Raw genomic sequence first — 137795 nt, 5'->3', positions numbered from 1 at the left:
CTTCAAACCAGAACACCTTAAACAATCATTTGTTTTCATATTTATCACTTCTCAAATCATTCTGAAGAAGAAATTTGTTTGAAAACATAAAATGTAGAATCGTGCAGCGTTAATGATTTCGATACGCTTCAAATGCTGTTCCTGAGCTGAAATGCACAGTTTCGTCAAATATGCTGTCCATGCAATCCCTTCACACCAGAACACCTTTAACATCATTTGTTGTCATATTTATCACTTTTCAAATTATTCTGAAGAAGAAATTTGTTTGAAAACATAAAATGTAAAATCGTGCAGCCTTAATGATTTCTATACGCTTAAAATGCTGTTCCTGAGTTGAAATGCACAGTTTCGTCATATATGCTGTCCATGCAATCCCTTCACACCAGAACACCTTTAACATTATTGGCCTTCATATTCATCACATTTCAAGTCATTTCTGAAGAAGAAAATTGTGTGTTAACATGAACTTCACGCTCATGCAGCCTTCATGATTTTTCTGCTCTTAAAATGCTGGTCCGGAGCTGAAATGCACAGTTTGGTCAAATATGCTGTCAAAGTAATTCCTTCAAACCAGAACACCTTAAACATCATTTTTTTGTCATATTTATCACTTTTCAAATCATTCTGAAGAAGAAATTAGTTTGAAAGCATAAAGTGTAGAATCGTGCAGCCATAATGATTTCTATACACTTCAAATGCTGTTCCTGAGCTGAAATGCACAGTTTGGTCAAATATGCTGTCCATGCAAGTCTTTCAAGCCGTAGCACGTTAAACATCATTGGCCTTCATATTTATGACTTCTCAAATCATTGTGGAGAAGAAATTTGTGTGTCCACCTTATCTTCACGTTACTACAGCCGTCAAGATTTTTCTGCTCTTAAAATGCTGTTCCTGAGCTGAAATGCACAATTTGGTCAAACATGCTGTCCATGCAATTCCTTCAAACCAGAACACCTTAAACAATCATTTGTTTTCATATTTATCACTTCTCAAATCATTCTGAAGAAGAAAATTGTGTGTGAACATGAACTTGACGCAAATGCAGCCTTCATGATTTTTCTGCTCTTAAAATGCTGGTACGGAGCTGAAATGCACAGTTTGGTCAAATATGCTGTCAATGTAATTCCTTCAAACCAGAACACCTTAAACATCATTTGTTGTCATATTTATCACTTCTCACATCATTCTGAAGAAGAAATTTGTTTGAAAACATAACGTGTAGAATCGTGCAGCGTTAATGATTTCTATACGCTTCAAATGCTGTTCCTGAGCTGAAATGCACAGTTTGGTCAAATATGCTGTCCATGCAATTCCTTCAAGCCGTTCCACGTTAAACATCATTGGCCTTCATATTTATGACTTCTCAATCATTGTGGAGAAGAAATTTGTGTGTCAACCTTATGTTCACGTAAATACAGCCGTCAAAATTTTTCTGCTCTTAAAATGCTGTTCCTGAACTGAAATGCACAATTTGGTGCATTTCAGCTGTTCCTGACCTGAAATGCACAATTTGGTCAAATATGCTGTCCATGCAATTCCTTCAAACCAGAACACCTTAAACAATCATTTGTTTTCATATTTATCACTTCTCAAATCATTCTGAAGAAGAAATTTGTTTGAAAACATAAAATGTAGAATCGTGCAGCGTTAATGATTTCGATACGCTTCAAATGCTGTTCCTGAGCTGAAATGCACAGTTTCGTCAAATATGCTATCCATGCAATCCCTTCACACCAGAACACCTTTAACATCATTTGTTGTCATATTTATCACTTCTCAAATCATTCTGAAGAAGAAATTTGTTTGAAAACATAAAGTGTAGAATCGTGCAGCCATAATGATTTCTATACACTTCAAATGCTGTTCCTGAGCTGAAATTCACAATATGGTCAAATATTTTTTCCATGCAATTCCTTCAAACCAGAAAACCTTCATATTTGTCACATTTCAAGTCATTCTGAAGAAGAAAATTGTGTGTGAACATGAACTTCACGCCAAAGCAGCCTTCAAGATATTTCTGCTCTTAAAATGCTGGTCATCATCTGAAATGCACAGTTTGGTCAAATATGCTGTCCATGTAATTCCTTCAAACCAGAACACCTTTAACATCATTGGCCTTCATATTTATGACTTTTCAAATCATTTTGAAGAAGAAATTAGTTTGAAAACATAAAGTGTAGAATCGTGCAGCCATAATGATTTCTGTACGCAACAAATGCTGGTCCTGAGCTGAAATGCACAGTTTGGTCGAATATGCTGTCCATGCAATTCGTTCAAGCCGTTGCACGTTAAACATCACTGGCCTTCATATTTGTCACATTTCAAGTATTTCTGAAGAAGAAATTTGTGTGTGAACATGAACTTCACGCTAATGCAGCCGTCATGATTTTTCTGGTCTTAAAGAGCTGGTCCTGAGCTGAAATGCAGGGTTTGGTCAAATATGCTGTCCATGCAATTCCTTCAAACCAGAACACCTTAAACAATGATTTGTTTTCATATTTATCACTTTTCAAATTATTTTGAAGAAGAAATTTGTTTGAAAACATAAAATGTAGAATCGTGCAGCGTTAATGATTTCTATACGCTTCAAATGCTGTTCCTGAGCTGAAATGCACAGTTTCGTCAAATATGCTGTCCATGCAATCCCTTCACACCAGAACACCTTTAACATCATTTGTTGTCATATTTATCACTTTTCAAATTATTCTGAAGAAGAAATTTGTTTGAAAACATAAAATGTAAAATCGTGCAGCCTTAATGATTTCTATACGCTTCAAATGCTGTTCCTGAGTTGAAATGCACAGTTTCGTCATATATGCTGTCCATGCAATCCCTTCACACCAGAACACCTTTAACATTATTGGCCTTCATATTCATCACATTTCAAGTCATTCTGAAGAAGAAAATTGTGTGTTAACATGAACTTCACGCTCATGCAGCCTTCATGATTTTTCTGCTCTTAAAATGCTGGTCCGGAGCTGAAATGCACAGTTTGGTCAAATATGCTGTCAAAGTAATTCCTTCAAACCAGAACACCTTAAACATCATTTTTTTGTCATATTTATCACTTTTCAAATCATTCTGAAGAAGAAATTAGTTTGAAAGCATAAAGTGTAGAATCGTGCAGCCATAATGATTTCTATACACTTCAAATGCTGTTCCTGAGCTGAAATGCACAGTTTGGTCAAATATGCTGTCCATGCAAGTCTTTCAAGCCGTAGCACGTTAAACATCATTGGCCTTCATATTTATGACTTCTCAAATCATTGTGGAGAAGAAATTTGTGTGTCCACCTTATCTTCACGTTACTACAGCCGTCAAGATTTTTCTGCTCTTAAAATGCTGTTCCTGAGCTGAAATGCACAATTTGGTCAAACATGCTGTCCATGCAATTCCTTCAAACCAGAACACCTTAAACAATCATTTGTTTTCATATTTATCACTTCTCAAATCATTCTGAAGAAGAAAATTGTGTGTGAACATGAACTTGACGCAAATGCAGCCTTCATGATTTTTCTGCTCTTAAAATGCTGGTACGGAGCTGAAATGCACAGTTTGGTCAAATATGCTGTCAATGTAATTCCTTCAAACCAGAACACCTTAAACATCATTTGTTGTCATATTTATCACTTCTCACATCATTCTGAAGAAGAAATTTGTTTGAAAACATAACGTGTAGAATCGTGCAGCGTTAATGATTTCTATACGCTTCAAATGCTGTTCCTGAGCTGAAATGCACAGTTTGGTCAAATATGCTGTCCATGCAATTCCTTCAAGCCGTTCCACGTTAAACATCATTGGCCTTCATATTTATGACTTCTCAAATCATTGTGGAGAAGAAATTTGTGTGTCAACCTTATGTTCACGTAAATACAGCCGTCAAGATTTTTCTGCTCTTAAAATGCTGTTCCTGAACTGAAATGCACAATTTGGTGCATTTCAGCTGTTCCTGACCTGAAATGCACAATTTGGTCAAATATGCTGTCCATGCAATTCCTTCAAACCAGAACACCTTAAACAATCATTTGTTTTCATATTTATCACTTCTCAAATCATTCTGAAGAAGAAATTTGTTTGAAAACATAAAATGTAGAATCGTGCAGCGTTAATGATTTCGATACGCTTCAAATGCTGTTCCTGAGCTGAAATGCACAGTTTCGTCAAATATGCTGTCCATGCAATCCCTTCACACCAGAACACCTTTAACATCATTTGTTGTCATATTTATCACTTCTCAAATCATTCTGAAGAAGAAATTTGTTTGAAAACATAAAGTGTAGAATCGTGCAGCCATAATGATTTCTATACACTTCAAATGCTGTTCCTGAGCTGAAATGCACAATTTGGTCAAATATGCTGTCCATGCAATCCCTTCAAACCAGAACACCTTAAACAATCATTTGTTTTCATATTTATCACTTCTCAAATCATTCTGAAGAAGAAAATTGTGTGTGAACATGAACTTCACGCAAATGCAGCCTTCATGATTTTTCTGCTCTTAAAATGCTGGTACGGAGCTGAAATGCACAGTTTGGTCAAATATGCTGTCAATGTAATTCCTTCAAACCAGAACACCTTAAACATCATTTGTTGTCATATTTATCACTTCTCACATCATTCTGAAGAAGAAATTTGTTTGAAAACATAACGTGTAGAATCGTGCAGCGTTAATGATTTCTATACGCTTCAAATGCTGTTCCTGAGCTGAAATGCACAGTTTGGTCAAATATGCTGTCCATGCAATTCCTTCAAGCCGTTCCACGTTAAACATCATTGGCCTTCATATTTATGACTTCTCAAATCATTGTGGAGAAGAAATTTGTGTCAACCTTATGTTCACGTAAATACAGCCGTCAAGATTTTTCTGCTCTTAAAATGCTGTTCCTGAACTGAAATGCACAATTTGGTGCATTTCAGCTGTTCCTGACCTGAAATGCACAATTTGGTCAAATATGCTGTCCATGCAATTCCTTCAAACCAGAACACCTTAAACAATCATTTGTTTTCATATTTATCACTTCTCAAATCATTCTGAAGAAGAAATTTGTTTGAAAACATAAAATGTAGAATCGTGCAGCGTTAATGATTTCGATACGCTTCAAATGCTGTTCCTGAGCTGAAATGCACAGTTTCGTCAAATATGCTGTCCATGCAATCCCTTCACACCAGAACACCTTTAACATCATTTGTTGTCATATTTATCACTTCTCAAATCATTCTGAAGAAGAAATTTGTTTGAAAACATAAAGTGTAGAATCGTGCAGCCATAATGATTTCTATACACTTCAAATGCTGTTCCTGAGCTGAAATGCACAATTTGGTCAAATATGCTTTCCATGCAATTCCTTCAAACCAGAAAACCTTCATATTTGTCACATTTCAAGTCATTCTGAAGAAGAAAATTGTGTGTGAACATGAACTTCACGCCAAAGCAGCCTTCAAGATATTTCTGCTCTTAAAATGCTGGTCATCATCTGAAATGCACAGTTTGGTCAAATATGCTGTCCATGTAATTCCTTCAAACCAGAACACCTTGTTGTCATATTTATCACTTCTCAAATCATTCTGGAGAAGAAATTTGTGTGAAAACATAAAGTGTAGAATCGTGCAGCGTTAATGATTTCGATACGCTTCAAATGGTGTTCCTGGGCTGAAATGCACAATTTGGTCAAATATGCTGTCCATGCAATTCCTTCAAGCCGCAGCACGTTAAACATCATTTGTTGTCATATTTATCACTTCCCAAACATTTTGAAGAAGAAATTAGTTTGAAAACAAAGTGTAGAATCGTGCCGAATTAATGATTTCTATACTCTTCAAATGCTGTTCCTGATATGAAATGCACAATTTGGTCAAATATGCTGTACATGCAATCCCTTCACATCAGAACACCTTTATCATCATTGGCCTTCATATTCATCACATTTCAAGTCATTCTGAAGAAGAAAATTGTGTGTGACCATGAACTTCACGCTAATGTAGCCTTCATGATTTTTCTGCTCTTACAATGCTGGTCCGGAGCTGAAATGCACAGTTTGGTCGAATATGCTGTCCATGCAATTAATTCAAGCCAGAACACCTTAAACATCATTTGTTGTCATATTTATCACTTCTCAAATCATTCTGAAGAAGAAATTAGTTTGAAAACATAAAGTGTAGAATCGTGCAGCCATCGTGATTTCTATACACTTCAAATGCTGTTCCTGAGCTGAAATGCACGATTTGGTCAAATATGCTGTCCATGCAAATCCTTCAAACCAGAACACCTTAAACATCATTGGCTTTCATATTTATGACTTCTCAAATCATTTTGAAGAAGAAATTAGTTTGAAAACAAAGTGTAGAATCGTGCCTAATTAATGATTTCTGTGCGCTTCAAATGCTCTTCCTGAGCAGAAATGCACAATTTGGTCAAATATGCTGTCCATGCAATTCCTTTCAAGCCGCAGCACGTTAAACATCATCTGTTGTCATATTTATCACTTCTCAAATCATTTTGAAGAAGAAATTTGTTTGAAAACATAAAGTTTTCAAACAAACTTTATGTTTGTTTGAAAACATAAAGTTTTCAAACAAACATCGTGCAGCCATAATGAGATCTATACGCAACAAATGCTGGTCCTGAGCTGAAATGCACAGTTTGGTCGAATATGCTGTCCATGCAATTCGTTCAAGCCGTTGCACGTTAAACATCATTGGCCTTCATATTTGTCACATTTCAAGTCATTCCTCAGAAGAAAATTGTATGTGAACATGTACTTCACGCCAAAGCAGCCTTCAAGATATTTCTGCTCTTAAAATGCTGGTCATCAGCTGAAATGCACAGTTTGGTCAAATATGCTGTCCATGTAATTCCTTCAAACCAGAATACCTTTAACATCATTGGCCTTCATATTTATCACTTCTCAAATCATTCTGAAGAAGAAATTAGTTTGAAAACATAAAGTGTAGAATCGTGCAGCCATAATGATTTCTATACACTTCAAATGCTGTTCCTGAGCTGAAATGCACAATTTGGTCAAATATGCTGTCCATGCAATTCCTTCAAACCAGAAAACCTTCATATTTGTCACATTTCAAGTCATTCTGCAGAAGAAAATTGTGTGTGAACATGAACTTCACGCTAAAGCAGCCTTCAAGATATTTCTGCTCTTAAAATGCTGGTACGGAGCTGAAATGCACAGTTTGGTCAAATATGCTGTCCATGTAATTCCCTCAAACCAGAACACCTTTAACATCATTGGCCTTCATATTTATCACTTTTCAAATTATTCTGAAGAAGAAATTTGTTTGAAAACATAAAATGTAGAATCGTGCAGCCTTAATGATTTCTATACGCTTCAAATGCTGTTCCTGAGCTGAAATGCAGAGTTTGGTCAAATATGCTGTCCATGCAATTCCTTCAAACCAGAAAACCTTAAAGATCATTGGCCTTCATATTTGTCACATTTCAAGTCATTCTGAAGAAGAAAATTGTGTGTGAACATGTACTTCACGCCAAAGCAGCCTTCAAGATATTTCTGCTCTTAAAATGCTGGTCATGAGCTGAAATGCACAGTTTGGTCAAATATGCTGTCCATGTCATTCCTTCAAACCAGAACACCTTTAACATCATTGGCCTTCATATTTATCACTTTTCAAATCATTTTGAAGAAGAAATTAGTTTGAAAACAAAGTGCAGAATCGTGCAGAATTAATGATTTCTATACGCAACAAATGCTGTTCCTGAGCTGAAATGCACAGTTTCGTCATATATGCTGTCCATGCAATCCCTTCACACCAGAACACCTTTAACATCATTGGCCTTCATATTCATCACATTTCAAGTCATTCTGAAGAAGAAAATTGTGTGTGAACATGAACTTCACGCTCATGCAGCCTTCATGATTTTTCTGCTCTTAAAATGCTGGTCCGGAGCTGAAATGCACAGTTTGGTCAAATATGCTGTCAATGTAATTCCTTCAAACCAGAACACCTTAAACATCATTTGTTGTCATATTTATCACTTCTCACATCATTCTGAAGAAGAAATTTGTTTGAAAACATAACGTGTAGAATCGTGCAGCGTTAATGATTTCTATACGCTTCAAATGCTGTTCCTGAGCTGAAATGCACAGTTTGGTCAAATATGCTGTCCATGCAATTCCTTCAAGCCGTTCCACGTTAAACATCATTGGCCTTCATATTTATGACTTCTCAAATCATTGTGGAGAAGAAATTTGTGTGTCAACCTTATGTTCACGTAAATACAGCCGTCAAGATTTTTCTGCTCTTAAAATGCTGTTCCTGAACTGAAATGCACAATTTGGTGCATTTCAGCTGTTCCTGACCTGAAATGCACAATTTGGTCAAATATGCTGTCCATGCAATTCCTTCAAACCAGAACACCTTAAACAATCATTTGTTTTCATATTTATCACTTCTCAAATCATTCTGAAGAAGAAATTTGTTTGAAAACATAAAGTGTAGAATCGTGCAGCCATAATGATTTCTATACACTTCAAATGCTGTTCCTGAGCTGAAATGCACAATTTGGTCAAATATGCTTTCCATGCAATTCCTTCAAACCAGAAAACCTTCATATTTGTCACATTTCAAGTCATTCTGAAGAAAAAAATTGTGTGTGAACATGAACTTCACGCCACAGCAGCCTTCAAGATATTTCTGCTCTTAAAATGCTAGTCATCATCTGAAATGCTCAGTTTGGTCAAATATGCTGTCCATGTAATTCCTTCAAACCAGAACACCTTTAACATCATTGGCCTTCATATTTATGACTTTTCAAATCATTTTGAAGAAGAAATTAGTTTGAAAACATAAAGTGTAGAATCGTGCAGCCATAATGATTTCTGTACGCAACAAATGCTGGTCCTGAGCTGAAATGCACAGTTTGGTCGAATATGCTGTCCATGCAATTCGTTCAAGCCGTTGCACGTTAAACATCACTTACCTTCATATTTGTCACATTTCAAGTATTTCTGAAGAAGAAATTTGTGTGTGAACATGAACTTCACGCTAATGCAGCCGTCATGAATTTTCTGGTCTTAAAGAGCTGGTCCTGAGCTGAAATGCAGGGTTTGGTCAAATATGCTGTCCATGCAATTCCTTCAAACCAGAACACCTTAAACAATGATTTGTTTTCATATTTATCACTTTTCAAATTATTCTGAAGAAGAAATTTGTTTGAAAACATAAAATGTAGAATCGTGCAGCCTTAATGATTTCTATACGCTTCAAATGCTGTTCCTGAGCTGAAATGCAGGGTTTGGTCAAATATGCTGTCCATGCAATTCCTTCAAACCAGAACACCTTAAACAATCATTTGTTTTCATATTTATCACTTCTCAAATCATTCTGAAGAAGAAATTTGTTTGAAAACATAAAGTGCAGCGTTAATGATTTCTATACGCTTCAAATGGTGTTCCTGGGCTGAAATGCACAGTCTGGTCAATATGCTGTTCATGCAATCCCTTCACACCAGAACACCTTAAACATCATTGGCTTTCATATTTATCACTTCACAAATCATTTTGAAGAAGAAATTAGTTTGAAAACAAAGTGTAGAATCGTGCCGAATTAATGATTTCTGTGCGCTTCAAATGCTCTTCCTGAGCTGAAATCCACAATTTGGTCAAAAATGCTGTCCATGCAATTCCTTCAAGCCGCAGCACGTTAAACATCATTTGTTTTAATATTTATCACTTCTCAAATCATTTTGAAGAAGAAATTTGTGTGTGAACATGAACTTCACGCTAATGCAGCCTTCATGATTTTTCTGCTCTTAAAATTGTGGTCCTGAGCTGAAATGCACAGTTTGGTCAAATATGCTGTCAATGTAATTCTTTCAAACCAGAACACCTTAAACATCATTTGTTTTCATATTTTATCACTTCTCTAATCATTTTGAAGAAGAAATTTGTTTGAAAACATAAAGTGTAGAATCGTGCAGCGTTAATGATTTCTATACGCGTCAAATGGTGTTCCTGAGCTGAAATGCACAGTTTGGTCAAATATGCTGTCCATGCAATTCCTTCAAACCAGAACACCTTAAACATCATTGGCCGTCATATTTATCACCTTTCAAATCATTCTGAAGAAGAAATTAGTTTGAAAACATAAAGTGTAGAATCGTGCAGCGTTAATGATTTCTATACCCTTCAAATGGTGTTCCTGAGCTGAAATGCACAGTTTGGTCAAATATGCTGTCCATGCAATTCCTTCAAACCAGAAAACCTTAAAGATCATTGGCCTTCATATTTGTCACATTTCAAGTCATTCTGAAGAAGAAAATTGTGTGTGAACATGTACTTCACGCCAAAGCAGCCTTCAAGATATTTCTGCTCTTAAAATGCTGGTCATGAGCTGAAATGCACAGTTTGGTCAAATATGCTGTCCATGTCATTCCTTCAAACCAGAACACCTTTAACATCATTGGCCTTCATATTTATCACTTTTCAAATCATTTTGAAGAAGAAATTAGTTTGAAAACAAAGTGCAGAATCGTGCCGAATTAATGATTTCTATACGCAACAAATGCTGTTCCTGAGCTGAAATGCACAGTTTCGTCATATATGCTGTCCATGCAATCCCTTCACACCAGAACACCTTTAACATCATTGGCCTTCATATTCATCACATTTCAAGTCATTCTGAAGAAGAAAATTGTGTGTGAACATGAACTTCACGCTCATGCAGCCTTCATGATTTTTCTGCTCTTAAAATGCTGGTCCGGAGCTGAAATGCACAGTTTGGTCAAATATGCTGTCAAAGTAATTCCTTCAAACCAGAACACCTTAAACATCATTTTTTGTCATATTTATCACTTTTCAAATCATTCTGAAGAAGAAATTAGTTTGAAAGCATAAAGTGTAGAATCGTGCAGCCATAATGATTTCTATACACTTCAAATGCTGTTCCTGAGCTGAAATGCACAGTTTGGTCAAATATGCTGTCCATGCAAGTCTTTCAAGCCGTAGCACGTTAAACATCATTGGCCTTCATATTTATGACTTCTCAAATCATTGTGGAGAAGAAATTTGTGTGTCCACCTTATCTTCACGTTACTACAGCAGACAAGATTTTTCTGCTCTGAAAATGCTGTTCCTGAGCTGAAATGCACAATTTGGTCAAACATGCTGTCCATGCAATTCCTTCAAACCAGAACACCTTAAACAATCATTTGTTTTCATATTTATCACTTCTCAAATCATTCTGAAGAAGAAAATTGTGTGTGAACATGAACTTCACGCAAATGCAGCCTTCATGATTTTTCTGCTCTTAAAATGCTGGTACGGAGCTGAAATGAACAGTTTGGTCAAATATGCTGTCAATGTAATTCCTTCAAACCAGAACACCTTAAACATCATTTGTTGTCATATTTATCACTTCTCACATCATTCTGAAGAAGAAATTTGTTTGAAAACATAACGTGTAGAATCGTGCAGCGTTAATGATTTCTATACGCTTCAAATGCTGTTCCTGAGCTGAAATGCACAGTTTGGTCAAATATGCTGTCCATGCAATTCCTTCAAGCCGTTCCACGTTAAACATCATTGGCCTTCATATTTATGACTTCTCAAATCATTGTGGAGAAGAAATTTGTGTGTCAACCTTATGTTCACGTAAATACAGCCGTCAAGATTTTTCTGCTCTTAAAATGCTGTTCCTGAACTGAAATGCACAATTTGGTGCATTTCAGCTGTTCCTGACCTGAAATGCACAATTTGGTCAAATATGCTGTCCATGCAATTCCTTCAAACCAGAACACCTTAAACAATCATTTGTTTTCATATTTATCACTTCTCAAATCATTCTGAAGAAGAAATTTGTTTGAAGACATAAACTGCAGCGTTAATGATTTCTATACGCTTCAAATGGTGTTCCTGGGCTGAAATGCACAGTCTGATCAATATGCTGTTCATGCAATCCCTTCACACCAGAACACCTTAAACATCATTGGCTTTCATATTTATCACTTCACAAATCATTTTGAAGAAGAAATTAGTTTGAAAACAAAGTGTAGAATCGTGCCGAATTAATGATTTCTGTGCGCTTCAAATGCTCTTCCTGAGCTGAAATCCACAATTTGGTCAAAAATGCTGTCCATGCAATTCCTTCAAGCCGCAGCACGTTAAACATCATTTGTTTTAATATTCATCACTTCTCAAATCATTTTGAAGAAGAAATTTGTTTGAAAACATAAAGTGTAGAATCGTGCAGAATTAATGATTTCTATACGCGTCAAATGCTGTTCCTGAGCTGAAATGCACAATTTGGTCAAAGATGCTGTCCATGCAATCCCTTCACACCAGAACACCTTGAACATCATTTGTTGTCATATTTATCACTTCTCAAATCATTCTGAAGAAGAAAATTGTGTGTGAACATGAACTTCACGCTAATGCAGCCTTCATGATTTTTCTGCTCTTAAAATTCTGGTCCTGAGCTGAAATGCACAGTTTGGTCAAATATGCTGTCCATGCAATTCCTTCAAACCAGAAAACCTTAAAGATCATTGGCCTTCATATTTGTCACATTTCAAGTCATTCTGAAGAAGAAAATTGTGTGTGAACATGTACTTCACGCCAAAGCAGCCTTCAAGATATTTCTGCTCTTAAAATGCTGGTCATGAGCTGAAATGCACAGTTTGGTCAAATATGCTGTCCATGTCATTCCTTCAAACCAGAACACCTTTAACATCATTGGCCTTCATATTTATCACTTTTCAAATCATTTTGAAGAAGAAATTAGTTTGAAAACAAAGTGCATAATCGTGCCGAATTAATGATTTCTATACGCAACAAATGCTGTTCCTGAGCTGAAATGCACAGTTTCGTCATATATGCTGTCCATGCAATCCCTTCACACCAGAACACCTTGAACATCATTGGCCTTCATATTCATCACATTTCAAGTCATTCTGAAGAAGAAAATTGTGTGTGAACATGAACTTCACGCTCATGCAGCCTTCATGATTTTTCTGCTCTTAAAATGCTGGTCCGGAGCTGAAATGCACAGTTTGGTCAAATATGCTGTCAAAGTAATTCCTTCAAACCAGAACACCTTAAACATCATTTTTTGTCATATTTATCACTTTTCAAATCATTCTGAAGAAGAAATTAGTTTGAAAGCATAAAGTGTAGAATCGTGCAGCCATAATGATTTCTATACACTTCAAATGCTGTTCCTGAGCTGAAATGCACAGTTTGGTCAAATATGCTGTCCATGCAAGTCTTTCAAGCCGTAGCACGTTAAACATCATTGGCCTTCATATTTATGACTTCTCAAATCATTGTGGAGAAGAAATTTGTGTGTCCACCTTATCTTCACGTTACTACAGCCGACAAGATTTTTCTGCTCTGAAAATGCTGTTCCTGAGCTGAAATGCACAATTTGGTCAAACATGCTGTCCATGCAATTCCTTCAAACCAGAACACCTTAAACAATCATTTGTTTTCATATTTATCACTTCTCAAATCATTCTGAAGAAGAAAATTGTGTGTGAACATGAACTTCACGCAAATGCAGCCTTCATGATTTTTCTGCTCTGAAAATGCTGGTACGGAGCTGAAATGAACAGTTTGGTCAAATATGCTGTCAATGTAATTCCTTCAAACCAGAACACCTTAAACATCATTTGTTGTCATATTTATCACTTCTCACATCATTCTGAAGAAGAAATTTGTTTGAAAACATAACGTGTAGAATCGTGCAGCGTTAATGATTTCTATACGCTTCAAATGCTGTTCCTGAGCTGAAATGCACAGTTTGGTCAAATATGCTGTCCATGCAATTCCTTCAAGCCGTTCCACGTTAAACATCATTGGCCTTCATATTTATGACTTCTCAAATCATTGTGGAGAAGAAATTTGTGTGTCAACCTTATGTTCACGTAAATACAGCCGTCAAGATTTTTCTGCTCTTAAAATGCTGTTCCTGAACTGAAATGCACAATTTGGTGCATTTCAGCTGTTCCTGACCTGAAATGCACAATTTGGTCAAATATGCTGTCCATGCAATTCCTTCAAACCAGAACACCTTAAACAATCATTTGTTTTCATATTTATCACTTCTCAAATCATTCTGAAGAAGAAATTTGTTTGAAGACATAAACTGCAGCGTTAATGATTTCTATACGCTTCAAATGGTGTTCCTGGGCTGAAATGCACAGTCTGATCAATATGCTGTTCATGCAATCCCTTCACACCAGAACACCTTAAACATCATTGGCTTTCATATTTATCACTTCACAAATCATTTTGAAGAAGAAATTAGTTTGAAAACAAAGTGTAGAATCGTGCCGAATTAATGATTTCTGTGCGCTTCAAATGCTCTTCCTGAGCTGAAATCCACAATTTGGTCAAAAATGCTGTCCATGCAATTCCTTCAAGCCGCAGCACGTTAAACATCATTTGTTTTAATATTCATCACTTCTCAAATCATTTTGAAGAAGAAATTTGTTTGAAAACATAAAGTGTAGAATCGTGCAGAATTAATGATTTCTATACGCGTCAAATGCTGTTCCTGAGCTGAAATGCACAATTTGGTCAAAGATGCTGTCCATGCAATCCCTTCACACCAGAACACCTTGAACATCATTTGTTGTCATATTTATCACTTCTCAAATCATTCTGAAGAAGAAAATTGTGTGTGAACATGAACTTCACGCTAATGCAGCCTTCATGATTTTTCTGCTCTTAAAATTCTGGTCCTGAGCTGAAATGCACAGTTTGGTCAAATATGCTGTCCATGCAATTCCTTCAAACCAGAAAACCTTAAAGATCATTGGCCTTCATATTTGTCACATTTCAAGTCATTCTGAAGAAGAAAATTGTGTGTGAACATGTACTTCACGCCAAAGCAGCCTTCAAGATATTTCTGCTCTTAAAATGCTGGTCATGAGCTGAAATGCACAGTTTGGTCAAATATGCTGTCCATGTCATTCCTTCAAACCAGAACACCTTTAACATCATTGGCCTTCATATTTATCACTTTTCAAATCATTTTGAAGAAGAAATTAGTTTGAAAACAAAGTGCATAATCGTGCCGAATTAATGATTTCTATACGCTTCAAATGCTGTTCCTGAGCTGAAATGCACAATTTGGTCAAATCTGCTGTCCATGCATTTCCTTCAAGCCGTTCCACGGTAAACATCATTGGCCTTCATATTTATGACTTTTCAAATCATTTTGAAGAAGAAATTAGTTTGAAAACAAAGTGTAGAATCGTGCAGAATTAATGATTTCTATACGCAACAAATGCTGGTCCTGAGCTGAAATGCACAGTTTCGTCATATATGCTGTCCATGCAATCCCTTCACACCAGAACACCTTAAACATCATTTGTTGTCATATTTATCACTTCTCAAATCATTCTGAAGAAGAAAATTGTGTGTGAACATGAACTTCACGCTAATGCAGCCTTCATGATTTTTCTGCTCTTAAAATTCTGGTCCTGAGCTGAAATGCACAGTTTGGTCAAATATGCTGTCCATGCAATTCCTTCAAACCAGAAAACCTTAAAGATCATTGGCCTTCATATTTGTCACATTTCAAGTCATTCTGAAGAAGAAAATTGTGTGTGAACATGTACTTCACGCCAAAGCAGCCTTCAAGATATTTCTGCTCTTAAAATGCTGGTCATGAGCTGAAATGCACAGTTTGGTCAAATATGCTGTCCATGTCATTCCTTCAAACCAGAACACCTTTAACATCATTGGCCTTCATATTTATCACTTTTCAAATCATTTTGAAGAAGAAATTAGTTTGAAAACAAAGTGCATAATCGTGCCGAATTAATGATTTCTATACGCTTCAAATGCTGTTCCTGAGCTGAAATGCACAATTTGGTCAAATATGCTGTCCATGCATTTCCTTCAAGCCGTTCCACGGTAAACATCATTGGCCTTCATATTTATGACTTTTCAAATCATTTTGAAGAAGAAATTAGTTTGAAAACAAAGTGTAGAATAGTGCAGAATTAATGATTTCTATACGCAACAAATGCTGGTCCTGAGCTGAAATGCACAGTTTCGTCATATATGCTGTCCATGCAATCCCTTCACACCAGAACACCTTTAACATCCTTGGCCTTCATATTCATCACATTTCAAGTCATTCTGAAGAAGAAAATTGTGTGTGAACATGAACTTCACGCTCATGCAGCCTTCATGATTTTTCTGCTCTTAAAATGCTGGTCCGGAGCTGAAATGCACAGTTTGGTCAAATATGCTGTTCATGCAATTCCTTCAAACCAGAACACCTTAAACAATCACTTGTTTTCATATTTATCACTTCTCAAACCATTCTGAAGAAGACATTTGTTTGAAAACATAAAATGTAGAATCGTGCAGCCTTAATGATTTCTATACGCTTAAAATGCTGTTCCTGAGCTGAAATGCACAGTGTCGTCAAATTTGCTGTCCATGCAATCCCTTCACACCAGAACACCTTTAAAATCATTGGCCTTCATATTCATCACATTTCAAGTCATTCTGAAGAAGAAAATTGTGTGTGAACATGAACTTCACGCTAATGCAGCCTTCATGATTTTTCTGCTCTTAAAATGCTGGTCCGGAGCTGAAATGCACAGTTTGGTCAAATATGCTGTCAATGTAATTCCTTCAAACCAGAACACCTTGTTGTCATATTTATCACTTCTCAAATCATTCTGGAGAAGAAATTTGTTTGAAAACATAAAGTGTAGAACCGTGCAGCGTTAATGATTTCGATACGCTTCAAATGGTGTTCCTGGGCTGAAATGCACAATTTGGTCCAATATGCTGTCCATGCAATTCCTTCAAGCCGCAGCACGTTAAACATCATTTGTTGTCATATTTATCACTTCCCAAACATTTTGAAGAAGAAATTAGTTTGAAAACAAAGTGTAGAATCGTGCCGAATTAATGATTTCTATACTCTTCAAATGCTGTTCCTGAGCTGAAATGCACAATTTGGTCAAATATGCTGTCCATGCAATTCCTTCAAGCCGTAGCACGTTAAACATCATTGGCCTTCATATTTATGACTTCTCAAATCATTGTGGAGAAGAAATTTGTGTGTCAACCTTATCTTCACGATAATACAGCCGTCAAGATTTTTCTGCTCTTAAAATGCTGTTCCTGAGCTGAAATGCACAGTTTCGTCAAATATGCTGTCCATGCAATCCCTTCACATCAGAACACCTTTATCATCATTGGCCTTCATATTTATCACATTTCAAGTCATTCTGAAGAAGAAAATTGTGTGTGACCATGAACTTCACGCTAATGTAGCCTTCATGATTTTTCTGCTCTTAAAATGCTGGTCCTGAGCTGAAATGCACAGTTTGGTCGAATATGCTGTCCATGCAATTAATTCAAGCCAGAACACCTTAAACATCATTTGTTGTCATATTTATCACTTCTCAAATCATTCTGGAGAAGAAATTTGTTTGAAAACATAAAGTGTAGAATCGTGCAGCCATCGTGATTTCTATACACTTCAAATGCTGTTCCTGTGCTGAAATGCACGATTTGGTCAAATATGCTGTCCATGCAAATCCTTCAAACCAGAACACCTTAAACATCATTGGCTTTTATATTTATCACTTCACAAATCATTTTGAAGAAGAAATTAGTTTGAAAACAAAGTGTAGAATCGTGCCTAATTAATGATTTCTGTGCGCTTCAAATGCTCTTCCTGAGCTGAAATGCACAATTTGGTCAAAGATGCTGTCCATGCAATTCCTTCAAGCCGCAGCACGTTAAACATCATTTGTTTTCATATTTATCACTTCTCAAATCATTTTGAAGAAGAAATTTGTTTGAAAACATAAAGTGTAGAATCGTGCAGCCATAATGAGTTCTATACGCAACAAATGCTGGTCCTGAGCTGAAATGCACAGTTTGGTCAAATATGCTGTCCATGCAATTCCTTCAAACCAGAAAACCTTAAAGATCATTGGCCTTCATATTTGTCACATTTCAAGTCATTCTGAAGAAGAAAATTGTGTGTGAACATGTACTTCACGCCAAAGCAGCCTTCAAGATATTTCTGCTCTTAAAATGCTGGTCATGAGCTGAAATGCACAGTTTGGTCAAATATGCTGTCCATGTCATTCCTTCAAACCAGAACACCTTTAACATCATTGGCCTTCATATTTATCACTTTTCAAATCATTTTGAAGAAGAAATTAGTTTGAAAACAAAGTGCATAATCGTGCCGAATTAATGATTTCTATACGCTTCAAATGCTGTTCCTGAGCTGAAATGCACAATTTGGTCAAATATGCTGTCCATGCATTTCCTTCAAGCCGTTCCACGGTAAACATCATTGGCCTTCATATTTATGACTTTTCAAATCATTTTGAAGAAGAAATTAGTTTGAAAACAAAGTGTAGAATCGTGCAGAATTAATGATTTCTATACGCAACAAATGCTGGTCCTGAGCTGAAATGCACAGTTTCGTCATATATGCTGTCCATGCAATCCCTTCACACCAGAACACCTTTAACATCCTTGGCCTTCATATTCATCACATTTCAAGTCATTCTGAAGAAGAAAATTGTGTGTGAACATGAACTTCACGCTCATGCAGCCTTCATGATTTTTCTGCTCTTAAAATGCTGGTCCGGAGCTGAAATGCACAGTTTGGTCAAATATGCTGTTCATGCAATTCCTTCAAACCAGAACACCTTAAACAATCACTTGTTTTCATATTTATCACTTCTCAAACCATTCTGAAGAAGACATTTGTTTGAAAACATAAAATGTAGAATCGTGCAGCCTTAATGATTTCTATACGCTTAAAATGCTGTTCCTGAGCTGAAATGCACAGTGTCGTCAAATTTGCTGTCCATGCAATCCCTTCACACCAGAACACCTTTAAAATCATTGGCCTTCATATTCATCACATTTCAAGTCATTCTGCAGAAGAAAATTGTGTGTGAACATGAACTTCACGCTAATGCAGCCTTCATGATTTTTCTGCTCTTAAAATGCTGGTCCGGAGCTGAAATGCACAGTTTGGTCAAATATGCTGTCAATGTAATTCCTTCAAACCAGAACACCTTGTTGTCATATTTATCACTTCTCAAATCATTCTGGAGAAGAAATTTGTTTGAAAACATAAAGTGTAGAACCGTGCAGCGTTAATGATTTCGATACGCTTCAAATGGTGTTCCTGGGCTGAAATGCACAATTTGGTCAAATATGCTGTCCATGCAATTCCTTCAAGCCGCAGCACGTTAAACATCATTTGTTGTCATATTTATCACTTCCCAAACATTTTGAAGAAGAAATTAGTTTGAAAACAAAGTGTAGAATCGTGCCGAATTAATGATTTCTATACTCTTCAAATGCTGTTCCTGAGCTGAAATGCACAATTTGGTCAAATATGCTGTCCATGCAATTCCTTCAAGCCGTAGCACGTTAAACATCATTGGCCTTCATATTCATGACTTCTCAAATCATTGTGGAGAAGAAATTTGTGTGTCAACCTTATCTTCACGATAATACAGCCGTCAAGATTTTTCTGCTCTTAAAATGCTGTTCCTGAGCTGAAATGCACAGTTTCGTCAAATATGCTGTCCATGCAATCCCTTCACATCAGAACACCTTTATCATCATTGGCCTTCATATTTATCACATTTCAAGTCATTCTGAAGAAGAAAATTGTGTGTGACCATGAACTTCACGCTAATGTAGCCTTCATGATTTTTCTGCTCTTAAAATGCTGGTCCTGAGCTGAAATGCACAGTTTGGTCGAATATGCTGTCCATGCAATTAATTCAAGCCAGAACACCTTAAACATCATTTGTTGTCATATTTATCACTTCTCAAATCATTCTGGAGAAGAAATTTGTTTGAAAACATAAAGTGTAGAATCGTGCAGCCATCGTGATTTCTATACACTTCAAATGCTGTTCCTGTGCTGAAATGCACGATTTGGTCAAATATGCTGTCCATGCAAATCCTTCAAACCAGAACACCTTAAACATCATTGGCTTTTATATTTATCACTTCACAAATCATTTTGAAGAAGAAATTAGTTTGAAAACAAAGTGTAGAATCGTGCCTAATTAATGCTTTCTGTGCGCTTCAAATGCTCTTCCTGAGCTGAAATGCACAATTTGGTCAAATATGCTGTCCATGCAATTCCTTCAAGCCGCAGCACGTTAAACATCATTTGTTTTCATATTTATCACTTCTCAAATCATTTTGAAGAAGAAATTTGTTTGAAAACATAAAGTGTAGAATCGTGCAGCCATAATGAGTTCTATACGCAACAAATGCTGGTCCTGAGCTGAAATGCACAGTTTGGTCGAATATGCTGTCCATGCAATTCGTTCAAGCCGTTGCACGTTAAACATCATTGGCCTTCATATTTGTCACATTTCAAGTCATTCCTAAGAAGAAAATTGTATGTGAACATGTACTTCACGCCAAAGCAGCCTTCAAGATATTTCTGCTCTTAAAATGCTGGTCATCAGCTGAAATGCACAGTTTGGTCAAATATGCTGTCCATGTAATTCCTTCAAACCAGCACACCTTTAACATCATTGGCCTTCATATTTATCACTTTTCAAATCATTTTGAAGAAGAAATTTGTTTGAAAACATAAAGTGTAGAATCGTGCAGCCATAATGATTTCTATACGCAACAAATGCTGGTCCTGAGCTGAAATGCACAGTTTGGTCGATAATGCTGTCCATGCAATTCGTTCAAGCCGTTGCACGTTAAACATCATTGGCCTTCATATTTGTCACATTTCAAGTCATTCTGAAGAAGAAATTTGTTTGAAAACATAAAATGTAGAATCGTGCAGCCTTAATGATTTCAATACGCTTAAAATGCTGTTCCTGAGCTGAAATGCACAGTGTCGTCAAATATGCTGTCCATGCAATCCCTTCACACCAAAACACCTTTAACATCATTGGCCTTCATATTTATGACTTCTCAAATCATTGTGGAGAAGAAATTTGTGTGTCAACCTTATGTTCACGTAAATACAGCCGTCAAGATTTTTCTGCTCTTAAAATGCTGTTCCTGACCTGAAATGCACAATTTGGTCAAATATGCTGTCCATGCAATTCCTTCAAACCAGAACACCTTAAACATCATTGGCCTTCATATTTATCACTTTTCAAATCATTCTGAAGAAGAAATTAGTTTGAAAACATAAAGTGTAGAATCGTGCAGCCATAATGATTTCAATACACTTCAAATGCTGTTCCTGAGCTGAAATGCACAGTTTGGTCAAATATGCTGTCCATGGAATTCCTTCAAGCCGCAGCACGTTAAGCATCATTTGTTGTCATATTTATCACTTCTCAAATCATTCTGAAGAAGAAATTTGTTTGAAAACATAAAGTGTAGAATCGTGCAGCGTTAATGATTTCTATACGCAACAAATGCTGGTCCTGAGATGAAATGCACAGTTTGGTCAAATATGCTGTTCATGCAATTCCTTCAAGCCGTTAGCACGTTAAACATCATTGGCCTTCATATTCATCACATTTCAAGTCATTCTGAAGAAGAAAATTGTGTATGACCATGAACTTCACGCTAATGTAGCCTTCATGATTTTTCTGCTCTTAAAATGCTGGTCCTGAGCTGAAATGCACAGTTTGGTCGAATATGCTGTCCATGCAATTCATTCAAGCCAGAACACCTTAAACATCATTTGTTGTCATATTTATCACTTCTCAAATCATTCTGAAGAAGAAATTAGTTTGAAAACATAAAGTGTAGAATCGTGCAGCCATAGTGATTTCTATACACTTCAAATGCTGTTCCTGAGCTGAAATGCACAGTTTGGTCAAATATGCTGTCCATGCAATTCCTTCAAGCCGCAGCACGTTAAACATCATTTGTTGTCATATTTATCACTTCTCAAATCATTCTGAAGAAGAAATCAGTTTGAAAAAAAAGCGTAGAATCATGCCGAATTAATTAATAATTTCTATACACTTCAAATGCTGTTCCTGAGCTGAAATGCACAATTTGGTCAAATACGCTGTCCATGCAATTCCTTCAAACCAGAACACCTTTAACATCATTGGCCTTCATATTTATGACTTTTCAAATCATTTTGAAGAAGAAATTAGTTTGAAAACATAAAGTGTAGAATCGTGCAGCCATAATGAGTTCTATACGCAACAAATGCTGGTCCTGAGCTGAAATGCACAGTTTGGTCGAATATGCTGTCCATGCAATTCGTTCAAGCCGTTGCACGTTAAACATCATTGGCCTTCATATTTGTCACATTTCAAGTCATTCTGAAGAAGAAATTTGTTTGAAAACATAAAATGTAGAATCGTGCAGCCTTAATGATTTCAATACGCTTAAAATGCTGTTCCTGAGCTGAAATGCACAGTGTCGTCAAATATGCTGTCCATGCAATCCCTTCACACCAAAACACCTTTAACATCATTGGCCTTCATAGTTATGACTTCTCAAATCATTGTGGAGAAGAAATTTGTGTGTCAACCTTATCTTCACGATAATACAGCCGTCAAGATTTTTCTGCTCTTAAAATGCTGTTCCTGAGCTGAAATGCACAGTTTCGTCAAATATGCTGTCCATGCAATCCCTTCACATCAGAACACCTTTATCATCATTGGCCTTCATATTCATCACATTTCAAGTCATTCTGAAGAAGAAAATTGTGTGTGACCATGAACTTCACGCTAATGTAGCCTTCATGATTTTTCTGCTCTTAAAATGCTGGTCCTGAGCTGAAATGCACATTTTGGTCGAATATGCTGTCCATGCAATTAATTCAAGCCAGAACACCTTTAACATCATTTGTTGTCATATTTATCACTTCTCAAATCATTCTGGAGAAGAAATTTGTTTGAAAACATAAAGTGTAGAATCGTGCAGCCATCGTGATTTCTATACACTTCAAATGCTGTTCCTGTGCTGAAATGCACGATTTGGTCAAATATGCTGTCCATGCAAATCCTTCAAACCAGAACACCTTAAACATCATTGGCTTTTATATTTATCACTTCACAAATCATTTTGAAGAAGAAATTAGTTTGAAAACAAAGTGTAGAATCGTGCCTAATTAATGATTTCTGTGCGCTTCAAATGCTCTTCCTGAGCTGAAATGCACAATTTGGTCAAATATGCTGTCCATGCAATTCCTTCAAGCCGCAGCACGTTAAACATCATTTGTTTTCATATTTATCACTTCTCAAATCATTTTGAAGAAGAAATTTGTTTGAAAACATAAAGTGTAGAATCGTGCAGCCATAATGAGTTCTATACGCAACAAATGCTGGTCCTGAGCTGAAATGCACAGTTTGGTCAAATATGCTGTCCATGCAATTCCTTCAAACCAGAAAACCTTAAAGATCATTGGCCTTCATATTTGTCACATTTCAAGTCATTCTGAAGAAGAAAATTGTGTGTGAACATGTACTTCACGCCAAAGCAGCCTTCAAGATATTTCTGCTCTTAAAATGCTGGTCATGAGCTGAAATGCACAGTTTGGTCAAATATGCTGTCCATGTCATTCCTTCAAACCAGAACACCTTTAACATCATTGGCCTTCATATTTATCACTTTTCAAATCATTTTGAAGAAGAAATTAGTTTGAAAACAAAGTGCATAATCGTGCCGAATTAATGATTTCTATACGCTTCAAATGCTGTTCCTGAGCTGAAATGCACAATTTGGTCAAATATGCTGTCCATGCATTTCCTTCAAGCCGTTCCACGGTAAACATCATTGGCCTTCATATTTATGACTTTTCAAATCATTTTGAAGAAGAAATTAGTTTGAAAACAAAGTGTAGAATCGTGCAGAATTAATGATTTCTATACGCAACAAATGCTGGTCCTGAGCTGAAATGCACAGTTTCGTCATATATGCTGTCCATGCAATCCCTTCACACCAGAACACCTTTAACATCCTTGGCCTTCATATTCATCACATTTCAAGTCATTCTGAAGAAGAAAATTGTGTGTGAACATGAACTTCACGCTCATGCAGCCTTCATGATTTTTCTGCTCTTAAAATGCTGGTCCGGAGCTGAAATGCACAGTTTGGTCAAATATGCTGTTCATGCAATTCCTTCAAACCAGAACACCTTAAACAATCACTTGTTTTCATATTTATCACTTCTCAAACCATTCTGAAGAAGACATTTGTTTGAAAACATAAAATGTAGAATCGTGCAGCCTTAATGATTTCTATACGCTTAAAATGCTGTTCCTGAGCTGAAATGCACAGTGTCGTCAAATTTGCTGTCCATGCAATCCCTTCACACCAGAACACCTTTAAAATCATTGGCCTTCATATTCATCACATTTCAAGTCATTCTGAAGAAGAAAATTGTGTGTGAACATGAACTTCACGCTAATGCAGCCTTCATGATTTTTCTGCTCTTAAAATGCTGGTCCGGAGCTGAAATGCACAGTTTGGTCAAATATGCTGTCAATGTAATTCCTTCAAACCAGAACACCTTGTTGTCATATTTATCACTTCTCAAATCATTCTGGAGAAGAAATTTGTTTGAAAACATAAAGTGTAGAACCGTGCAGCGTTAATGATTTCGATACGCTTCAAATGGTGTTCCTGGGCTGAAATGCACAATTTGGTCAAATATGCTGTCCATGCAATTCCTTCAAGCCGCAGCACGTTAAACATCATTTGTTGTCATATTTATCACTTCCCAAACATTTTGAAGAAGAAATTAGTTTGAAAACAAAGTGTAGAATCGTGCCGAATTAATGATTTCTATACTCTTCAAATGCTGTTCCTGAGCTGAAATGCACAATTTGGTCAAATATGCTGTCCATGCAATTCCTTCAAGCCGTAGCACGTTAAACATCATTGGCCTTCATATTTATGACTTCTCAAATCATTGTGGAGAAGAAATTTGTGTGTCAACCTTATCTTCACGATAATACAGCCGTCAAGATTTTTCTGCTCTTAAAATGCTGTTCCTGAGCTGAAATGCACAGTTTCGTCAAATATGCTGTCCATGCAATCCCTTCACATCAGAACACCTTTATCATCATTGGCCTTCATATTTATCACATTTCAAGTCATTCTGAAGAAGAAAATTGTGTGTGACCATGAACTTCACGCTAATGTAGCCTTCATGATTTTTCTGCTCTTAAAATGCTGGTCCTGAGCTGAAATGCACAGTTTGGTCGAATATGCTGTCCATGCAATTAATTCAAGCCAGAACACCTTAAACATCATTTGTTGTCATATTTATCACTTCTCAAATCATTCTGGAGAAGAAATTTGTTTGAAAACATAAAGTGTAGAATCGTGCAGCCATCGTGATTTCTATACACTTCAAATGCTGTTCCTGTGCTGAAATGCACGATTTGGTCAAATATGCTGTCCATGCAAATCCTTCAAACCAGAACACCTTAAACATCATTGGCTTTTATATTTATCACTTCACAAATCATTTTGAAGAAGAAATTAGTTTGAAAACAAAGTGTAGAATCGTGCCTAATTAATGATTTCTGTGCGCTTCAAATGCTCTTCCTGAGCTGAAATGCACAATTTGGTCAAATATGCTGTCCATGCAATTCCTTCAAGCCGCAGCACGTTAAACATCATTTGTTTTCATATTTATCACTTCTCAAATCATTTTGAAGAAGAAATTTGTTTGAAAACATAAAGTGTAGAATCGTGCAGCCATAATGAGTTCTATACGCAACAAATGCTGGTCCTGAGCTGAAATGCACAGTTTGGTCGAATATGCTGTCCATGCAATTCGTTCAAGCCGTTGCACGTTAAACATCATTGGCCTTCATATTTGTCACATTTCAAGTCATTCCTAAGAAGAAAATTGTATGTGAACATGTACTTCACGCCAAAGCAGCCTTCAAGATATTTCTGCTCTTAAAATGCTGGTCATCAGCTGAAATGCACAGTTTGGTCAAATATGCTGTCCATGTAATTCCTTCAAACCAGCACACCTTTAACATCATTGGCCTTCATATTTATCACTTTTCAAATCATTTTGAAGAAGAAATTTGTTTGAAAACATAAAGTGTAGAATCGTGCAGCCATAATGATTTCTATACGCAACAAATGCTGGTCCTGAGCTGAAATGCACAGTTTGGTCAAATATGCTGTTCATGCAATTCCTTCAAGCCGCAGCACGTTAAACATCATTTGTTGTCATATTTATCACTTCTCAAATCATTCTGAAGAAGAAATTTGTTTGAAAACATAAAGTGTAGAATCGTGCAGCGTTAATGATTTCTATACGCAACAAATGCTGGTCCTGAGATGAAATGCACAGTTTGGTCAAATATGCTGTTCATGCAATTCCTTCAAGCCGTAGCACGTTAAACATCATTGGCCTTCATATTCATCACATTTCAAGTCATTCTGAAGAAGAAAATTGTGTATGACCATGAACTTCACGCTAATGTAGCCTTCATGATTTTTCTGCTCTTAAAATGCTGGTCCTGAGCTGAAATGCACAGTTTGGTCGAATATGCTGTCCATGCAATTCATTCAAGCCAGAACACCTTAAACATCATTTGTTGTCATATTTATCACTTCTCAAATCATTCTGAAGAAGAAATTAGTTTGAAAACATAAAGTGTAGAATCGTGCAGCCATAGTGATTTCTATACACTTCAAATGCTGTTCCTGAGCTGAAATGCACAGTTTGGTCAAATATGCTGTCCATGCAATTCCTTCAAGCCGCAGCACGTTAAACATCATTTGTTGTCATATTTATCACTTCTCAAATCATTCTGAAGAAGAAATCAGTTTGAAAAAAAGCGTAGAATCATGCCGAATTAATTAATAATTTCTATACCCTTCAAATGCTGTTCCTGAGCTGAAATGCACAATTTGGTCAAATATGCTGTCCATGTAATTCCTTTCAAACCAGAACACCTTAAAGATCATTGGCCTTCATATTTGTCACATTTCAAGTCATTCTGAAGAAGAAATTGTGTGTGAACATGAACTTCATGCTAATGCAGCCTTCAAGATATTTCTGCTCTTAAAATTCTGGTCCGGAGCTGAAATGTAGAGTTTGGTCAAATATGCTGTCCAAGTAATTCCTTCAAATCAGAACACCTTAAACATCAATTGGCCTTCATATTTGTCACATTTCAAGTCATTCTGAAGAAGAAATTTGTGTGTCAACCTCATTTTCACGTTAATACAGCCTTCAAGATATTTCTGCTCTTAAAATGCTGGTCCGGAGCAAAAATGTACAGTTTTGTCAAATATGCTGTCCATGCAATTCCTTCAAACCAAACCAACTCAGACATCATTTGTTTTCATATTTATCACATCTCAAATCATTCTGAAGAAGAAATTTGTTTGAAAACATAAAGTGTAGAATCTTGCAGCCTTAATTATTTATATACGCTTCAAATGCCGTTCCGAGCTGAAATGCACAGTTTGGTCACATATGCTGTCCGTGCAATTCCTTCAAACCAGAAAACCTTAAAGATCAATGGCCTTCATATTCATCACATGTCAGTTATTCTGAAGAAGAAAATTGTGTGTGAACTTGAACTTCACGCTAAAACAGCCGTCATCATTTTTCTGCTCTTAAAATGCTGGTCCTGAGCTGAAATGCACAATTTGGTCAAATATGCTGTCCATGCAATTCCTTCAAATCAGAAAACCTTAAACATCATTGGCCTTCATATTTATCACTTTTCAAATCATTTTGAAGAAGAAATTAGTTTGAAAACATAAAGTGTAGAATTGTGCAGCCATAATGATTTCTATACACTTCAAATGCTGTTCCTGAGCTGAAATGCATAGTTTGGTCGAATATGCTGTCCATGCAATTCCTTCAAGCCGCAGCACGTTAAACATCATTTGTTGTCATATTTATCACTTCTCAAATAATTCTGAAGAAGAAATTTGTCTGAAAACATAAAGTGTAGAATCGTACAGCGTTAATGATTTCTATACGCTTCAAATGGTGTTCCTGGGCTGAAATGCACAGTTTGGTCAATATGCTGGTCATGCAATCCCTTCAAACCAGAACACCTTAAACATCATTGGCTTTCATATTTATCACTTCACAAATATTTTTGAAGAAGAAATTAGTTTGAAAACAAAGTGTAGAATCGTGCCGAATTAATGATTTCTATACGCTTCAAATGCTGTTCCTGAGCTGAAATGCACAATTTGGTCAAATATGCTGTCCATGCAATTCCTTCAAGCTGCAGCACGTTAAACATCATTTGTTGTCATATTTATCACTTCTCAAATCATTCTGAAGAAGAAATTTGTTTTAAAACATAAAGTGTAGAATTGTGCAGCGTTAATGATTTCTATACGCTTCAAATGCTGTTCCTGAGCTGAAATGCACAGTTTCGTCAAATATGCTGTCCATGCATTCCTTCAAATCAGAAAACCTTAAAGATCATTGGCCTTCATATTTGTCACATTTCAAGTCATTCTGAAGAAGAAATTTGAGTGTGAACATGAACTTCACGCTAATGCAGCCTTCAAGATATTTCTGCTCTTAAACTTCTTGTAGGGAGCTGAAATGCAGAGTTTGGTCAAATATGCTGTCCAAGTAATTCCATCAATTCAGAAAACCTTAAAGATCATTGGGCTTCATATTTATCACTTTTCAAATGATTTTGAAGAAGAAATTTGTTTGAAAACAAAGTGTAGAATCGTGCAGAATTAATGATTTCTATACACTTCAAATGCTGTTCCTGAGCTGAAATGCACAATTTGGTCAAATATGCTGTCCATGCAATCCCTTCACACCAGAACACCTTTAACATCATTGGCCTTCATATTCATCACATTTCAAGTCATTCTGAAGAAGAAAATTGTGTGTGAAGATGAACTTCATGCTAATGCAGCCTTCATGATTTTTCTGCTCTGAAAATGCTGGTCATGAGCTGAAATGCACAGTTTGGTCAAATATGCTGTCAGTGTAATTCTTTCAAAGCAGAACACCTTAAACATCATTTGTTTTCATATTTTATCACTTCTCAAATCATTCTGAAGAAGAAATTTGTTTGAAAACATAAAGTGTAGAATCGTGCAGCGTTCATGATTTCTATACGCTTCAAATGCTGTTCCTGAGCTGAAATGCACAGTTTCGTCAAATATGCTGTCCATGCAATTCCTTCAAGCCAGAACACCTTAAAGATTATTGGGCTTCATATTTATCACTTTTCAAATCATTTTGAAGAACAAATTTGTTTGAAAACGTAAAGTGTAGAATCGTGCAGCCTTAATTATTTCTATACGCTTCAAATGCCGTTCCCGAGCTGAAATGCACAGTTTGGTCAAATATGCTGTCCATGTAATTCCTTTCAAACCAGAACACCTTAAACATCATTGGCCTTCATATTTGTCACATTTCAAGTCATTCTGAAGAAGCAATTTGTGTGTGAACATGAAATTCACGCCAAGGCAGCCTTCAAGGTATTTCTGCTCTTAAAATTCTGGTCCTGAGCTGAAATGCAGAGATTGGTCAAATATGCTGTCCAAGTAATTCCTTCAAATCAGAACACCTTAAACATCAATTGGCCTTCATATTTGTCACATTTCAAGTCATTCTGAAGAAGAAATTTGTGTGTCAACCTCATTTTCACATTAATACAGCCTTCAAGATATTTCTGCTCTTAAAATGCTGGTCCGGAGCAAAAATGTACAGTTTTGTCAAATATGCTGTCCATGCAATTCCTTCAAACCAAACCAACTCAGACATTTGTTTTCATATTTATCACATCTCAAATCATTCTGAAGAAGAAATTTGTTTGAAAACATAAAGTGTAGAATCTTGCAGCCTTAATTATTTCTATACGCTTCAAATGCCGTTCCCGAGCTGAAATGCACAGTTTGGTCACATATGCTGTCCATGCAATTCCTTCAAACCAGAAAACCTTAAAGATCAATGGCCTTCATATTCATCACATGTCAAGTTATTCTGAAGAAGAAAATTGTGTGTGAACTTGAACTTCACGCTAAAACAGCCGTCATCATTTTTCTGCTCTTAAAATGCTGGTCCTGAGCTGAAATGCACAATTTGGTCACATTTGCTGTCCATGCAATTCCTTCAAATCAGAAAACCTTAAACATCATTGGCCTTCATATTTATCACTTGTCAAATCATTTTGAAGAAGAAATTACTTTGAAAACATAAAGTGTAGAATCGTGCAGCCATAATGATTTCTATACACTTCAAATGCTGTTCCTGAGCTGAAATGCACAGTTTGGTCGAATATGCTGTCCATGCAATTCCTTCAAGCCGCAGCATGTTAAACATCATTTGTTGTCATATTTATCACTTCTCAAATAATTCTGAAGAAGAAATTTGTTTGAAAACATAAAGTGTAGAATCGTGCAGCGTTAATGATTTCAATATGCTTCAAATGGTGTTCCTGGGCTGAAATGCACAATTTGGTCAAATATGGTGTCCTTGTAATTCCTTTCAAACCAGAACACCTTAAACATCATTGGCCTTCATATTTGTCACATTTCAAGTCATTCTGAAGAAGAAATTTGTGTGTGAACATGAACTTCACGCTAATGCAGCCTTCAAGATATTTCTGCTCTTAAAATTCTGGTCCGGAGCTGAAATGCAGAGTTTGGTCAAATATGCTGTCCAAGTAATTCCTTCAAATCAGGACACCTTAAAAATCAATTGGCCTTCATATTTGTCACATTTCAAGTCATTCTGAAGAAGAAATTTGTGTGTCAACCTCATTTTCACGTTAATACAGCGTTCAAGATATTTCTGCTCTTAAAATGCTGGTCCGGAGCAAAAATGCACAGTTTTGTCAAATATGCTGTCCATGCAATTCCTTCAAACCAAACCAACTCAGACATCATTTGTTGTCATATTTATCACATCTCAAATCATTCTGAAGAAGAAATTTGTTTGAAAACATAAAGTGTAGAATCGTGCAGCGTTAATGATTTCTATACGCTTCAAATGGTGTTCCCGGGCTGATATGCACAGTTTGGTCAAATATGCTGTTCATGCAATCCTTCAAACCAGGACATCTTACACATAATTGGCTTTCATATTTATCACTTCACAAATCATTTTGAAGAAGAAATTAGTTTGAAAAAAAGTGTAGAATCGTGCCGAATTAATGATTTCTATACGCTTCAAATGCTGTTCGAAATGCACAATTTGGTCAAATATGCTGTCCATGCAATTCCTTCAAACCAGAACACCTTAAACATCATGGGCCTTCATATTTGTCACATTTCAAGTCATTCTGAAGAAGAAATTTGTGTGTGAACATGAACTTCACGCTAATGCAGCCGTCATGATTTTTCTGGTCTTAAAGAGCTGGTCCTGAGCTGAAATGCAGGGTTTGGTCAAATATGCTGTCCATGCAATTCCTTGAAGCCGTCGCACGTTAAACATCATTAGCCTTAATATTTATCACTACTCAAGTCATTCTGAAGAAGAACTTTGTGTGTCAACCTTATGTTCACGTTAATACAGCCGTCAAGATTTTTCTGCTCTTAAAATGCTGATCCTCAGCTGAAATGCACAATTTGGTCAAATATGCTGTCCATGCAATTCCTTCAAACCAGAACACCTTAAACATCATTTCTTTTCATATTTATCACTTCTCAAATCATTCTGAAGAAGAAATTTGTTTGAAACATAAAGTGTAGAATCGTGCAGCGTTAATGATTTCTATACGCTTCAAATGGTGTTCCTGGGCTGAAATGCAGAGTTTTGTCAAATATGCTGTTCATGCAATCCCTTCAAACCAGAACACCTTAAACATCATTGGCTTTCATATTTATCACTTCACAAATCATTTTGAAGAAGAAATTAGTTTGAAAACAAAGTGTAGAATCGTGCAGCCATAATGATTTCTATACGCTTCAAATGCTGTTCCTGAGCCGAAATGCACAGTTTGGTAAAACATGCTGTCCATGCAATTCCTTCAAGCCGTAGCACGTTAAACATCATTGGCCTTCATATTTATGACTTCTCAAATCATTGTGTAGAAAAATTTGTGTGTCAACCTTACCTTCACATTAATACAGCCGTCAAGATTTTTCTGCTCTTAAAATGCTGTTCCTGAGCTGAAATGCACAATTTGGTCAAATATGCTGTCCATGTAATTCCTTTCAAAACAGAACACCTTAAACATCATTGGCGTACATATTTGTCACATTTCAAGTCATTCTCAAGAAGAAATTTGTGTGTGAACATGAACTTCACGCCAATGCAGCCTTCATGATTTTTCTGCTCTTAAAATTCTGGTCCGTAGCTGAAATGCACAGTTTGGTCAAATATGCTGTCCATGCAATTCCTTGAAATGAGAAAACCTTAAAGATCATTGGCCTTAATATTTGTCACATTTCAAGTCATTTTGAAGACGGAAATTGTGTGTGAACATGAACTTCACGCTAATGCAGCCTTCATGATTTTTCTGCTCTTAAAATGCTTCCCCGGAGCTTAAATGCAGAGTTTGGTCAAAAATGCTGTCCAGGTAATTCCTTCAAATCAGAACACCTTAAACATCAATTGGCCTTCATATTTGTCACATTTCAAGTCATTCTGAAGAAGAAATTTGTTTGAAAACATAAAGTGTAGAATCTTGCAGCCTTAATTATTTCTATACGTTTCAAATGCCGTTCCCGAGCTGAAATGCACAGTTTGGTCACATATGCTGTCCACGCAATTCCTTCAAACCAGAAAACCTTACAGATCAATGGCCTTCATATTCATCACATGTCAAGTTATTCTGAAGAAGAAAATTGTGTGTGAACTTGAACTTCACGCTAAAACAGCCGTCATCATTTTTCTGCTCTTAAAATGCTGGTCCTGAGCTGAAATGCACAATTTGGTCAAATATGCTGTCCATGCAATTCCTTCAAATCAGAAAACCTTAAACATCATTGGCCTTCATATTTATCACTTGTCAAATCATGTTGAAGAAGAAATTAGTTTGAAAACTTAAAGTGTAGAATCGTGCAGCCATAATGATTTCTATACACTTCAAATGCTGTTCCTGAGCTGAAATGCACAGTTTGGTCAAATATGCTGTCCATGCAATTCCTTCAACCCGCAGGACGTTAAACATCATTTGTTGTCATATTTATCACTTCTCAAATCATTTTGAAGAAGAAATTTGTTTGAAAACATAAAGTGTAGAATCTTGCAGCCTTAAGGATTTCTATACGCGTCAAATGCTGGTCCTGAGCTGAAATGCACAGTTTGGTCGAATATTCTGTTCATGCAATCCCTTCAAACCAGAACACCTTAAACATCATTGGCTTTCATATTTATCACTTCACAAATCATTTTGAAGAAGAAATTAGTTTGAAAACAAAGTGTAGAATCGTGCAGCCATAATGATTTCTATACACTTCAAGTGCTGTTCCTGAGCTGAAATGCACAATTTGGTCAAATATGCTGTCCATGTAATTCCTTTCAAACCAGAACACCTTAAACATCATTGGCCTTCATATTTGTCACATTTCAAGTCATTCTGAAGAAGAAATTTGTGTGTGAACATGAACTTCACGCTAATGCAGCCTTCATGATTTTTCTGCTCTTAAAATTTTGGTCCGGAGCTGAAATGCAGAGTTTGGTGAAATATGCTGTCCATGCAATTCCTTCAAATCAGAAAACCTTAAAGATCATTGGCCTTCATATTTATCACTTTTCAAATCATTTTGAAGAAAAAATTTGTTTGAAAACATAAAGTGTGGAATCGTGCAGAATTAATGATTTCCATACGCTTCAAATGCTGTTCCTGAGCTGAGATGCACAATTTGGTCAAATATGCTGTCCATGCAATCCCTTCACACCAGAACACCTTAAACATCATTGGCCTTCATATTCATCACATTTCAAGTCATTCTGAAGAAGAAAATTGTGTGTGAACATGAACTTCACGCTAATGCAGCCTTCATGATTTTTCTGCTCTTAAAATGCTGGTCCGGAGCTGAAATGCACAGTTTGGTTAAATATGCTGTCCATGTAATTCCTTCAAACCAGAACACCTTCAACATCATTTGTTGTCATATTTATCACTTCTCAAATCATTCTGAAGAAGAAATTTGTTTGAAAACATAAAGTGTAGAATCGTGCAGAATTAATGATTTCTATACGCTTCAAATGCTGTTCCTGGGCTGAAATGCACAGTTTGGTCAAATATGCTGTTCAGGCAATCCCTTCAAACCAGAACACCTTAAACATCATTGGCCTTCATATTTGTCACATTTCAAGTCATTCTGAAGAAGAAATTTGTGTGTGAACATGAACTTCACGCTAATGCAGCCGTCATGATTTTTCTGCTCTTAAAATTCTGGTCCGGAGCTGAAATGCAGAGTTTGGTCAAATATGCTGTCCATGCAATTCCTTCAAATCAGAAAACCTTAAAGATTATTGGGCTTCATATTTATCACTTTTCAAATCATTTTGAAGAAGAAATTTGTTTGAAAACATAAAGTGTAGAATCGTGCAGAATTAATGATTTCTATACGCTTCAAATGCTGTTCCTGAGCTGAAATGCACGATTTGGTCAAATATGCTGTCCATGCAATTCCTTCAAACCAGAACACCTTAAACATCATTTCTTTTCATATTTATCACTTCTCAAATCATGCTGAAGAAGAAATTTGTTTGAAAACATAAAGTGTAGAATCGTGCAGCGTTAATGATTTCTATACGCTTCAAATGGTGTTCCTGGGCTGAAATGCAGAGTTTTGTCAAATATGCTGTTCATGCAATCCCTTCAAACCAGAACACCTTAAACATCATTGGCTTTCATATTTATCACTTCACAAATCATTTTGCAGAAGAAATTAGTTTGAAAACAAAGTGTAGAATCGTGCAGCCATAATGATTTCTATACACTTGAAATGCTGTTCCTGAGCTGAAATGCACAGTTTGGTAAAACATGCTGTCCATGCAATTCCTTCAAGCCGTAGCACGTGAAACATCATTGGCCTTCATATTTATGACTTCTCAAATCATTGTGGAGAAGAAATTTGTGTGTCAACCTTATCTTCACGTTAATACAGCCGTCAAGATTTTTCTGCTCTTAAAATGCTGTTCCTGAGCTGAAATGCACGATTTGGTCAAATATGCTGTCCATGCAATTCCTTCAAACCAGAACACCTTAAACATCATTGGCCTTCATATTTATCACTTTTCAAATCATTTTGAAGAAGAAATTAGTTTGAAAACATAAAGTGTAGAATCGTGCAGCCATAATGATTTCTATACACTTCAAATGCTGTTCCTGAGCTGAAATGCAGAGTTTTGTCAAATATGCTGTCCATGCAATTCCTTCAAGCCGCAGCACGTTAAACATCATTGGCCTTCATATTTATGACTTCTCAAATCATTGTGCAGAAGAAATTTGTGTGTCAACCTTATCTTCACGTTAATACAGCCGTCAAGATTTTTCTGCTCTTAAAATGCTGTTCCTGAGCTGAAATGCACAATTTGGTCAAATATGCTGTACATGTAATTCCTGTCAAACCAGATCACCTTAAACATCATTGGCCTTCATATTTGTCAAATTTCAAGTCATTCTGAAGAAGAAAATTGTGTGTGAACATAAACTTCACGCCAAAGCAGCCTTCAAGATATTTCTGCTCTTAAAATGCTGGTCATGAGCTGAAATGCACAATTTGGTCAAATATGCTGTCCATGTAATTCCTTCAAAGCAGAACACCTTAAACATCATTTGTTTTCATATTTATCACTTCTCAAATCATTTTGAAGAAGAAATTTGTTTGAAAACATAAAGTGTAGAATCGTGCAGAATTAATGATTTCTATACACTTCAAATGCTGTTCCTGAGCTGAAATGCACAGTTTGGTCAAATATGCTGTCCATGCAATTCCTTCAAGCCGCAGCACGTTAAACATCATTTGTTGTCATATTTATCACTTCTCAAATCATTCTGAAGAAGAAATTTGTTTGAAAACATAAAGTGTAGAATCGTGCAGCGTTAATGATTTCTCTACGCTTCAAATGGTGTTCCTGGGCTGAAATGCACGGTTTGGTCAATATGCTGTTCATGCAATCCCTTCAAACCAGAACACCTTAAACATCATTGGCTTTCATATTTATCACTTCACAAATCATTCTGAAGAAGAAATTAGTTTGAAAACAAAGTGTAGAATCGTGCAGAATTAATGATTTCTATACGCTTCAAATGCTGTTCCTGAGCTGAAATGCACAATTTGGTCAAATATGCTGTCCATGCAATTCCTTCAAACCAGAAAACCTTAAAGATCATTGGCCTTCATATTTGTCACATTTCAAGTCTTTCTGAAGAAGAAATTTGTGTGTGAACATGAACGTCACGCCTAATGCAGCCGTCATGATTTTTCTGGTCTTAAAGAGCTGGTCCTGAGCTGAAATGCAGGGTTTGGTCAAATATGCTGTCCATGCAATTCCTTGAAGCCGTAGCACGTTAAACATCATTAGCCTTCATATTTATCACTACTCAAATCATTCTGAAGAAGAAATTTGCGTGTCAAACCTTATTGTTCACGTTAATACAGCCGTCAAGATTTTTCTGCTCTTAAAATGCTGGTCCTCAGGTGAAATGCACAATTTGGTCAAATATGCTGTCCATGCAATTCCTTCAAACCAGAACACCTTAAACATCATTTCTTTTCATATTCATTACTTCTAAAATCATTCTGAAGAAGAAATTTGTTTGAAAACATAAAATGTAGAATCGTGCAGCCTTAATGATTTCTATACGCTTCAAATGCTGTTCCTGAGCTGAAATGCACAGTTTCGTCAAATATGCTGTCCATGCAATTCCTTCAAGCCAGAACACCTTAAACATCATTTGTTGTCATATTTATCAGTTCTCAAATCATTCTGAAGAAGAAATTTGTTTGAAAACATAAAGTGTAGAATCGTGCAGCGTTAATGATTTCTATACGCTTCAAATGGTGTTCCTGGGCTGAAATGCACAGTTTGGTCAAATATGCTGTCCATGCAATCCCTTCAAACCAGAACACCTTAAACATCATTTCTTTTCATATTCATTACTTCTCAAATCATTCTGAAGAAGAAATTTGTTTGAAAACATAAAATGTAGAATCGTGCAGCCTTAATGATTTCTATACGCTTCAAATGCTGTTCCTGAGCTGAAATGCACAGTTTCGTCAAATATGCTGTCCATGCAATTCCTTCAAGCCAGAACACCTTAAACATCATTTGTTGTCATATTTATCAGTTCTCAAATCATTCTGAAGAAGAAATTTGTTTGAAAACATAAAGTGTAGAATCGTGCAGCGTTAATGATTTCTATACGCTTCAAATGGTGTTCCTGGGCTGAAATGCACAGTTTGGTCAAATACGCTGTCCATGCAATCCCTTCAAACCAGAACACCTTAAACATCATTGGCTTTCATATTTATCACTTCACAAATCATTTTGAAGAAGAAATTTGTTTGAAAACATAAAGTGTAGAATCGTGCAGCGTTAATGATTTCTCTACGCTTCAAATGGTGTTCCTGGGCTGAAATGCACAGTTTGGTCAATATGCTGTTCATGCAATCCCTTCAAACCAGAACACCTTAAACATCATTGGCTTTCATATTTATCACTTCACAAATCATTCTGAAGAAGAAATTAGTTTGAAAACAAAGTGTAGAATCGTGCAGAATTAATGATTTCTATACGCTTCAAATCCTGTTCCTGAGCTGAAATGCACAATTTGGTCAAATATGCTGTCCATGCAATTCCTTCAAACCAGAAAACCTTAAAGATCATTGGCCTTCATATTTGTCACATTTCAAGTCTTTCTGAAGAAGAAATTTGTGTGTGAACATGAACGTCACGCCTAATGCAGCCGTCATGATTTTTCTGGTCTTAAACAGCTGGTCCTGAGCTGAAATGCAGGGTTTGGTCAAATATGCTGTCCATGCAATTCCTTGAAGCCGTAGCACGTTAAACATCATTAGCCTTCATATTTATCACTTCACAAATCATTTTGAAGAAGAAATTAGTTTGAAAACAAAGTGTAGAATCGTGCAGCCATAATGATTTCTATACACTTCAAGTGCTGTTCCTGAGCTGAAATGCACAATTTGGTCAAATATGCTGTCCATGTAATTCCTTTCAAACCAGAACACCTTAAAGATCATTGGCCTTCATATTTGTCACATTTCAAGTCATTCTGAAGAAGAAATTTGTGTGTGAACATGAACTTCACGCTAATGCAGCCTTCAAGATATTTCTGCTCTTAAAATTCTGGTCCGGAGCTGAAATGCAGAGTTTGGTCAAATATGCTGTCCAAGTAATTCCTTCAAATCAGAACACCTTAAACATCAATTGGCCTTCATATTTGTCACATTTCAAGTCATTCTGAAGAAGAAATTTGTGTGTCAACCTCATTTTCACGTTAATACAGCCTTCAAGATATTTCTGCTCTTAAAATGCTGGTCCGGAGCAAAAATGTACAGTTTTGTCAAATATGCTGTCCATGCAATTCCTTCAAACCAAACCAACTCAGACATCATTTGTTTTCATATTTATCACATCTCAAATCATTCTGAAGAAGAAATTTGTTTGAAAACATAAAGTGTAGAATCTTGCAGCCTTAATTATTTATATACGCTTCAAATGCCGTTCCCGAGCTGAAATGCACAGTTTGGTCACAAATGCTGTCCATGCAATTCCTTCAAACCAGAAAACCTTAAAGATCAATGGCCTTCATATTCATCACATGTCAAGTTATTCTGAAGAAGAAAATTGTGTGTGAACTTGAACTTCACGCTAAAACAGCCGTCATCATTTTTCTGCTCTTAAAATGCTGGTCCTGAGCTGAAATGCACAATTTGGTCAAATATGCTGTCCATGCAATTCCTTCAAATCAGAAAACCTTAAACATCATTGGCCTTCATATTTATCACTTTTCAAATCATTTTGAAGAAGAAATTAGTTTGAAAACATAAAGTGTAGAATTGTGCAGCCATAATGATTTCTATACACTTCAAATGCTGTTCCTGAGCTGAAATGCATAGTTTGGTCGAATATGCTGTCCATGCAATTCCTTCAAGCCGCAGCACGTTAAACATCATTTGTTGTCATATTTATCACTTCTCAAATAATTCTGAAGAAGAAATTTGTCTGAAAACATAAAGTGTAGAATCGTACAGCGTTAATGATTTCTATACGCTTCAAATGGTGTTCCTGGGCTGAAATGCACAGTTTGGTCAATATGCTGGTCATGCAATCCCTTCAAACCAGAACACCTTAAACATCATTGGCTTTCATATTTATCACTTCACAAATATTTTTGAAGAAGAAATTAGTTTGAAAACAAAGTGTAGAATCGTGCCGAATTAATGATTTCTATACGCTTCAAATGCTGTTCCTGAGCTGAAATGCACAATTTGGTCAAATATGCTGTCCATGCAATTCCTTCAAGCTGCAGCACGTTAAACATCATTTGTTTTCATATTTATCATTTCTCAAATCATTTTGAAGAAGAAATTTGTTTGAAAACATAAAGTGTAGAATCGTGCAGAATTAATGATTTCTATACGCTTCAAATGCTGTTCCTGAGCTGAAAAGCACAATTTGGTCAAATATGCTGTCCATGCAATTCCTTCAAACCAGAAGACCTTAAAGATCAGTGGCCTTCATATTTGTCACATTTCAAGTCATTCTGAAGAAGAAATTTGTGTGTGAACATGAACTTCACGCTAATGCAGCCGTCATGATTTTTCTGGTCTTAAAGAGCTGGTCCTGAGCTGAAATGCAGGGTTTGGTCAAATATGCTGTCCATGCAATTCCTTGAAGCCGTAGCACGTTAAACATCATTAGCCTTCATATTTATCACTACTCAAATCATTCTGAAGAAGAAATTTGTGTGTCAACCTTATGTTCACGTTAATACAGCCGTCAAGATTTTTCTGCTCTTAAAATGCTGGTCCTCAGCTGAAATGCACAATTTGGTCAAATATGCTGTCCATGCAATTCCTTCAAACCAGAACACCTTAAACATCATTTCTTTTCATATTCATCACTTCTCAAATCATTCTGAAGAAGAAATTTGTTTGAAAACATAAAATGTAGAATCGCGCAGCCTTAATGATTTCTATACGCTTCAAATGCTGTTCCTGAGCTGAAATGCACAGTTTGGTCAAATATGCTGTCCATGCAATCCCTTCACACCAGAACACCTTTAACATCATTGGCCTTCATATTCATCACATTTCAAGTCATTCTGAAGAAGAAAATTGTGTGTGAACATGAACTTCACGCTAATGCAGCCTTCATGATTTTTCTGCTCTTAAAATGCTGGTCCGGAGCTGAAATGCACAGTTTGGTCAAATATGCTGTCAATGTAATTCCTTCAAACCAGAACTCTTTAAACATCATTTGTTTTCATATTTTATCACTTCTCAAATCATTCTGAAGAAGAAATTTGTTTGAAAACATAAAGTGTAGAATCTTGCAGCCTTAAGGATTTCTATACGCGTCAAATGCTGGTCCTGAGCTGAAATGCACAGTTTGGTCGAATATTCTGTTCATGCAATCCCTTCAAACCAGAACACCTTAAACATCATTGGCTTTCATATTTATCACTTCACAAATCATTTTGAAGAAGAAATTAGTTTGAAAACAAAGTGTAGAATCGTGCAGCCATAATGATTTCTTTACACTTCAAGTGCTGTTCCTGAGCTGAAATGCACAATTTGGTCAAATATGCTGTCCATGTAATTCCTTTCAAACCAGAACACCTTAAACATCATTGGCCTTCATATTTGTCACATTTCAAGTCATTCTGAAGAAGAAATTTGTGTGTGAACATGAACTTCACGCTAATGCAGCCTTCATGATTTTTCTGCTCTTAAAATTTTGGTCCGGAGCTGAAATGCAGAGTTTGGTCAAATATGCTGTCCATGCAATTCCTTCAAATCAGAAAACCTTAAAGATCATTGGCCTTCATATTTATCACTTTTCAAATCATTTTGAAGAAAAATTTGTTTGAAAACATAAAGTGTGGAATCGTGCAGAATTAATGATTTCCATACGCTTCAAATGCTGTTCCTGAGCTGAAATGCACAATTTGGTCAAATATGCTGTCCATGCAATCCCTTCACACCAGAACACCTTAAACATCATTGGCCTTCATATTCATCACATTTCAAGTCATTCTGAAGAAGAAAATTGTGTGTGAACATGAACTTCACGCCAATGCAGCCTTCATGATTTTTCTGCTCTTAAAATTCTGGTCCGGAGCTGAAATGCAGAGTTTGGTCAAATATGCTGTCCATGCAATTACTTGAAATCAGAAAACCTTAAAGATCATTGGCCTTCATATTTATCACTTTTCAAGTCATTTTGAAGACGGAAATTGTGTGTGAACATGAACTTCACGCTAATGCAGCCTTCATGATTTTTCTGCTCTTAAAATGCTGTTCCTGAGCTGAAATGCACAGTTTGGTCAAATATGCTGTCCAAGTAATTCCTTCAAATCAGAACACCTTAAACATCATTGGCCTTCATATTTGTCACATTTCAAGTCATTCTGAAGAAGAAATTTGTGTGTGAACATGAAATTCACGCTAATGCAGCCTTCATGATTTTTCTGCTCTGAAAATGCTGTTCCTGAGCTGAAATGCACAGTTTGGTCAAATATGCTGTCCAAGTAATTCCTTCAAATCAGAACACCTTAAACATCAATTGGCCTTCATATTTGTCACATTTCAAGTCATTCTGAAGAAGAAATTTGTGTGTCAACCTCATTTTCACGTTAATACAGCCTTCAAGATATTTCTGCTCTTAAAATGCTGGTCCGGAGCAAAAATGCACAGTTTTGTCAAATATGCTGTCCATGCAATTCCTTCAAACCAAACCAACTCAGACATCATTTGTTTTCATATTTATCACATCTCAAATCATTCTGAAGAAGAAATTTGTTTGAAAACATAAAGTGTAGAATCTTGCAGCCTTAATTATTTCTATACGCTTCAAATGCCGTTCCCGAGCTGAAATGCACATTTTGGTCACATATGCTGTCCATGCAATTCCTTCAAACCACAAAACCTTAAAGATCAATGGCCTTCATATTCATCACATGTCAAGTTATTCTGAAGAAGAAAATTGTGTGTGAACTTGAACTTCACGCTAAAACAGCCGTCATCATTTTTCTGCTCTTAAAATGCTGGTCCTGAGCTGAAATGCACAGTTTGGTCAAATATGCTGTTCATGCAATTCCTTCAAACCAGAACACCTTAAACATCATTTGTTTTAATATTTATCACTTGTCAAATCATGTTGAAGAAGACATTTGTTTGAAAACATAAAGTGTAGAATCGTGAAGCCTTAATGATTTCTATACGCTTCAAATATTGTTCCTGAGCTGAAATGCACAGTTTGGTTAAATATGCTGTCCATGCAGTCCCTTCAAAACATAAAACCTGAAACATCAATTGGTATTCATATTTATCACATTTCAAGTCATTCTGAAGAAGAAAATTGTGTGTGAACATGAAATTCACGCTAATGCAGCCTTCAGGATTTTTCTACTCGTAAAATGCTGGTCCGGAGCTGAAATGCAGGGTTTTGTCAAATATGCTGTCCATGCAATTCCTTCAAACCAGAACACCGTAAACATCATTGGCCTTCATATTTATCACTTCACAAATCATTTTGAAGAAGAAATTAGTTTGAAAACATAAAGTGTAGAATCGTGCAGCCATAATGATTTCTATACGCTTCAAATGCTGTTCCTGAGCTGAAATGCACAGTTTGGTCAAATATGCTGTCCATGCAATTCCTTCAAGCCGTAGCACGTTAAACATCATTAGCCTTCATATTCATAACTTCTCAAATCATTCTGAAGAAGAAATTTGTGTGTCAACATTATGTTCACGTTAATACAGCCTTCAAGATTTTTCTGCTCTTAAAATGCTGGTCCTGAGCTGAAATGCACAATTTGGTCAAATATGCTGTCCACGTAATTCCTTCAAACCAGAACACCTTAAACATAATTTGTTTTCATATTTATCACTTCTCAAATCATTCCGAAGAAGACATTAGTTTGAAAACATAAAGTGTAGAATCGTGCAGCCTGAATGATTTCTATACGCTTCAAATATTGTTCCTGAGCTGAAATGCACAGTTTGATCAAATATGCTGTCCATGCAATCCCATCAAAACAGAACACCTGAAACATCAATTGGTAATTCATATTTATCACATTTCAAGTCATTCTGAAGAAGATGTTTGTGTGTCAACATCTAATTCACGTTAATGTAGCCTTCATGTTTTTTCTGCGCTTACAATGCTGGTCCTGAGCATAAATGCACAGTTTGGTTAAATATGCTGTTAATGGAATTCCTTCAAACCAGAAAACCTTAAACATCATTTACCTTCATGAAAATCACATTTCAAGTCATTCTGAAGAAGATGTTTGTGTGTCAAAATCAAATTCACGTTAATGTAGCCTTCATGTATTTTCTGCTCTTGCAATGCTGTTACTGAGCTTAAATGTACAGTTTCGTCAAATATGGACCAAGGTACATTTTATCAGTCTTTTTCCTGGCTATAAAAGACACAAGCAGAAACAAAAAATCAAGCCGTTTTGTCATTTCCTGGCTATAAAAGACACGAGCAGAAACAAAAAATCAAGCCGTTTTTTTTTCTGCTTTGAGCAAAAAACAAAAAAAACAGGAAACAGTTCGTTTTTTCGTTTTCACCCCCAAAATGAAAATACGACTCCGTATTTCGTTTCATTGGTGGGTGGGGCTTCGGAGCCCGCCGGTGCCGTGCCCATCACAATAAAGCTCCCGAAATAATAACTCTATTATTGGTACCCCTTTCCCAATGTAAAAAAGAATGTAAAAGTGTTCAAATGTTTACATTTATGAGATTTAGGTATTGTTAAAGATGTATAGAAGTTGATTCAGGTTGTTCAGTCATGCTTTTTTAAGTTCTGCACTTTATTTTAAGATATACAGTTATATATACACACGTGGACAAAATTGTTGGTACCCCTCAGTTAAAGAAGGAAAAACCCACAATTCTCACTGAAATCACTTGAAACTCACAAAAGTAACAATAAATAAAAATTTATTGAAAATTAAATAATCAAAATCAGCCATCACTTTTGAATTGTTGATTAACATAATTATTTAAAAAAACAAACTAATGAAACAGGCCTGGACAAAAATGATGGTACCTCTATAAAAGATTGAAAACTATTTGACCAGAGTGACATGATTAACTCAGGTGTGTCATTTAATTGACATCACAGGTGTTTCCAAACTCATAATCAGTCAGTCTGCCTATTTAAAGGGAGACAAGTAGTCACCCTGCTGTTTGGTGAAAAGGTGTGTACCACACTGAACATGGACAACAGAAAGCGAAGGAGAGAATTGTCCCAGGACATCCGAAAAAAAATTATAGACAAACATCTTAAAGGTAAAGGCTATAAGACCATCTCTAAACAGCTTGAAGTTCCTGTGACAACAGTGGCTCATATTATTCAGAAGTTCAAGACCCACGGGACAGTAGCCAACCTCCCTGGACGTGGCCGCAAGAGGAAAATTGATGACAAATTGAAGAGACGGATCGTTGGAATTGTATCCAAAGAGCCCAGAGCAACCTCCAAAGAAATTAAAGGTGAACTCCAAGGCCAAGGTACATCAGTGTCAGATCGCACCATTCGTCGTTGTTTGAGCCAAAGTGGACTTCATGGGAGACGACCAAGGAGGACACCACTGCTGAAAAAAACTCATAAAAAAGCGAGACTGGAATTTGCAAAAATGCATGTTGACAAGCCACAAAGCTTCTGGGAGAATGTCCTTTGGACAGATGAGACCAAACTGGAGCTTTTTGGTAAGGCACATCAACTCTATGTTCATAGACTCAAAAAGCAAGCATACGAAGAAAAGAACACTGTCCCTACGGTGAAACATGGAGGAGGCTCAGTAATGTTTTGGGGCTGCTTTGCTGCATCTGGCACAGGGTGTCTTGAAAGTGTGCAAGGTACGATGAAATCTGAAGACTATCAAGGCATTCTGGAGAGAAATGTGCTGCCTAGTGTCAGAAAGCTTGGTCTCAGTCGCAGGTCATGGGTTTTCCAACAGGACAACGATCCAAAACACACAGCCAAAAACACCCAAGAATGGCTGAGAGAAAAGCGTTGGACTATTCTAAAGTGGCCTTCTATGAGCCCAGATCTGAATCCCATTGAACATATGTGGAAGGAGCTGAAACATGCCATTTGGAGAAGACACCCATCAAACCTGAGACAACTGGAGCTGTTTGCTCATGAGGAGTGGGCCAAAATACCTGTTGACAGCTGCAGAACGCTCATTGACAAATACAGAAATCGTTTAATTGCAGTGATTGCCTCAAAAGGTTGTGCAACAAAATATTAAGTTATGGGTACCATCATTTTTGTCCAGCCCTATTTCATTAGTTTGTTTTTTTAAATAATTAGGTTAATCAACAATTCAAAAGTGATGGCTGATTTTGATGATTTAATTTTCAATAAATTTTTATTTATTGTTACTTTTGTGAGTTTCAAGTGATTTCAGTGAGAATTGTGGGTTTTTCCTTCTTTAACTGAGGGGTACCAACAATTTTGTCCACGTGTGTAAGTTATTTATTAATAAATGTCAAAATGTTTTTGAACCATACTGAATTTATTTGACGGTCAGTTTTTGATTACAGGCAGACTCTAATAAAACTACCAGGTTACATCAGCATATATCACAGTAACTCAGTTAGACATTATGATGTTCTGGACCTTTGCTGACTGGACCTCTCTGAATTTTAGCTGAGTACCCCTGGCTTAGAAGAAGAGGGACATGAGTCAACAACTTCTAATGACCCAACATCAGTCAGTGGAGAAAAAATAAGAAAAAGAAAGCAAAGCTAAATGAAACTATTTTTAATAAGCCAGTTGCTTGTCCTGTGAATACTGCCTCTTTAGGGAACACTACAGCTGGAGCTAAGGTTAACGTTCAGGAAAGGGAGCCTGATGGAGAGGAAACATCAGCTCTACCTGATGGAGAGGAAACATCAGGTCTACCTGATGGCAGGAGGAGGAGCTGCTGACGCTGTAATGTCTATAAGTATCTAATTGGTAGTTTGAAATAAAGGAGCTGCTGCTGCTGCGTGTGTGTGTGTGTGTGTGTGTGTGTGTGTGTGTGTGTGTGCGCGCGCGCGCGCGCGCGTGTGTACGCGTGGATGTGTGAGTGCACGCGCACATATATGAGAACCTGACCTGGCTTTGGTTTATGAGGTTGGAGTATACCCACTAGAAAAAACTAGACTACACCACTGGTTATGACTGTCATTACTGTGTACACGACTTGCTTTGATTTAGAGTTAGGGGAAGTGCAGTGGGGGCAGGCAATACAATGAAAGTCAGTCTGTCTATGCCTGCCAGCGCAGGAGCTTTATTGTGCAACAGCGGGCTCCGAAGCCCCGCCCACCAATGAAACGAAATATGGAGATGGTGATGAATTGGGGTCTATGGAGCAAAAGCTTTTTGGAGCCAACCCTAGCGGACAGCGTGATATTGCAAGTTTTTGACACTTCCGGGTGGGCTTCAATTCTGGAGGCAGATGCTACGTCCACTATATATACAGTCTATGGTCTCAAAACGAAAAAACGGAAGCACGTGACCACTGACCATCACGGGTCAAATAGACTCCCTACCAAAATGAAAGCCTTACTAATAAAAGATAAACTACGTTAAATAGCATTTTTATTTTTGCACAGTATTTATTATATACACTACTAGGGTTGTGATAATGTTAGAAAATAATAATAATTATTATTATTTTTGGAAACGTGTCTGACTTAATGCCGAGTATGCGGACGCAGCTCTCACTTTGGTTGTACAGGGACCGAACTGTGTCTCTTTTAAGCATGTAGATCTTCATTCATTCGGTGTTTTTTGTTCATTCCGAATCTTTCACATCATACTGATTTGTAATATTGATTCCATAAGGGATAAGAGAGTCCTCAGCCAATCCTGCCCCTAGTTGCTCTACGGTCCAGTGTGTTTGATGACACTTTTTACGTCACTGGCTCCAAAAAAATCCAAAACGGCGACCAGGAAGTAGCAAAATCAGGGCTTCATTTTCTCGGCGTTGAAACCAACGGGTGACGTCACGGTTAGTTTACGCCTGTTTGAGACCTGAAACGAAAAAACGAAAAATTGAAATCCAAAAAACGAAATTCGGCCGTAATTTGCTTGTGTTGGTTTCGTTTTTGGTTTTGAATTGAGAAAAAAAAAAAACTTTTTTCGTTTTTGGTTGAAAACGAAAAAACGAAAATTGAGCCGTTTTTCCATTTTTCGTTTGTTGGTTTGGTCAGAAAAACAGATTATACTTTTGGCCCCCGGACAAGGTACGTTTTATCCGTTTGTTTCCTGGCTATAAAAGACACAAGCAGAAACAAAAAATCAAGCCGTTTTTTCGTTTTGAGCAATAAACAAAAAAACAGGAAACGGTTCGTTTTTTCGTTTTTTCGTTTTCACCCCCAAAATGAAAATACGACTCAATATTCCGTTTCATTGGTGGGCGGGGCTTCGGAGCCTGCCAGTGCACAGTAAAGCTCCTGCCCATCACAATAAAGCTCTTGCGCTGGCATTCATAGACAGACTGATTTTCATTGTATTGCCTGTCCCCACTGCACTTCCCCTAACTCTAAATCAAAGCAAGTCGTGTACACAGTAATCACAGTCATAACCAGTGGTGTAGTCTAGTTTTTTCTAGTGGGTATATTCCAACCTCATAAACCAAAGCCAGGTCAGGTTCTCATATATGTGCGCGTGCACTCACATGTCCACGCGCGCGCGCGCACACACACACACACACACACAGCAGCAGCAGCTCCTTTGTTTCAAACTACCAATTAGATACTTATAGTGTCAGCAGCTCCTCCTCCTGCCATCAGGTAGACCTGATGTTTCCTCTTCATCAGGTAGAGCTGATGTTTCCTCTTCATCAGGTAGACCTGATGTTTCCTCTTCATCAGGTAGACCTGATGTTTCCTCTTCATCAGGTAGACCTGATGTTTCCTCTTCATCAGGTAGAGCTGATGTTTCCTCTTCATCAGGTAGACCTGATGTTTCCTCTTCATCAGGTAGACCTGATGTTTCCTCTTCATCAGGCTCCCTTTCCTAAATGTTAACCTTAGCTCCAGCTGTAGTGTTCCCTAAAGCGGCAGTATTCACAGGACAAGCAACAGGCTTATTAAAACACTGAAATGGTTTCATTTAGCTTTGCTTTCTTTTTCTTATTTTTTCTCCACTGACTGATGTTGGGTCATGAGAGGTTGTTGACTCATGTCCCTCTTCTTCTAAGCCAGGGGTATTCAGCTAAAATTCAGAGAGGTCCAGTCAGCAAAGGTCCAGAACATCATAATGTCTAACTTGAGTTACTGTGATATATGCTGATGTAACCTGGTCGTTTTATTAGAGTCTGCCTGTAATCAAAAACTGACCGTCAAATAAATTCAGTACGGTTCAAAAACATTTTGACATTTATTAATAAATAACTTATATATAACTGTATATCTTAAAATAAAGTGCAGAACTTAAAAAAGCATGACTGAACAACCTGAATTAACTTCTATACATCTTTAACAATACCTAAATCTCATAAATGTAAACATGTGAACACTTTTACATTTTTGTCTGTCTCATATCACTCCCCTAATATCTCTGCAGCTTAATGGGAGAGCTGAGCTGCTGCTTGTTTGAGCCATTCTCAAAACATATTTTGATTATGTTCATAGTTGAGAAAGCTGCCTTACAGCTGTATGTTGAGCCAAACATGGTCAGCATGTGACCACAGTCTGTCCTCTAGAGATGTATAAGGCACAAAAGATACGGTCCGAATTTCCATATAACCACTTAAAAATGCGCAAACACATGTATTAGTATGTTTTTTTGACATAACGTTCATTTTTTCTCTGTGTCAGGAAGCGGTGAAGCTGTATGGGACAGGGAATGATGTCTGGCTGAGAACAGGGCTCACTAAAGGCCGACCGCGGTCCGGATCCGGACCCAGACGCCGTCTATACGGGTGTAAATTTGACAGGTCGCTTCTATTTTACCGGTGCAGCTTTCCCGTGTTTATCATTGGTCTATCGGCTCAGAAACGCACAGACCAATTATGTCCGAGTTCAGGCATCCCATGTGACGCTACTCAGCCAATGACGTCGCTGAATCGCATCGCAGCTCTGCCTTCAAAAAGCAGCTGAGAGATGAGGGACAGAGAGGACAGTAATGATGGGAGTTCGGCTCTTTTCAGAGAGCTTTTGGCACTGCTTCCAAAGAAAAGCCGGTTCTTTCGGCTCCCAAATGGCTCCGAATTTATTATTCTTTGTAGTCTCATGTTTTTGCCTAACCTGGCAAATATGAATCATTTGTGTTTTGACAAACTCTTTTTCATTCAGTGTTTTTATGAGAAGCCTTATAATTGACTCATTTTGTACATTTGCTCTATTACAAAAACAGGTATTCTTGCTTTCGTTTATTATTTCAACCAAACTTTTTTTCACAAAAAATAAATGAACAAAACTCTGCACATGAACCCACAGAACCAGAACAGAAACAGAACCAGACTCAGTATTCAAACAGTATAAATGTCTTCAGAGCAGGCTGACATTCAGAAAAATCAGATGGCTGAGCTTGGATGGGCTGATACATTTCTTCTTTCAGTGAATATCTGCCGTGTTTTTGAGAAGATTCTCTCAGATGGAAGAAGTTGTCTCTCCTCCATCACCTTCACCAGGTGGGGCAGACTGAGGCCTTGTCCTGCTCCAGCTCAGTGGGTCGTCTGCTGGTTGGATGAGGGGTTCCTCTAGATATGATCCTCCATTACCACATCAGCTGTAGGATTTCTCCTGAATCATCTCCTGTAGCTCTTCCATCAAAGAGGCTCCACACAGCAGAAGTTTGAGGTTCCTCCTCCACTTGGTCCTCTAATGGTGGAGGTGTCAGACTGCTGCTCATATTCTCTGAAGTGTCTCATCAACAGCTCTGTTGTCACTGAAGGCAAGCTTCTTTAATCGAGGATCCAGTAACATGTTTTCTGCTAGGACAGTGTTAAACTCCATACTCCATTAAATACGTTAGGAGTCGGCTCTTCAGATTCACGACAAAGCATCGGCTCTGAGAGTCGTATCTTTTGTGCCTTATACATCTCTAGAGGACAGACTGTGGTCACATGCTGACCATGTTTGGCTCAGCAAACAGCTGTAAGGCAGCTTTCTCAACTATGAACATAATCAAAATATGTTTTGAGAATGGCTCAAACAAGCAGCAGCTCAGCTCTCCCATTAAGCTGCAGAGATATTAGGGGAGTGATATGAGACAGACAAGAATGTAAAAGTGTTCAAATGTTTACATTTATGAGATTTAGGTATTGTTAAAGATGTATAGAAGTTAATTCAGGTTGTTCAGTCATGCTTTTTTAAGTTCTGCACTTTATTCTAAGATATACAGTTACATATAAGTTATTTATTTATTTATTTATTTATTTATTTATTAATAAATGTCAAAATGTTTTTGAACCGTACTGAATTTATTTGACGGTCAGTTTTTGATTACAGGCAGACTCTAATAAAACTACCATGCAGGTTACATCAGCATATATCACAGTAACTCAAGTTAGACATTATGATGTTCTGGACCTTTGCTGACTGGACCTCTCTGAATTTTAGCTGAATACCCCTGGCTTAGAAGTAGAGGGACATGAGTCTAGAACATCTAATGACCCAACATCAGTCAGTGGAGAAAAAATAAGAAAAAGAAAGCAAAGCTAAATTAAACTATTTCAGTGTTTTAATAAGCCTGTTGTTTGTCCTGTGAATACTGCCCCTTTAGGAAACATACAGCTGGAGCTAAGGTTAACATTTAGGAAAGGGAGCCTGATGAAGAGGAAACATCAGCTCTACCTGATGAAGAGGAAACATCAGGTCTACCTGATGAAGAGGAAACATCAGGTCTACCTGATGAAGAGGAAACATCAGCTCTACCTGATGGCAGGAGGAGGAGCTGCTGACGCTATAATGTCTATAAGTATCTAATTGGTAGTTTGAAATAAAGGAGCTGCTGCTGCTGCTTGTGTGTGTGTGTGTGTGTGTGTGTGTGTGTGTGTGTGTGTGTGTGTGTGTGTGTGTGTGTGTGTGTGTGTGTGTGTGCGTGCGTGCGTGCGTGCGTGCGTGAGTGCACGTACACATATATGAGAACCTGACCTGGCTTTGGTTTATGAGGTCGGAGTATACCCACTAGAAAAAACTAGACTACTGTGGGGAATTTTCATTTTACACATATATTAAACTATCATGTTTTTTATTGCTTTTTGCTTATTACTTATAATCATTTTAATTACTCTTTTGCTTATCAATTACAAACATCATTTTATTACTTTTTTACTTATTACTTATAATCGTCATTTTAATTATTTCTTACTTATTGCTTAGATCATCATTTTATCACTTTTACTTACAATCATCATATTAATCACTTTTGCTTATTACTTATGATCATCATGTTATTACTTTTATTCATTACTTACATCATCATTTAATTACTCCTTTACTTATTACTTATATTCATCATTAACCTTCGTTGATCATATTATGTGTGCTTGCAACTTGTATTAACCCTATAATCAAATGTAATAAAGTGCTTATGAATGCATGTTTGAGTTCTAGCTCATAACCTGGAAAAGTGTTGATCTAAGCAGGTTGTGCAGGTTTCAATATCTAACTTAAAGGAAAGTGTGTTTAAGGTAAATGCTTGATGCTCCACTTGACTAAAGGCTTGTGGTTACAACTGACCTTTCAAAGAGCTGAGGGGAAAACTCTCCCCCTCGCTTCAAACTAACAAACTGAAATAAGAATAGCATCTAGGATGGCAGTTTAGTGTGGACAGGTGACAGTTTTAAAATTAAAAATAAAGAACATCCGTTAAAACTATGCAATACCTGGAAGAAAGAGGGGGGTCTGCGGTTACAGAGATGTGCAACTTGTCACGTACTCACAGAGGACAGAGACAGGGTAAAAGGTTCAAACAACAGCTAGATGTTTAAACAAGAATAAAAGTTAAAGTATTAAACCATAAAACAATATTGGGGAATTAAGATTAAAATATAATGTTCATAAGAAAAATACTTAAAAGAAAATGTAATCAACAATGTCTTAAATTAACAGTAAATTGGGGACAGGCATAGAAATCTTATATTAACCTATGAGGATCCTAGATTAAAATAGGGATAAAATCAGATTAATCTGCCTTATACAAATAATTGAATTATTGATATTGTTGTACTATTATTAAATATAAATTTAATAAGCTGAATTAATAAAACTCAAAGCTCAGCATAAATTGAGCAAGAAGCTCAGACCTGTTGTCTGCAGAAAGCTGAGTTGTAGTCTGTGCAAAGCTCACAGGAAGTCACACCTCAGGCAGGCACATACACACACATGCAAAGTACTCTCAATACAGGGTGAAGACGGCTGTGGTTGGACGAAGACTGAAGACATCCGGCAGTGTGAACCAATCAGAAGACAACAGCTTCTTAGTTAAAAACTCATGTAATAGTTTAGAATTCGCTCTTTGTTGTGAACAGCTGCATGCAGAGGAATATTGTCTTAGTTTTAAGTCAGATCTGATGCCAGCTAGATCAACATAGAGTCTGCATGCATGCATTTCTGTACTATCCAATGCGTTTTTACTAAATATTCTTAAATGAATATTTTGACTCTGGGTCATCCTTGTCTCCGAGTGTTTTTTCCCTCATTAACAGTACCAAAGAATCCGCTCTGACACTACACCACTGGTTATGACTGTCATTACTGTGTACACGACTTGCTTTGATTTAGAGTTAGGGGAAGTGCAGTGGGGGCAGGCAATACAATGAAAGTCAGTCTGTCTATGAATGCCAGCGCAAGAGCTTTATTGTGATGGGCAGGAGCTTTATTGTGCACTGGCAGGCTCCGAAGCCCCGCCCACCAATGAAAGGGAATATGGAGTCGTATTTTCATTTTGGGGGTGAAAACGAAAAAACGAAAAAACGAAAAAACGAACCGTTTCCTGTTTTTTTTGTTTTTTTGTTCAAAACGAAAAAACGAAAAAACGAACCGTTTCCTGTTTTTTTGTTTTTTGCTCAAAACGAAAAAAGGAAAAAACGGCTTGATTTTTTGTTTCTGCTTGTGTCTTTTATAGCCAGGAAACAAACGGATAAAACGTACCTTGTCCGCCCCTGACCAGCCTTCATGATTTTTCTTGCGCTTCAAATGCTGGCACTGAGCTTAAATGCACAGTTTGTTCAAATATGCTGTCAAAGAAATTCCTTCAAACCAGAACACCTTACAACATTTGTCTTCATATTTATCACATCTCAAGTCATTCTGAAGAAGAAATTTGTGTGTCAACATTATGTTCACGTTAATGCAGCCTTCATATTTTTTCTGCGCTTAAAATGCTGGTACTGAGCTTAAATGTACAGTTTGGTCAAATATGCATCAATGAAATTCCTTCAAACCAGAACACCTTAAACATCATTTGCCTTCATATTTATGACATTTCAAGTCATTCTGAAGAAGAAATTTGTGTGTCAACATGAACTTCACGTTAATGCAGCCTTTATGATTTTTCTGCGCGTCAATTCTCGCCTGAAATTTCTACTGAAGATGTACAGAAAGTAAATTGAATGCTGTTCTTGAACTGTTTGGAGTACAGGCATGGTTGGGGTCTCATTTGAAAGCTGACAACCTGAATTTTCACCCAGTTCAGTCAGAATTACTCTCGGTGCTACTGGCACAGAGTTATGTATGTTGGAACACTGAATTAGGATGAATTTTATTCTCGCCTAAATTTCTTCATGAATAAAACACCTGAAAATTAGTGTGGCAGCACTGTGACACCTTGAAACACAAAAAGGCAACAGCCTGGGGTCTTACATAGTTCAGGACAAAATTTCAGAGCAATACTACAAGAAATGAGTGTTTCACACATGTTTTTGTACTAATATGGCCCGGCGCTGTCAATTTTGGACACCCTCTGTACATCCTCTGCACACTCTGGGCAAAAATGGTTTATGTTCATTTTTCAGCCCGTTTTCACATTACTTTCACTCCAAAAACTCATAAAGAACTCAAAAACGGCACTTCAGAGTGGCTCCAGTGTGGATCGGAGAGTCTGGGAGGGAGAGAAGAGGCTCCGGCTGCGCTGCGCCGGAGCCTAGGTGTGAAGAGTCATAGAACCCTGCTGGCAGAGGCTCTATTTATATCCTGCTATTCAGCAGGCTCATTGGCTACCAGCCCTGTCAGTCAAACGTTTCCTCTGACGTGATTTGCTCAGAATTTACTGACAAAAAGAGGTAGATCCAGATTGGTCAGTCTCGGCTACGGTTGGCCATTTAGGGCTCGTAGGCAGGCCAGAGTCACTTGATTGGTTGAAACGTGGTGTAAACATAAAGGAAAGACTTCAGTTGCCATGGTGAGTCCAAGAGCACATGGATCTCTGCAGAGCCCGAGGCTGAATCCCAAACCGCCCCCTACACACTATCCCTACACATTACCCCTCCGTTTGCGCGTTCCCGCGGAGGGTCCTCCATATTAAGGGCCGTCCCAAACCGCGTAGTGTGGAGGGAGAGTGGACTGTTCAGCCCTTAAATAGCGAGTCTGCATTGATGCTCACTCTGGACAACTTTTTCAGGAAGTGAAACGTCGAAATGGAGGAGGAAACAAACATATTGATGTGAGTTCCACATGCGTCCATTATTTCTCCCACGCCTTTTTCACACTGACAGAACATCACAAAAAGAGTGGTGTAAAAAGATAAATCAAAAGAAACAAATCTTCTTCTCTGCTGACGTTTGATTTAATTGTGCACCCCCTGACACCTTAAAATTTGAACACAACTGACAGAATTCATTTATTCATTTGTTGGATTTGAAATGCAAGATAATAGGATTGGAAAACATGTGAGTGAAAAAAGTGGGATGCTTTTGTCTTCTGGAAGCAGCAGCGATCCTTGGTAGTTGCAACCTGTTCCACAGCGCTACAGCCAAGACAGTAGGCGTCTTTGTGTTACCATGGCGATGACATCTTCCGTTTTCCGGTGAGGCGACAGGGAGTCCCATTCCTGACGAACCGTCCCCCTTCAATAATAGGTGCTCTCCACAGCTGCGAGTGTGACTTCTTTTGGAGTGACACTCGGTAGTGGAGGGGGAGTGTGTAGGGGGCTGTTTGGGATTCAGCCCGAGAGATAGTAAGAGTTGCGACACTTCCCATAGGGTGCTGTTGTACGCTTTCTTCTGGTCTACTTCCGGGTTGTGGAGGCTTGTTTAGTTCCTAGCACCGCTTCGACAGTGATAGCCACCGTTCATTTGCACTGCAGGTTGTTGAGTATATGTGGAGGTAAGTTGATGAAATGCCTAGCTCTTTTGAATTGTCAACTGCCTATATTTTATCAGAGGCTCTTTATGATGCATATGCTGAGCTTTATTTGTATTTGCGCAGCGTAATTATATATATTTTTTATCTTGGTAGACAACCGAATTTCTGCTACTTTTTTTTAGCTTGACTCTGCTGTTAGCTGTGAAGTTATCTCCAGGGATATATAGACGGATTAATTGTTGATGAGTCACTACCTCTTTTTAATTTTAGCGTCTTTATATTATATCAGAAGCCCTTTGTGGTGCATACATTTATCTGTATTTGTGAATATTGGCAGATGACCGACTTTCAGGCATTGCCATGTGCTTGTTAGCTCTTCTTTGAAAGCTACCTAGCTACATCGCTACCTCTTTTTAATTGTCAAGACTACGTCCTTTATATGAGACCCTTTATAATGCATAAACGTATCTATCCATCTGCCAGTATCCCGAGAGCCCTCACTGAAGACACGAAAACCCTCATCAAAGTGTACTAAGTAAGTGTATGGCAACCTGCATTCTTTACATCAAAATGTTTTGAATTTATTATATACAGATTACAATTTGATGTTTACATCAACTAATTCAACAAATAATCAGACTCAAAATTGATTACTATGTACATTACAGAATTTTGGACAACAAAATGGTACTAAAAGATTGAAAATTGATGTACAACTGATGCACACAAAATAATAATAATAATAATAATCATAATAATACTAGTAATTAATAAAAATAATAAAAAAACAAAATTTCTGTTTTTTCTAGGCCAGAAATGAGAGGCTTACAGATGCACAACACATTTTAAATCATTTTCGTCCCTCATGGTTGCTGGTGCTGGGGACAGGTGCTGGTGCCTGCTGGTGCCTGCTGGTGCCTGCTGGTGGCGACTGCTGGCGGCGACTGCTGGCTGTGGCCACTGAGGGACACTGGATTCTGCGGGCAGTGTGCTTGGATTTGAGAGGCCGAGTATGTCCATGACAACGAGAAAGGTATTTGGCAGTGGCCTTACTGTTGTGACCTTCGGTGAGGAAGTCTGCCCAGTTTTTGTTGCCTTTTTTGTCTGACTCTTGCTGCCAAGGTGTCCCTTGTCACGGATATTTATCTTCCTCTCAGCCCTGATGCACTTCAGTTGAATTCTCAATCTCAGCCTGATGTAAGTTGTCACATTTTTTTTTTCAACTCATGGCATGAGGGAAGGTTGCTGTTCAGACTCATGGCCTCTCTTTCCAGCTCTGCCACGACATTGGTGTGCCAACCTGGTGTGCAAAGTGTTGAATATGTTCTCTCCCTATTTTACTTCATCTACTTTTTAGTGTCCAGGACACACATGAAGAGGATGTCTCCCCACACACAAATCATTTGATTATTTTTTTATTATTTCAAAAATAATTGTAAAAAAATAACATGTTGTTGTTTCTCCCATTGTCAATAAAACATACTATTTCATTCATCAAAGCATAATGAGTTGTTATTCTTGAATATATATTTTGTGTATGTTTTGTGTATGTAAAATGGTTATAGTGAGTCAACTCCTGCCTCATCAGAAGTGGCTGGACACTATCTGCTGAATGGACTGTAGGATTTCTGGATATATGTTTTGATATATGTTTGTAAGGGTTTTCTCCACCAATTATAACCATAAGATTATAATAATGTTTCTGTAACTGGGGTTAAGATTACTTTGTGCAGAATTATTAAGTAGTCTAACTAGTTTTCGGCCAGTGAAATATTTGAGTTAGCCTAAAAATAATAATGCAGCATCTGAAGCATCTCTTGCTGCAGACAAGAAAAACCTCATAAAGTAATCAAGGGAATAATTTTAGCTCAATAAGATTATGAGTAGAATTTCGGTAGCTGAAATCAAATACAAGTTAGGGACCAAGATGTGAACAATAAACCATTGAGTCAACTGGATTTAGTTACTAAACATTTATTTACTAACAACAACAACAAGACAACAACAACTAATTATGATTAAATGATGTCTATCAACTAAAAGCACAGCAAACACGACGAGCACAAAGCACTAACACAAAACAAACAATAAGCAGAATGTTAATGACGGGGAAGGAAAGGAATAGAGTACAATATTACGACGCAATATTGGGAGAATATTGCGTTATAATATGGCGCTCTGGGAGGAAGGAATTAGAAGACCACACCTGAAAGCAGCCGTAACTTTTAGTGAAAATTTGCCAAATGAATGAATTTAGGGAATCTAAGAATTTAGAGGAATGCACCAAGTATTCAGTGATTGAAAGGTACTTGTGTGCCGATGATGATGATCATGAAGGTGACAATGATGCGTGCGGTTCGGTCGGCCTGTGGAAGCGGGTCGGAACAACGGTGGACAGAGTGGAGCCTCAGAGTGATGGATAGCAAGTCGACTTCAAAATTCAGGAGAACTCAGGAGAACTCAAAATGACTCAAAAGAACTCAGAGTGGTGCTATCAAGAGAACTCAAAATGGTGGTTTCAGATGTGGTCTTTTAAAGGGTGCCTTTGCATATCATTAACTCAGCAGGGGTCTGGTACATCCCCTGTCAGGGAAGGCCGAGGTCCTGAGGTCCCACAGAGTTACATTTTCAGGTAATTTCTGTAACTTTCCAAAATATTGAAATTTGGTGAACATGGTTTATCTAGGAGCATTACTGATAGATAGCTGATTAAAATGTTACCAAAAATGCTCATATGTGATCGGCAGACAGGTTAAAATTATGACATTGATACTAATCAGGAAGAATAAAATATTAAAAGTAAGGCAAGAGGTAGATTTATCACACAGTCATTGAAAAGTTCACTTGTTTGGTGAAGTGGATGTACATAAAAGGAGTTTTGTCCAGAATTGGGAGATGATTGTCTTTGTTAGCTTTGAGGTGAGTCCAGAGTTCCTTTGTCTGTGAATGGAATGTCTTTGAAGTGATCCTCCAGGTTTCTGAGCTTCCTCTCCTCTGTGGTTCAGGAATCAGTCAGAATTTTATTGCCCTCAATTTGTTTCCTTTGAGGCTTGATGGTGCTTGGGGTTTTGAGCCAGTCTCTTGCTAAGACAGGTTCAATACACATCCTGGAGGTCTGTATTGGGGGAATCTTTTAAAGTCAGCTCTCGGCATCACCTCCTGCTGACTTAGTTCGTCGCACATCCATGCCAGTCATGTCCCACATCTGGCATGGCATCTTGGTGTCACTCTTGCTTTGCTGATCAAAAGGAGAGCCTGTCTCCATCCTGTGGCTGCAGAGGAGCTAGGACTCCAGAGCTTAGGTGGAGGAATAAACAAAACCCTGTCCTGGTTCTGTTTCATTGTTGATGATGGCTGGTGGATCTTACAGGACTGTTGTTACTCTGCTTTTCAATAACTCCCAGACTACGGGTAAGTGAATCAGAGAAATATAGACATTGTCTGGAAATACAGTAATCCAGCTGGGCAAAAATTAACATCTTCAATCATCTTACATTTCTGTGTAAAAGTCGATTTTCCATGCTAACACGAATGTGAAACATTCCCTCCAAAACCCCAAAAGTGTCTTTAATATGTCACCTTACGGCTCAAAATGTAAAACTGACATTTACATACATACTCCAATGAATTAATAATCAAACAAGTACTTGGAGGTGTGATTTTATTCCTTTTTTACCATGAAATATAATCGCCGCTCTCAGTCCCATAGAAGGAAATGACAGCGCTGCCTCTGTTTGGAACTATTCAGGCTTCCATGAACCACGTGACCGCCCCGCTGCGAGAGCATGAGTGTCGCAACTCTTACTATCTCTAGGGCTCTGGATCTCTGCAAGCTGAACAGTACATTCCTGACGACAGCCTGGTCTTATTCATAGATTTCTATAAAGCATTTGACACGGTTAGTCATCAATTTATATTCAAAACACTTAATATCTTTGACTTTGGAAATCGCTTCCTAAACGTTGTCCAGGCACTTTATAAAGGAGGAAACAGCTCAGTAAAATTGGCTAATGGAACTTCACCCAGATTCTGCATAAATAGAGGGATAAGGCAGGGTTGTCCATTAAGTCCTTTTCTCTTTTTGTTGGTAACACAAATAATGAATGTTCATATTAAGAAATTTAACTTTGAAGGTATTCAAGCATTCGAGAGTTACTTTAAGCTTTCCCAGCTAGCAGATGATACTGCCATTTTTGTTAAGAATCATAGAGAAATAGATAAAATTGTAGAGTGTATTAGAGTTTTTTCAAATGTTTCTGGCTTGAATATGAATGTGGGTAAATCCATGATATTGCCATTGAAGAATTGTGTAGAACAACAGATACATGATATTCCTGTTAAATCTAGAGTGACTTACCTGGGGGTAATTGTTGACAAAAACCAGACTGATCAATGTACACTTCATTTTGAGCCAATTATTAGCCAAATAACAAATAGGTTTAAAATGTGGTTAATGAGAGATCTGTCAATATATGGTAGGACACTTCTTGCTAAAGCAGAAGGAATATCACGGTCTGTTTATCTTTCTTTGGCAATGGATATGCCATCAAAGGTACAAACAAAATTAGATCGTATTCTGTTTGATTTCATTTGGAAGAACAAAGTACATTACCTAAAGAAGGATATTGTGTGTAACAAGAAGGGAATTGGGGGGCTTGAAGCACTCTCTTTCCAATTACTGAATAATACATTTAAAATTAACTACTTATGCCGTTTGTTAAAAGAGAAGGTGAATATTTGGAACGCTATTCCTAATTATGTGTTTGACTAGGTAGGAGGAATTAACTTCTTACTAAAATGTAATTACAAGATTGAGAGAGTCCCTCTTGCTTTGTCAAACTTTCACAAACAGGCATTACTCTCCTGAAGGCTGATTTACAAGCGGGGCTTCTCGCCGACCAGTTGCTTCCTTTGGAATAACGAAAGTATTCAACACAAAAATAAATCATTATTCTTAAAACCATGGTTTGATCAGGGAATCATTTGGACGAATCAACTAATTAATGACCAGGGGCAAATCTTTAACTACAATGACTTTACGACTGAATTTAATTTCCCGGTTTCGCTCAAAGAGTTGTCTCCAATGCTATCCCGGGGGGCCTAATTCACCTCCTAAAAGGTGTTAAATTTAACCCTCAAATTCAAAAAATAGGAAAACAATTATTTATTGAACAAATAGATGTGATAAGGGGAAAATGCTCAAACAAATTTGTTAGAAATCTCATACAATCAAAAACAAGAGCTGCAGCTGTGTCTCACTGGAACTCCTTGTACGGTGAGATTGACTGGGACAGGGTGTGGCTGGTCGACGAGAAGTTCTGTATAAACAATAAAATTAAAGAAGTTACTTATAAAATGCTCCACAATATTTATCCTGCTAAAAAACATTACAAAGGTTTAAATTAGATATCAATTATAATTGTAGTTTTTGTGATAGTGAGATAGAGACTATTCCACATTTGTTTTTTCTGTGTGTGCACAGTAAGATATTCTGGTCTAAAATACAGCAATTTCTATCAGATATATCTGGGTGAACAATCTGCCTCCGGGAGAAGGACATCTTATTTAATGTTAAAAAAGTAGTCAATAAAGATTTGGCAACTTTTATACAATTGATTGTCACTTTAGGGAAATATCATATTCATAAAGTTAAATGGGCTGAAGAGAAACCAAATTGGAATAAATTCTATAATGAAGTAAAACAATATGTGAATGTGATTAGACAGGTTCGCCATAAAAAAGCTGCTAAAACCCATGAGCTCTTTGAAAGATACTGTCCTAATATGACTCTGTGATTTATTGTTTATGTTCTGCACTGTTACAAATGGTATTGAATTGTTATATACTGTCTATAATGATATTGCAACCTAAATATTGTGCGTGGGGGATGGGAGGGGAGGGATGTTGTGAGTGATGTTGCGAATGAAGGGCTTGCATGTGTTTTTGTTTTTCTTTCTTTTCCATTGTATTGTCTATTGTATTGTTTAGTGTATTGTTCTTATTTTCAATAAAGGTATGTGTCCGAAATCGCATACTAACGTACTACATAACTACATTCTCAATGAGTATATACTGTATACTACGTACTATAAGTATGATTAGAATGCCGACCGTTCACACTGTAGTATACTACTCCGTTTCCCATAATGCATTTCAAACCTCCGACGACAAAAACCGGAAGTACGACTATCAAATATCTCGGCTGAATGCCGGCTTCAGGTCGATTTTACGCTAACAAACAGTCGCATAATTAATGTGGCAATTTCAAGCCGGCACTCCTCATGCAGTTATTAGCCAGATTATGCGAATCGTTTCAGTTGTAGCTGCAGGCTACTCGAGGTAGCTGCTACTTGTTCTGTATGCAAAGCGAGCTGCTGCAACTAGCTGCTAGCATTCAGTAGCACGTTGTGAGGCGTCTGACAAATTTAAAACGTTGGTCAGAAAACGCCTATTTCTCAAATCTGTGGGGTGATTAGGATGACTACTTAACCACATAAAATAAAATAAAAATCGCCGCGGTCCGGCCACATATCCCGCGGAGGCTTGCATTTCGGTGGATAGCTCGCAAAGCATTATGGGGCGGTTGAGTATGACTAGTGTGGTCACCGCGCATACTTAAAATTTTTCCGGATATAGTATACATCCGGGTATTTCTCGCGTACTCAATCTATTCATACTATCCAATGTGAACGCACGACATACTTAATTTGACGTCACATTTAGTATGAGTAGTACGTTAGTCTGCGATTTCGGACACAGCACAGGCTTACTAATCTACTGACGATTCAGTCGATCGGAGTGTGACATCCCAACTGGAGTAGATGAAGCTTTTTTTCCACAGTTTATGCGACTAAGAAATAAACAAATTACTAAATATATACATACAAATATACGTTTAATGATAATTATCATATAAATTCACTTCGGGTGCCAAAAAAGCGTCAAAATAAGGTACTTTCTAACTCTGATATCTATTATGTAGGTCTGGACTACTTTGTGTCATTGACGTTGTGTTCAACATGCTAGGGGATCCCTAAACCCCAAACAGAAGAAAAACATGGTAGTAGCCGTTCGTTTCCCGTCCAATTGGCTGTGTAAGTTGGATAAATTAGATTGTTTGCTTCCAAGTCAAAGAGAAATCTCGGCATTTTCAGTTAGCTTCTCATTCGCTTGATAAACTGTTAAATATGTTGTCGTCCGTCGCCTCTTTGTGTGCGCGAAGGGGGAAGAAAATATTGGCTTCCACGTTGTCCATCTTTTTGAAGCCACCACATGCACCAGTTCTGCATATGGTGGCTCGACTACGGCCATCCGGGCTTCTCGCACCGACTCCATGGCAGCTGCCCACAGGACTAACTTCCAGGTGCCTGTCAGCGTCCTGTCCAGAGGACACCGACCCTCTGGACCGCTTCGGCTCGCTGTCCGCCGACATGGCCTCCAGGAAGTTGTTCAGGAAAAGCAGCTCCGGTATCCGTGACCTGCGACACCAAGAAAACGAAGAAGAGGAAACATCTCCTCGTCTGAGGCCCGGGAGGAGAAACACGCCGTACTGGTACTTCTTACAGTGCAAGAGGCTGGTTAAAGAGAATAAGGTTGGTGTGACTGCGCTGGTGTGTTCTGCCAACTTCCTGTGGTGCGTTTTTAAACCTGCTTTGTGCTGTCACAGCTGCAGGAGGCGTTGGAGATGTTCAACAGAGACATGCTGCAGGGAGAGAAGCTGCAGCCGGAGGAGTACAACTACTCAGTCCTGATCGGAGGCTGTAGTCGAGCTGGACAACTGAAAAAGGCCTTCAAACTCTACAATGATGTAGGAAGGTTTTGTTTAGATGCATTCACTCATAGTTCACTAGCCGCACCTTGCTAAAAAAAAAAAAAGTGCATTCTAGTACAATGTTCCTGGAGTAAATCCCTCAAAAAAAATCCCTCCAGAATTTTCAGCTTTCACTATTTTTGAGAGCTGATGGTTCAAGTTTAAGGTAATTTTCGACTTGATGTCAGAAAAACAATATAATGTATGGGCACCACAAACAACAGCAACATCTCTAGCTATTCTTTGTTCATGTTTATGATGCACAGTACACACAGAGACACACACACACACACACACATACACATATATATATATATATGTGTGTGTGTGTGTGTGTGTGTGTGTGTGTGTGTGTGTGTACACACACACACACACACACCTCTAATGCCAGCGAAAAGGTTGGACACACCTTTTCGTTCAGTGTTTTTTATTATTTTTAATTATTTTCTGCATTGTAGAGTAATACTGAAGACACCAGCTTCATCACAGCATGTGATAGCTTTTGCAACTGCATCAACTACATTCAAAGTTCTTAAAATTGTTACCGATCGATTGATCTTCATGTCTTAAAGTAATGATGGACTGTCGTTTCAACTAATTTACGTGGTTCTTGCCACACTTTTGATGACAACAGTAGTCAATTCAGGCTATCCACTGTGTACTAACCCTACCTCTGCACCACACAACTGATGGTCTCAGATACATTAAGAATGCAAGTAATTCCACAAATTGACTCTTGACAATGCACACCTGTTAATTGAAACCTGTTCCAGGAGACAGCCTTATGAAGCTGACTGAAAGACTCCCAAATGTTTGCAAAGCGGTCATCAAAGCAAAAGGAGGCTACTTTAAATAATCTAAAATACAAAACATATTATGATTTGTTTAACACTTTTTTGTTTACTACACAATTCTGTATGTGTTATTACATAATTTTGTAGAAATCAAAAGAAGTAAAAACCATTGAATGAGAAAATGTGTCCAAACTTTTGACTGGTACTGTATATACACATACATGCATACAGTATCTAGTACTTGGGAAAAACCAGATGCTTGCAACCCTGCCAGGCCTCTAATAATTTCTAAAACCACTTACACTTTACAAACTTCACATAACTGACATTCACATATAGTCACAACCTGTGCTTCATTTCAAGGGGTCTCAGATCAGAAATATAAAAAATTGGTTAACTAGTTAAACTTCAGTGTCCCGCCGGCAGTACACTTACTAATTTGCATAGGAATGTCAAGAATGTCCGAAGGCTGCAAACGCGATTATACAAACACTATACGCCGATGGAAAGCTTAGATTCTCACGAATCCGCCGGTATAAACCACTTTCAGGTGTGATTACCACAGCAGGTGAGAAAAACACATTTGTCCAACAAAAAACGAATATCCATCCATCTGTTCTCTATACACGGCTTCAACGCACACAGCGCGACTCACATTTCCGGGTTCATTATTACACACAGATGAAAATATTCCACAAAAAGCGGCCATAATCCAACCTTTTACATCCAGACGACACAAGCCAGTAAACTATTTTGTCCAAAACATGTCCTGAAGTCGGTATAAAATCCACGAATCGGTCGTTTTCAAGGAAATGCACCTCGCGATGCGCGTCCAATATTCCCTGTACTTCTCATCATATTTTTTATTTACAAATAGATTAGGGATTTTTTGTACTGAAAATGGCTGGAATTGACTGCAGCTTAACTGAGTAATACTATAGCATTGGAAGTAGCTGAACCAATATTGTGTGCGTGTCATTTGTTCTAGAATCTACATACATTGATTTTTTTCTAATGCTGACTTTATTCTACAAAAATATGAAATGCTGAACAATTACAACCTGGTCTCATAATTGGTCAAAAATTACACTGTTCTTAGTTTTTATACTTAGCTCACGAGTTGTACCTCTAGCTTGCCAATATATCTTCTTTTAAAGATATACATTTGTGACAAGCATTAACGCATAATCAAAGAGCTTCACAATAAATGTAGTTGTTTACGAAATGCAATTATTTATGTGTCCCTTCCAGATGAAGAAGCGAGGTCTCGAGGCTGGAGATGCGACCTACACCGCACTGTTCAACGCCTGTGCTGAATCGCCTTCGAAACAAGCTGGTCTTCAGCAAGCACTGAAGCTGGAGCAAGAACTTCACCGCAAAAACTATTCCCTGAGCACCATCACATACCACGCTCTTCTCAAGACTCATGCCGTCACCAACCACCTCCAAGCTTGTATTCACACAGTCAGGGTACAACAGATTCCACACATGAATGAGTTTCATTGTAGTTTGGTTCACCGAGCTGTGTTTCCTCTAATCATGGGTTTGTGTGTGTTTGCAGGAGATGCTACAGAATGGACATGCTGTGACTCAGGAGACATTTCACTACCTACTGATGGGCTGCTTGAAGGACAGAGAAATAGGATTCAGACTGGCTCTACAAGTAGGGAGATGATTTGAAGGCACAACTCTATTAGAAAGTAATTTTTTTGACATTAAGGAGAAACCTCTCGATCATTGGGATAGTCAAACTGATGCAAGATTTATGAGACCAGGAACAATGTTTGGGTGTATTCAAAATCTGAATCCCTGTAGTTAAACAACAGTCTTAATATAGATGCAACAACTTCTATGCACTGGTGGCACCCTTGGCAGAAGGCATTATGTTTTAGGGTGGCTTGTCTGTCGTATTTCACATTTAGTGGAATACTGAATTGGTGACAGTAATCTTGGGTGAACCACAGACTAAATTCCATTTCAAAAGACATGAAATTGAGCACAGTACATGGTAAGCTAGCTTTATGCTCCTGCTGCAAACAATCTCCTCTCTAAAGGTTTTCAAAGCATCAGTGGGCCAGCATTAGGGTTATGGCTTCCTCATTGTTTTTCTAAGGAGAGCAGTGCAGCTGAAAGATGCAACCTGATGCACAGTATGGAAAATAAGTATTTGATACACTGCCGATTATGGAGAGGTCTTTTAGTTTTATCATAAATACACTTCAACTGTCAGAAACGGAATCTAAACATAAAATCCAGAAAATCACATTGTATGATTTCTAAATACTTAATTTGCATTTTCTGGCATGAAATAAGTATTTCATCACTTACCAACTTACCAACCATTCTTCTCTCATTTCCTGCATTAATTGCAAGTGTTTGAACTCGTTACCTATACAAAAGACACTTGTTCACACATTCAGTCAATCTGACTCTAACCTCTCTACCATTGGCAAGACCAAAGAGCTGTCTAAGGAAACAGGGGACAAAATTGTAGACCTGCATAAGGCTGGGATGGGGCACAGGACAATAGGCAAGTAGCTTGGTGAGAAGGCAACAACTGTTGGTACAATTATTAGACAATGAAAGAAACTCAAAATGACTGTCAGTCTCCCTCGGTCTGTTGCTCCATGCAAGATCTTGCCTTGTTCAAAGGAAGAAGAAGGATGAGTACAATCCCAAGAACACCATCCCAACTGTGAAGAGCATGCAGGTGGAAGCATCATGCTGTGGGGGTGCTGGTGCTTTTCTGCCAAGGAGACAGGACGACTACACCGTATTGAGGATGAATGGGGGCATGTATCGCAAGATTTTGGGCAACAACTTCCTTCCCTCAGTAAGAGCATTGAGGATGGGTTATAGCTTCCAGCATGACAATGAAAAGACACAGCCAGAACAGGTAAGGACTGGCTCCGTAAGAAGCATTTCAAGGTACTGGGGTCATCTAACTGGTCTCTAGCCCTGAACCCAATAGAAAATCTTTGGAGGGAGCTGAAATTCCATGTTGCCCAGCAGCAGCCCCAAAACCTGAAAGATCTGGAGAAGGTCTGTGTGGAGGAGTGGACCAAAATCCTTGCTGCAGTGTGTGCAAACCTGGTCAAGAACTTCAGGAAATGTCTGACTTCAGTAATTGTAAACAAAGGTTTTGGTACCTCATATTAAGTTCTATTTTTCTATTGTATCAAATACTTATTTCATGCAATAAAATGCAAATTAATTATTTAAAAATCATACAATGTGATTTTTCTGGATTTTTCTTGTTTAGATTTTGTCTCTCTCAGTTAAAGTGTACCTACAAAAAAATTACAGATCTCTCCATTCTTTGCAAGGGGGAACACTTGCAAAATCACCAGTGTATCAAATACTTATTTTCCCCACTGTATCATTTGTGACTAACCAGACAGCCACTGCACTGTCTGGCATGCATAAGAAGTTATATTGTACAGCGTGACTCAGAACTTCGGACTGGCGACCTGTCCAGGGTGTCCCCTGCCTTCGCCCGAGTCAGCTGGGATAGGCTCCAGCACCCCCCGCGACCCCAGTGAGGATAAAGCGGTGTATAGCGAATGGATGGACTCAGAACTTGTAATAATGTTATCACACAGTGTCAATAACTTTAACAACTGTTAAAGTATCTTAACTGTCAATTTTCTCTTCAGGTGTGGCACCAGATGTTGCAGTCAGGAATTATTCCAGACACAAAGAACTATAATTTGCTCTTGAGGCTTGCCAGAGATTGTGGGATTGGCAACACCGGTTTGGCTACTGATGTTCTGCTGAGGGACTGCGAGAGTCAGAAGCAGAGGACAGGTGTGTTTGAGTCCAGGTGCAAGGACGTAATAGACATTGACCTACTGGAGAGGAAGTTGTTTTTGCAGCCTGATCCACACAGTGACACTCAACAGGACAGCAGACACAGTGAGGAGTTCAACAGCAGACAAGATTCAACCTATATGATGCCCATCAGACAAAAAGAAAACACGCCACGTTCTGTGAACATAGCAGCAGATACTACTGTCCCTAACCTACTGGACCTTTTTGAAGGAAAAAGCAGTGACATTATCTCCCTCGGCACTGTAGACAGAGCATGTGATAGACTGGGCCTCATCGGTGGTGCTGAAGGTTTCCTGGAGAAGATGGCAGCAAAGGGACTCAGTCCAGACCTCAAAACTCTGACCCTGCTGGCTGACATGATGGAGCCAGGCTACCAGTCACTGCAGGCGTTGTTAAAGGTCGCCAAACAGCATCAGGTGAAGCTTGATGCTGTGTTCTTTAACTCGGTGATTCACAGAGTGGCAAAAGCTAATGACCTGGAAGGAGCAAAGGTAAACATGCAAATGTACTCTCATTTCTCACGCTTAGTATTAAATAGCTGTAATAGAATTGGTTGTATATAGAACATTTTCTGCATTTAACCAAAACAAAAAGCTGTGTCCTCATCACTCTTTATATTCTGCAGTGCAGTATTCATTTAAACTAGGCTCTCTTGAAGAAAGAGGAACAATGAAAGCTGTTTGTAGAAAAAATGCAGACATGTGAGAGACCAAACCATCTGTTAACAAATGTATCCAAACCACTGCAAACATCTGAAGATTGTTTTTCTTGTAAACTATCAGAGAACTTTAAGTGTGTGTTTAGGTTTATGATGCACTTCTTTCTTTCCAGGCTGTGCTGAGTGTAATGCAACAATGGAATGTGAAGGTGGATATACAGACATTTGGATGTCTTGCGTTAGGCTGTGAGCGAGAGGAGGATGGCCTTCAACTGCTGAAAGACATGGCGGTGACAAAAAGCTAACTATAATATATACACTGATCAGGCATAACATTAAAACCACCTGCCTAATATTACATCGGTCCCCCTTATGTGGTCCAAAGGGCTCTGAACCATTGGTCCTTTACCAGAGGACCTCTCAGGGTGTCCTATGCTGTCTGGCACCAGGATGTTGGCAGTGGGTCCTTTAGGTACTGTGGGTACCTAAAGGACCCACTGCATCCTGTTGATGCTTGATCAGAATTGGGTCTAGGAAGTTCAGAGGTCAAATCATCATCTGGGGTGATTTTCATATTCCCCAAAATGTTCCTGATTGGTTGGTGTTTTTGTAAGGTGGTGGGGTGCATTTTCTTGCATGGGGACGTTTAGGATTCCCATTTGCAAGAGGGAGTGTGCTTGTTCTGAGACAATGTTTATTTTGGTGTCTTAGTCTCATCAACAGGGACACCAAAATCCAAGGTTTTCCAGCACAACACCACACAGTACCAATGTGATCAATGCTATTCACTTCACCTGTCAGTGGTCTTAATTTTGTGGCTGGTCGATGTATATAATATATATTAATTTTATTAAGGATATAAATTGTGCCAGTTTCTTTTTTACCATAACAAAATCAACTACAATAACAACAGTATTTTTAGTATGAGAAGTAATACAAGTAGTTGAAAGATGTTGTGTCAGCTTGGCACACCTGGATTTTCATTTTTTCCCCACAGGAGGCAGGTTTGAGACCCAACATCCATGTGTTCTCTGCTCTAATTGGCCAAGCAAGTTGGAGACTGGATTACATCTACCTGAAAACAATCCTGAAGACCATGAGTGACATGGGAGTGTGTCCTAATGAGGTCATTATCAGACAGCTGGAGTTTGCTGCACAGTATCCTCCCAACTATAACCAGGTGAGCATACATGCAGCACTTGAGGGCGCAAAAGGCTCCAACCAGTCAGTCAAACTGTTTGTTTCTGATGATTAATTGAGTAATCGGCTATTCCTGCTGCTCACCGCTTGCGTCTCTGTCTCCTCGTCCATTTTGGATTTTGCGTTGACATACACGTTACAGCATCAAATGTGGACATGAGCGCGTTGTGCAACAGAAATAACTGTCCAGGTGGAGCATGGGCATACATCCACGCCATATTGTGCATATAGAGTATAGTATATAGTGGAATAAGCAAAGCTTTTCAGCCCTAGTCACAACATCTAATTTTTAGTGTGGCCAATGTTATCACTTCATCTATAGAAATGCTTAAAAACAATGAAATCAGTCTATCAGTGTGTCTATCAGATTATTGTGTGTTTTGTCTTTTTCTTAATGCAAATTAGTAACACTCAAAAATAACGTGTAGGGAGGCTGAGATAGTCTGGAATTATACTGTGTGTTTTCAGATTGTCAACCAGATGGTCATTCTTACTGGATTGTTTTTGATATTATCCTATTTGTATTATTAACATTATATCAGTACTTAATTTTTAACAATCAAGGTTACCAGTATATCACGACACCTCTAGTCAGTACATATCTGACCATATATCTAAGTATTTGTGTGGACAGGTAAGTGTAGTCTGTGATCACAGCCAAAGTACTGTCAGACTCTTTTGTAGTCAAAATGGAACATAAACTTACACAGGCGATTTCGTGTCAACTCAGTGAAGGTGGTTGCTTGACGACCTCAGAATCTCTTAAAACTTTGTAGGAATGATATTTGGCATTTGAAACTGACATGCTAATTTTTTGTAGCAGAAATTCCGATATTTTCATAGGGTTAAACAATATGGAAGGATATTGAAACATGAGACATAAGTGGATGAGTCTTCCTTCTCCTACTGTTCCAAACTTCATCAACCTACCTATGATTCAAGATGTCTACTAACTTGGGCTGAAAGGATTCCTCAAGTTATTCAAGTAATTTGATGACTAAAATTCCTCGAGGCAAAACTCTCTAAGTCAAGGCTTCATTTAATCCACTACATACTAGACACTAGGTCACTAACTGGCAGACCATGCCGGACCCAGACTTCATCCTATACAGACTATAAGTTATAAGGTGATTTTAAATTTGATGGGACGCTTCTGTTTTAACCGGCACAGTTTTTGTAGTCTTTAGGGCATTTGTCAGAGGTTGAGTTACGAAGACAGTTTGACATAGACTTGCTTTGTGTCAGTCGGCTCGACAAAAACTAAAACTTCAGACAGTTAAATAGGTGGTTTTCAACTGTCTTTGTTAACTCGGACTAAATGCTTCAAACTTGCCCACACAAATGGGAGTACAAATGCCTCATTTTGACTCGTTTTCCACACAAAATGAACTGATTGTGTTCAGCAGTTTCTGTCAACAGGGTGTTTTAATAGAGAACAATGAGGAATAGAACAATTTCTGACGATAAAAAGCTGTGACTGTAAATTATGTAAGACAGGAATGCTGGTAGAAGACTGTTAATTATTTTTATTTTACTGATCAATGCAGATGACTATTTCTAACTGACAATTGCACAATAAAACTATGACATTTCATATGTTTAAACATGATATATAAGATATGAGGGGCATGAAGGTCTGACGCTGTCTCGTAAAGAAGGAAATCACTTTCATTTGTGTCCAAATCAAAAGGAAACTAAAGTTACTGATTGAACATTCTCTGTAATAAATACTAATAAACAATCAGTTTTCTTATTTGTGTTTTATCAGCTGCAGTACCAGCAATTTTAACGGACCAAGCATATACAGTCGTGGTCAAAAGTTTACATGTAAAGAACATAATGTCATGGCTCTCTTGGGTTTCCAGTTATTTCTACAACTCTGATTTTTCTCTTAGAGTGATTGGAACAGATACTACTTTGTCACAAAAACATTTATGAAGTTTGGTTCTTTTATGATTTTATTATGGGTTAACAGAAAAAGTGACCAAATCTGCTGGGTCAAAAATATACATACAGCAACATGAATTAGCAATTTTGTTGACTTAGAAAGTTGTGTCAATGAAATGAGCTTCATAGCATTGCCTCTTAACTTCTTGAGTGTTTATGAGTGACTCCGGTCAGGTGAGAGGAGAGGCTGACATGATTGAAATCTCCTGATTATTACAAGTGCCTCAGCATGTTGAGTATGTATCCTAGCAACAGTATCATGCAACACATCACATGGAACCAAGTCAGTTACTTTGGGTGGAACGTATACAAGTATTGTTATGATGTGACTGAACTCCCTTGGGACATAATATGGCCGAAGTCCAACTGCCAACAGTTCAATATCTGGACAACACAACTTCTCCTTAACCGTTATGTGTGAGGAGTTACACCATCTGTGGTTAACAAATAAAGCCAGACCCCCTCCTTTCTTCTTGCCACTAGCTTTAGCATCTCTGTCTGACCTTATGAGGGTGAAGCCAGGTAAATCCACAGTTGAGTCTGAGTTGTTTTGATTCAACCAGGTCTCAGTAAAACACAGGAGACTGCATTCACGGTATGTTTTGTCCGTCTTCACCAATGTCTCCAGCTTGTCACTTTTGTTTGGCAAAGAGTTGACATTTCCCATGATGATTGATGGAAGAAAGGGCTTGTATCTCCATTTCCTAGCCTTCACCTTTGCACCAGCACGGCAACCACGAAAACACCTCAAGATGTCCACTGGAATTGGATGTTGCAGTCCAGATTTGTTCTGTCTCAATGGAATAAAGCTCCTCTCTTGAATAGATTCTTCTCCCAGCAGAAACTTCCATCAGCAGTCGATAAAACACGACAAAATATTTTTAAAAAAAATGTAGCAAAAATACAGCAAGAACTGAAAACAGTTAAGAGACACCAAACTTTGCAGCCACTTTCACAGGCGCAGGTTCCGGTTCTGGAATTTCACGATGGAGAGAGTGTAGGCAGTTCTTGTTTTGGACGGCTGGTCTGCTCTAATCTATAATGCGCATTTCCCAATGACTCAAATAACTTATCCATTTCTCTTAGTATATTGATATCAAAGCCTACACTCTCTCCATTGTGAAATTCCACACCCGGAAGTCGGTAAAGCGACCTCGGATGGAATAAAAACCTCTGATTGGCTGAGCGGGAAAAGCGTCTCTCTGACTGGCCGAAAAGTCTGTCAATCTCAGAGCATAGAATTTATACACAGATCGGATCGTTTTGTAGTTTTGCACCAAATATCTCAGCGGGACCGGAAGTACGATTTCTGATTTGCACCTGTAGATTTCTGATTTGCACCTGTAGAAAACAGAGAATGTGTGACTCGTGGGGAGGATTCGAGTGGTTGTAAGTAGCAATTTGTGTTCGTGTGTTAGAGGACACAGCTATTTTCGTGGTAAATTATTTCACATACTTATTGCACAAGTTCACATTCAGATTTGCACATATTCAAATTCTCACTTCAACTTCACTTCATACAATACAGGTGCACAAGTATGTTTTGCACTTAATGTGCTGCAACAATAGGTGCAAAATGTGAGCGTGTCAGTGTTGAAATATGTGACTCGTAGAGAAGGATTTGTGCACCTGTAAATATGATTTTGTGAATGTGTATTTTTGTGTTGTATTTGTGGGAAGAAAAAAAATCGACACAAGAAATTATTTTACAAGTACACAACTCATAGAGTGTGGGAAATCATATTTGCTGATACACATACAAATTTAATGTACACAACTACAAATTCGATGTTACAGGTGCTCAAACATTTTGCACCTGAAATACCTCCATACACACAATTTGGGGAAGAAAGTTTGGAAAGGTAAAGTGGGAAGATGGCGATGCTCCCGCGTAAGAAAATCAGTACCGTTTGGCAGTATTTTGACGCAGCAGATGACAACAAGGTCGCCTGTAGGCTGTGTAAGCAGAAACCAGTGTTGCCAACTTAGCGACTTTCTCGCTAAATCTAGCGACTTTCCAAAGCGTCCTAGCGACTTTTTTTTTTGTCAAAAGCGACTAGCGACAAATCTAGCGACTTTTTCTGCTGTTTTGGAGACTGACAGGAAAACTTGGATCATTCTGCAGTTACTGTCCTCAACAAGCAGCAGGTGCTGCTGTGAGCTCCTGCCCATCCCAAAGCACAGGCTGTCAGTCCAGTAACCCCGCAGCAGTCCTAGTGTCTGATTTGAGGAGACCCACATCACTCCGCGGCCAGACGGCAGATGAATCCGCATCCGCAAAGTCACTACAGATCCCATCCAGACTTACGGAGCGGGATATAAATGAAAATGTTTCTTCACTGTCATTATGTGGCTTTATAGACTAGTCGCAAATTTTATTTGCGACTAGTCGGTGGGGAAATTAGTCGAAATTCCCATTCCTAATTCACACACACACACACGCTTGCAGCTTGTCATGTCAGTTGATAAGAAAAGCCCTCAGAGAGCACAGTACTCTGCCAAGACTGTTCATTCCCTGATCTTCCGCTGACCACAGGTGTGTGTTATTCATGTGTGCGTTATACACGGATACCGAATCCTGTGACCTAAATATGCAACAGGCGACAGGAATGGATGGGACTCGGAAACACCCCCACAATTTAATCAGTTATTCTTTGTACCAAGTCTACAAGTCCACAGCGGTGGATTTGTAGTAGGTTCACAATCATGTGATTGTCTGCAGGCCGCTGAGGTAGTGTTCACTTGTCATGGTTACCGTGCCGGTATCAGATGCCGTGCCACTATCTCAAAGAGAAATCCTTAACAAATTCATGGATCCAGACTTTAAGCCACATTACTGTCAAAATCAAATCACTTGTTCTTGTATCATTTCTGACCTTCCCTTAGAATTTCATCCAAATCCGTTGGTCCATTTTTGAGTAATGTTGCTAGTGATTCACGTACGCTGATTGTCACATAACTCCGCCGCATTCATTGGCGGAGTAATTAATCTAACTTACCTTAATTCTTTCAGTGCTCCAGCTTGCAACAGCTACAAACAGCTTAAATCACGGTGATTTGTCTGGTCTGTGGTCCGCTCGTTGCTGCCATTCTCCTAATATGTTTTGCAGAAGAGAAAAGTTTGTCAATCGATGATTTTTTTTGTATTCCATTACAATATTGCACAAACATGATGTGACGTACGCACATCGTTTGTGCTGGGGGCTGCTATGATTGGTGGAACTCATGGGAAGCTGGCCAAAACTGTGGAAAAGTTGCGGTGACTGGACAAAATTGCAAGGTCGTGCAGAATTCGTGGAGATCGGTTGAATTTGTGTGAAATGGTGCTATCTCAACATCGCGAATTCCTGGAGGGACTGATCTATGTTCAATACCCCTGTACTATACTATATATGTACAATACCCCTGTACTATGCATGTACAATACCCCTCTATTGTACTATGTATGTACAATACACCTGTACTACACTATATATGTACAATACACTGTAGGTGTCAGTCCGTCTTCCAACAAGTTGGTTATTTCTGTGGCTCAGGGAGCAACAGGGAGAGCCGATTACTTGATTAATCACCAATATAATCAGTAGAATACTCAGATACTAAAATAATCGATAGCTGCGGCCCTACTACAGCCATGGCTATAAGTTTGGACACAACATGACTTATGTCTGTTTTGATGTCTATTACAGAACATAACTAATATTTTTTGACAGCACCAGTTTAATTAGTCAACAAATCAACAAGGGATATAATATCAATAAATTCCAACAATTGGATCAACTTTGTTCCCAAAACATATATGAGAAGAAAATAACAAAAAAAATGCAGTACTTTCACAACCGAATTTGGTAAGAATAACAAAATCACACCAAACTCTTTTGATGTTTTTTTGAATATGAAACTTAATATAGTTCTCAGGAGTTGTGTATTATCACCCAAACACTTCAGTATTTTGTGGTATTTTCTAAGATTCACATGCGTCATGGTACTTGTGGCCAAACTTATGGCCATGGCTGTACTGACATATGAAAGCTTTCTCAGTATTGGAAATGACATTCCGATAGTATTCTCACAATAACACTGATCAAATAGATCCTATGTATAAGAGATATTGCATCTGCCCCCACACTCTGGAACTCCCTACCCCAACACATCTATGACAGCACCAACCTGACCACTTTGAAATCACTCACCAAAACCCACCTGTTCAGATCTTTTAATATATAACAATTTATTTTTGTGATATGTTTTATGACTTTTTATGATGTTCCTCTAATGTTTTCTGATTTTATAATCTATGTAAAAATGTCGTTGAGAATTTTTGAAAAGCGCTATCCAAGTAAAATGGATTTCTTTGTTTCCATTTTTTTAAAAATTCACTTTATTTGCAGATTCTGAACAAATCCTGAATCTGAGAGGTCTTATAGGACTCTAGGTCCTATACTTCAAGAGATATGTACATCTGGAAGTGGCATTTTTTTCAATTTCCAACTTGTAAGAGATATATATATTCAAAATTTCCATTGGGTGAAAAATGATGAAAATGTTCAAATTTCAGCTAAAACATTGGCTGATGTCAGTTTCAGATGCCAAAGATCATTCCTAGAAGTGTAAACAGATTCTGAGATGGTCAAACAACTGACCTGCCCTAATCTTGCTAAATTGCCACAAAGTGACCCACTTGGAAGTCAAAACAGGCTACACAGAAATAAGAAGTAAATGTCTGAAAGCCAGTGGTGACAGCTTAAAGCGCTTTTTCTCTTGTTCAGAACAGTATTGTTGCTTTGCTTCAGAGTTGTCCATCATTAGTGTCCTTTAAAAGTGGACATAAAACCCTAGATATCATCCCCCTCACTGCCGAGGTGTGTGGTGGCGTCCGCATAAACATACATCTTCGCACAACAGTTGAGGGTTGCCGCTGAGCGTTTGATGTCTGAAATCAAACTTTCAGTCAATGACGCCGGTCAACACCATAGAATACAGTCTATGGTCAGCACAGATAAAGTCTCTGTCGCGAAAAGTCCGCCTGCATATGATGGTGACATCACGGTGACATCGCTCACTTCACCTCCTACGTCCTCCTACCTGATAACGTGTGTCTGTACTGACTGGAAATGTCCTGGAAAAGTCCTGGAAAATCATTTCGGGGAAAGAGTGGGAACCCTGATTGTCCTTTGTCTCTTAAAGTCAATTTACTTGTCTTAAGGCCTCATTTAATCCAGCACCTTCTTATATCACCTTTCAGTTAATGCTCCAACAAGCTCCTCTTTTATAAGACAACAGGATTTGTGTTTTTTCTGTTTTCCCAATCCCAGTACAAATCCAGAAACAACTACTTGGTCCACATAGATGGTTTCCGTGGTTACTACCAGCAGTGGCTGAGAGATATGCCTGCTCATAACGCTGAGGACGAGCAAGTGGAACTGCAGGCTGATGCTTCGGTGATGAAAACAAAAGCTCCAGACGGACTGATGACCCAGCAGGACCAGGGTGCAGAGAGGAGATGCAGTTCTCCTAACAGGAACAAGACACGCACCACTGTGGCAGCTCTGTAGCCGCACTCTTGAAAATATGACTACTATTACCTCTTCTTGTTCCGCTGCTTCTCTGTGTTTAGCTTTGGAAGCCTGTGTGGATTTGGATTGAAGCAATGGCTCATGGACTTTGCCTTGGCCTTTTCCTTGACATTGTAGTATTGTAATTATCAAGGTCAGTTTCAGCTATCAGTACATGATTCCCGAGACAGTAAACTTTTTTTCTGACAGAATTTTATTTTATTTTGAACTATCCCAAACCTGAATTTCGTGTGATTGGTTAATGAACAGGTCCATTAAGTAAAAAATGTATTTGTTTTCCTCAAAGAGAGCTTTCTTAGCAATAGTAAATTTAGCACATACCTGTATGCAGGACGGGGGCTGCACAGTGCAGTTAGCGCTTTCGCCTTGCAGCAAGAAGATCCCCAGTTCAAATCCCGGGGTGGGCCTGGAATCTTTCTGCATGGAGTTTGCATGTTCTCCCTGTGCATGTGTGTGTTCTCTACGGTCCCTCCGGCTTCCTCCCACAGTCCAAAAATATGCTGAGGTTAACTGGTTACTCTAAATTGCCCGTAGGTGTGAATGTGAGTGTGATTGTTTGTCTGTATGTGTAGCCCTGTGACAGACTGGCGACCTGTCAAGGGTGTCCCCTGCCTTCGCCCAAGTCAGCTGAGATAGGCTCCAGCACCCTCCACGACCCTAATGAGGATGAAGCGGTGTATAGAGAATGGATGGATGGATGTATGCAGGACTAAAGAAGCCTCTTGGATATGAGGTAAAATGTTCTGAATTTATTCTAAATGAAATTGTCCAGGATATTCCCTGCCTTATCTGTACTTAGAATGTTATTTCATGGCAAAGAGATGTCCATTCCATCCATCCATTCTCTATACACCGCTTTATCCTCACTAGGGTCGCAGGGGGTGCAGGGGACACCCTGGACAGGTCACCAGTCTGTCGCAGGGCTACACATACAGACAAACAATCACACTCACATTCACACCTACGGGCAATTTAGAGTAATCAATTAACCTCAGCATATTTTTGGACTGTGGGAGGAAGCCGGAGTGCCCGGAGAAAACCCACGCATGCACAGGGAGAACATGCAAACTCCATGCAGAAAGATCCCAGGCCCACCCCAGGATTCGAACCAGGGATCTTCTTGCTGCAAGGCAAAAGTACTAACCACTCCTCCACTGTGCAGCCCACAAAGAGATTTAGTATGTTCCATTAAATTGTGACACGGTTATGTTTACAAACCTTTAGAAGTGCTGCTTGAAAGTGAAATTTAAGCTGAAGTTCCTGCGAGCCTAATTCATCTGACTGTGGGAGGAAAATTAGTTGTTTGCTGTTTTCAAATTTCATTTTGTAAGAACAAGAATTCAGTTTTGACATTTAAAGAAGATGCTTGACAATGTCTGTTTGAAAATGTGGTATAATAGTACAATAAGATGCTGTATTTTAATTAATGATATAATTCAAACATGCTGTTAAACTGATTTGATGAATTTAATCCATTTTGTACTAATACCCTCAATAAATAACGTCCAAGTGAATTTGATCAGAAGCACACAGATTCTATTAAAAAATGATAGTATTGATTGGACATTACAAAGAGTTACAGTTGCACAATAGCCAAGCATTCAGTTGATTTAATTTTAGCAAAGAAAGTGAACTCAAAAGAGGTCATTTGTTTAAAACAGACAAAACAAATTAACAGTTTGAGAATGCTGATGTAGTTAGCCTACACTTACAATAATTTTGAGCATTCAGTCTGTTGCCAATGTTACTTGGGTGATTTAACTCTACAGAATATAAAATTTCCTTGCAATACTTTGCAGTTGAATGTTACTTGCATATATCAGTTGTGAGAAATTGTATTTCTGTGATTTAGCAGTGAAAAGTAAAACTGCAAAGAAAAATTTGATTTTGCCTTGTTTGCAGCTTTTGTTATACAGGAGTATTTTTTATTTTATTTTTTGCATCGAAAGATTGATTTAAGTGGTGGCAGCGACCAGAATCTGCTGGGCCAAAAGAAAAAGACACAAAAGAAAAAAGAAATATTTGTATGAATATGCTTATACACACGTGGACAAAATTGTTGGTACCCCTCAGTTAAAGAAGGAAAAACCCACAATTCTCACTGAAATCACTTGAAACTCACAAAAGTAACAATAAATAAAAATTTATTGAAAATTAAATCATCAAAAACAGCCATTACTTTTGAATTGTTGATTATTGTTGATTATTTAAAAAAACAAACTAATGAAACAGGCCTGGACAAAAATGATGGTACCTCTATAAAAGATTGAAAACTATTTGACCAGAGTGACATGATTAACTCAGGTGTGTCATTTAATTGACATCACAGGTGTTTCCAAACTCATAATCAGTCAGTCTGCCTATTTAAAGGGAGACACGTAGTCACCCTGCTGTTTGGTGAAAAGGTGTGTACCACACTGAACATGGACAACAGAAAGCGAAGGAGAGAATTGTCCCAGGACATCCGAAAAAAAATTATAGACAAACATCTTAAAGGTAAAGGCTATAAGACCATCTCTAAACAGCTTGACGTTCCTGTGACAACAGTGGCTCATATTATTCAGAAGTTCAAGACCCACGGGACAGTAGCCAACCTCCCTGGACGTGGCCGCAAGAGGAAAATTGATGACAAATTGAAGAGACGGATCGTTCGAATTGTATCCAAAGAGCCCAGAGCAACCTCCAAAGAAATTAAAGGTGAACTCCAAGGCCAAGGTACATCAGTGTCAGATCGCACCATTCGTCGTTGTTTGAGCCAAAGTGAACTTCATGGGAGACAACCAAGGAGGACACCACTGCTGAAAAAAACTCATAAAAAAGCGAGACTGGAATTTGCAAAAATGCATGTTGACAAGCCACAAAGCTTCTGGGAGAATGTCCTTTGGACAGATGAGACCAAACTGGAGCTTTTTGGTAAGGCACATCAACTCTATGTTCATAGACTCAAAAAGCAAGCATACGAAGAAAAGAACACTGTCCCTACGGTGAAACATGGAGGAGGCTCAGTAATGTTTTGGGGCTGCTTTGCTGCATCTGGCACAGGGTGTCTTGAAAGTGTGCAAGGTACGATGAAATCTGAAGACTATCAAGGCATTCTGGAGAGAAATGTGCTGCCTAGTGTCAGAAAGCTTGGTCTCAGTCGCAGGTCATGGGTCTTCCAACAGGACAACGATCCAAAACACACAGCCAAAAACACCCAAGAATGGCTGAGAGAAAAGCGTTGGACTATTCTAAAGTGGCCTTCTATGAGCCCAGATCTGAATCCCATTGAACATATGTGGAAGGAGCTGAAACATGCCATTTGGAGAAGACACCCATCAAACCTGAGACAACTGGAGCTGTTTGCTCATGAGGAGTGGGCCAAAATACCTGTTGACAGCTGCAGAACGCTCATTGACAAATACAGAAATCGTTTAATTGCAGTGATTGCCTCAAAAGGTTGTGCAACAAAATATTAAGTTATGGGTACCATCATTTTTGTCCAGCCCTATTTCATTAGTTTGTTTTTTTAAATAATTATGTTAATCAACAATTCAAAAGTGATGGCTGATTTTGATGATTTAATTTTCAATAAATTTTTATTTATTGTTACTTTTGTGAGTTTCAAGTGATTTCAGTGAGAATTGTGGGTTTTTCCTTCTTTAACTGAGGGGTACCAACAATTTTGTCCACGTGTGTAAGTAGAAGGATGCACTGGTGATTTCCTCATCTCAAAAAATGTATTGAAACAAAAGGTAACAACAATGGTAGTTACACCACAACAAAAAATGTCAATGTCTCAATATCTCGTCATGTGCCCTTGAGCATCAATTACAGCTTGACAACGACGTCTCATGCTGTTCACAAGGCAACTTATTGTCTGCTGAGGCATGGCATCCCACTCTTCTTGAAGGGCAGCCCTCAGGTCATTGAGGTTCTGGGGTGCAGAGTTTCGAGCCTCTACATGGTGACTCAGCTGATCCCTCAGGTTTTCAATGGGATTCAGGTCTGGAGAAAGTGCAGGCCATTCCATTTGAGGTACACCAGTCTCCAACAGCCATTCCCTGATGATGCGACCTCGATGAGCAGGAGCATTGTCGTCCATGAAGATGAAATTAGGCCTGTGTTGTTCATGTAGGGACACAATCACTGGATTAATGATGTTATTCAGGTAGTATGGGCTTGTCACTGTACCATTCACAAAGTGTAGGGCAGTTCTGTACCAACTGGACACCCCTGCCCACACTGTAACACCATCACCATCAAAAGCTTGCCTGGTGACAACAGTGGCTGATGCATAGCGCTCTCCCTGATGTCTCCAACATCGTTGCCGGCCATCATTTCTGCTCAGCATGAATCGACTTTCATCAGAGAACAGCACTGAGGCTCACTGGTCCCTCGTCCAGCGTAAATGCTCCCTGGCCCATGCAAGACGATGATGCCTGTGCCTGGTGTGTGGTCAGGTACCCGTGCAGGTCGTCTAGCGCGCAGACCACGCTGATGTAAACGCTTGCGAATGGTCTGACGTGACACTTGGGTGCCTCTCACCTCCCTTAAACGTGCCTGGAGTTGAGTGGCATTCATCATCCGGTTTCTCAGGGCAGTGTTCACAATGCACGGGATGTGGCCAAAGGACATCCACTTCTACGCCTTTCTGTGACTCTTCCAGTCTCTCGATATCTCTGTTGCAACCTGCTGATGACACTCTGTGACACTCCAAGCTCAGTGGCTACTTCCGTCTGAGAACGTCCTGTTTGAAGCATTGCAATAGCAAGGGACTGTTCATCCATTGTTAGGTGTCGTCTTGGTCTCATGATGTCAAAATGTGAACAGCATGATGAGGACGACTGTTTAAACACCTGCTCTAATAGAACCAGGACATTTATTGGTCAATTCAAGGATCAAACACCTGCTGTGATTTTTGCCGTTAAGCTCCTCGTTAGAGAACAGCAACTTGTGCAAAAACTACTGAAACATTTAACAGTTGGACATGTGCATTCAAAAGCTTAGAGAAGGTCACATTAAGTTCACCTGTAAAGGTTTGAAGGCATTTTAGGTTCGTCCTGAAATTTCACCCAAAAGCTGAATATCCCTAACTTTTTGTGAGTAGTGTATGTTTATATGTTAAAATATGTTTTAAAAAAACCCAAGAAACTACAGGGCATGTCACAGCTCTATAAAGAATATATATTATTGTGTTACTAAACCAAGTATAATATTTCTTAAATGTCCAGGTTCTCCTAGCAGTGTTAGACAGCATACATCTGCACTGTGTTTGTGAAATATGCTTTGGTAATTTCAATTTGTTAAGAAATCAAAATAAATCTGGACTCTGAATCAGAAAGTGAGATCACACGCATCACACGCAAGTGAACCATCCAGTACCAAAGTAGAAATAATAAAGTTAACATAAACAAATATAAAGGAAGACAGGAAGGTAAAGGTACAAGAGGGGATTTGTACCTCAACTGGACCAGCAGCATTTCCCTCACGTGGCTGACTGAGCCACAGTTGCATGGGGGATTGCTCTCTCTCTGTCCCCAAACTATGGTGTTTCCAGGCTTCCTTGAATGCCTGAAGATGCTGCTGCAGCTGTGGGACGTAGGTCCAGTGGAGAGCGAATAACTCCAGTTCATTTTCAGGGTTTAGAAACCCTTCCACTTCCAAATTGAGAAATAGTGTGTGGAACAAGTCAAGGACATTTCCATACACATCGCACCATAATCTTTCAATTCTGTAGATTAAAAACAAACAAAAAAAATACATAATTACTCTAAATTTTACAACTGCATGTATATAACAGGAATTTCCTTTCCAGTATTTTAAAAATATATCTGATGCTCATGATCGCAATTAGTTACATAACCATGTATCACCTTTGATTATGTACACTGCATCCAGTGATGTGGGAATGTCGGCCTGTTCCTCTCTGGCTCACCGTGTATTTGGCCACAGCAACATTTTCCCCACCCTTCAGGAAGTTCACATATAAACAGGCAAAAAGAAAAAAGGAACACTATTTTTCAAAAGTTCTGTTCGTTAGTACTTTTGTTGTTTCAATGCAGGAGGGAGTATTGTTAATGCAATATTTCACTTTACCTTATCAGATCTGACAGCGCTGCCTCTGTTTGGAACTACTCAGGCTTACATGAACCACGTGACCGCCCCGCTGCGAGAGCATGAGTGTCGCAACTCTTACTATCTCTAGAGCTCTGAGTAGTTCCAAACAGGCAGCGCTGTCATTTCCTTCTATGGGACTGAGAGCGGCGATTTCACGGTAAAAAAGGAATAAAATCACACCTCCAAGTACTTGTTTGATTATTAATTCATTGGAGTATGTATGTAAATGTCAGTTTTACATTTTGAGCCGTAAGGTGACATATTAAAGACACTTTTGGGGTTTTGGAGGGAATGTTTCACATTCGTGTTAGCATGGAAAATCGCCTTTTACACAGAAATGTAAGATGATTGAAGATGTTAATTTTTGCCCAGCTGGATTATTGTATTTCCAGACAATGTCTATATATCTCTGATTCACTTACCCGCAGTCTGGGAGTTATTGAAAAGCAGAGTAACAACAGTCCATTCAGCAGATAGTGTCCAGCCACTTCTGATAAGGCAGGAGTTGACTCACTATAACCATTTTAAGACATACACAAAATATATATTCAAGAATAACAACTCATTATGCTTTGATGAATGAAATAGTATGTTTTATTGACAATGGGAGAAACAATGAGGGTCTTCGTGTCTTCAGTGAGGGCTCTCGGGATACTGGCGGATAGATAGATATGATAGATATTAATAAATATATTTGTTAAATACTTACAAGTATAAGTTTATGCATTATAAAGGGTCTCATATAAAGGACGTAGTCTTGACAATTAAAAAGAGGTAGCGATGTAGCTAGGTAGCTTTCAAAGAAGAGCTAACAAGCACATGGCAATGTCTGAAAGTAGGTCATCTGCCAATATTCACAAATACAGATAAATGTATGCACCACAAAGGGCTTCTGATATAATATAAAGACGTTAAAATTAAAAAGAGGTAGCGACTCATCAACAATTAATCCGTCAATATATCCCTGGCGATAACTTCACAGCTAACAGCAGAGTCGAGCTAAAAAAAAGTAGCAGAAATTCGGTTGTCTACCAAGATAAAAAATATATATAATTACGCTGCGCAAATACAAATAAAGCTCAGCATATGCATCATAAAGAGCCTCTGATAAAATATAGGCAGTTGACAATTCAAAAGAGGTAGGCATTTCATCAACTTACCTCCACATATACTCAACGACCTGCAGTGCAAATGAACGGTGGCTATCACTGTCGAAGCGGTACTAGGAACTAAACAAACCTCCACAACCCGGAAGTAGACTGGAAGAAAGCGTACAACGGCACCCTATGGAAGTGTCGCAACTCTTACTATCTCTAGGGCTCTGGGACTGACACCAAGAAAGGATCAGTGAGTAGGAATGATACATCAACATCAACGTCTCACTAAGACCACAAACTGGATCTGATCAAATATTCAATAGTCAACCATGAAAAACAGTAGTACTGTAGGCAGACAACTATAAAAATGAATGAGGATGTCAAAAGTAGTCATGAACTGATCAGTGTCATAGAAAGTTGATGTCCAGGTTTAAATTTCGTGGCTGGCCAGTAGCATCCCACACCTCTCTTGCAATGGCCATATAACGTGAGGTAACATTCTCTGGAGGAGGAATGAGGGACAGCACATCCTCAAAGGGAAACCAATGAGTTCATGTTCAGTTGATAATCTCATCCAGGTGGTTATTGCAACATTGACATACTTTTGCTACCTGGTGGTAATAAAAGAAAAAAATAGTAATTTATATTCCAGAAAATATAGTAATACATTTAAGACAAGTAAATTATGCTAAATTATACAGACACATTTCATTTTACTATAGATAATTGGTTGTCCCTTATGAGTTGTCTGAAGGAAATGCAGCCCTGTTACTCTAATTACAGTAGCAGGGTTGTAAGTAACAGGGTTGAAAATCAATGCTAATGTTAGCTTTTTTTCAGGAATAGATGCTAGCTGAGGAATGTAATGTTACTGTTAGCATCAAGGACAGACTTAGTTATATTAATAAAAAAGAAAACTTTCAATTAATTTGTCTTATTATGATAATTTGACTAACAGGGTTGCGTTGGTGAGAGTGACACACTCAGTGAAGGCTTAAAAGATATGGCAAAATATGAAAGATAGAAGAAAGAACTTACCTTTGGTCTGCCCATAGTGTCAGTATGCGACTTGATGATGTCACTTCCTCTGTGTCAGGTGGCTTCAGTGTTTTTCTTCTTCTTCTGCCATTCTAAATAGGTTTTGGTAACAGGGTTGCGGGCATGTTGTGGGACACAACTTCAATGCATCATTACTATTATTTAAAATATGTTGATGAAAAAAAATTAATCGTTTTAACGATTACAAGAGACACATATCAACAATATCATACAAAAAATGGGTATTTAAATGATTTTTTAAATGGTTATATTTGATGTGGAAGTTTGTCATCAAGAGGGTGGGACAAAAGAAAAATATCATTTTAGGGGGTGCTTGAGATCTATTTTGTATTTTGAACAATATTTTGGAACACATGTTCCTACAACTATATTTACATTTAGTCTCAGAACAAGTATAATTTACACAACAAGTGCATGAGTTAGTGTTTTGTGCTTAGATTATTTGAAATTTTAGGGGTGGGACAGCAAATGTCCTCCAATTCTGGAATGTCCCATGTATATATAGCGTAATATTGTCTCTTCAGATTATTAAAATAATTGACTTTACCGCCATTATCTGCTTCTCTAACATATACTAGTGTGTGTGTGTTTACAGTGTTTGCAAAATACCTGTCTACAGTCGAGCTTAATATCAGAATATTCTATTACCTATTATTATTATCTATTATTCCCGCTATGAATATTAAAATACGCTGAACCATTTGTCCTGTATCATAGCTACATGTATGACGTTTGCAGCAAAAAAATAAAAATAAAAAAGCGTGAAAATCAGTTTAATATTTAGAGTTAAGATGGATTAAATGCGCTGTCAAACAGCGCTAAGTGGAGCGGGTGACCGGACCAAGATGGCAGCCCCACCGCTCGTCAGCAGTAGCGGTCGATGCCATAGACATATATACGTAGACGCCTCATTGACTGCGGCCGCCCACTCGAGCGACGTGCCTGCAGGGCCGCCATCTTGGACCGGGGCCACTCACTCCTACAATGCATTACTTCCATAGAGGAATGATGTGCTTATACAATTAAAGTTGTCATAAATCGCTCAATTCTTAAGCAATTTTGACAAGGTTTGCTTGTAACAAATGCCAGACTTGATAGATAGATAGATAGATAGATAGATAGATAGATAGATAGATAGATAGATAGATAGATAGATAGATAGATAGATAGAAATATAAAAAAAACAGAAAACATTCAGATGTGCTCAGGTTTTTATTAACTTTACATTTACAGCTTTACATTGCATTGGAGTACAATTATTATTTTTGTATTACTGTACTACTACTGTATTACAGTTATTGCTATTCATATAATTATTATTATATTCCTATAATATTGTATGATTATTGTTTATTATTTTTATATTACAGTTACTGGTATTATTATTATGATTATTATTATTACTATTACTTCTATTAGTATTATTACTACTACTATTACTATTATATCAATTATTATTATTACTGTTATTATTACTACTACTATTACTATTATATCACATGTATAAATCATGTTCTTTGGGAAAGCTTAAACATGTGAGAAAAGTAGCCAAAGATAAAGAATTGTCTACAACAAAAATAATTCCATCATAAATCAGGGCTATTATTAGATCTATCAGATGCTATATTCTAACCCACCAATTACTGCAGTAAGTCTGTTTTTTTCTTTGTAACAGACTGTCGCTAGGAACGCTAGATTCATAACATCGAATTTTAAACAAAAAATGGTCTCAGATCAGTTATTTCACCGGTAATCAGCTGTGTAATACACAGGATGATGTAAAGAGCTGGTTAGATCATGGGTAGAAGCCAGACACGGAGCTGATAGGGTTCTATCCGTCTTGTCAGTGTTTATTTCTCTCTAGCTATGACAACCTGCTAACAATATATTATTCCTTACATATATCTTACATCTGAAAAGTAATCCCACGAGCTCTTGTTTCCTTACAGCGCTCATTAGAGCATCCATAGGCTGAACAGAAGTCCGGCATCTTTAAATAACTATGCTGGAGTCAGAGGGAGATAGTGTGTAGCTTAAGTGTTGAGTGGCAAAACCAGCATTGTAAAAATTTCCGAGCACGTTGTATAGTAGCTACACGTGTGACGTTTCTAAAAAAATCAAACAGTTTGGCAATCGGCTCAAAATTCAGCGAATAATTCCACTTTGAGATTCAGCAGTACCTCTTGCCTCCGTAGATGTCTATGCACTGCTGCCTCTGTTGGCCCCAGGCGTAAACTAACCGTGACGTCACCCATTGGTTTCAACGCCGATAAAATGAAGCCCGGATTTTGCTACTTCCTGGTTGCCGTTTTAGATTTTTTGGAGCCAGTGACGTAAAAAGCGTCATCAAACAGACTGGACCGGAGAGCAACTAGGGGCAGGATTGGCTGAGGACTCTCTTATCCCGCCCACATTTTCCCACAGAGGCTTCTGTTGCTGTCTATCAAATATAGCCACGCCCCCTGGCTCCGTCAACTTTAACGATTTATTTGAAATTCAGTATTGATTTATTTTAAGATCGGCCCCCTGATCTCTCATTTTGGCCATGAAAACTAACGGGAAAAAAATCCTGAGCTGTAGAAAATCAGTCTATCAAATTTTATTTTTTCCAAAAATGAATTGGGGTTGATGGAGCAAAAGCTTTTTGGAGCCAACTCTAGCGGACGGCGTGATATTGCAAGTTTTTGACACTTCCGGGTTTGCTTCAATTCTGGAGCCAGATGCTACGTCCACTATGGCTGAATCCCAAACCGCCCCCTACACACTATCCCTACACACTACCCCTCCGTTTGCGCGTTCCAGCGGAGGGTCCTCCATATTAAGGGCCGTCCCAAACCGCGTAGTGTGGAGGGAGAGTGGACTGTTCAGCCCTTAAATAGCGAGTCTGCATCGATGCTCACTCTGGACAACTTTTTCAGGAAGTGCAACGTCAAAAAGGAGGATGAAACAAACATATTGATGTGAGTTCCACATGCGTCCTTTATTTCTCCCACGCCTTTTTCACACTGACAGAACATCACAAAAAGAGTGGTGTATAAAGATAAATCAAAAGAAACAAATCTTCTTCTCTGCTGACGTTTGATTTAATTGTGCACCCCCTGACACCTTAAAATTTGAACACAACTGACAGAATTCATTTATTCATTTGTTGGATTTGAAATGCCAGATAATAGGATTGGAAAACATGTGAGTGAAAAAAAGTGGGATGCTTTTGTCTTCTGGAAGCAGCAGCGATCCTTGTTAGTTGCAACCTGTGCCACAGCGCTACAGTCATGACAGTAGGCGTCTTTGTGTTACCATGGCAATGACGTCTTCCGTTTTCCGGTGAGACGACAGGGCGTCCCATTCCTGACGATCGTATTTATACCCTCCCCCTTCAATAATAGGTGCCCTCCACAGCTGCGAGTGTGACTTCTTTTGGAGTGACACTCGGTAGTGGAGGGGGAGTGTGTAGGGGGCGGTTTGGGATTCAGCCAGCCTCTATATACAGTCGGTTCAAGATGGCGGCGCTGTAAGCACGTCTCTCGACAGCCTATGAGGCGTCTATGTATATATGTCTATGGTCGATGCGACGTCTACTCTTTATATATGTCTATGACAACAACAACAACTTCAGTCAAAAGAACGAAAGAAAGAAAGAACAACTTCAGTCCTCCAGTCCACACTGCTGTCAGGCTGCTTTGCCAACCGTTAATAAAATCAAGGAAGAAGAAGCTGCAACTAGGTCACATCCGCCGATCGTGAATTTTGAGTCCGTCAGGCGCGAACAATCAACATTTACTTAAACGAACAACTCGGGTAAGAAAACGTCCTTAAACGTGTGTTAATCGGTTTACATCGCCACATTTAATGAAACATATGAAAATTGTAGCGGTTAATCAACTGTATGTGTGTTTAATTTTGATACCTGCGTCAAAAAAGCCAGCTTAAAAGTAACAAACGGCAAATGCTGTTTCGTTTGGATTGGGAAAAAAAGGTGAATTGTCCTCAAAATGTTACTGTCATGGACCAGTTTCCTCAAACCAGAAACCGAAACCGAGCCTCTAATCTTTCAGTGAGGCAAAACACGTAGGGTTTGATGTTTGACTCGCGTTAGGGACTACAGCTCAGTCCCTAACGTTTAGATTCTGATATTGTTGTCATTTCCTCTCTTTATTGTGGCAGTTTTTTTTTGATGTGCACGACGGCGGACAGTGGAGAAATAATCATCCTCAGTGATGATGATGATGATGATGATGGCAAAGACTGTGAAAATGACTTATCCTGCCTTATTGTGGAGGTGGAGGATGTGAAAAAGACAGGTACGTTGTTATAGGGTGATATCAGGTAAAATGGGCCATTTAAGCTTTGGATGTCCTAGCCCCTCTGATTTTTAGAGCCAGTGACAGCAAATGGTCTCAAATGTTTGCCACAACTGTACTTAACATGAAACCAAAGTATTTATTGATCTGTGGTTGTTTTTGTGGGCGGAAATAAGATTCAAATTCACACTGCTCCGGAAAACTGCGTGGTGAGTGGACTGGCATAAGAATTTCTGATAAAAATTATAAGGATGATAAGTCAATTAAAGAAACGTGTATATATAAAATTGTTGATGTATAATATCTGTCTTGATGACACCTATCAGAAATAATGCTTAAAGTTTGGTATTTGGATATTTTTTTTCAAAGATTGACGTTTTTGTTAGTGGCCCAATTTAACTGAACCTATTCAGGTAAGTTGGGCCCCCTGGTTTCAGCTAAAATGGGCCCCCCTTGTTGTCAGTCACACATGCACACATGTACACATTTCAAGGGAATGGAGTAGGCATTTATGTGAAAAGGATGCATCTGCCTAAAAATGATGATGATCAGTGTTTTTAGTAACAATCGTAACTGACTTTATCTGCAGTGACTACGGCATCTATGATGATGACGGCTTCACCTGTCAGGACTGTATTTAAATTTGTGGTTTAAGTAGCCTAAGCCATGACATATGTACCTACCCAAGCACACACACACATTTTAAAATTTTGACTATTTAGATATTATTGAGGTTTAGTGTTTGCATTCATCCCATTTGTAGGCCTAGTAGGTTGCAGTTGTTTTTTTTTTTATCATTGTTTATGTGTTTTATACCCAAGTTCACAGTGCCATGTGGATTCAATACATTTGCCATGAGCAGATCAGTTAATCATTTACAATGTAATGAATTGTCCTGATATTATTAAATTGTTCTTACACGGTATGTTGCCATATTGACAGTTTTTTTACAATAAAAATTGATGACTATCCCTTTGCAGTTGGACTGGCCCAACTTACCTGATCAGCTGGCCCATTTTACCTGAGCTTTGCTTGTGTAAAAAAAATTGGCACAGGTGACGTATCAAGACCTGTAGGAACTAAACAATCCTATTTACTAGATAATTTCAATGCAAAATTAAAAGAAAACAACCATTACTAGCCATAAAACCACATTTTAATAGAATACATTGTTTTTTGTTAGTGCTTCAAGCGATTTACCAAAAAGTGGCCCATTTTAGCTGTTATCACCCTACTCTATCGGTCATTCCATGTCAACTCAGTGAGATTAGGGAAGGTCAACTGCTCGACTATTTCAGAATCTTTTGAAACTTTGTAGGAATGATCTCTCACATCTGAAACTGGCATCCTCCCATTTTAAAGCTAAAATTCCAACATTTTATTATTTTTTTCATTCAATGAAAATTTGTAATATATCATTCTTGTGTTGGAAATTGAACGAGATATCACTTTCAGACATCCATATATCAAAGTATATGTCCTAGAATCTTCAGGTTTTCAGGAGATGTTCAGATGTTTCTGGTGGAGGGAGAGAATGCAGCAACTTCTGGCAAACAAGTTTTGTGCTTAAGATCTCTCAGATTGGGGATTTGTTTGAAAGGTGCAAATGAAGTGGATTTCCATAAAAATAGCAGAAACATCTCTATTACATAGGATCTATTTAGACTTAGATGGACTTTAGTAATCCCCAGAGGGAAATTCTGTTGTTAGAGCAGCTTGGTATTCAACAACAAGGGGTAAACAACAAGACAACACAGAATACTAGGATCAGGTATAAAGTGATACAGAGTGATACAGAAATGTGCAATTAAACATAATATGCAAATGAGGATGGGCTTAGATTTGCATTGATATATACAGGTGCAGATAGTTTACAGATGTAATGAATAACATTTAGATTGTAAGGTGTCCAGTATGTACAGTAGCTTAATTAGCAGGCAGAGTGTGTGAACTGAGTCTTATTACCATGGGGAGGACTGATCTCCTGTAACTTTCCTTGGAGCAGTGGGATTGTATCAGTCTATTGCTGAAGCTGCTCCTCAGATTGTCCACAGTTTTATGGAGGGGGTGGGAGTTGCTGTCTGTGATGGCCAGCAGTTTGGTCAGCATCCTCTGATCCCCTCATACCACTCCAGACATCCTTGGCCTTGTTCCTTTCCTACAGTTTTCTCCTGTAGGTGTCTTTGCTCTCTCTAAGTCCGTGTTTAAGATCTCTTTGTACACGTTTGAATTCTACATGGTTCCCCACTCTGAAAGCCCTCTTTTCTTTGTTGAGAAGAGCCTTCACCTCTCCCTTTCTTCTTGCCGTTCGCAATAGTGTCTGCACGGACCGTGTGGAAGCCCGGGAGAATCACGGTGGAGTCCGGTATCATATCGTAATTGCAAAATACTGGTTTCCCTGTACTCACTGTGGCTTCTGGTGAACACTTCCAGTTTGTCCATCTTATTTGTCAGGGATCTCAATTTCCCTGTGATTGCAGGAATGCAGGGCTAAAACCTCCCCTTCTTCATCTTTACTGTATCCCCCACTCTGCAGCCATGATGCTACCTCTTAATTGTCCCTAAAACAGGAAACAAATGTAAAAGATTTCAATTGTTGATGTTTTTTGAGATTGAGATATTGTTAAAGATGTATAGAAGTTGGTTCAGGTTGTTCAGTATTTATTTTTCAAGTTCATGCATATTTTAAGATGTAGTTACACTCAACAAAAATATAAACGCATCACTTTTGTTTTTGCTCCCATTTTTTATGAAATGAACTCAAAGATGTAAAACTTTTTCCACATACACAATATCACCATATCTCTCAAATATTGTTCACAAATCTGTCTAAATCTGTGATAGTGAGCACTTCTCCTTTGCTGAGATAATCCGTCCCACTTCACAGGTGTGCCATATCAAGATGCTGATTGTGGGCAGTCTAAGGCACACTTGTGCACTAATCATGGTGTCTTCTACATTGTGTATGTGGAAAAAAAATTTAGATCTTTGAGTTCATCTCATAAAAATGGGAGCAAACACAAAAGTGTTGTATTTATATTTTTGTTGAGTGTATATAAGAAATTATTTATTAATAAATGTTGTCAAAATGTTTTTGAACCGTAATTAATTGATTTGATGATCAGTTATTGATTACAGGCACATTCTATTAAAACTACTAGGTTACATCAACATACAGTGCCTATCATAAGTATTCACCCCCTTTGATGTTTTACCCTTTTATTGCTTTCATAAATCAATCATGGTCAATAAAATTTAGCTTTTTTAACAAAACAATTTATTGGAAAAAACTCTTTAATGTCAAAATGAAAACAGATTTCTATAAAGTAATGTTAATGATAGAAAATTATATAAATGAAAATAATTGTTTGCATAGTTATTCACCCCCTTCAAGTCAGTATTTAGTAGATGCACCTTTGGCTACAATCACAGCAGTGAGTCTGTGTGGATAGGTCTCAGTCAGTCTTGCACATCTGCCCACTGCAATTTTGCTCCATTCTTCTTTGCAAAACTGCTCAAGCTCTGTCAGGTTGCGCGGGTATCGGGCATGAACAGCCCTTTTCAAGTCCAGCCACAAATTCTCTATAGGATTGAGGTCTGGGCTTTGACTCGGCCACTCCAGAACATTTACTTGGTTCTTTTTTAACCATTCCTGTGTAGCTTTTGCAGTATGTTTTGGATCATTGTCTTCCTGGAAAATAAATCTTCTCCCAAGACGTAGTTCTCTTGCAGACTGAAAAAGATTGTCCCCCAGGATTTCAGTGTATTTTGCAGCATTCATTCTGTCCTCTATCTTTACAAGCCTTCCAGGTCCAGTTGCTGATTAACATCCCCACAGCATGATGCTGCCACCACCATGCTTCACAGTGGGGATGGTGTGTTTTTGGTGATGTGCAGTGTTTGGTTTCCGCCAAACATGACGTCTTGTCTGATGGCCAAAAAGCTCAATTTTGGTCTCATGAGACCAAAGAATCTTCTTCCACTTGACCATGGAGTCTTCCACGTCCTTTTTGGCGAACTCTAGTCGAGATCTAATATGACTTTTCTTCAACAGTGGCTTTCTCATTGCCACTCTCCCATAAAGCTTTGACTGGTGAAGAACCCGGGCAGCAGTTGCTACATGCACAGTCTCTCCCATCTCAGCAGCTGAAGCTTGTAACTCCTTCAGAGTAGTTGTAGGGGTCTTGGTGGCTTCTCTCACTAGTCTCCTACTTGCACGGTTACTCAGTTTATGAGGGCGGCCTGATCTAGGCAGATTCACACAAGTGCCATATTCCTTCCATTTCTTGATAATTGATTTCACTGAACTCTGGGGGATGTTCAGTGCCTTGGAAATTTTTTTGTAGGTTGATGCTACGGGTACGGACCCGTACCCGTAGCATCTGTACTAGAGGTACGGATCCGTTACGGTCACTGAAGAGCTGGCGCCGGTTAACTACTATTTGCTGCACATTACAGGCAGTTTATATGAATGACTTTGACGGCGAACATTGTATAATTTAACCAAAAATACACCGTCTCCTCTCACACTTTAGACATTGCAGTTTTTACGCTTTTAGACGCCGTGTCTAAATTGTTTGAAGTCCAGTTCCTATTAATTAGTTTACCGCGTTCAGTGGTGGAAGCGGCTGACGAACTCCATTGCAAATGTTCCCATTTAATTTCGGACGCTAATTTACAAGATAAAGTTAAGGATGTCGAATATGAAACAAACACTCGTGAATGGTGAGGAGCAGCTCTTTAATTCGGCATGAATTAAAAAAAACCACAAACTCGATTTACTGTGATATTGTGAGATTTGTTTGTGGTTATGTAACTTAGCCATTCAACAGAGTCCGCTAACATTAAAGTGACTGACGTGCAGTGTCTGTGTTGACAGACGTAGAAAATACATCAGGGTTTTGTTTAGGTTGTTAATATGTAATAGTCTGTCGCTACTTTTGAAGGTAAAAAAATACTTGTAGTTTGCTGGCTGTTAGTTCCGCCATTTGTTTTGTTTGCTGTTTGTGCTTTATTAGAACAGGGTCCCGTGAATAAAAAGTTTTGCTATTTTTAATAGTAGTGCTGATTCCAACCCCCAAATCGCTGTCCGTGAAAAAGTCAGATAATGATATTTATAAGACATTATGCATGATAGAAAAGAGAACAGCAGATGACTGACATGACAGGCTCGGCACGCAGATTCACCTCGAATCACGGAAGCGCCTTCATCACTCGGATTACCAAGCCGGCTCATTAACATTTATGTGCGTCGGATTACCAGCCAATCACAAAGCACGTTCATCAGCCGACTCATTAATATTCATGTCCGTCTCATTAATATTTATGGTAAGGTAAAGTGCCGTATCCGTAGGCCACAGGCTACGGGTACAGGTCCGTATCTGTAGACACTACCTTTTTTGTAACCATCCCCTGAATTGTACTTCTCAATAACCCTTTCCCTGAGTTGCTTAGTGTTCTTCTGTCTTCATGGTGTAATGGTAGCCAGGAATACTGATCAACCACTCTCTGGACCCTTCAGACACAGGTGTTTTACAACTCAATCAGTTGAAACACACCCACACCACTCAGGTGATCTTCATTTCACTAAATGTGAGACTATTGGCAACAATTTGATGGACCTCTATTGAATTAGACTTATTATTATTATTAACCCTTTAAGCTTCAGTCAATTCCAGCCGTTTTCAGTACAAAAAATCGCTAATATTCTATTTTTAAATAAAAAAAATTACGAAAAATACGGGGAATATTGGACGGGCATCACGAGGTGCATTTCCTTGAAAATGACCGATTCGGGGATTTTATACGACTTCAGGACATGTTTTGGACAAAACAGTTTACTGGCTTGTGTCGTCTGGATGTAAAAGGTTGGATTATGGCCGTTTTTTGTGGAATCTTTTTTTTGTGTGTAGTAATGAACCCGGAAATGTGAGTCGCGCTGTGTGCGTTGAAGCCGTGTATAGAGAACGGATGGATGAATATTCGTTTTTGTCGGACAAATGTGTTTTTCTCACCCGCTGTAGTAATCGCATCTGAAAGTGGTTCATACCGGCGGATTCATGAGAATCTAAGCTTTCCATCGGCGTATAGTGTTTGTATAATCGTGTTTGCAGCCTTCGGACATTCTTGAAATTCCTATGCAAATTAGTAAGTGTACCGCCGGCGGTACACCTACGACGCACTGAAGCGTAAAGGGTTAAAAAAGGGGGTGAATAATATTGGAAACAATTATTTTTATTTATATAATTTTTATTTATATAATTTTCTTTCATTAACATTACTTTATAGAAATCTGTTTTCACTTTGACATTAAAGAGTTTTTTCCAATATTTTTTTGTTAAAAAAGCTAAATTGTATTGACCATGATTGATTTATGAAAGCAATAAAAGGGTAAAACATCAAAGGGGGTGAATACTTATTATAGGCACTGTATATCACACTAATTCAAGTTAGACATTATGATGTTCTGAACTTTTGCTTTAATACATTTTCTCTGACTGGACCTCTTCGAATTTTAGCTGAATACCCCTGCTCTACTGCATTGCAATTTTTTTCCAACTTGTCAACAGGTTTGTATAGGTCTCTGAAGATGTTTTGGAATATTTGTTCTGAAAATTGAACTTTTCTGTCACTTTTTGTGCTTGCCTTCAAAAATGTGTGCTTGATTCAGTCAACTAATAATGCTGTAGGCCAAAAATGCCAGGGCTGATTTTATTTTTCTTGCCCCAGTCCATCCGTGCCTGCATATTTTATATGTTAACAGAAATGGGAGTTATGGTCAGTCAGTCACTGGCAAAAAAAAAAAGTAATTACTTTCCAAGCAGCGAGATGGAAGTATGATCTACGATCTAAAGACTCTAGAACATATACTTCAACACATATAGACATCTGAAAGTAGCATCTTAGTCAATTTCCAATTCACAAGAGATTTATTGAAACTTTATATATAGCAAAAAATGATGTGAATGTTGTAATTTCAGCTAAAAAATGGGCAGATTTCAGTTTCAGATGATAAACATCATTCTCAACAAATTCTGAGATGAAAAAGAACACTGCACAGGTGGTTACCTGTGCAGTGTTGACTTGGAATGACCTGCTTACATCTTCCTAGTATGTTGTAATCACCAGCTTCTCTGTGATTTCAGACTGTGTGTCGGCTTCTGCTGCTCTGGATGAAGACCTGGTTGTCACTTTCTTCCGCCCTGCTGAGGTGCTGCCTCATGCACGCTACGACTGCCCCATACACCCTTTCACGTGAGTAAATGGCCACACACACTTTATTCAACCGATTAGTGCTCTTTACCTCCATCCTACGTCTTCAGATGACTACACTGCTTCTCTTCTGTCCTGCTCAGGACTACAGATTGTGAGACAGGTGTTCCAGTGCCTGGTAACCAGCTGTTTTGTGATCAGTGCTTCTGTTACATCTGTGATAAGCTGGCATCATCGGTATGTGCTGACGTAGTGTACACTGCCCCATCTCCCACACACACAAAGTATAACTTTCTGAAGACCAAATCTAAAGGGAGTTAATCATTCTCGTTTGCTAACAATATTCATCTTTCGTTTGTGTACACTTTCACCACAACATTCCATCAGACTGAAATGCCTTTTGATTTTTGACTATAAAGTTAAAAGGACAAATGTCACTCGACACCATGTTTACACTATACTGTGGCAAGCGGTTCTTTCCTTTACAACAAACGCCACTTGATTGGTTCAGGAAAAGCTTTAACACATTGAAGGAAATGTTGGTTGATTTATATTGTAATTTAGCTTTTGCCAGGTCAAAGCCAATTGAAACACAATAATGACATTACTTTTGGCTGATGTGGGCTTAAAGCAGTTACAATTCATATAAATCCCAAAAATGATTACTTATATTTAGGAGTCCATTGAGAATTCTTAAGTCATTATGCAGCTCATCTCTGCTTTACAAAGTTGTATAACTATATTAGCTCATTGTTGAGCTGCACATCCCTTACCAACCTTGCACTTTGAAATGTGGATATACGGCTGATTCCAAGCCATATCTTATTCTTTCTTAAGATTGTAAAACATTTATAATTATTGCACTCTGCTTTTACATTATATGATATTTTGAACCAGAAAAGCCATTTTCTCAATTTTATTTTTGTATTTACTGCATACAACGATTAACTCCACAACTAGTGTGTATGGAATCTCATACATTTAGTCATAGACTGTCCATTCATTAATAAAAACATCTTCTTATCCAAATAAAAAAAAGAATACTTGAAGTAGAAATGAAAAATAATTCATGCATTAATTGAACAGTAAAGTAACAAACACCTCACTGTTGCTTTTTTGTATTGTTAGTAAGTTCTGACTAATGCTGTTCTTTATGCTGGTGTTTCAGTGTGTAATGTGGTGCCACAGTGAAATGTGTCACTGCAACGGCCACAAGAACAGCCCCTTCTGGCACAACCTCCGAAACACTGCACTGCTAGGAGGACTGAAGCCTTTTAACCTCTCGCTGTCAGAAATAGACTCTCATCTCCGATGTGCAGGTGTGCAGATTACATTCACGCTTTGGAAATCTCAGGCTGAACCTCCTGTAATGTGGGTGTGATTACATGTCACTCATGTCTTTCGATTTGCTGTTCTTGCGTCCAGAAACGATGCTGCAGAACTTCAGACAAGAGCTCTCTGAACGGTTCTCATCCTATGCGAAGGGACAGACGCTACAGGAAATTGGTCTGCCCTTACTGAACATGCAAGGCCTTGTCCACAAGTGAGCCATTCATGTTTCAAAAATCCACGCTAATTTTTTAAACGTATGACAGTCCTTAGGATCCATATCTGTACCAGATGCCCACCCAATAGCTGTGAGAGGCTCTCTATATGGCCAAAAAAATGTTGACTTGCTTCACATGCCATTATAATCTGCTGCTTATAACTTTCACTCTTTTAAGAAGGCTCTTGTGCATCCAAGCTGCAGGAAAGTAACTTGCTTTGAGCCACAAGAGCAATAACGAAGTCACCTATTGGTGTTAGGAGAGGTGTTGTATTGGGTTAAGGAAAGGTAGGCTAACCAAGTTCTTCTGCTCCAAAGTATGAAAATTGTCTTTATGGTCTGTGCACAAGGGAGGTAACATTTTGATGAAAGAAGACAGGGAATTCCATGGATATTAATTTCTACTTAGTTTATTAGTTTTAAAAACTATATGAAGTCTTTCTTTTGTTTCAGTTACACACCTGTGTACGAGTTTGTGTCATTGTTCCTGAACAAAGCAGATCAACAAGATGGCAGAGCTGCAGCCATCTTGAACCTGGGAGCGGCACGAGAGTTTGTGACACATTTCCAAGTCCAAGGGTACACAAAACAGCATTTCCACTTCTACATTAACTATTTTCTTCAGTATCAAATTTTCGCTTCATCAATTTCTTTTTTTTTTTCTTTCTTCAGAGCTTTCGTTGTACAGACACCCATGAATAATGCTGCTGAAGCGAAAGTGCTCTTAATGCAGAGGTAAATGCACACACACAGGATCCCATCTTATCTGAAACTAATTCATTTGGGTATTAAACTTTTTTCTGTGGGTTCTTCAGGGTTATAGCGTCGGTGCAGAGACAGATGGTGATGGCTGATTTTTCTGCCGAGTTTGTCCACAAACTGCAGGATTTTTACAAGAATTTATATTTCCCTGCCGTGCTCAGGAGCATGAGGAACAGGTGTGTCTGCATGTGAGCTTTCCTTTTACATCCCCAAACCTTTTTATGTTCAATAAATGGAACATAATGCTTGTGTGCTCCAGCCTCTGTGTTCGTCCCTGGGATGACGTCCTGCTTGTGTCAGTGCTGAAGGGCCAGAATGTGTCGGGCGTTCGTAAGGATAAAGGCAAGAAGGACATTCTGATCGAACAGATTTCTGTGGTTCTCCTGAGGACAGAACTGCTGCAGCGTCAGTGCAGGTGCACATATGTACACTTCTTCTCTTTCACTACTATGTAGCTTTTGCAGCAGGGACTAAATGTGCCATATTAATAATGCCTGCAGGTACAGAGAGCTCTGTCGATATCTACGAGTCGTGCAGACTGATGATTCCAGCATGTGAGTCAGACTTTGTTTTTTCTGTTGAACAACGTATCAGTGGTGTTAACTTTTTCTTTTCAAGGATTTTGGATTATTTTTCCACTTTCGTTTTACATTTGTGCTTTAAGTCTTGACCTAACAACAGACACAGAGCATAGATAGATATGTCCAATGTTTGTGTAGTTTCATATGCCAATATAGCCAAAGATTTTGTGTCAATACAAAGACCTAAGACTGAGGAGTGATCATTGCTTGAAATATTTATTTTAGATGTAAAAGAATAGAGGAGGAGAAATATATTTTTTGAAAGTGAGGAAAGTAATAAACAGGTTTACCAATAAAAAGTAGAAGCTCTGTTGTAAAATTTCATAATTGAAGATCTCATCCCCAGCTCTGTCGTGTTTTAGTAATGAGAGATATTTAATGTTTTTTAATCTGTTGCTGAAACCTATATGAAGTCACACAGATATTTTCATACAGAAACTACATGCAGATACAGAAATAGTTGTACTTTGTCATCTCTTAGCCATCTTTCAATAAGACAAACCCATTCTTACATATATGTAGCCAGTGACGACATAACTTTTTTTTTGGACTATTTTATTTTCAGTTTTACAATATTTACAAACATATCACCATACGAACAGTATCTTGATATAACACAAGGTAAGGTAAGGCATGAAGGGTAAACTTCCTTACCTTAAAAAAGAGCCCCCCCCCCCCACACACCCAAGAGAACTAAATTAAAAAAAAAAAATACTAAAAATAATAATAATAAAAAAATACAGTCAGTGTACAACGTAATACAAACAACTATATTAAATACTTGGAGTAAGAGATGTACCGATATGGTCTAAATATGGCTGCCAAATTTTCAGAAACGTGTTGTATCGATTTCTGAGACAATATGTGATTTTTTTTTTCCAAGGGGATGCAACTCTTCATCTCAAAAGACCACCTGTCAATAGAAGTAGGGGAATCAGATTTCCATGACACTGCAATACACTTCCTGGCCACACACAGAGCAACCTGCATAAACTTGAGTTGTGCACTGTTTAGAGAAGCATCAATACAGGTAAAATTCCCCAATAAACACAGTTCTGGGTCCAGTGGGACATTAACTCCTGTGATCCTGGTTAAAGTAGAACAGATATCATGCCAGAAAGGCCTCACTTTGTTACAGTGCCAGGTACAATGTAGAAAGGAACTAACTTCAGTATCACATCTGAAGCACATCTCTGACAAGTCAGATTTGAATGAATGTAACTTTTCCGGAGTAAGGTATAATTGATGTTGAATATTATAGTTGATCAGTCTATACCGGGCATTGATAGTAGTTGACAAGCCTCTCTGACATACACACGTGGACAAAATTGTTGGTACCCCTCAGTTAAAGAAGGAAAAACCCACAATTCTCACTGAAATCACTTGAAACTCACAAAAGTAACAATAAATAAAAATTTATTGAAAATTAAATCATCAAAATCAGCCATCACTTTTGAATTGTTGATTAACATAATTATTTTAAAAAAACAAACTAATGAAATAGGGCTGGACAAAAATGATGGTACCCATAACTTAATATTTTGTTGCACAACTTTTTGAGGCAATCACTGCAATTAAACGATTTCTGTATTTGTCAATGAGCGTTCTGCAGCTGTCAACAGGTATTTTGGCCCACTCCTCATGAGCAAACAGCTCCAGTTGTCTCAGGTTTGATGGGTGTCTTCTCCAAATGGCATGTTTCAGCTCCTTCCACATATGTTCAATGGGATTCAGATCTGGGCTCATAGAAGGCCACTTTAGAATAGTCCAACGCTTTTCTCTCAGCCATTCTTGGGTGTTTTTGGCTGTGTGTTTTGGATCGTTGTCCTGTTGGAAAACCCATGACCTGCGACTGAGACCAAGCTTTCTGACACTAGGCAGCACATTTCTCTCCAGAATGCCTTGATAGTCTTCAGATTTCATCGTACCTTGCACACTTTCAAGACACCCTGTGCCAGATGCAGCAAAGCAGCCCCAAAACATTACTGAGCCTCCATGTTTCACCGTAGGGACAGTGTTCTTTTCTTCGTATGCTTGGTTTTTGAGTCTATGAACATAGAGTTGATGTGCCTTACCAAAAAGCTCCAGTTTGGTCTCATCTGTCCAAAGGACATTCTCCCAGAAGCTTTGTGGCTTGTCAACATGCATTTTTGCAAATTCCAGTCTCGCTTTTTTATGAGTTTTTTTCAGCAGTGGTGTCCTCCTTGGTCGTCTCCCATGAAGTCCACTTTGGCTCAAACAACGACGAATGGTGCGATCTGACACTGATGTACCTTGGCCTTGGAGTTCACCTTTAATTTCTTTGGAGGTTGCTCTGGGCTCTTTGGATACAATTCGAACGATCCGTCTCTTCAATTTGTCATCAATTTTCCTCTTGCGGCCACGTCCAGGGAGGTTGGCTACTGTCCCGTGGGTCTTGAACTTCTGAATAATATGAGCCACTGTTGTCACAGGAACTTCAAGCTGTTTAGAGATGGTCTTATAGCCTTTACCTTTAAGATGTTTGTCTATAATTTTTTTTCGGATGTCCTGGGACAATTCTCTCCTTCGCTTTCTGTTGTCCATGTTCAGTGTGGTACACACCTTTTCACCAAACAGCAGGGTGACTACTTGTCTCCCTTTAAATAGGCAGACTGACTGATTATGAGTTTGGAAACACCTGTGATGTCAATTAAATGACACACCTGAGTTAATCATGTCACTCTGGTCAAATAGTTTTCAATCTTTTATAGAGGTACCATCATTTTTGTCCAGGCCTGTTTCATTAGTTTGTTTTTTTAAATAATTATGTTAATCAACAATTCAAAAGTAATAGCTGTTTTTGATTATTTAATTTTCAATAAATTTTTATTTATTGTTACTTTTGTGAGTTTCAAGTGATTTCAGTGAGAATTGTGGGTTTTTCCTTCTTTAACTGAGGGGTACCAACAATTTTGTCCACGTGTGTAAATCTGCCCAAAGCTGTTCATCAATTGTGACACCAAGATCCGACTCCCATTTCATTCTAGACTTATGCAAACCTGGTTTTGGGCATTCATTCATCAACAGGCGATACATTTTAGAAATGAATTTATATGTATTCCCCTCACAAAGAAATCTCTCAATATCATTCATGACAGGCAAAGTCAGTTCAGGACCGAGATTAGCTCTCAGAAAGGATCTTATCTGGAGATAAAAAAAAAGGGTCTGATTGGACAAGTTATATTTCCTCTTCAGGTGTTCAAATGACATGAAAAGTCCTTTGTCAAAACAGTCCTCCAAGTGTTGGATTCCTTTATGATGCCATATATCCAGAATCTTATTGTCAATAGTCATGGTTATAAGTTCATTTTGTTTTAAAGGTGTTTTAGGTGACAATCCAACCTTCAATCCAAGACTTTTGTGAACCTCATACCAAATTTTAATCAGATGCCTCAATATAGGATTATCTGTCCTCTTGTTTATAGTTCCAGAATTATGTTTATAAATGAAGTCACTGTGGACCTTTTCTTTCAGGGGATGCAGCCCAATATGTGTCCAAGAGGGAGCGTCACTGCCCTCAAAAAAGGATGAAACAAACCTCATTTGAGCTGCCAAGTAGTAATTTTTAAAACTGGGTAATCGAAGTCCCCCTGAACCATAGTCCCACGTTAACTTTGTCATGGATATCCAGGGTGCTTTACAGTTCCAGATGAATTGTCTAACATATCTATTAAGAGTTTTAAAAAAGGATTGTGGAAGTGGAATAGGCAGGGATTGAAACAAATATTGCAATCTTGGTTGTACATTCATTTTAATACAATTAACTCTGCCAATCAAAGTGAGAGGCAAACCCATCCACCTATGTAAATCATCTTCGATCTTCCTGAGCAGTGGGAGGTAATTCAATTTATACAGGTTTTTAAGGTTATTGTCTACAGTTATCCCAAGGTATTTTATACCATCAATAGGCCATCTAAATACACTCCTGTGCTGAAGGTTGGAGTGGTCGAAATTTGTCAGTGAAATAATTTCACTTTTTTCCAAATTCACCTTATAACCTGAAATACTCCCATAGGTATTTAATATAGTTTGTAATTTGAAAAGAGAGTTACCAGGGTCTTTTAAGTATAAAATACTGTCATCTGCTAGGAGATTAATTTTATGAACTGTCTGACCCACCTGAAAGCCCTTCACATCTGGATCTTGTCTAATTGCCTCAGCTAAGGGCTCAATCGCCAAGACAAAAAGTGCAGGAGACAAAGGGCATCCCTGTCGACTCGATCTACTTAAAGGGAATGTAGATGAAACCTGTCCATTGGTGCTGATTCTTGCCTGCGGTTTATGGTAGAGAGTTTGAACCCAATTAATAAATAGTGGGCCAAACCCAAACTTGGCCAACACTTTAAATAAATATGGCCATTCCAATCTATCAAAGGCTTTTTCAGCGTCTAAAGCCACAGCTATGCTGGGCTCTGTTTCAGATTTTGTTAAGTGAATAATACTAAAGAGTCTACATAGGTTATTAGTTGAGGAGCATTTTGAAATAAAGCCACTCTGGTCTGAATTTATTAGTTGTGGCAGGTATTGTCCAAGTCTGTTAGCCAGGGCCTTGGAAATCAATTTATAATCTGTATTTAACAATGAAATTGGCCGATATGAAGAGCATTTCAATGGATCTCTATTTTTTTTTTTTAAATTACAGTGATTACATAACTTGTGGCTTTATTTCTTCGGCAGCTTCCAGGAACTACAAGACCTCATCCCTTTCTTTATGTGCATGCATGGAGACTTCACATCGGCTCTGACCAGTTTGTTCCCTTCAGTGAACGCTCCTGCCTCCAGTCTCTCTCCGCGTAGCTTCCTCTTTTATCTCCACATCTTTGAAACAGCGACAGCACCAAAGCTCATGGTCTTTCGGCCGGCACAGCTCGGCTGTTCTGCCGCAAAGTGGGAGCTAATTGAAAGTTAGAGAATGATTTATTTTCACTTAAAAAATCTCCAAAAACTTTTTTGTTTGTTTCTGAAAGTCAGACTTTCTCCATTTTGTAGGTGCTGTGCCACTGAAGCGTGCCGAGCTGGTGAAGTTTGCTCTCAGGGCTCAGAGATGCTGCTGTGCTGTCTACACTGATGTAAGTCAGCATTCAATTTTAAACTAGAGACATCTCATTACAATCAGACATGGAGAGGCTTTTGTAGCTTTAAACACAGACTACTGAAGATTGTCGGCGTCACTGCACTGTCTGTCCAGAAAGCATATAATAAATCATCGGCTCAGAGAGATGTGATTTTCAGGGAAAATTTTGATGGTTTTTCTCTGATTTTTCAGAGAAAAATCATTTTTGTTGGTAACTACTTATGAAATATATTTTATAATATTTAATAGTTTATTGATGTTGTGTATTTTTTGTTCTCCAGTATGGTTTGTTATGAGATATTTTTATACTTGGCAAAGGTTGTCTGGCGCCCCAGGGATGCAATCCTAGTGTTTCTGTGTTTGGTTGATGTATTTGCTTCCTAAGAAGGGGATCAGCCCATTTAAACAGCTACATATGTCAGCATTTAAAGAAACGAATTTGAAATATCATATAAAGAGCCTCAAAGAGGTTTTCAGTGATTTAAGCAGACAAACCAGATCTGAACAAGGACAGCGTTGGATGAAAAAGGCTATAAATGTTATTTTTTTTCCCCACCGGATGTAAACAAGATTATCTATTGAAATTAAGGTTGTTTACTGAAATATGTACATTGTTGTATATTTGAGTGTTGAAGAGAATCAGATGACTTGCTATAGCCTTCTTGTCTTCTGTTTTTCTTTGAAAAGCAGAAGGGCAAAAGCTCGCTTGATCTAGATTTTCAATATGAATACAGACCATGAAAGCGGGGCTTAATCCTTCTGACTTTTTGGGTTTTAAGCAGGAGGTGTCAGAAAAGTTACCTTTTCAGAAAAGTTGTCAGAAAAGTTACCTTTTCTGACACCGTCACACTGTCTATAGTTGCATAAGTCCTCAGACAGTGATGAGGAATAACATGATTTACTTTTGAGAAGGGGACTAAGTCAGATGTGTTTTTGTAGGTTTTGTAGGCACTTGTAGGTTTTGGATTTCTTTATTTCTTCTTGAGAATGTACAGAAGGAGCAAAAGGACAGATATTAAATGTTACAAAAGGTTGTAATTCAGAAATGTCTAGGATTCTGACACGGGTACACAATGCAGTAGGGTCTGCATTGTTTGAACTCACCCTGCAGATTTCCAGTAACTAATTGATCACGTTGTGATCTTTAAAGGTCTGAGGGCTGAACTGCAACATGAGATTAGTGTGTTAGCAGATATGTTGAGCCAAAACTCAGAGTTTTCAGTATCATGAAGGTACTCTTTTACCTGCAAGATGTCCTTGATAACTGATGCTGTGAAGCTAGGTGTCCACTGTAAATGATGCTCGACCAGGTGAACTGGTCTAGCATTTGTTCAGAGTATGGCTGTAAGAAGTGTCTCGCTTTTTAACAAATTGTTTCCTGATGATTATTTGTGAGCGATGCAAGTTCTCAGCTGAAGGAAAATGTTTTGTCTATAAACACAGTATCACACACTATGCGTTATGTTACTACAGGAACCCAGTATGTTTTTAGTTGGTGATGTTTTTATGTTTGGTCTGTTTACGCTGCTAATAGAACGTTGATTATTTATTGGTACTTATTACAGAGAATATCCAATAAGTAACATTAATTTCAGTTTGATTTGGACACAAATTACAGTGATTATGGGACAGTGTCAGACCTACCTTCACTTCAGTACAATCATGTTTAAACATATGAAGTTTAATAGTTTTATTGTGTAGCTGTCAATCGGAAATAATTAGCTGCATTGAAAATAAATAATTATGCACATTTAACTGTTTTCTGCCAGCGTTCCTGTTTTGCATCATTTCCTGTAACAACTTTATACCGTCATGCTTTTTATTTTCCTCATTGTTCTCCATTAAAATAACCTGTTGACTGAAGCAGCTGAACACGATTGGTTCATGTACTGTAGAAGAAGAGTCAAAAGATGTGTTGAACTCGTCCTTTTGTGTGAACAGAGTTTGAAGCAGAAAGTCCGAGCTGACAAAAAAAAGTTGATCTTCGTGATATGTGTTATCTCTGAGGTTTTAATTTTTCGAGCCGACTTGCACAAAGAAAGTCTGAATGTGTTGAATTTGCTTCATAGTTCAGCCCTCTGGTTCACAACCTTTAATAACATTCCACACCTGATTTCTTTAAAAGACTATTTGTTTTTATTCATCAGTGTCTAAATGGTGCTGAAACTGAGTTTGGCTGTATTTCATGCACCGTTCTGGCATCTACATTTTATGTGAGAACAGTCAAAAGAAACTAGAGAACTTTTCTACCAGTTCTGTAGATTTGTTAGTTTTGTTCCAATGTATAATTGTAAGTCTGCTGTCTCCCGGATCCAGTCTCAATGTTGGACCAGTTTACTCCAAATCGTCAACACGCATCGTGGTTCACTCACTGCTTTACCTGCCCCAAGCAATCAGTTTCTACAAGTATGTATGTCTTATTTATTAATAATAGTTATTTCGATGATTTTTTTATTTATTATAGTTTTTTAATTGTGTATATTCTGTCTATGATGAAGGAAGCAAGAGATATCGTGAATTCTATTCTGCTTGATAAGCAGAGCTCCAGCTTGCAGATTCCACGTTTTTTTCTTAGAGGTCAGTATTTTCAAAATTACACACCAGCGCTCGAGCTCATGGGTATGATGAGTGGTAATAAAAGATTGTGCTTGCAGATGTACCCAGATCAGGCCTTGCTGCTGTTGGTGACGGGAGCTTTAGGTTTGAGAATCCGTCATGCTGCTTTAAATCCAACCCTACCTGTGCTCAGTGCCTTTAAGGTAATGTCCACGTACTTTCTTCTTTTGACACCAACTATCGGTTTGTGGTTTCAAAGTCTGGGGAACTTTAAAAACTTACTAAGAGCTCTGTTAGGTGGTAGTTGTCTTTTGAGGGAGAGAGCCATGCTCTCAACTACAGCTTTGTGGTTCATATTGTCCATAACAAACTCCTTAGTATCTTGAAATGTCTTTGCAGAGTTTAGAGAACTCATGGTCATCCGACTGATGGGTAGTTTTGTTGTACAATAATTTGGAACAAATCCTAATCGTGTAATACAAAATCAGTAATGACCCCAGTTTTAGAAAGAAAGTTTATATATAGCAGCTTATGAAAAACTTGGATTTTTCCTCCCAACTAATGTTTGTCTAATTTATACATGCAGAATCAGAAGTAAGTTTTCTTACCAAGGTCCTATCGTCACTTGTTTTATGGTTCTTTTCCATGTTGTTTTCTCCTGATTCGATCCTTGCTTGTGTTGTATTTGAGAGTAGTCTCAGATGTATGCCACTTTTGATACAAGCATCTGCTAAATGAAATTGTAGAACTGTTTTCACACACAAGGACTTCGATGAATATGAAATACTGATAAGCAGAATATCTTTAAAGAGGATGAAAAGATAAAAAAGCCGCAAGTTGACAATAAGTGTTGCAAACAAATAGGAAACGAGTGTTATACATCTATAATTCTACAGATTCATTTGGCAGAAATGCACCTGAAAGTAGATACAAAACAAGCAAGGATCTAGTCAGGACAAAACAACCTGCATAAGTGCCATAAGTCAAATAAATTGTTAGCGTAGCAAATCTAAACTAATATAAATGTTAACGGTGTGCAGGGATGTGCAAATTATTCACCTAAGAATGTGATTTTGATGGTATTTTTTTATTAGGTTTTTAGTGAACAGGCGAGTACAATAATAAAAACGTGCGATTGTATAGTTGGGTTTACTGTACGAGCAAGCAGCTTCTTGCAGCAGCTGCATTTACCGTATTTTCACGACTATAAGGCGCACATAAAAGTCTTAGATTTTCTCCAAATTGTGCGGCGCGCCCTATGGTGCAGTGCGTCCTGTGTGTGTTGTTGTAAGGCGGACGTAGAGCAGGTGTTTTTTTCCACGCATCACCATCGCTGTTGATCTGTGACTCTATGCGTGCCCATCTCACAGCCGATGTGAAAAAACAAGTGAAGCAAATGAACTCTGAGCTTGCTGTCATTCCGGGAGGCCTGACAAAGGAACTCCAACCGCTGGACATCGGTGTGAACCGGCCGTTCAAAGTAAGGCTGCGAGCGGCGTGGGAGCGATGGATGACCGATGGAGACCACGGTTTCACTAAGAGTGGAAGGCAACGCCGGGCGAGTTACGCCACAATTTGCCAATGGATTGTAGATGCTTGGGCTAACGTGTCTGCTGGCACTGTTGTTCGAGCTTTCGCAAAAGCCGGCATCATTTCCGAGGCGCCGCACGGCACGGAAAGTGACTCTGACAGTGAAGAAAGTGAACCTGGCATGTTTGATGGAGGTTTAGCGCAGCGGTTCAATTCAGAAACAGAGGATGAGGACTTCCATGGGTTTGATTGATGACGATTACCGGTAAAAAAAAAAAAAAGTGAATACCAAACTCAGTTTTGCTCCCGCTCTATTTTTAAATACGCACACTTGTGTGCTTGTTTAATCCGTGTGTTTTACCATGCCCGTGACTATTGATGATTAAAAAAATGTTAGTACTTTGTAATCAATACTTAAATAAAGCACAACCAAACTCAGTTTTGCTCCCGCTCTATTTTTAAATACGCACACTTGTATGCTTGTGTGTTGTTGTTGTTGTAAGGCCGACGTGGATTGTATATAAAACCCTCGCCATATAATCAGGTGCGCCTTATGTGTGTGTTAAATACAGTAATGGCACACATAACTGAGACTGCGCCTTTTGGTACAGTGCGCCTTTTGGTCGTGAAAGTACGGTATGCTTTTCTGCTCATTATATTTATTTTCAAACTACAGAAAAAAACGTCTAGAAGCAGTTTTTAACTAATGTGTTTGAAGACTGTAACATTTGACTTGACTTTCACATCCTAATTAAGAAAATGCGCTCTGACCAAGATATTCTGTGTTGCTGCGCAGGTCATCAACTTCTCATTTCACGGCTTGTATTATTTTGCCAGGAGACTAGGTCGTCGCTATTTTATGCAGTCACAGGAGTGCCAAATCAAAATATAAACTAGAAAAGCACTCGGAGAGCGCATACCTCCGCCAGGCCATCTGTCTGTCTGTCTGTCTCTCTGTTAACAGCATAACTCAAAAAGTCATGGACGGATTTTCACCAAATTTTTACAGAATGTCCGGAAGAGCAAAAGAAACAATTGATTAGATTTTGGAGGTGATCCGGATCACCGTCTGGATCCAGGATTTTTTTTGAAGGACTCTGTCTGGACTCAAAACTGTTAACAGTTTAATCACCGGACAAACTCCGGTGATTACATAACCTCCTGGCGGAGGTAAATAAATAAATAAATATGAAAATATGAAGAGAAATACATAAATAAATAAATGTGGAAATATAAAGAGAAATAAATATATATATATAAAAAGGAAAAATTTGTCTTTGCTTTTACCTTTTCTGTTTTTCCCTTTATTTATTTATTTCTCTTTATATTTCCACATTTATTTACTTTTTTATTTCTCTTTATATTTCCACATTTATTTATTTATTTATTTCCCTTTATATTTCCTCAGTCCACCAAGAAAAGGAAAAATGCAAATCAGTTTGCTCTGGGCGGGGATTCTGAACACCGGAGTCCTGCCAGACACCAGCTCCCAGCACGGCTGAAGCGAAGCCATGTCACCGTTGAGCTTCGGCTTATTCTGCCACTGATAAGAAAATAAACATTAATTTACCGAATTAGCAGCGTCCTTTCAGTGTCTGATGGCAGAATCAGCCGAAGCTCCACGGTGACACGGCTTCACTTCAGCCGTGGTCGGAGCTGGCGTCAGGAAAGAAGCCTGTGTGCAGGTACGACTCCCCACTCTGAAAAGGAAGCCCCGCCCAGAGCAAACTGATTTGCATTTTTCTATTTCTTGGTGTCAGTCCATCCTGAAATAACCACCAAGAAATAAAATGCAAATCAGTTTGCTTTCACTTGGTGGACTGAGCTGTCAATCAAATGGCTCTAGGCGGGGCTTCCTCGTTGTTCCTGAAATTTCCAAGTTTCTTAATAAATAAAAGAAAGCAGTGTGGTTAAATCATCAGATGGAATTATCAATTTGCAATTTCTGAGGTGAGTAGTGGTGAATCAGATTGAGACCAAATTCAAAATCAAAAGTTCTAGCAAGGATTTCAAAGATTGTTTAAAGTTATTTCTTTCAATTAAAATTTTGTTTCAGATCAAAATTTTGGAAACTTTGATTAAACACTCAATTTAGAAGTTGTAATAAAAGATTTCTCATGGAGACAGGTTAAGCTCCAGAATTGAGTGGCTCTTTGTTTAGGCTTCACTAGTGGTAATTTACACACTAACAATAGATGGCACTTTGAGGCAGGGTTAGTGTGACATGCATGAGTCGGTGTATGACTCCAAAAATGGCGTCGGGGTCTTAGCCTTTAGGCTTATTTGACCCGGAAGCACCTGTAGGACGTCTGTAACGTCACTGGCAACAGAGAAGATAAACTCTGGTTGCAGATATTATAGACTATTTTTAAGGCTTTGTTAGTGTCAGTACAGCATGCAAATCCCAACAACACAGTCTGACAACACAAGCACACACAGTCCGGTTAGTATCAGCGTGGTAACTGATCAAAATAAACAATTTAAGCTGACGAGTCAGCGCTCGTTTTACAGCGTTTGGATAGCAGTGCTTACTATCAATGCAGTTGTCTCACATGATCGCGGATCAGACAACATAAACTCCCATTTAAAAACACACTTCAGGTTTCTTCGTGAAGTTAGTAACCACTAACTTCCACACCAATATATGTAGGATTCTGCCTATTAGCTGCTAGGAGTTAAAAGCGCAGATGACTGAGACTAGAGACTTGTAGTAACAATCAGAACTGGCTATAATTTTGAGCTCAAATGGACCTAAGAAACGGGGAACATCACCCGGATCTACACCGAGAAACTCGTCAGATACAGATAATTTACTGCAATTTATTAACCAATAATAAATGCTGAGCTCAATGGGACTTAAGAAACGGGGAACATCGCCCGGATCTGTCCTCACTATACTGTACTGAGAAACTCGTCAGATACAGATAGTTACTGTAGTTTAATAATTAATAATAATACTGAAGTCAATGGGACTTAGGAAATGGGGAGCATCGCCCGAATCTGCCCTGTTTATACTGTACTGAGAAACTCATCAGAAACAGATAATTATTACAGTATTATTCTTTAAATCTGTTTAGGGTTGTGTGTTGTTATTACATGCCCTGAAAAGAAAAGATCCAGACGTCTTTAGATCTTTCAAAAACTGTCCACTACACTATGACCACACACAACAAGCACAAACACCACACAATTACACACAATTGTAATTTTGTTCACAAATCAGTTTAAATGTATGCCCGCATCCTCCACCAATATATGTAGGATTTCTGGATATATGTTGATATATGTGTTTAAATCGTTTGTAAGGGTTTTCTCCACCAATTATAACCGTAAGATTATAATAATGTTTCTCCACCAATATTAATGTAGGGATAATGTTTGCTCAAATGGGGTTAAGAGTTTTATACAGAATTATTATATAGTCTACCTGATATTCGACCAGCGAAGTATTTAGATTAGACAAATATAATAGTTAGCCTATGAAACACTTCTTGTTGCGCTGTCAAGAAGAGCTTCAGGAATCATAAGGGGAATTATTCAGCTTGAAAGGTTATGTATAAAATTGAGGTAGCTGGAATCTATACAAGTTAGGGACCAAGATGTGAACAACAAAACAATTGAGGCACTGAACTTATATTTATGTACATTTATTACACTAAGCTAAACAATAACAACAATAACACACATTAAGACAAACAACAACAACACAAAATGAATAAGATCACCATCTTATTATTAAGATGTGAATGATGGGAAAAAGGAAGGAAGAGAACACAATATTTCAATGTAACACTTGGATTAACATTACACTTAAATATGATGCTCTGAGGGAAAAGGGATAAATAGACCACACCTGAAAGCAGCCGTCAATTTGATAGTAGGCTAATTTGTTAGCCTGTAAATATTATCTTTGAAAAGATAATTTGAGAAAGTTGCACCAAGTTCCAGTGACTGAAAGGTACTTGCGTGCCATGATGATGATGATGATGAGGACGATGCTGCCTTGGTGGATGGTCCGGTCGGCCTTGGTTGATGTGGGTCGGAACAACGGTGCACAGAGTGGAGCCTCAGAGTGATGGATAAGCAAGTTGACTTCCAAATTCAGGAGAACTCAGAGTGGTGCTTTCAGGAGAACTCACAAAATTCAAGAGGACTCAAAAAGAACTGAGTGGTGCTATCAAGAGAACTCAGGGTGTTGCTTTCAGAAGAACTCCAAATGGTGGTTTCAGATGTGGTCTTTTAAAGGGGTGCCTTTGCATATCATTAACTCAGCAGGGGTCTGGTACATCCCCTGTCAGGGAAGGCTGAGGTCCAGATGTCCCACAGAGTTACATTTTCAGGAAATTTCTGTAACTTTCCAAAATATTAAGTTGTTGAACATGTTTTTTCTAGGAGCATTACTGATAGATAGCTGATTAAAATGATACCAAACATGCTCATATGTGATCGACAGACATGTTAAAAATTATTACATTGATACTAATCAGGAGGAATAAAATATTAAAGGTAAGACAAGAGGTAGATTAATCACAAAGTCATTGAAAAGTTCACTTGTTTGGTGAAATGGATGTACATAAAGGGAGTTTTGTCCAGAATTGGGAGATGATTGTCTTTGTTAGCTTTGAGATGAGTCCAGGCTTCCTTTGTTTGTAAATGGAATGTCTTTGAAGTGTTTCTCCAGGTTTCTGAGCTTCCCCTCTTCTGTGATTCAGGAATCAGTCAGAATTTTATTGCCCTCAATTTGGTTCCTTTGAAGGCTTGGTGGTACTTGGGTGTTTTGAGCCAGTCTCTTGCTAAGACAGGTCCAATACACATCCTGGAGGTCTGTATTGGGGGGGGAATCCTTTAAAGTCAGCTCTCGGCCTCGCTTCCTGCTGACTTGATGCTTCGCGCCCCATGCCAGACATGTCCCACATCTGGCGTGGTGTCCTGGTGTCCCTCTTGCTTCGCTGATCAAAAGGGGAGCCCCATCTCCACTGTGGCTGTGAATGTGTTAAATCTGTTCTTGTCATGTTCCACTGTTGATAATGGCTGGTGGATTCCTACACTGATCACAGGCATATGAAGAGTAGATACAACACGCCCCTCTGAGCGGCTTGCCTACGGAGACGCTAAGCTTGTGGGGGCAAAGTTTCAGTGTTTTCCATTGATGTGTACGGCACGAAAATTAAAACAAGAAGAATGCCGGCTCATTGTGCGGCATACAGTTGCACACTACGTCGGACGATCAAGACAAGGACACTTGGAATAACTTTCCACAGGTAAGAATAGTTTAGGGCTCGTTTTTCATTATTAAATCTAATTGAGGGTCTATGAGAGCTAACTAGTTAGCCATTAGCAAAACACTAACACGAGCTAACAGCTGGACAACCAAATACCAGACGATGAATAGTAGCTGTAGTATAGTTGTACAAGCAGTAGTAGTAATACGAAAAGTACAATACACCAACTGCTGCTGCTGATACTGTCACTGCTACTACAACTTGTAATACTATTACACATGCTGATACTACGTCTATGACTCTAACAGCTACTTATACTACTACTGCTGCTTGTACAACTATACTACAGCTACTATTCATCGTCTGGTATTTGGTTGTCCAGCTGTTAGCTCGTGTTAGTGTTTTGCTAATGGCTAACTAGTTCGCTCTCATAGACCCTCAACAAGATTTAATAATGAAAAACGAGCCCTAAACTATTCTTACCTGTGGAAAGTTATTCCAAGTTTCCTTGTCTTGATCGTCCGACGTAGTGTGCAACTGTATGCCGCACAATGAGCCGGCATTCTTCTTGTTTTAATTTTCGTGTCGTACACATCAATGGAAAACACTGAAACTTTGCCCCCACTAGCTTAGCGTCTCCGTAGGCACGCTGCTCAGAGGGGCGTGTCGTATCTACTCTTCATATGCCTGTGATCAGGAACGACTATCCACCCTGGACAGGAAGCCCCGCCGAGAGCCATTTGATTGACAGCTCAGTCCACCAAGTGAAAGCAAACTGATTTGCATTTTATTTCTTGGTGGTTATTTCTGGATGGACTGACACCAAGAAATAGAAAAATGAAAATCAGTTTGCTCTGGGCGGGGCTTCCTTTTCTGGGTGGGGAGTCGTACCTGCACACAGGCTTCTTTCCTGACGCCAGCTCAACTGTGAAGCCGAAGCTCAACGGTGACATGGCTTTGCTTCAGCTGTGCTGGGAGCTGGTGTCAGGCAGGACTCCTGTGTTCAGAATCCCCGCCCAGAGCAAACTGATTTGCATTTTTCCTTTTCCTGGTGGACTGAGGAAATATAAAGGGAAATAAATAAATAAATAAATATGGAAATATAAAGAGAAATAAAAACTAAATAAATAAATGTGGAAATATAAGAGAAATAAATAAATAAATACATAAAAGGGAAAAACAGAAAAGGTAAAAGCAAAGACAAATTTTTCCTTTTTATTTATTTATTTATTTATCTTTATATTTCCACATTTATTTATTTATTTATCTTTATATTTCCACATGTATTTATTTATTTATTTATTTCTCTATATATTTCCACATTATTTATTTATTTCTCTTTATATTTCCACATTTATTTATTTATATTTTGATTTGGCACTCCTGTGACTCCATACTATTTGACTGAACGACTGCAGAGACTAAAACAGCATACAGTACTTTAAAATATCAGTGACAAACATACACCTATGATGGACTAAAGTTTTTATCTCGTAATTCTTGTCTTGCAGGACAATGTGTGGGCTTTCACTTGGCTGTATGTCAGTCTGTCCTCCAGTGAAGAACGTCTCCGATCCTTTATTCAGGAGATCACACGGGAGATGGAAAACACAGCAGGTACAGTAATCTTCCTATTGCATGAAACTTTCAACATCCTTATCTGAGGTTTTAAATCATTTAAAATAGCCACTTGGATTGTGTCAGTAGGACAGCATTAGGGCTGGCCCGAATAGTGGTTTCTGGTCTCTGGAGATTCGGGCCCTATTAAAGACGAATATCCCAATATTCGTTCTGCCCCGGGGGGTGGGGGTGCCCGAAGACGGCCCGAAGGGGTCGGAGACGGCCCGAATGTTCAGATTAATTCGTCTGGTCTCCCGAACCGGAGGAGAACTGCCTGAGTATTTGAATCGTCTGGTCTCCGGACGCGATATTTTTTTCGTAGGATAGATCCGGGAATCTCATAAATATTCATAGTCTCCTGTCATCTTATCGGTCCATTTTCGTGACGGTGGGTCTGGAAGGTGAGTAAAGACTACCGGGAAATAAACAAACGTCATTATTTGTACTACAGACAGACAAACAGCACATGGACAGCTTTCAGATAGAGGAGATGTGGGTGAAGTGATATCTTAAAGTGATTGTTATGGTCACTGAAGAGCTGGCGCTGGTTAACTACTATTTGCTGCACATTACAGGCAGTTTATATGAATGACTTTGACGGCGAACACTATAATTTAACCAAAAATACACCGTCTCCTCTCACACTTTAGATATTGTAGTTTTTATGCTTTTAGATGCCGAGTCTAAATTGAAGTCCAGATCCTATTCATTAGTTTACCGCGTTCAGTGGTGGAAGCGGCTGATTGGCGAACTCCATTGCAAATGTTCCCATTTAATTTCGGACGCTAATTTACAAGATAAAATTAAGGATGTCGAATATGAAACAAATACTCGTTAATGGTGAGGAGCAGCTCTTTAATTCGGCATGAATTAAAAAAAAACACAAACTTGATTTACTGTGATATTGTGAGATTTGTTTGTGGTTATGTAAATTAGCCATTCAACAGAAGTCCGCTAACATTAAAGTGACTGTGACGTGCAGTGTCTGTGTTGACAGACGCAGAAAATACGTCAGGGTTTTGTTTAAGTTGTTAATATGTCATAGTCTGTCGCTACTTTTGAAGGTAAAAAAATACTTGTAGTTTGCTGGCTGTTAGTTCCGCCATTTGTTTTGTTTGCTGTTTGTGCCGCAGGTCAGGGCTAAGAGGAGGGCACAAGAAGGACAAGATACTGTAGGCCTACTGACTTTGCAATACACATGCCTGTTTAGTTCAATCAGGCATGTGATTGGGGGGGTAGGAGTTTTATAAGTTTTACACTTCTTCCTACTCCTTTTCGAACATTGCTGATTTGTTTCTTTTTCTCTCTTTTTATCTTTTGTTTTAATCAATGTTCGAAATAAACTTTTCATTCATTCATTCAATTCTGGTGCACTTTTTTTAAGCCCTTTTATCCACTTTTCTCCCCCATTATATGACCTCTCTCGTTAAAAAGACTAAAATAATAACTTTCCTCAGTGTGGTCTTTCTTATGATTTTAAGTATATGACATTATGCATAATAGAAAAGAGAACAGCAGATGACTGACATGACAGACTCCGCACGCAGATTCACCTCGAATCACGGAAGCGCCTTCATCACTCGGATTACCAGCCAATCACGAAGCACGTTCATCACTCGAATTACCAGCCAATCACAAGGCGCCTTCACCAGCCGGCTCATTAATATTTATGAGATTCCCGGATCTATCCTACGAAAAAAAATCGCCTCCCGGAAGCAAATTTTGCACACTGCCTTCATTTTGTCTTCAGTTAAACTGAAGAATTCCCAAACAGCGGAGGTCTTCGGCATCTTGTCTTGTGTTTATGCAACAAAGTGAAGCATGACGTCAGAGTCGGCAACCACTCAGTCATTCGGTGGTAACAAACACGAATGCATGAACCGAGATGAGCCGAAGGCGAAGGGAAGAGACGAGCTCCGAATACTCCTATTTTCATCTGGGGGGGGAAGGGGGGAATCACATAGACATATGTGTATATGTCATAGACGTGTATATGTGATCACAAGATGGAATGAGCCGATGTGGGCCGAAAGCAGAGGGAGTATTCATTCCGCCTGGTAACGTCTAGGGGTGGGGGTCGAATATTTGGATACCAAAATAAAATCTGGATACCGCCGTAACGAACAAATATTCGGATATTCGGGTCCAGCCCTAGACAGCATGTAGATTAAATTGTTATATGCCGATCGGCGTTGGTTTGCCTGTCCGTCTGTTTGTCTGTGCGCAACGTTGCTTAAAACTGGAAAACTAGTTTTGGACGAAAGTTTCAGGTAAAGTCAGAAATGACACAAGGACCACCTTGCAATAGGTCCATCATTTCCACCGCATGGACAATATTCGCAGCATTGTCCGTTACGATGGCTGGTTCTTTGTCAGCTCCCATTCTCTAATTGCGTCACACAAAAGGTCACATAAATTACTCGTGGTGTGGTTGGTTTCAACAGCGCTAGTCTGTGGGACGTGCCACATTAGATTCCACTCATTGTTGATGTAGTTAGCAATAATGGTTAAGTATAATTCCGTTGCTCTGGATGTCCAACAGTCACAGGTTAGGGTGACTCTCTCTGCTGATTTAAGTGATGATGCAATGTCATTTTGACATCTGCCTACATGTTTGGAATTGTAACTTCACTGACCTGTTTGCATGTGGGTATGACGTAGCGTGGCTCCAGTGTCTTCATAAGGCAGCGGAAACTGTCGTTTTCGACTGCGCAGTGTGGTTGAATGCTCTTGCAGATGTATGTAGTGACAGCCTTTGTATTTTCTGGGCTTGCGGAGTCGAGTCAAGTCAAGTCAAGTCACATTTATTTATATAGCACATTTCATACGACAAGCGCAGACTCAATGTGCTTAAGAACAAATAATTAAATAACAATAAAGGGTAGCAATAAAACAAACAGTTTTACAAGGTATTAAGATATAATATTAAAAGAAAAATAAAAACAATAATAATAATATTAATTCCATAATAAAATGCTATCACCCAGCCAATCATTTTGAACCTTAGTCAAAGGCTTGTGCAAAAAGATACGTTTTTAGTCTGCTTTTAAAAGAAGACACTGTTGTAGCAGACCTTAGTTCTTGAGGTAGAGAATTCCAGAGAGTGGGACCGTAGTGACTGAAAGCACCATGAGCAGATTTTGAATTAATTCTTGGTATGATAAGAAGACTTTTACTGGATGATCTAAGGGATCTGTCCGGTATGTATTCAGTGAGCATGTCAACGTAGGAAGGAGCTAAACCATTCATAGATTTATAAACAATAAGAAGTATTTTAAAATCGATTCTCTGTTTCACTGGAAACCAGTGAAGAGAGGATAGAACAGGAGTGATGTGTTCATACCTCTTAGTTTTGGTTAAAATTCTGGCCGCAACATTCTGAATAAGCGGAGAGTTTGCTGGTAACTTTAAATGCCTTGTCAAGCTGCATTTATTTCGGGGCATTTGAGTTTCTGAGTGGTGCCTTGTTCACTGGTTTCGAAGATTGTTTCCGCAGTACTTCACCTCCACGCTGCAAATCTTGCATACGGCTTTGCTCTTCTCTAGTTTATTGCGTCTTTGTGGTTTTTAAATCCAAAATATTTCCACACATCTGCCTTCAAGTTTTTTGTTGGTGCCTTCAGTGCCATGATGTTTTGTGCCGCTATGGACGCGACTCGCGTGAAATCTCGTGTCACGCAAGAAGTCACATGACACTATGGGGGGAAAAAGGCATATTAAATAGATCGATTCAAGGGTTTTATGAATCAATATCATTAAATAGATTGAAAGGTTTTATGAATCGATATCGGGCTATTAAAAGGAGAATCGATTCAAAATCGATTAATCGATTTTTTTTTCAAAAAAAAAAACAGCCCTAATTCATATACAGAAAAGCTCCATAATAGAACACAGACAAAAGTGTTGCAGCAACAAGCTGCTTTTTTACACTAAAGAAAAACACAACTTGTTTCAAAAAATAAAAAAACAAGTGTTAGCCTCAGCTTCTTTACAAGATTTTTCACATGTGGCTTGAAAGTAAGGGAGTCATCAATCCAGACACCCAGGTATTTATACACTTGGACCAACTCTATTTCATTTCCCTCTAGTGTGGACACTGAGGGAATCATTTGTGGACACTTCCTAGAGTTTGAGAACAAGATCAGCTTGGTTTTGTCTGCATTGAGAACAAGTTTCAGGTGAAGTAATGAGTGCTGGACAACAAAAGCTTTCTGCAGGGATTCAACAGCCTGAACAAGAGTTGATCCACAGCAGTAAATGACTGTCATCAGCATAAAAGTGCAAATTAGCATCTGACCCATCAATACCCAGATCATTTATATAAATAATGAATACCCCCTTGTGCACAGTATTCAGAGCATAGACATCATATTTAATGCACTGAGTCTTATTACTGAGGTAGTTTGCAAACCAAGCAACTACGTGCTCAAAGTCCCGAATGAAGACGTCTAAATTTTAAAACATCATGGTCAACAGTGTCCAAAGCTTTGGACAGATCAATAAAAAATGATGCACAGTGCTGTTTCTTGTCGAGAGCAACAATAATGTCATTTATCACTTTCATTGCAGCTGTGATGGTGCTGTGTTTTTTTTCTGCAGCCTGATTGATATTTTGATAAAACAGCATTGAGCCTCAAGAATTTTGACCAGCACTGATAGATTAGATATTGGTTGATAATTAGTTAAAACCGCTGGGTTACCCCGTTTTAATGAGGGAAGAACAAAAACTGATTTCCAAACTGAGGGAATTTCATTTTTTCCACTATGAGGTTAAAAAGAACTGTAATCAGCACTGCTACAAAATCAGCTGCCAGTTTAAAAAAATAAGCATCAGTTAAATCAGGTCCAGAAAGTTTTCTGTGGTCTAAAGCTTTAAGGGCTTTATGGACTTCCTGAATGGAAAAAGATACAAAAGTAAAAGGCTCACCAGTGTACATTGGGAGGTCTGTGCAGGGTTTCACAGATACAGCTCCCACTGACTCAAAGAGCCAGAAATGTTCATTAAAACAATTTAGTACCTCCATTCTGTCATAGACAGGAACAGAATCCTTTAAAACATAAGTAGGTAGAGCCTGACAGCTTTTGCTCACAGAAAGAGATTTAATAACCTTCCAGAATTTCTGGGGATTATTTAGGTTCTCAGTGGTGACTGGACCACTGTGCCGGAGCACTGCTTTCACAAAAGAAGAAAGACGGCGGGTCAGTGCAACAAGCAACGCACGGTGTGCCCCCATCACAACCAAGGAGTCGAAATGCAAGTGCAGCCTCAAGTACCAGCATAGTCAAAGATGGAGGTGCAGTGGGAGTCGGTGATGGTGCCAGCTTAGATGCTGGTGCTGAAGAAGACTCCTCGCTGATGTCATCAGGGACCAAGGTGGAACGAGAGGAGTAGTTTTCTGAGGGGGAACGCAGGAGGGTGAGGCAGATGAGTGGAGCGAGCAGTGGGTCAGAACCAACCGGCTATCACCCTTCATCTCAGAATCAAACCCAACCACAGACTGGACAAGCATCAAATAATATGTTCGCCAGTCTAGCCTTTTTTAACCCTTGCCTCAGGTTAAATTTGGTCCAGCTCTCCATTTAAAGGGTTAGATTCTATCTGCCTATTAGTATTTCACCAAACAGGTTTCAGCAGAATAAATTAAGCTGGAATCGAGAGACACTCGCCCAGGTTCTAACTGCCTTGCATCCGAATGTCTCACCCCTCTTATCTGATAAATACTATCCCACCAAGCAGCCTTTCTAAGTAGTAGAATTGATCTATCATTCACATTCGTTATCGGACAGCTTCTCTCTAAGGACTTGCATGCACTTGGTGCTATTCCTGGGTTCGTCTTAGAGGTTTGGAAAGAACTAACCTCAGGGGTAATGTTTAAACACTCTCACTTTGGACTAAGTAACCTTTAAGAACCATTAGATTGAATGCACACAATCAACTTAACTTTTTACCACTATGCAGATTTTCAGTGACTTATAATAATTTCATTAGGCTTCTCTTTAAATGCAATAGAGCGTTTTATTAAGCAAGTTTAGCAAGAGCACAGCATCAATTCATGATTAAACAATTAATTATTTCTGATTAAAAAATGAGACTAAAATAACTAAATTGAGCGTACCTGACAATCTTCTCTAATTATTAAATTTAGGAGAGAGAGCGAACAGCGTGGCCACTACCGTATCACTCAGTCTTGACTTGCGTCTGGGAAAAGCTCACAGTTGTCCAGAGGACTCGGTACGATGTCTTCTTTGGGGACGAAAGGATCTTATCCCTCGGCAGGGGGGAGCGGAGGAGTCCTGTGAGCCAATCGTGGTCTGGCAGTTATCTCTGGAATTGGCTGGAACGTTAGTGCTTACGCCCCAGCTGTCTTCTCTGTGGTATGGTGGTGATGGAAAAACCCTCGTCTGTTCAGGCTGTAGTGGGTCACTGGGTCTCCCAGCCCCGAGGAGGGGAACAGCCCGGTGCTGTTGCCTCCTTTGCCTCTTCGGGTGTAGTCGGTTCTCCCCTCTATTGGTTTCTTCTGGATAACTGCAGAACCTCTTAGGACTCTCCGTTTGGCAGAGTGTGGTCTTCACTTGTTGAACAAAGTCAGAAAATGACTTTGCTTCCAACGATGTCCTCAGCGATCTCTGGAGCCTAAGTCCCGCGTAGTCTTCCCGTCTCTCGGGCAAAAGAGGAAGGTGAAGATTCTTCAGAACTCCGGCCAAGTTCCCTTTGCAGCTCTTCTTTAGCAGCTCCGGCGAACATCTCCCGTATAATGTCTCTGCTCTCCCATTCTTATACTCTCTCCAGACACACAAAACTGGCTTGGTACGCCCTCTGACACCGTCTAACTTATGCAATCAACTTGTCATCACATACAGCAGTAATACAGAAGTCATGTTGTTACAGCAAATACACAGTGTCCACATTCTGTTTAACACACACACATTTCAGCCAGCCCTCTTGAGTTTTTCCCAAACTTCCCTTTTTCTGAGGAGGCTGCAATGTCATTGTGGCTGCCGAGTCATGGTGACTGTTGTTTACTGCACTTCTGCTTCTCAAGGCCTGGACACACAAGCCTATGAGGCCTGTATGCACACACAGAGCCTAAACAAGGATTACTTCACACAGAATCACTTTTTAAATCATTCTTCTCAATCTGAACATAATAAATCATCCGAATCATTACTTTAATCAAATCAACACTTCAAAAATGTATATATATTTCAGCAAGCATAATCATAATGTTTCTTCTTAAGATCTTTATTCGTCTACTTCAAAACCTTTGTTGCCTTAGGGCCATAATGAGCCTGAGTCCTCTCTGAGACCTCAACATCTGCATCTTACTTGACAGATAAAACAGTCCCATCAGAGTCATCATCAAAACAACAGGTTGTCTCTGATACAAAAGCATGTGAAACTTACCGCTCTACCACTGACTGGTCTGTTTTCAGAAAAATAAGAAATAAATGCTCTTCTTTATTTAAGAAAACGAAGTCAGAATACTACCAGCAATAATGTATGGCTACAAATCTAATAGCATTTTACTAAGTGTCTCAAGCACTGGTTCATTGGCAATAAATAAAACATGATTACTGACAATCCTGGGGGGTATTCCACAAAGCTGGCTTAGGTCTAAGCCTGGCTTATTGTGGTCAGCTTCGCTAACTTTAGTGAGAGTTTAGTTCCACCAACAAGGCTTAGGGCTAGCCTGGCTCAGCCAGAGCGACAAGCCTGGTCCGGGGCAGGCTAACAGTCAAGCTTACTTTAGATCCATGTCAGAGAAGGTTCTGACGAGCTTCAGAAAGACGCCTGTGAACCGCATGTTACACATTAAATTCATCTTGATCTGTAATCCATGATGTTCTTGTTCGGTGACATACATTGAGACCTTTTTAAATTTTCTTCTTTAAATAACGCTGGAATAACCGTGAATCAAACTATATCATATTACACTACACATTTTGTCACAGTGCGCAACTGTGGATCAGTGGTTAAAGCGTAGTTAAGTAGATCAAATGTGGTTTCACTTTTCATTGCGCCATGGGTTCGAATCCACCAGCGGTAAAAACTTGGAAATATCTGATTTTCTTTCTTCTTTCACCCTCAAAGTGCAGTCAACACGTAACAGGAATAGGCACAGATTGTCTTAAAATAAGCAGGACACAACAGCCACAGTTTTCCATAAAGAATACCTTCCTTTTACCAGCGGTCCAATCTGATCATGATGATAATCCAAAGGTGATGCCAAATGATGAGAGAACTATTTTGTGTACAAGCTCATTTGTGTCTTCTCCCTTATTTAAATGTAGGGCACAGTAGCACTATCATCTCTAATAAAAATGACATCTCCTCTAGAGGCCTACATGTTTTTTTTTTCTGCTTTTTCATTCAAAGTTTGAGTGTTTGATGAAACATCTCCACATGAAGTTGCCCCTTTTTCCCAAAGTATTCCTACTTTGGTTTTAGGTGTTACCTGCTGCTTTATTCATCTATGGTGGATATATATTTGTCAAATCAAGAACATGAATTAGGCCTACCAGAGTAAAAAGTGAAAACCACCATCACATTATACAAAACCAGGCTATGTTGTAGCCTCTTTCTCTCATGTATATATATATGTTTATACACACATAAAAAATGGGTTTGGAAAAGCTTTATTTCATCAAGATTGATCTCCTCTGGGCCACAGTAGTGTGACAAACTTCAGGGTGAGGAAAAAAAGTCATCAACCACTGCAGTTGTGGGTTATCCCTAATCGGTGTCAAAAACTTGCCCTCTGAAAATTAAATTTTCAGACGTGTGCGTGTGTACGCTCAGACTAAGTGCTTCATTAAAAAGAAAATAAACACGCATTTAAACGGTCGGCTATGCTTTGCCAGGCAGCATCTCGAGCTTTATTTATCGCAACCGTGTTGCCTTTTCTTGTGATAATCTCCCTGTAGTCCTCGTACAACTCCGTGAGAAGTTTCTGCTCCGCCAAAGAGAAAGTCTCCGCTCTGTTTTTGGACATAATATCATCATTTCGACGATCGACACGTCGGGGCTTTTTATCTCCCCCGGACGCGCGCTCAGCCTGGCTTGGATCAGCGTCTCTGAAAAACAGCTGAGCCTCGTTTGTGGAACTACTTGCAGCTGAGATTAAAGTTGCCGCTTGTTCAAGCCACGCTTACCAGCGTAAGCCCAGCCTGTTTTAGCCAGCTTCGTGGAATACCCCCCTGGCCTTGTAAAGTTAGGACACATCTTGTGCCAGTTCAAACAAAGCTTTAGGCATATGATGCTACCATTTACCAAGCTTCACTGTCGTTAGCCAATATTAGCAATACAGGAGCACAGATGTGGCTGTGAAATTGCCTCTCTGAAGTTTTCTAAGGGGGAACGCTATTTATAAGCAATGAACACATCGAGACCCAAAGAGGAAGAATCCACTCAGATGGGGTGCCTGAAGTTCTGGCCGGCAAAACGGGCCTTGGCGCCGAGTTCCTCCTCAATCCTGAGAAGCTGGTTGTACTTGGCTAGACGCTCAGATCGGCAAGGTGCACCTGTCTTGATCTGTCCACTCCAGAGGCCGACTACAAGGTCGGCGATGAAGGTGTTCTCAGCCTTTCCAAGCATATGCCTGTTTCCTTGCTGAATATGCGTTCCGCCCCGTACGAACCAAGTCAGGTTATACTCATGAATAATATCTGCCAGTTCTGGGGAGAACCAGGGGTTTTCTCGCTCTTTCACCCTGTACCTCCTTAATGGAGCATGTTTATTTACAATTTGCATGTAACTGTTCCTAAAAAATGTCCAAGCCAACTCTACATCAGGGATAAGTCCCATTTTCCGGGATTTATCCAATCAATATTGGATAAATCGTGATGAAAGGTTTGTTCATTAAAGTATTTAAGATTCCTCTTATAAATAATACGAGGTTTAGATTTAGGCACTTTTGTGCTTCTAATAGTAGCTACAACACAATGGTCACTTAAGTCATTGCAGAAGAGATGAAAATTTATGAGGAACTTTCGTCAAAATCAAATCCATCAAGGTGGCTTTCTCAGGGCTTTTAAGGTTTGGCCAGGTGGGTAAATTGAACTGGGTAAGAGTAATAGAATCACGGAAAGATTTAAAATCATCAGAAACTGATTTAAGTCAGTCCCAGTTCAGGTCACCAGCTAAAACAAGTCCACTACAATTTAGTGTGGATAAAAGATGCTTTAAAGATAGTAATGTATCCTTGGAGGCAGATGGAGGCCTGTAGCATCCAACCACAGTTATACAAAGGCCTTTAACAATTTCCACATTCAGTGCCAAAAATTCCAGTTGTTTGGAAATGGACTCAGATAGAATTAATGAGGCTTCAAATCTTGATTTAACATAAATAGCAACACCACTTAGGCCTGTCGGTCCAATAAACATTGTATCTGTTACGGCCACCAGTATTGGTGTGCCGTCCGTTTTGAGGGGGTGTTTTGTTGGGGCCTTTGTGTGGGAGAAATGTTTGTGTGTGGGTTCAGCTGTGGCTTGTTGCAGAGCCTTTTGGAGCCCCAGCTGCTAGCCGTTTTCAGCTGACGACGAAGCTGATGACGACCTGCACTTTCGTCTGGTTCTCCCCGCCCTCCGGCTGTCCTGATTGGGCCACCCTCCAGCTCCTCCTCCTTCAATCAACCAGAGGCAGCCAGGCACCACACCTGCCGACTATAAAGACCCACCGATCAGTCTGTGTGGCTGGTACTTCGACCAGTCCACCCTGGTGCTCTCCTTGTGTATTGTGGCTTTGTATCACTGTTCTGTGTGGTCTTTCGGTCTGGAAGCACTTGTGGTTGTGCCCAGACAACTCCAACCTTTCTGTTGGCGGCTTTTGTTTAGTGTGGAGGCCTATGTGTCAGTGGAGACTGAGGCTCCACTTTTGTAGTCGGCCAATTACGTGTAGAAGCCACTTTGTATACTGAGCTTTCGTGAACTGTGCTCATTATGTACATCTATTTAGAGGCACCAGTTTTGTTTAGTTTGTTTGTACACCTTTTGTATTAGTTTTTGTTTCTGGTGGTGGGTGTTGCTTCTGCAGTTCGGTTTGGCTAGGGAGTTTAGTTGTTTTCTTTGTGTTTAGCTCAGTTTCGAACTCTGTTAGCCTTTATGTTTTATTCCGTTCTTTGTTTTGGCAACACCCACCCGTTTTGTGTTTTATTGTCACTCTTCCGTTCCTTTTACTACTAAGCAATAAATCCCTTCGTAACAGTATCCATTAATGTTAATGTCTTTATCGATAAGCCAAGTTTCAGAAATTACAACAATATCTGCATCTGTTGACTTAATCCAAATCTTAACCATTTCCACCTTAGATATCAAGCTGTGCACATTAAGATGAACTATTTTAAGACCAGACAAGGATTTAAAATCAGATGGTGTCTGGATACCCTGCAACTCCAGACCAGGGTTAGGTTGCACATTACCAGATAACAGTAATAATAGGACAATTGGCACTCTCTGCCTTGTAACATTACAAAATGATTCAGACATTGGATATGTTGAAACCATACAAGATCTATCACAGGATGTGACATAATTATACAAATCCAGAAGGCTTTGAAGTTGAGGTAAGTCTCCAGGTAGGCCAATCCATCTGTGCCAGATGGATTGGTGGTTGCATAGGTTGTAAAGCAGTGATGGCACTGGTGCATCCATGAGCAATGTCCCACAGGTTGAACACATTGTTGGATGTACTCACCCAGGAGCAGCAGTGATGACTGAGCAGCCTTGGCGGAGTACTGTGCTCTTGGAGCGCTTTTCCTGATATTTATTCAGTGAAAACATGTTTTTGGAGTAATTTTTCCTTGACATGCTGCACAAAGGAAATAAATGAACTCAGAAATTATTTGCAGTGTTTGATGGCAAAGATCTAAATTACATCAACATCTAAACCATTCTCTTTATGCTTTAAAGTTCTTGTCTGATTTGCTGAAATTACCTGAGGTCTGTTGTGAAAAATTGCTAAACTTGTCGTATTATCTTATCAAAAATACAAAATAATTTGCAGGGCTGTTTGTAAATTTAATATAATATAGAACAGAGACAAAACTTTGCCGGTGTAACAGGCCAGATTAACCTCCCGGCCAAAGTATACCCTGGCACCAAGAATGACAGCTTATTTTCTGACATGAGCATATTGCAAACAAATTTGCAAGTTTACACCTTAAGGTATGGTTTCCGCTGTCTCAGTCACACTTCTACAGTGCTAAGGTTGACTGAGGAGCTTGACTGAAGGAGGTTGACTGAAAGTCCAAATCTGTCAGTTCTCACATTACTATAAGCACTAAATGTTTGTTTCACTAAAAACAAACGGACATGTAAGAAACTGATTACTAGCCGATGATCAATATCTAAATAACTTATAACCTAGAAGCTTAGAATTGATTTTACTTTGACAGAATTGGAAAAACATTGCATGTAAACAGAAGGAATTTATTTCTGACTGTGAAATCACTTTTTTACACGAGGGCAACTGTTGTGTGTGGACACTGATCAGCATCTCTTTGTTTCTCCGTCAGACCGGGATAGTTTCTTACCTGTCGTTCCCACTCCACCTGCTGGGACCAGTGAGTTATACGAGATAGTGTTTTTATTTTCCTTTAGAGATTTTAATTGCTTAAAATTATTTTCATGTGGCTGTGGTTCTGATCTGATACTCCTGAGTGATCATCCCTACTTAACTCTCGTGCTGATTTGAACCTTCTGTATCTTTTTCCTCCTGCAGACAATCCACTGGCTGTTGAGCTGAACACCCTCATACAGAATCAACTGTAAGTCGCTCCCTCTGAATGCTTTTTGATTGATTGTATCAGAACCCCAAATTAACAGAAAGGCCAGCACGGTGTAACTGTGACTAATATTTATTTACTTTTAAGTTCTGGTACTTTGTAAAGTTTTAGCCACTGCAGCTGAAACACGTGAAACATTTAAAAGGCTTATAAATATGTTCTTGTTACACTGTGTCTCAAAAGTTCGTTTGCCCCCATTTTTTTTCTCCTGACCAAAACTGGAATTACAATACCTTTTCTGGAATGTTGTTGGTATATTAATATTGTGCATTAACAGTGGTACCTTGAAACACGCTGTGCAGCTCTGAGAAGCCTGAAGCAGACATAGCCACCCAAACCATACTAATGGGCATTGGGTTTCACTTGCTCAGAAGATAGTACTTTTTCTCCATCATCTGTATAGATACAGTCGTTTTGGCTGTTGGGTGTTGGAAATAAGTAGAGAGAGCATTCATCAGAGAAAATCCCGTCTTTTCGAGTCAGAGTTATGCAACTTCTTTGTGAAAGCCAGTCTCTTCTCCTTTTGCAGTTTGGTGAGTATTTCTTTGGGTTTGTTACCTCTTGTAAGCGTTCAGCCCCAATATTTCTGTTAAATATCAATTCACAGTGCTCTTAGAAACATTTTCTCCAAGATTTTTCAGCCTCTAAGTCGCCAGCATGACTGGTCTCTTTTACCCTTGGCCTTTCTCATCAGTTCCTTGGCTCTTCCTGAGCGAGGCAAGTTTTTGAAGGATCCTCCTTTATTGTACCTTTGAAATCACTTCTGCATCCAGTGCATGCAAAAAGTCCATGAGCCAGACCAGCTATTGGTACCATCTCAGGTGACCAATCAAAGTGGTACTAAAATGTACATTGGGTTAATATACAGCCATGGCCATGTACCATGTGAAGTACCATGACGCATGTGAATCTTAGAAAATACCACAAAATACTGAAGTGTTTGGGTGATAATACACAACTCCTGAGAACTATATTAAGTTTCATATTTAAAAAAACATCAAAAGAGTTTGGTGTGATTTTGTTATTCTTACCAAATTCGGTTGTGAAAGTACTGCATTTTTTTTGTTATTTTCTTCTCATATATGTTTTGGGAACAAAGTTGTTCCAATTGTTGGAATTTATTGATAATATTATATCCCTTGTTGATTTGTTGACTAATTAAACTGGTGCTGTCAAAAAATATTAGTTATCTTCTGTAATAGACATCAAAACAGACATAAGTCATGTTGTGTCCAAACTTATGGCCATGGCTGTGGAAAGGATGTGATAGCCTTTCCACAGTGGCAGCTTTATCACTTATTTGTGAAACTGTCACATTTACCATAACCGTGGTATTGCACAATCCATTTAACCCTATAAGGTCATAGCTGCAAAATTACAACATTTTTTTAAGGCTGTCCAGCTGTACCTATTTCTTACTGAATGTAGAAAAACACTACATATGCCAGCACCCCACACTCTGAACTGTACAAATGCAACATTTTTGGCAGGAAAATATTAATACTGGAACAGACCCCGCATTCCAATTTCAAGCAACATATTTTCCACTGACCCCTTAGCTCTCTCTTTAGGAACAGTTTCAACAATTTTCCAAGTAAAAAAAACACCTGTAGTGTTTTTTTCTTAATTCTCAAGATGCTTAGTGATACTAAGATAACTGAAATTATTTTTTATAAAGTATAATACAATTGAAGATAAAATTTTTATCCACCCTATGAAATATTTTTGTTCAAAAAAATTCTCAAATGCTGTTAAATGAAGAATTTTTTAACACAGCTTTTTCAAACATCCAAGTTTTATTTTTGACTTATTGTACACTTATTGTCACACATTTGTGACTCTTTGTACACAGAAACAAAATAATTTCACAAAAACCAAAAACTTCCAAGGTCAAAATTATCAATCGTCAAACCAAAAACCACAGTTGTGCAATCATGTGCTTTAATGTAATGCTCAAAGCTTGTAATCAATCAATTAATCAAATTAAAACCGGGGGTTGTCCTTTACTTTACACACAATATGAAAACTTCATTAAGGATTTGAGCTGGAGAAAGCATCATACCAAACCAAATAAATCAGTTTAGACTTGAGAAAAAAAATTGTTGATGCTTACAAAGCAGTCGCTTGTAGGTCTACAACATTATCACAGCGTTTCCATGTGTCAAGAAAGTGGAGTGAGAAGTCTCATCCAGAACTTCAAAGAGAGACACATAGTACAGAACCAGTCTGGCAGATTGAAGGCAGAGCCAAAGACTCTGGAAAGAAAACTTGAGAGATGTGTCTAAAGATGCCTGAACAACCACCAGAACACTTGTTAATGATTTAACGAAGTCAGGAGCTGTAGCGTCATAGAAGACACAGCAATGGACTGAGCCCTAACCCTCCACTTCTTACAGAAGAGAGACCTTCAAGCCAGACTGAAGTCTGCTGAGGACAACCTGGAGAAATTTTCTGAAAACTGGAAATGTGTCTTTCAGTCACATGAGACCAAACTAGAGCTCTTTGGCTGTAGAGACGCTGCTTATGTTTGGAGAAACAAAGGAGAGGCGTAGAACCCAAAGAACACCGTCTCCCAGTGGCGGCTGGTGAAAAAAATCTTGGTGGGGCTGGTGTGCCAACAGATTTCCCTGCCTAATCTAGCATAAGCATTCAAATGAACAGTCGGAAAATGACGACAGGTCCACAATAATAATTTAATTTCAGTTTCCAGTTTCACAGCAGTAACAATTTACAGACATATTAGACGTTATGCTATCAATGTGGGTTGAGTTATTTTTGAAGAGAGAATGAAAGAGAACATTTCCTATAAAAATGTAATAAAGAATTGAGAACCAACCAACCAACCAACAACTACATTATTATTACATACTGCCCATTGAATGTAAAATAAACTTAAAAGACACTCTGTCTCTGCTCCTGTGTGTGTCTGCTCCTGTGTGTCTCTGTTCCTGTGTGTCTATTTTTCTGTGTGCATGTGTTTGTCTCTCTCTAGGTTTTATTAATACAAGAATCTTCTCCCTCCTCTTTTCCTCCCGATGTAGGACGGAGTCTGGGAGTCGCATTACAAAAAAAACTATCGCTGCCTCCTCAAGTAGCTCGAGCGATCATAAACGTTCACGCTTTTTACGTAGCAGTTGGGGCGATATTTCCAGCGCCCCATCGGCGTTAAATTTGGCGACGCCGATAGGCCAATTATCAGTAATTTTCCCCGAGCAACCATAACCTGATTGGCTATTTAGCTGCAGGTCAGGGGCACTTTGCCGAGTGCCCCTTGGGAGAATGACATACTGTAGTTCGGAGGAAATTCGGTTGTCGGTTGGTGTTAATGTTGTTTAAATGATTTAAAATACATGTAGGCACACACATACTATTAAGTAAAACTGAAGCTGATTAAAAAAAATAAAAAATAATAATTTTTTATTAAAAAATTTAAAAAAAAAATCCCCTCCACAGCTGGTGGGGCGGAGCCCCAGCGCCCCCTATGGGCCAGCCGCCACTGCCGTCTCCACAGTTACACATGGTGGTGGCAGTATCATGCATGCTGTTTGGATGCTTCAGTGTGTGTGGAACTGGGAATCTTGTCAAGGTTGAAGGAATCATGGAAAAAGAAGGATATATTAAGATTTTGAAAGAAAACCTCGAGCAGCCAGCCGCTAAACTGGGTCTGGGTCATCGCTTTGTCTTCCACGTATGTTTTGGGTTGACAACAACCCAAACATACGTCGCTCCTGGTGAAACCCTACCTCCAGAAGACTAACGTGAATGTTACTGACTGACCTGCACAAAGCCCTGAAAATCTTTGAGGCCAACTGAAGACCACCAATCCATGCCAGAAGACCATCAAATAAGAGGGAGCTTGAGAGGAAAGAAGATGAATGTAGTTTGTGCCACAAACTACAATAAACGACTCGAAGCTGCCATCCAGCAAAAAGGAAACGCAACTATTCGCATCGAGGGGGCTAATAGTTTTGTTGTTTTTATTTGTTAAACAATTTTGTGTCTGTGTGCAAAGTAAAATAATGTAAGCAACCAAAATAAAACTGGGATGTTTGGAAAAACTGTGTTAAAAATTGCTTGATCTGTTTAACAGCACTTGCCAAATTTTTGAAAAAATAAAATGTAAATTTCATGGGGGGGGGTGCTGATAATTTTGTTTTCAACTGTACATGTGATTTTCAGGGATTTTTTTTCAATGATGCAAAAATGGGCTTAAATGAGTGCTACTTATTTACACAGAAGGCCCCATCACTGGTTCATGAGTAAATTTATCAATTGTGCCATCTATGGCATATATTGCCATACTGTGTCCATACTGTAAATATATAGGTTATGGGGTTAAGGTTAAAGGTTTACCCCATTAATTTTGCATAGGATTAACAGTATATAAAAAGGTACTGTACATCAAAGTATGGTGCTTGTTTGTGCTTCACAGAAGAAAAAAAAAACTGCTGCCTTCAGTTTCATATATAAACTGCTGAAATGTCTAAGTATGTGTAAGTTGTTTTTTCCTGTTCCAATTAAGGTTAATTAAATCAGTTAAAGCTGCTGTCCGGAGTTTGAATCGCAGCGTCTCCCAGAACACTGTTGGTCCCACCCTCCCTCCCTCTGATTTCGCCCCTTTATTTGTGCACGCGCGCAGTACATGAGAGAAGTGCCCGGAGTGCTGCAGCATCTCGCCTGTTTTGCTGTTTTCCCCTCTTCTACATTTAGTACATTTAGTAAATAATAAAGGAATTACGTTAGAATGCTGTATTGAGTCTAACTTGTCCTAATACCAAAATAACATGAATCTGCTAGGACGAACTAGTAAAGTTTCAATATGTGATTACACTCGTGTATCCCTCTCAATGACGTTGTTTATCAAACTTAGTGCATTTACGCGTGTATATGTGTTACATTGTTTATTTATTTCTATCTAGAGTTCAGAATTGCATGACTCCTCTGACGAAGAGTATATCCCAGACGCCCCAACATCTTCCTCCAGAGGTCGGGCATCTAAACGAAGCCGTCAGGCGGGCTATGGAGGGCCGTGGTCGGGGAGCGAGGCGAGCACCCCGACCACGGCATCTAAACGAAGCCGTCAGCCGGGCTATGGAGGGCCGTGGTCGGGGAGCGACGCGAGCACCCCGAGCCAAAAAACGTCCTGCAGTCTCTTGGCCTGACAAGCCGTGGGATTGGTAACTTTTCTGGAAGTTGCTGAGCCCTGATGCTCTCTCCTCCACAAGCAAAACAAATGTGCGCGCGGTTGCGTAGTGCGTAGCTCGCCCATCTCTGCATGGGCTTGCTTGCTGTGCGCGTAACCGTTGATTGACAGCATGACAAAGCTGAAGCTCGAACTTGATTGGTCGGCAGCAACCGGCGCTTTTTGGAATAACATGGGGGTCTATGAGAGGAAGGCGGAGCTCAGGAATAAATTTTCATATCGCGTTATACTAACTTTATATTATAGTATCGAACTAGACTAACACATTTAAGCTTTGTTAAAAAATGATACATAAATTGAAAACAAACGGAAACTCCGGACAGCAGCTTTAACGATGGTAATTGTTAACTGATTTTCTCGGATTAATTTTGAATGAACTTGAATGATTGCCTTTATTTTATATGATACTGGTACATGTAAGAAATGGCACCCATCTCTGTTATACGTTTTTGTGTCATCATGACCACGCACCATTCTTGGAAAATTACTTTTAAATTTGGAATAAGTGCCCACACAGTGCAACGGGACAGAATTGATTAAAAATGTAATTAGTTGAATTTTCAAGTGCTTTTGCAGTTTTACTTCTAAGTAGTGGAAATAGTCTTTGCAACTGTGTTTTTGACATGTGATCTATGCTGGTAGCAGTCTGTTATAATTGGGTTAAATTTTGAACTTTATGGTGCCAAACCATAATTTCGGCTGTTTTGACCCCATTTAGTTTATTTTTGTATGTTTAAATGGAAATCGTAGTAATTGCATTTATGATTTTTGGTGAGTGTGATGAATCACACTCACCAAAAATCACAAGATATGGTTAGTCCTGTTTTTAACTTCAATAGAATTTAACTTTGAATCTGTTTGTCAAAATTTCACTATTCTATAGTTCCATCCTGCTTACAGAAAACCTTGTTACCATAGCAACTCAAGTTTGTTATAGTATTGTTCTGTGCTGTAAAGTTATTAATACAGATGATGATGTGTAGCATGTGGCATTTCTTACTTTTTTGTAATCAGGAAAAATCCTACCATCCCGTTGCACTATCAATGCAACGGGATGGTAGGATTTTGGCTCAGACCCCGCACCTTTCATTGTTGGCCATGTCCATTAAATGAGTAACAACAGATACAGCTGTGAGTCTATAAGGACCATCATATCAAAATGCAAACTAGAGACATATAGCAAGTTTAAAATACCAAAAAGAACTGGTCACCTCAAATTTGGTTAAGTGTAATTAATTTTGGTCAAGCAACAGATTTATATGCAGTTGGACCAGACAGACACCCAAACAGTACCTGATTGACCAGGTGTAACCCATTTTGGTGACAAGCAATCAAACACGTTGTCCAGTGGGGAGCATAAACTTTTGGGACATGGTGTACTGTACTCACTTGGTCTTCAAGACTCATTTCCACCACCTGCTGTTCCAAGGTGGAACTCCACTAAAGAGAAGGATGTGTGATGCTGTCATGCTTCTCCCATTTGTATCACTGCTCTCCACATTGAGCGTGAACTCTGTCCGCTCTTTACTTTTCTCCAACGACAGCTATTGTTAAGTCCAATCTTATGATATTGAGAGATATGGAGCCCACAGTATTTATTTATTATTTTCTTTTTCAATTTAACATCTGTAATCCACTCTGTGTGCAAGTGACAAGAGATCAACTATTGGTTCTGTCTTCTGTGGGGCTTCTGTAGGTGCTACTGTTTTTAGACTACATTAATAAAAATGTCATTAAATTGAGAAATGTGTTTAATGGCAGCCTGCTGCTGCTATACCTGTGATAAACAGTTTCACTTTTTAAACAGGAAAATACTTTAACTGATAAATCTTAATTGTAATTGATTTAATTTTTTTTTGTCTACTGACTACAATTGCCTTATCTTTTCAGCATTCACTGGATGTGTCTTAATACCATTTCTTTTCTCCTCTTAGGGCTGATCCTGTGCAACATTATTAGCACCATTTGCCCCAAAAATGTCAGAACTGTAAGTGTAACTAATCTTCTAACTTTATGAAATGGTTCCAGCCTCTGACACACATTAAAATATGTCCTGAGCTTCTTGCTATCTTCTGGTTGCAGGGTGTCCTGGCAGAACTGTGGACGTTCTGAAACAGACCTGCCTGCAGTCATCATGTGTATTCCAAACACATCCTCGTTAGTATGCAGCATTTATTAACGGGATGCTTTCCGTTGCTTCACTTCTGAGAGGTTGATTTCTCAACTGTGGGATTTTCTTGAACACTGCTTATTTTGTCTGAAAATACTGTACTTTTATTCCAAGTGTTCATAAGAGGGACTTGAGAAATAAACAGAAAATTTCACTTCCTTAACTGCTGTGGCCAAGTTATAGAAACACTAAAACGGCAATTTCCTGCTGAATTATTGCTCAGACTGCAAATTTAAAATCTAACTTTCCAGAGTAATTATGTGGATTCTAATTAATAACATAACAAAAAAACATTGTCCAAAAGGAGATTGCTGCTCTGCCATTTGTCTGAAGTTTAAAAGCAAAGTCACGTAGGAACCTGTTATTTTAGATTTTAAATTGTTGATGGTGATTGAGTCGACAAGGACATTGAGAAGGAAGAAAAACTGCTTATTTTCTCTTGGAGTTTAAGCGGTGTTGAGATTCACACCAGAATTTTTTTTTCTACATTTTAAAAATATTGTTCCTTTTTGGTGATTGTCAACTATTTTTAGATCACTTTAAAACTTGGAAGATACTTTTTCCATAATTAAGAAATCCAAACTTTGTAAATGCAAATGAAGCTTAAAAGTATTTTTTTCTCTCTATTCTGGCACCAGTGTGCTTCTACACCAGTATGTACTGTGTTCACCTTCTCAGAAATGCAAATAAAATTTGAATCTTTTACACTTACCATGTCTATCAACATGTGATATTAACATCCGCATTATTGTATGGACCTTAATCAGAATTAACTAATGTCTGTTTTTTTGCACAAAACTGATTTTGTGACTACAATTACCAATGCTGTAATTATCGTCACAAAATCAGTTGTACTGATTGAAATGCGTTAGCTCCGACAGTCATGTATTCAGTTTGAGCTTCACGTTTGCCTTTCTACAAACTAAACAACAGAGTGACAAGTACAGAACATATTGTTTCTAGGGCTGGCCCGAATAGCAGTTTCTGGGCTCCGGATATTCACCCCGATTAATGATGAATATTTAAATATTCGGTCCATTCCATAACGTCCGCCGGGGGACGAATATTCGGGTCTCAAAATTACTATTTGGATACCACTGTCACGACCAAATATTCGGGTCCAGCCCTAATTGTTTCAGAGTATTAAAGCATCTTCAAACCATAATACAATGCTGGTTAAAATGTACTCGCATCCATAAAGTTTATTTTTTTGCTCGCTTAAAGGGGAACTTCGTTTTTTTTCAACCTGGGGTCTGTTTTCATATGTCATTTCATACATGTGAGTGATGGAGAAATTAATTTTCGACATAGCTCCAGTATTTAGGCAGCTTAGCAGCTCAGCTAGCAGCTCTGCTAGCGGAAAGTATGGGGCAACTTGCCCCCCCGCGTCGAAGTCCGCCCTAACGTGCTTTTCTCCCCCCACTGACCGGCTAGGATAGTCTCAACGAGTGTCCCACAACATATTAGAGATGAGAAGTGAACGAAAACCTCCACATTACCTGGCGATCGCTTTTTGTTGTGGTCTGTATCCAAATCTCAGGACGCAAGAAAGCAAATCTCTATCGCACGATTTCGGAATGAGATTTGCTTTCTAGCGTCCTGAGATTTGGATACAGACCACAACAAAGAGCGATCGCCAGGTAATGTGGAGGTTTTCGTTCACTTCTCATCTCTAGTATGTTGTGGGACACTCGTTGAGACTATCTGAGCCGGTCAGTGTGGGGATAAAAAGTATGTTAGGGCAGACTTCGACGCGGGGGGGCAAGTTGCCCCATACTTTTCGCTAGCTGAGCTGCTAGCTGAGCTGCTAAGCTGCC

At 38.7% G+C, this 137795-nt stretch overlaps 2 protein-coding genes and 2 long non-coding RNA genes across 11 annotated transcripts; 3 read left to right on the top strand and 1 right to left on the bottom strand.

Moving 5' to 3' along the window:
- Positions 1–55033: 55033 nt before the first annotated feature.
- On the top strand, positions 55034–56831 carry LOC127533177 (uncharacterized). Its single transcript, XR_007940937.1, has 3 exons — positions 55034–55347; positions 55810–55861; positions 56136–56831. It is a non-coding gene; the product is annotated as an uncharacterized LOC127533177 (long non-coding RNA).
- Positions 56832–62261: 5430 nt separating this feature from the next.
- On the top strand, positions 62262–79027 carry ptcd1 (pentatricopeptide repeat domain 1). The gene is made up of 8 exons (XM_022223267.2): positions 62262–62918; positions 62993–63133; positions 65182–65400; positions 65492–65593; positions 67587–68252; positions 68593–68709; positions 69417–69599; positions 76882–79027. Exons 1-8 carry the CDS (start codon positions 62514–62516, stop codon positions 77119–77121), a joined length of 2073 nt encoding a protein of 690 aa, XP_022078959.1. The 5' UTR covers positions 62262–62513; the 3' UTR covers positions 77122–79027.
- On the bottom strand, positions 71678–85404 carry LOC127533190 (uncharacterized). 4 transcript variants are annotated; one of them, XR_007940967.1, is made up of 5 exons: positions 85377–85404; positions 82998–84949; positions 82585–82855; positions 74566–74660; positions 71678–72410 (listed from the first exon to the last, which is right to left on the bottom strand). It is a non-coding gene; the product is annotated as an uncharacterized LOC127533190 (long non-coding RNA). The 4 variants fall into 4 exon arrangements; XR_007940966.1 differs by lacking the exon at positions 71678–72410 and having other exon boundaries at positions 74276–74660; positions 82998–83092; positions 83664–84949; XR_007940965.1 differs by lacking the exon at positions 71678–72410 and having other exon boundaries at positions 74276–74660; positions 82998–83895; positions 84402–84949.
- A 2743-nt stretch (positions 85405–88147) lies between these two features.
- zgc:112980 (uncharacterized protein LOC503706 homolog) lies at positions 88148–136689 on the top strand. Of its 5 annotated transcripts, none has more exons than XR_007940932.1 (18): positions 88148–89195; positions 89562–89698; positions 96844–96952; positions 97054–97147; positions 98079–98229; positions 98336–98453; positions 98910–99035; positions 99129–99191; positions 99272–99394; positions 99478–99633; positions 99719–99772; positions 104498–104724; positions 104810–104889; positions 107211–107300; positions 107393–107471; positions 107549–107653; positions 115714–115819; positions 128542–128584. XR_007940932.1 is itself a non-coding variant. In XM_051945640.1 (18 exons), exons 2-17 carry the CDS (start codon positions 89572–89574, stop codon positions 135765–135767), a joined length of 1653 nt encoding a protein of 550 aa, XP_051801600.1. In that variant the 5' UTR covers positions 88148–89195; positions 89562–89571; the 3' UTR covers positions 135768–135795; positions 135891–136689. The 5 variants fall into 5 exon arrangements, 2 of the variants coding, with proteins under 2 accessions (XP_051801600.1, XP_051801601.1); XR_007940931.1 differs by lacking the exon at positions 128542–128584 and adding an exon at positions 128336–128371; XM_051945640.1 differs by lacking the exons at positions 107211–107300; positions 107393–107471; positions 107549–107653 and adding exons at positions 128336–128383; positions 135743–135795; positions 135891–136689 and having other exon boundaries at positions 128542–128587.
- Positions 136690–137795: the final 1106 nt, after the last annotated feature.

The sequence above is a fragment of the Acanthochromis polyacanthus genome, chromosome 3 (genome assembly GCF_021347895.1).
Source record: "Acanthochromis polyacanthus isolate Apoly-LR-REF ecotype Palm Island chromosome 3, KAUST_Apoly_ChrSc, whole genome shotgun sequence".
Taxonomy (NCBI): domain Eukaryota; kingdom Metazoa; phylum Chordata; class Actinopteri; family Pomacentridae; genus Acanthochromis; species Acanthochromis polyacanthus.
The sequence above is the reverse complement of the archived record's forward strand: the minus strand, read 5'-3'. Positions and strand labels throughout refer to the sequence as shown.

Bases quoted from the DNA above. Each gene is read 5' to 3' on its own strand.
- ptcd1 (XM_022223267.2), top strand. From the start codon at position 62,514: ATGTTGTCGTCCGTCGCCTCTTTGTGTGCGCGAAGGGGGAAGAAAATA. The intron at 63,134-65,181 runs GTAGGAAGGTTT...TGTCCCTTCCAG, and splicing joins CCTTCAAACTCTACAATGAT to ATGAAGAAGCGAGGTCTCGA. The intron at 65,594-67,586 runs GTAGGGAGATGA...TTTTCTCTTCAG, and splicing joins GATTCAGACTGGCTCTACAA to GTGTGGCACCAGATGTTGCA.
- zgc:112980 (XM_051945640.1), top strand. From the start codon at position 89,572: ATGTGCACGACGGCGGACAGTGGAGAAATAATCATCCTCAGTGATGAT. The intron at 104,725-104,809 runs GTTAGAGAATGA...TCCATTTTGTAG, and splicing joins AAAGTGGGAGCTAATTGAAA to GTGCTGTGCCACTGAAGCGT. The intron at 128,588-135,742 runs GTAAGTCGCTCC...TTCTCCTCTTAG, and splicing joins ACCCTCATACAGAATCAACT to GGCTGATCCTGTGCAACATT.